Source organism: Xenopus tropicalis, chromosome 3 (genome assembly GCF_000004195.4).
Source record: "Xenopus tropicalis strain Nigerian chromosome 3, UCB_Xtro_10.0, whole genome shotgun sequence".
NCBI lineage: Eukaryota > Metazoa > Chordata > Amphibia > Anura > Pipidae > Xenopus > Xenopus tropicalis.
The window spans coordinates 68,303,047-68,447,225 of NC_030679.2; the positions used below are offsets into that span (position 1 = coordinate 68,303,047).

Genomic DNA, 144,179 nt, shown 5'->3' on the forward strand with positions numbered 1-144,179 from the left:
TAAAAAATACGAAAGCACTCACCAGAGCTGGTAATGTAGTCGTAGCCTAGTTTAAACATGGTTACTGATCTAAAAGTGGCCATACACATTCAGATTTCAGTCTTCTTCTGATGAACTTTCAGTAATTTCAATAATACTTTTAAATGCAACAATCTAAAACTAACATTCAGATTAAAATTGTAGGATAAAGTCCTAAAAATAACAAATCAGAGGATGTTGTGAACTTAAAATTTTACGAAAGTGACTTCCCAGTAATGCATTGTAGGTCACCCAAGGATATCGTAAGATACACAGTACTTGCATACATTTTATAGTTATCCAAACCGATCGCTATCACACATGATCTGAAAATCACAAGAAACAATTAGTGCGTGTATGGCCAGCTTTACACCACTGGTAGTTCTTATTCTAAAAGCATCTTGTGTACAGCTCTCTTTGTATATTGCTGTGTCTGGTTCTATGGGTGTATGGCAGCATTTTCTAATAAATGTCCGTATAAGAGAAGCCCTTAAACTTTTGCTGGTTTAGACAATATTTTTTTTAGGTGTCCTGCATTAATAGGAGTCTAAAGGCACAAGCAGTGTGCTTATTTTGCAAATATAGAGCAAAATAAGCTATGCCGCAATATACTTTTATTTTTTCTGTACTGAAAATCCAACCACTGCTTTTCTTCTGCAGCTCTTGACTGCTGAGCTTGAAAGCCTGGTATTTGCAGTAATAAAAGGCACTAAGTTTGCCCAGGAACAATAACCTATTGCAACCAATGAGATGTTTGCTTTTAAACAGGTGACCAGTAAATACTTCCTGCTGATTGGTTGCTATGGGTTACTGCTCCTGGGCAACCTTAGTGCTTTTACTACATAACTCCCAAAAAATCAAACCAGTGAAAATAGAATATTTGTGTGAATTGCAAAACTTTAAAAAAAAAAAAAAAAAAACTACTCCTTTGAGGTCTTCAGGGACTAATGACAACTGAATGTTGTATATCGGAAATTGATAAGCAGGAAAAGACAGTTATAAGCACCTCGTGCTGTAGTAGCTATTAATAGAACAAAGCAATATGGACACTTGCAGCAATAGGGTATAAGGCATGGTTAAAAGTCTCTTGTCTAGTCTTGCCTGGTTCTATATTTCTTTTGTTTTTGTTTGTGTTGTGCTTTAAATATCGTTGCAGCAACAAAATCTCCCAGCATGTGTAATTATTCATTGATTATGGGTTTTATTTATGCATGACTGATAGGAAATTATTTATATGTTGTTAAATTATAGAGTACATTTTCTGTATTTGAAATGCAGAATATTTTTATGTGACTGTGAGTTAGAATACACTTGTATGGGGATGCATTTCCTTTTTTGGTTATTTTCGTTTAGTTTCATGAGGCTTGGACTGTTTAGGGCAGAAAGAGGAAGTCATAACTCTTCCTGACCTTCGTTAGATGGGTTAGGCGTGGTGCACACTAGGCATGGCCTGGCTGCAGAGCTCTCACTTTAATGCATCTTTGTAGCTGTTGCTTTTTCTATTCCATGTTTTAAACATTTAGGGTGTATTTTAGCTGAACTCTTCTATTCATTTTACTATGTATGCTTGATCCTGCATGTTGTGTTTTATAATTCTATATAGTGCTTATACATTAACACAGCTCTTTACGGAGAGATTATTTATTCTTTTTTCCCTATCCTAATGGAAGTGTGGTTAAATCTGGCCTGCTGCAGGCAACAAATCTTCCCAAAATGCTTTTTGCCACCAGAGATTCATTTTATTGCCTGTGGGAAAGAATTCAGGGGATATTTGTCACCCAGATTTAACCTTAGGCAACAAATCTCCCTGTGTGCCATCACACTAATTAGTGTCTTTACCCTGATGTGCTGAATTTTACCAATGCAGCCAATCAGATCTTCATTTTCTTTGTATTTTCAGTATGTTTTTATACAACATAAAGTATAATGAATGGTTGTTTTTGGAATCTGCATCTATGTTTGTATATTCCACTCAAATATATGTAATGTAATAACTTTAAACATTTGCTTTCACTCTGTGGCTGTGATCTCTGATCAGGAGCATTCTCACTGGCATGACATTATGTAGGGCATGTATTTGTAAGTAAAAGCTAGATTATAAATAGGAAAAAAATGTCCATGGATGTGTCTGTTTATTTAGAGGTATATATTTATGTTTTTTGTTTTATTCATTTCTGCCCCTGACTTAGGTTCGTGTAGCAGCAAAGTTTATCATCCATGCTCCACCAGGAGAGTTTAATGAAGTGTTTAATGGTAAGTAAACTGGGAAATACGTCCTCCCATTTTAAAAAAGCTTACAGATATTTGCATGTGGAACTAGTAATGTAAACATTTATATAGTGCTGAAATATTTTGTAGTACAGAGATTATGCATCATTCGCTGCTCTAATGCATCTTACAGTCGCTGCCACTTAACCTGCCTCTGTGTCAATATTCAATTTATTTTTACATGTATAAACACATAAACAGTTATCACAATTTAAAAAAAAAAAAGTGGATATTATGTCCACTGCTATTATCTGCAGTTTAGGCTCATGGCATAGGGGGCATAAATGTTCTCAGAATTCAGATAAAACATCACAAACCACTCCTTGATAAGCACAAATGGGTTTTCTAACAATTACAAGACATGACCTGACAGCATTTTAGTCAGTAGCTTTCAACAATTTTTGCTCTGCTAATTTCCCAGCAGAGGGTAGCAACTTTCACAATGCCCCACCTACCATTGCATTTAAATGTGCTATGTTACATCTCTGAATTTTGTTTGCAAAATATTCTTATAATACTTGTGTTTTTCAAACAGATGTACGGTTGCTTCTTAACAATGATAACTTACTCAGGGAAGGTGCTGCTCAGTAAGTCTGAAATATTTCCCTTGTTTCTCTCCTAATTGCTAGGGGCAATTAGTGACCTGTGTGAAATATTATATTACACTGACCTTCCTTCATTAATAAGAAAACCAATCATACATATATATTATAGTCTATAAATATAATGTAAAGGTGATTTGCATTCCAATTTCTGTATTTCTTAAACATTGTTGAAATCTATATTTCAAGAAGGATGGTCAGTTTCTGAAACCATTTTATGTAATATTCACAAAATTATTATGTTGTCTTTAGTGCATTTGCTCAGTACAACTTGGATCAGTTCACTCCAGTAAAAATTGATGGCTATGATGAACAGGTATGTTTGTCATATTTATAGTGTGACTATTCATTTTTCGCATAATGAAATGTACCACATATAACTACTATATGAAGCATTTTATTTTACTGTTTTCTTTGTTCATTTTCCCCTGTTTCGTGTAGGTATTAATAACAGAACATGGTGACCTTGGCAATGGGAGGTTTTTGGACCCAAAAAGTAAGATTTCTTTTAAGTTTGATCACCTAAGAAAAGAGGCAAGTGATCCTAGGCCTTCCGATGGAGAAAATGCAATTGAATCATGGAGGAACACAGTGGACACTGCTGTAAGATCCTATGTGAAAGAACATTATCCAAATGGAGTTTGCACTGTAAGTCTGCCTATTCTTCAACTCTTAAACTAATTTCATAGCCCAAAGCACATAGTAGAGATGCAAGCATAGAGAACATTATACTACTTCTTTTGCTTTTTTTTTTTTTTAGGCACTGCACTTTTGTTTGTGGTTTCGGTTTCCAGTCATTGGTTTTAATGATGTGACCCTAGGGCCAAAGGCTGGAAGTTTCTTTGTTGAAGGACCTCAAACAATTTTTTCTTTTTATTATTTTTTATGTAGCTAATGGAAACATTGAGACAGTAGCATATAATTATAATTAACTGTCTCTTTTAAGAGATAGTAAAAATGTTACTTTTTTTGCACTTGTGTTGCATACCTATAAATATTTCAATTCTTCCCTTTTCAGGCTTAAAGGAACAGTAACACCAAAAAAATAGTGTACAAATGTTATTACAATATAATTTACAGCAATTCAAGCTACGGTGCTCATCTGCTATGTGATATATTAGTAGCATTTCTGTACTAGCAACAATAGATTATAATACTTTACTTTAAAACATTTTCATTTTTTGGTTTGATTCTTTAACCACCACCAGTGAATGAGAGGTATCAAAATTCAGCTTTTAAAGAAGTACATTAAACAGTAGGGGAAAATCAAATTATTTTTTAAATTGTATGTTGCTAGTGGCCCTGTTCTAAGCAACTTTCTCAGCTGTTTACTAGTTTTGTCTATTTTTCAGTTATTTTTAGTGTTCCTATTCAATCTATATCCAGCTCTCAGCTGAAATGCTTAAAAAAGGTTGTCAGGGTCACCAAAACAATTAATTCAGTTTTTTTTTTCTCTTTTGTTTTGTTGCTTTTATTTCAGCCCCTCTCCTAATGATACTCCAACTGCTGCGTATTATTGCAAGGGCAATTCAGCCCTACCAAACAGATAGCACTTGAAATTTCAAGAATGGCAGCACTAAAATGATTAGAATTTTATTATTTCAAAGACAATTAAAATGAACACTAATTGCAACATTGCAATTCTGTTGACTATCTATACAAACAGTTAATCTTAACGTGACCACCACATTAAGCTTGCTATACACAGATCTGCTGCATTTAATTCATTTGAGCCGTTACATATTTTTCTCAAGTTAGCATTTAAAATTAATTTTATTTCTCTGTTCAGGTGTATGGTAAAACCATTGATGGACAACAAACCATTATTGCATGTATAGAGAGCCATCAGTTTCAAGCTAAAAACTTCTGGTAAGTTGCTTTATTGTAAAATGTTCAAGTTTAAACCTTTTGAATTTTAAAATCTTGACGGACGTTAATTTCTTCTGTAGATTTGTCTTATTGAAATACTAAATGGTGAATGTATCTTACTTTTGGACTTCTTTAAACTCTTCTAGTGAGCTTGCCAAAGAATAAATGTTTGCCTGAATTAGCCACCCAGGTTTATTGTTTATAAGTTCTTTGTTGCATTTGTCCCATTTCAGATATCCAGGAGGGACATAATAAATGGGGAGCTTCTTTGTAAATGGAAGTGTGGCCCGCTAGAGAGCTACCCAAAATCTGTCAATATTGGTATTTCACACACACAATTTAGCAGAGCGATTTTGTCCCCTTTAACTGTTTTAGGGGCTGTGCCAAGGTGAAGAAGTGCAGAGTTTGTGCCATGATAGTTTTGTGTCCTTGGCTTGTTACAGACATCTCTGGTGCTGCAAACCGATAACACCAGGTTGCTGGAAATGCCCTTTTCTGGGATTGAAAATAGACAAGCTCATTCAATGCTTTAAATTTTGGGAACTTAGAATGCAAGATTTAGCACCTTTGAAACAATATTTACAATTAGATCAGCAGTTATAGTATTTTCTTTTTCTCCGGAATCTTTGTTTTATGTATGCCTATATATAATATATAGCACCATTTGTACCTTTTATTGCCATTGTATTTCCTTAAGCCTTAAATCAACAGTATTGTATCTTCACTATGAAGCTGACCACATGCTTAAATGTCTGCTTGTTTGGCAAGGTCAACAAATCATCAGCTATTTGCCTGGTTTGGCTACCCATGTATTGGGGCAGATTGAGCTGATCTGAACCTGCATAATCAGCAACCCATTGGAAGTTCCCAGAACTGTTTAATTTCTACCCTAGTTCTTTTCTTTTGGGAAGCATTACTCTTCTCAGATTTCTGTCAAGTAACAAAGATTTCCGTCTGTTATTTGACTGCTTTCACAGAATCTTGCAGTTTGGGAAATTAAGGGGGAAATTGTATTTAATTCAAATATTTAAAATTTAAACTCGTATGTGTTGTGTGTATATAAAATGTTATGTTTCTCTTTTCTTGAAAAGGAATGGACGTTGGAGGTCAGAATGGAAATTTACAATAACGCCATCGACTACAAAAGTGTTCGGCATTTTAAAAATTCAGGTAAAGTTGTGCTATGTAATGAAAGGGGGTATAGATATGGTATCTACAAACAAAAATGCTTAGGACCTGGTGCTTTTTGGACAAGGATAACCATAATAATTCCATATTACTACTGGAATATATTTAAAATAAAGATAATAGGATTGCTTTGTCAGCAATATGAATTTTTGCAATTTAGTTACTGTTTTATTACAGAAAAATTAGGAAGCTCACCTTCCCATAATTCAGATGTTTCTGGAAAACAAGTTAAGGGATGCCATACCTGTATCATCAAATAGTTTAAAAAAACCTGCTTTGCAGTACTGTGAAAGCATTTAAAAAAAAGTTTTTATGTCCTCTTATTCAGTTAGACCTAGCGAATTGAAGGAAAGCCAAAAGCTTTATCTGGTCAACGAGAGACTATGCTTAGAATTGTCCCTTATTTATTTAAATGGCAATCGGCCTGGTCATGGGGACAAGGTGAATACTGGATGAAAAGTTTGACTGCCGCTGACCTACTATTGCACAGTACGGGTTGATTAACGTCACAGTCAACAGTATTGTGGAGACCAATATTTCAGCCTGAATTCAGGCTGAAAAAGAAACAACCGATACCACCCGTGCAGGCTTCCATTGATTTTAACGGCAACTGCCTGCCACTGCCCAAAAAACATTGGAATCTTCTTTATTAGGCTCAAATCCACCTGTATGGAGGGAGACAAGTGTTTGCTATTAAATGCAATGTAGTTTCTATGCTTATGTAGAAAAGCATGTGTAACATTAGCCACAGACAACTAAAGTAACCTGTAAACCATGACTCTGACTCAGCTAAGTCCTGTACACACTGCAAAGTCCAGTATTCATATACTACAAAGAAGCTGACCTAGCTCTGAAAAAAGATTTAATGATTTTAAATATCCATGTATCTGCATACTTTTTATTATCTCTTGAAATATTAATGTGTGTATTGTGGCTTTATAGGTTCATTATTATGAAGATGGTAATGTCCAGCTTGTGAGCCATAAAGACATAGAAGAGTCATTAACTGTTTCTGTAAGTGGATGCACTTTTTTCTGTCTTATAACAGTTTAATAACCATGTTTGAACTGGGAAATGACAGAATGTCTAATTTCTTGCTATAGCTGTTTATTCATTGTAATGCTTTCTTAACATATATTTACATATGCTACAACTAAGTAGGCTAGTAACCTTATTGGTCTGGACCTTATTGACTTTAATGATATAATGCAAAAGAGCCTCTGGACTCCTTGGGGAGGAGGCCATAAAATTTGCACGAGGGGCTGGATCTGACCCCTGGTTTTCACTTGACCTGATTAAAAAAAAGCAGTGTAAATACTCTAACGCTGAAACCAAAAATCAGCAGTTGGCAAACTACACAGTTTTCTGACGCTTTTGTGGGTTTTCACTCAACTTTTTACACATGATGAAATTTGCAGAGCAGGAGAAGTGAAATTTAAAGTACATTTAATATGATAAAGGTAAATGAGTAATATTTTAAAGGTAAATGATGCAAGTGAAACCCAAAAAACAATTTTTGCCTATTAAAAGAAAACATAATTCTAAGCAACTTTCCAATATGAATTTATTACAAATGTTAAGTGCTTTAAAATTATTTGCAAATGTAATTTCTATTGAAAGCAGCATTTGATGCTGTTATGATTTTAAACAAAGTTGCAAAAGCCAGTCTCCAGCAAGACAGGTCTGTCATTCTACTGATTTATGTTACATTGTTTCAAAAGTCAGATCAGTGCAGAAAATGGAAAATCATTTGCAGATACTGCTTTTAATAGCAATAATATATACAAGTAACTTAAAAACCATTCCAAATTTGTAATGAATATATTGCAAGGTTTGTTTTTTGATTAAAACAATATACAAAAATAATGTTTAGCACTAGCCCTATGCATTGAATGTTAAATACCTGTTTAAATCCATTCTTCTAAACAGCTAAATTCCAAGCCTGACAGTTGTAAAACAAATATACTTTAAAACCACAAGAATTAAGAAATAATCTGATTCCATATTGTCATAGAATGATGCAGTCTACATCATAGCAAAAGTTGAAGTATGCCTTTAATTTCTATATACCCTTAACTTTAACACCATTTTTCCTTTTAGAATGAGGTCCAGACTGCTAAGGAGTTCATTAAAATTGTAGAGGATGCTGAAAATGAGTACCAGGTATGTATATTCAGCAACAACAAAGGAGGCATTATTTTAGGTGTATGTCATATAAAATAGCTGGGAAGGGCATTGATTGAAATTTATGAGATGAAAAGGGCTGCTACTAATATTTTAAACGTAAATGATGCAAGTCAAAGACATGGAAATGTTACTCCAGTAGGACTGTGGAGCCCTTCAGCAGCCTGAGGGCATAAAAATCCCTTACAGGACCACATACAGACTTGGTTAACATTTAAGTAGCACCTGCTTGAATATTGCAGTTCTGGGTGCTCTAGCATTTAATTGGCCATCATAGCACTCACTACAACTTGTAAATCTTAGGGATGTACATGGTCTCCCTAGAGTGCTTAATGTACAACTAGTATAATCTCTGTTCAGGTCACTACTTGCCTTGTAACGTAGTCTGCTACTTATTACATATAAAACATATTTTGATAAAACATTGATTTGCAATATTAAAATCAAACTGTAGGCAGTATGTTCTAAACATTGCTTCTTTATTCCCGCAGACTGCAATCAGTGAAAATTACCAGACTATGTCTGACACTACTTTTAAAGCCTTACGTCGGCAGCTGCCAGTGACACGCACCAAGATCGACTGGAACAAGATTCTTAGTTACAAAATTGGAAAAGAAATGCAAAATGCCTAGGATAAACATTGCATGGCTGAAACATTTTTAGTGTTTTTGCATCAAAATTATTGCAAAAAAGTATTTGGATCTGCCAAATTGCAGCATGGCCTTTTGCTTAAAAAAAGGAAATTACTGCAATTAAAATAATTTGGCTACAGCACAAAATTAACCCAATCAAATTTTTGATTTCTTTTTTTTGGGGCTTGGTATATCTGCTTTTTCTCCCTTTTACAAACTTAGGTTTTAGAACACTCTAATCTGCTTTGATTTTACATAAGAGACTGTAAAGGTATGGAGCAAACCAAATGTATGATTTTGTAAGTGAGAGGAGAGATCATATCTGCCACAAAAGTCTGGTTTCAGCTTTTTGGGTGTCAGGCGGGTATGAAGCTCTCATTTTGATAGGTTTCTTTAAGTGACAACCAGAGATTTTCCCTAATGTATTTTTTGGGGGACTTCCTCTGCCCTGGCATATGTAAAACCAGCACTTTTAGTCTGATGGCACATGGAGCACTGTCCAACCATTTGAAAATGACCCAGATATGTCCCCTGCCTCCTCATATTGAGTTGAATGAGATAGCGCCAGTACTGAGAGGACTGTTAATGGTGGTACTGGCTCTGTTAGGCATATCCCATTCAGGTCAATCTGAAAAAGCACCTTGTGTGCCATCAGTTTTATTATTTAGTCACCTAAACAGTCTAATCAAAACATGAAAAGCAGATGGCTCAGGTTAGAAGCTGCTTTGGCACAATGGTTAAAAGTTAAATCTGTTAATTTTGGTAACTGTATGAACCTGCTGTCAAGAGAGAGACCTAGCTCTAATACTATTTGGGGATTTTTGTCAGCCATTGCTTGATAATATGTACCGCTTTGTTCCTGTGATAACAATGTAAATTGGCTTGAAATCCATTTGCCCTTAATTTCTTAATCTTATTATACAGCCTCCAATGTATTATAACAAGGCAAACTGTAATATATATGTAATCCTGTACTCATCATGTCTGTCAGTTTATTTTTTTTCTGCAGTTAAAATGTACTAAAATTCAGTGTTACATTAAAATGCAGATTTTCTATCATAAGTGGCACTTGCTTGGCAGAACTCCATTTATCACTTCAATAAAAACAAGTTGTAAATAGAAAAAATCCTACATACTCTCATCCCAGATAAACCTGTAGTAAAGTATAGGGAGCAATGTGCAGATAAAAATCATTGCATGTATTGTGGTATCTATTTATAAAGCTACAAAATATTGCAGTGCTGTACAATAAATGGATGTATACAATTAACATTCAGATTTACATACAAGAGCATCCAATAACTGAGTACTTTGATTTATCACCAATTCTTACAAGCGATCGGCTAATAGATTTACATGCAGCTCTTAGCAAACCATATATTTTGCCTGTTAATATATCAGAACTAATATATACAGAACTTTCTGTTTGGATTATAGGAGCTGACAGACCTCCCTGTTTAACAAACATCTGTTTCATAAAGAATTCTTTGATTTAATTGAATGACATATGTATTGCTAGATATTGCATCAAAGGCTGAATATTTATTTGCTAAAGGTCAGTGTAAGAATAACCGATCAGTCTACATAAGTTTTAAGCTGCTTAGCTTAGGGTGATGGGACATGGGGTGCATTGTTGCCTGTGGGAAGTCTCTTTTTCCCATAGCCTATAAAACATTCAAAAATAACTTCATACTGGAAATTATGTTAAGTTACTTCTGGTGAAACACATCAGCGGTACAATCCTACAAAGTGTTTTAAATGATTATGCGATTTATATACTTTTCCTGCAGAAATTTACATTAAGGCCAGTAAAAAGATATTTTCAGGTACTTTGTTGCCAGCGGCAAATCACCTCTCCTGCAGACAGCAAAGTGTCTGTGTGCTAATATCTACCTATTTGTGGTAAGCTGTTGTTCCCAAAAGAACCAACCACATCAGGGTTTGTTACTGGATGCTGAAAAGACTTGCCTAGAGAAGTATTTGTAGAATCTTCATATAGAGTTCTATAGTGTATTTAAATGGAAGTGGTATAATCGGGGGTTTATTATCCAACATATGAAGTTCCAATATACAATATGGCTCATCTCACTCATTTAGGGAATTATGATAATGCATTAATTTATCAAATGAACCATGTCTCTTGTGTGAGAGCTTCAAATTTGAATAAATAATGTTCCGCTTCAGTGCTAAACAGTTATATTTTTATGTTTAGTGATGTCGTTGTATTCTATGAGATGTAGATGTGTGGGACCCTGGCTGTCATAACCTTTCAGGCTTATCTGTGATAATCTGCCTCTGTAACCAAGCAATAACTAAACTTTTTTTAAAAAATCTACACGAGATGTGCCACAGCTTTTTCTGAAGAGTTACAAAGTTATACAGTATTAAATATATAGAAGTACAAGACATACATAAATGCACAAGGCATTTAATTTAGAATAAGTATACCTAATACACTTCTGGTATATCTGGGGTACTATGTATTAACCCTTTAAGTGCCACAGGACATAGAATCTACGTCCTGAGTATAAAAGTACCTTAGTGCCACAGGACGTAGATTCTACCTCCTGCTGCACTTCTGGGTTTGGGAGCGGAGGAGCGGCTTTTCAAGCGACCCCAGGTAAGTTCCACATACACACACAATCACACACTTATTACATTAGTACACACATACATTTTTGGGGGGGTTCCACACATTCACAACACTTATAGCACTTACGCGCACATAAAACACATTTTACCTAGTGTACACACACACACATGTAATTTTGTAACTTTTATCGCGTCGTTTTTATTCTTTTACATTACATTAACATTTATTTATAAAGCGCCAACATATTCCGCAGCGCTGTACAATAAGTGGGTTCATACATTGGACATACAGAGTAACATATAAAGCAATCAATAACCGATACAAGAGGTGAAGAGGGCCCTGCCCAAAAGAGCTTACAATCAACAAATTCTTGCCTGAAAAAGTGGTTTATTGCCATTGCGGATAGCGTATTCACTAACCGCACTGCGCAATACATTTTGTGTACTATTTTGTTGTTTTTACTAAATTTTCTGTGATTTTGGTGCATTTTTAGGTATTTTATTGCATTTTTGGCCATTTTATTACATTTTCAGTTATGCATAGTTGTTGTTCGCTTGACTTTGTCTGTAAAACTTATTTGCCCAAGCCAAAATACTCAAAACTGTTATTCTGACCACAGATATTTCTAGGCAAAAAAAAAAACTTTGATTTTAGTGATTTTTTTATTTTATTTTTAGTAATTTTATTGCATTTCACATTGTTCTTTGCTACTTGTCTTTGTACATGGACATTTTGTCTGCTGTATTTCAATTTGGCTTCCTCTGCACATAGTTTGGTAAATCTATGCATAGTGGGCATGAAACTGTTCAGTAGACCCCTGGAGTTCATATTTAGAATGTTTTATGTTGATACGGTACAAAATGTGGGGTACATAATGGGGCAACATGCAAGCTTTGTGAGGATTTTCAGAAATGTCACAAAAACCATTCTGTTTAGCATAGCTTGGTAGTTTGCAGTAGAAAGTTGTATTTACCCATTTTTGTTTTGTCAGAATGTGTACTTTCGGATAATATATGGTTTTCTAGCGACTCTGTTAGGGGGTCTTATGACACATAATACACATACCAGGTGCAAAAATTGCATGAGCGTCTTATGTGAAAATTCATATGCATTATTTTTATTTGGGTGCCCCTGTATGGCACGTAGTTTGGCCAATATATGCATATAGGGCATCAAACGGTTCAGTAGACCCCTGGCGTTCATATTTAGAAAGTTTTAAGTTGATACGTTACAAATTGTGGGGGTACTTAATGTGGTAAAATGCAAGCTTTGTGACGATTTTCAGAAATGTCATAAAAACCATTCTGTTTAGCATAGCTTTGTAGTTTTGTAGTTTGCAGTAGAAAGATGTATTTTTTTGTCGGAATGTGTACTTTTGGAAAATGTAGTTTTCTAGGGTCTCCTTACTGTTAGGGGGTCTTATGGAACATAATGCACATGCAAGTAGCTTATATTGCAGTGTATTCACTTTGTATGCACTAACTTCCTTCTGGGGTCTCTAAATGCCACATACATCGGTGATCCTATGCACAATGGGCATCAAACTGTTCAGTGGACCCTTGGCTTTCATATTTAGGATGTGTTTTCTTGGTACCTAATGTTATGTGGGAGATACAGTATGATGCTTGAAAGTGGAAGCTTTGAGGCGATTTTTCAGAATTTTCATAATTATTTACAGAAACTGCTAAATTCAGTATTGCTGTTGGTACTTAGGAGTTGGAAGACATAGTTACCCATTTCAGATTTGTCAGAATGGTTTCCTGGGGTAAACCTAATGTTCAGGATTTTTGTCTTTGGAATCTAAAGTATGCCGTATTCTGCTGTAATGCTTTGAAAATTTGGTAATTTACTGCTGGGAGTTTTTGATCTATAAAATTCAGAAATCTCCATAAAACTATACATATCAGGTATTGGCACATTCGAGAGACATGAGGCTATATCATGAAAATAGCATTTTTTTTATTTTTTTTTGTTTCAAAATACACAGGTTCTCCTGAAATAAACGATATATAGTTTGCCTACCTAAACTTCACCTCCCCCTCAGGTAAATGCCCCTAAAATGAGAGAGCACAAAATGTTAAGAAAACGTCTGGCACTGAGGGGAACCGAAATGTGAAATTCTGCTGGCACTTAAAGGGTTAAGCCTATATCATACAGTACGTAGTTTCTGGGGGGGTATTAAATTGAACAGTCTTAACTATCTCATGTTTTGCATGTTGGCAATGGACTATGATCATTCTTTATGTGACAACAACAGTTGATGTTGGATGCTGTGCAAACCGTTTCCTGCAGCTAAATCAAATATTGATGGGTAACCAGATTATATTGTTGTGGATTAATTTTAGTGAGCTACTTATATCTCTTTGTTTTTAACAGATGCACCAGAGCCATTTGTTAACAAAAAGTGTTCTAATAAATTCCTATATTAGGAATTCTTATAAATTGGAATTTTGTGGCCCTTATACAAGGACTGTTTAAGACCGCCAATTTGCAAGAACTACTGCTCCACCTTAAAGAAGAACTAAACTTAACAAAGGAATAATAATGCTGCACATTGTGTTTTGGGGTTCAATACCAGTCCAAGGCAACCACAGCCCTTTAGCAGGAAGGATCTGTGCCTCTTAAAGTGCCCCCAGTAGCTCCCCATCTTTTCTGCTGATTCACTGTACATGCTCTGTCACTTACTAAGCTTAGGGACTGAAGCACAATACAGTATACTGTGTATATAGAATATAAATGTCACAATATAAGGTAAATAATATTTCCATTACATGGCAGCTCAGAAACAAGTGAAATTACTATCAGAATTTAATAATCAGCCCTGTAGCATCAGTGTTTATGACATGTGAACTTAATTTTCTGCTTGATTATTTGCATTGGCCCCTAAGCTTTGTTTCTCAAGCGCTGCCCAGAGCTCACTTATTATCTCACTTATTATCAGCTTCTTATCTCTCTAACCGTTCATTCACTGTCTCCTATGCTAATAAAACCTCATCTCCAGTTCCTCTTAATGTGGGGGTACCTCAAGGCTCTGTACTTGGGCCGTTGTTGTTCTCCCTCTACACACTGTCTTTGGGAGATCTTATCCGTTCATTTGTCTTCAAATATCATCTGTATGCTGATGATATCCAAATTTATCTGTCGACCCCTTCGTTAACAGCTGAAACTGAGACTCAAATCTCTAACTGCCTCCTGGCCATCTCTAACTGGATGAACCAACGCCACCTCAAACTCAACCTAACAAAAACTGAACTAATGATCTTTCCGCCTAAGCCTGGTCCTACCCCCCCTTTTCTATCTCTATTGATGGCACCCTCATCAACCCCGTCGATTCGGTGCGTTGTTTGGGGGTGATCTTTGACTCCAGTCTCTCCTTTTCTAACCACATTAAAACCACTGTCAAAACCTGTCACTTTTTCTTACGCAATATTGCCAAAATTCGTCCCTTTCTTTCTACTGCAACAGCTAAGCTGCTCATGCATGCTCTCATCCTATCCCGACTTGACTACTGTAACCTGCTACTAACCGGCCTCCCTAACTCCCTTCTTTCCCCCCTACAGTCTATATTAAACACTGCTGCCAGAATTCTCCTCCTCTCATCCAGGAGAGTTCAGGCCCTTCCCCTGCTAAAGGCTTTATCGTGGCTTCCTATCAAACAAAGAATATCCTACAAACTTCTCCTAACCTTCAAGGCCCTCCATTCCTCTGCTCCTCACTACATCTCTTCCTTTGTGTCTCCGTATGTTCCCGGCCGACTCCTTCGTTCCTCACAGAGCAATCGTTTGGTTGCGCCCCCCACTACTACTGCGGTTTCCCGCCTTAAACCTTTCTGCCTGGCTGCCCCCTACATTTGGAATGCCCTCCCTGATTTCCTCCGGAGAGAATCCTCCCCCAGTCTTTTTAAAACTAAGGTTAAAGACTACCTTTTGGAGCACTCGCCCATCACCTGATCTGGGAACTGGCACTTATATTGTAATGTCAACTACTGTGACCTACAGCACTTATATTTGCCTATTTGTGTCTGTTAGTTACCCCTCCCATATAGATTGTAAGCTCTACGGGGCAGGGACCTCCTTCCTCTTGTGTCCTCGACTCTTAACTTATTGCTGCTGTATTTATCTGTATTTATTATTATACTTTGTATTTATCTATTAACTTATTAACACCCTGTTTGTATTAATGTATTCTACTGTACAGCGCTGCGTACATAAATAGCGCTTTATAAATAAAGATATACATACATACATACACTGAGCATGTGAGTGTCAATGACACAACTAAATTCAAAATAGTGACCCCCCTGTTAACAACTTTAAAGGTTTGGATCATTCTTGTTATAGTGATGCTGAAACTTAAGGCTGGTGCAGTAAGCTCATTATGTAAAAAATAGCATTTCTACCCATATTTGTTTGTAGAGTTTCTCCTTTAAAGGAGACATATAGGATAAATGAACAAAACTTTAATCTTGTAGGCAATTATTAATTTATGGTGCTGGGTTCACTTTTGGTCTAAACATTAATTCTATCTGTAAAAATAGCCCCTTTATTGGAGCTCCCTAAAGATCCACAGTAAATTGATATTTTTTGCTTTAGTTTCACCTTAAACTATAGGAGAGTGTGTATCTGTTACAACCTTGTTATCATTGGTCTATCATCTCAATTTGAACTAAGAGGGGCCTTGGTCCTCTGTATTGAGTGGAGGCACAATGATATTAAATCCCAGGCTTCCCAGACTTCTCTCACCAATGCTGCAGCAGATTTCTGGTTTGCCTGATCACCAGCAAGTAGGTCACTGTGACAGCTGGAGTGTGTCCCTGCCCTGTACCACAGCGCCAGGAAAGGAGTCACATATATGTAACACAAAAACAGCAAGGACATGATCACAGTATTATTAATTACTAGATTTTTTGTACTATTGGAAAACAAAACGAACGACATCTTTAAAGGCTAAATGGACTTGTATGTAAAACACTATACAAATGAATGAGAATAAGTCGTTTCATCAAAATGACTTTTGATTCTTACTATACGCTGTTTTTATTGCTGAAAATGTTTTCTGTAAGGGTTAATAGGCCGCCGGACTTACACAACTCCCTGCAGCCCGCACACAGGCCAACCTTAGGGGTTGATGTTGGAAGCGGTGGTTGAGCTCAGGTTGAAGTTGGTCGAGTCAGAGGGAGGGTGGGCTACCTTTGGCTGGGATTGGCTAGTGTGCAGCACAGACACGGAGTGCTTGGGGCAGCAGAGAGCAGCTTTCAGATACAACATGGCTGAAGCTGGGGCAGGCTTCCTGGAACAGCTGAAGTCGTGCATGGTCTGGTCGTGGACATATCTGTGGACAGTGTGGTTCTTTCTAGTGCTGTTTCTGGTCTACATCCTGCGGGTCCCGCTAAGAATCAATGCCAACCTGAGCACAGGTACAAGCCGGGGGCGCGCATTGCCACGTTTGGAACCTAGGAGAGGGGGGGGGGGTTGAAGTTTGGCCAAACTACTGTTACGCAGCTGCTGGGGCCCCGCTGCAAGGTAGTGTTTGGGGGGTTCTGGGGGTAACTAACCACCCGTTGCAGATTCCGGGGCTCCCGCCTACCCAAAGAGTTTTTTACTTTCGCAGTTGTTTTTCTATGGAGTTATGTACTGCTGCGCTGGTAGGAACGGGGTCCTAGCGCCGCAGCGTTACATCGTTGCACCTCTTGGTGACATATTATCATGGCAGCTACACACTTGGCACCTCTTCTCCTTCCAGGGTTTGGTTAATGCAGTTGTGCTACTGCAGCCTCCGAATTTTTGTATACTGACATGGTGACATCTATTGTGCCCCGCTGTTTTCTCTAAAGATCCCTGGGCATGGAAAGAAAGTGGGGGGGGAGGGGGTATATCTCTCTCTAATAGTGCTTAGAATGCCTTAGGTCTGTGTTTATAAAGCACCATATTTTGACTGAATATGCATTTAAATAATTCATTTGGTAACTACACTTTCCTGCACAGATAAACACATATATTAGGCTATTTATTTGGCATTTGAAATGTATATTATATATAGGCTTCAATGCAAACATAGTCATGTGTTCAAATCCTAACCTCCTTCTGCTACAAGGAATGCAAATTGATCATATGACAGGACTTGTGGATGCTATCATTCAGATTAATTTATTGTTAGTCCGTTTATTTACCCTTCTGTTAAAGCTTTAATAGACATCAACCATACTAACAAATAATCATGATGAGTATGAGCCCCTTATGGTTTGCTGTGAATGTTTATTAAAAAAATTCAGAACATGAATAGCACTTACAGTCTCTGCAAAAACTTGCTTAGAAAAAATGCTGCAACTTTTCCAAGATTTAGGGCAGTCACACATGGGGAGATTAGTCGCTGTGCGACAAATCTTTGTTGTCGCGGGCGACTAATCTCCCTGCAATGCCATTTCTCCAGCTAGAATGTAAATTGTCGGTGGGATGGCATACACGGCGCCGCAATTTGCTGTAGTTGCCGAAGTTGCCTTGAGAGGCGCCACGTCACTGCCCTTACTATGCATATAAACAGCCTAAAATCTGAATTCGACAACTCACCAGGTTAAACTTAACAAGTTCATGTAGAAGTCAATGGTAAAGGTCCTTTCCTTAAAGTTCCTTCTTTTGTCTCAAAACTTTCGAGATTTTGCTGGGTGTTGCCCGAAAATCCCAACGTTTTCGAATTGTTTCAGCAATGACCTGGAGGTGGGCATAGAGAGTACTGTTTCTATTTTTGCTGATGACACTAAATTGTGCAAAACTATAAGTTCCATGCAGGATGCTGCCGCTTTGCAGAGCGATTTGACAAAATTGGAAAACTGGCCAGCAAACTGGAAAATGAGGTTCAATGTTGACAAGTGCAAAGTTATGCACTTTGGTAGGAATAATATAAACGCAAACTATCTACTGAATGGTAGTGTGTTGGGGGCATCCTTAATGGAGAAGGATCTAGGGGTTTTTGTAGATCACAAGTTGTCTAATTCCAGGCAGTGTCATTCTGTGGCTACTACAGCAAATAAAGTGCTGTCTTGTATAAAAAAGGGCATTGACTCAAGGGATGAGGACATATTTTTGCCGCTTTATAGGTCCCTGGTAAGGCCTCACCTTGAGTATGCGGTGCAGTTTTGGGCTCCAGTCCTTAAGAAGGATATTAATGAGCTGGAGAGAGTGCAGAGACGTGCAACTAAACTGGTAAAGGGGATGGAAGATTTAAGCTATGAGGTTAGACTGTCGAGGTTGGGGTTGTTTTCTCTGGAAAAGAGGCGCTTGCGAGGGGACATGATTACTCTGTACAAGTACATTAGAGGGGATTATAGGCAGATGGGGGATGTTCTTTTTTCCCATAAAAACAATCAGCGCACCAGAGGTCACCCCTATAGATTAGAGGAACAGAGCTTCCATTTGAAGCAGCGTAGGTGGTTTTTCACGGTGAGGGCAGTGAGGTTATGGAATGCCCTTCCTAGTGATGTGGTAATGGCAGATTCTGTTAATGCCTTTAAGAGGGGCCTGGATGAGTTTTTGAACAAGCAGAATATCCAAGGCTATTGTGATACTAATATCTACAGTTAGTATTACTGGTTGTATATATATAGTTTATGTATGTGAGTGTATAGATTGGTTAGTATAGGTTGTGTGCTGGGTTTACTCGGATGGGTTGAACTTGATGGACAATGGTCTTTTTTCAACCCTATGTAACTATGTAACTATGTAACAGGATTTTTGTGGCAACAATTAAAAAAACTTGTTTTTTTTTACAACTTTTCTCACAGCAACTTTTCTTTGCAACTTTTTTTTAGTAAAGATATTAGATATTCAAGAAAACAAGTTTAGTCGAGTTTGAAAAAAAAAATGAAAATTAGGGCATTTTAGTAAATCTGCCCCTTAAAGGAAACATAAAGGATAAATGGGAAAGACCCTAATTTTGTAGGCAATTATGAATAATATACGGTGCTGGTTTCCCTTTGGGCTAAAAATTAATCCTATCTGCAAAAATGTCCCCTTTATTGGAGCCAGGGCTGTGGAGTCGGTAGATAAATTTTCTGATACTTCCAACTCCGACTCCACTGTTTTTAATATGCTAATGTATTTTATACATTCATACAGTCAATGAAAAGCATGCTTCATGGTCACTCAACGTGTTCGTTTATGCACTGTGTGCATTGGGCTTTATTCTTATAGCAGAGAAGTAATTAATTATGACTGTTTGTGAATTGGGACTTTTAAACTTGCTTTATTTTTTTTTTTTTATCCCCATTTAAATTTAGTAGGAGTCGGAGTCGGTTCATTTTTTGCCGACTCCGACTCCAGGTACCCAAAATTGACTCCAACTCCTCGACTCCGACTCCGACTCCACAGCCCTGATTGGAGCTCCCTATAGATCCTATCACTTCTCTGTCAGAGTTTGAAATGAGGAGTGGGCGTGTCCTAACGGTCCCTGCCAGAAGCACAGTAGGAGGGGGAGAGCCAATAACAGCCCTGCAGTCACACAAGCACAGACAGGCTTCAGTTCCCTATCAGGTCAGCCTAGCTGCTGATTGGTTCCTATCCTACAGTGCAGTGTACTGAGGGCCGCCGGCTCCCCTGCACATCCAGAGAATTCAGCCAGCAGGAAGTGGAACAGATGGGCGGGACTAGTGGGGTTTGGGGTGAATTTCTCAATAAATCAGTCCAAAACACAACTTTTTTTAGCACAATCCTTCTATATCTAGAGGAGTACAATTCCCTGGTACATTGTTAATTTTTATAGGATATGTCTCCTTTTAACTAAACCCACACAAGCACTACCTGTAAAGCTGTACATACATATAAAGATTAATTTGTTTGGTAAGGTCGATTTTTGGCCAGATATCTGTTGTGGATGCCATTAGGATGGCCTGCACAGACAAAGAAGCAGTCAACTGTCTGAAAGCGGAAATGGAAATGATGGAGCTGTACCCTCCATACAAATACACAGGGCAAGTGTGTTTTTTGTTTATAGAAGAGGCGAACAGTCTCTTAGCAGGTTAGTATTTTGACTCAGCAGTTGCCTAGCAAATTATTTGTTTTGTAATTGGTTCAATGAATAGGGCTTGAGATGAGCTTGTGATGTTTTGCCTATTGTTTTAGTAAGGAAATATCTACAGTTTTTTGTTATTTCTTGCTGTTAACAGTCAAATGCGAAAATTAAGGTTACATTCTACTTCTCAATCCCAAAGTTCAAAGCCTCTGGATAATGAGCTGCTCTAAAAAGCTGTTGCTGGGGGAAGGGAGGAGTTTATTTTTGGGGCTTCTTAGTGGCCGTTAGTTTGTTTGACTTTGCTCCTTAGGATCAGGAAGTAGAATGTGAGTTTCATTATCAAATTTGCCCTGTTTAGTGAAGGAAATAAAAACCTAAAACATTAAACATTACATAAAAGTTATGTTCAGCACAAGACCTATTTATTCAACCAATGTTGAAATAAAGGGGGGTATAATACCCCTTTAAACTCCAATACAATATAACTTTGAATATCTTTAAGATGCAGTTCACACTCATTGCACCAGTTGCTCCTTTTCAGCTTGACTTTACAGTGAAGCTACGTAAAATATTAGTCAAGGATAAGATTTGATTTTTTTTAGCCTCAAGTTTTTCTGTAGTCTTTCAGAGAAAGATGGCTAGAACTAGGGGAAGGCAACAGAGTTATGTGCCTAGGGTGCAACTGGGGGGGGGGGGGGGGGGCGCGTGCAATTACAGGGATAAATATTTTGTCACTGAGCATGCCGTTGACTTGGCCATTCCTGAAATAATGCAGGTGCTATGTACTCTGGCTCAGTGGATGTACATTGATGCAAGAAGTGAGCAGGAACAGACAAATGATTTCCTTGCTGTGGGTGCCAGTTATATTGGATCTGTCTCTGCAGAATAAATGTTATTATAAATGATGTTGCCAAACATAGCAATGATAATAACAAATAATAAAAAAAAGAATTTTAAACATTGTAAAAAGGGATTCGTTGCCACATAGTGGCGTGTTATTTATTATTTCTTTGCAGCATACATACATATAGGGTTATATAGGTTATTTTCAAACCTAGGTGCCACATTGCACTGGTGCAATTTTCATTTAGCCTTTTTAGTGACCTTTAGTGATGTGTTTTCTTGTGACATTTGCTTACAGAAACCAAGCTAACCAGTTTCCTAAGTTTAATGCTTTCTGATACAGCCTCTCTGACAAAGCAGTGCTTGATCAGCTAAGAAAAGACTTGCATTACAACTGTGAATTTGGTACTAAGAGCAATACTTCATGTATAAAAAAGTGATAGATTGTATACAACGCTATGTGCTGTTTGCTACATTTATACAGCTGCACGAGGCTGCACACTTGTAAAGAAAGGGAAGTTCTGGCACTGAGAAGATACAATGTGCTTTTAAGATATTATAGAAAATCCTCATTTAACTGATCTGGGTCTCATTTTAATAACCAGTATCAATAAATCATAGCTAGTGTATGTGTTTGTGTATATACACATATAGACTGTGTAATATATATACATTTTTTTTATTTATTTTTTTTTTTTTTAAATAGCTGCTGGTAATTTTCCCTGCAAATGCCATCAGGGCTGCACAAATGATGTGATCAAATAACTAACTATGTGAGTACCTATGTCTGGTCTTTTCTAGAGTGGTTGAGGGAGATGGGACCTATTAGTTTGAATGTGGGGGTGGGTGAAGTGGGGTTTCAATACAGGAAATTTCACTGCTGTAATAATGGCATCACTAAAAAAAAAAAAAAACACTCTCTGATATAAAATTGTCCCTAAGTTTTGTTTTTAGGAAAAATATGAATTACTTTTTTTTTTTCATCCACATATAGAACTTATATACTTGTATAGTGATTTACACCAGTGCTATCTAAAAATGGTTGGGCTGGCAGGCCAGAGTACCAGGGAATCTCCCACTGAGCCCCTGCAAATATCAATTCCCAATCAACCTTTCTTCCATTATATGTCTTTATGACTCCAATTACATCTAGCATTGTATACATCTACAGTGGCTTGCAAAAGTATTCGGCCCCCTTGAACTTTTCCACATTTTGTCACATTACAGCCACAAACATGAATCAATTTTATTGGAATTCCACGTGAAAGACCAATACAAAGTGGTGTACATGTGAGAAGTGGAACGAAAATCATACATGATTCGAAACATTTTTTACAAATAAATAACTGCAAAGTGGGGTGTGCGTAATTATTCAGCCCCCTTTGGTCTGAGTGCAGTCAGTTGCCCATAGACATTGCCTTATGGGTGCTAATGACTAAATAGAGTGCACCTGTGTATAATTTAATGTCAGTACAAATACAGCTGCTCTGTGACGGCTTCAGAGGTTGTCTAAGAGAATATTGGGAGCAACAACACCATGAAGTCCAAAGAACACACCAGACAGGTCAGGGATAAAGTTGTTGAGAAATTTAAAGCAGGCTTAGGCTACAAAAAGATTTCCAAAGCCTTGAACATCCCACAGAGCACTGTTCAAGCGATCATTCAGAAATGGAAGGAGTATGGCACAACTGTAAACCTACCAAGACAAGGCCGTCCACCTAAACTCACAGGCCGAACAAGGAGAGCGCTGATCAGAAATGCAGCCAAGAGGCCCATGGTGACTCTGGACGAGCTGCAGAGATCTACAGCTCAGGTGGGGGAATCTGTCCATAGGACAACTATTAGTCATGCACTGCACAAAGTTGGCCTTTATGGAAGAGTGGCAAGAAGAAAACCATTGTTAACAGAAAACCACAGTTTGCATTTTGCCACAAGCCATGTGGGGGACACAGCAAACATGTGGAAGAAGGTGCTCTGGTCAGATGAGACCAAAATTTAACTTTTTGGCCAAAATGCAAAATGCTATGTGTGGCGGAAAACTAACACTGCACATCACTCTGAACACACCATCCCCACTGTCAAATATGGTGGTGGCAGCATCATGCTCTGGGGGTGCTTCTCTTCAGCAGGGACAGGGAAGCTGGTCAGAGTTGATGGGAAGATGGATGGAGCCAAATACAGGGCAATCTTGGAAGAAAACCTCTTGGAGTCTGCAAAAGACTTGAGACTGGGGCGGAGGTTCACCTTCCAGCAGGACAACGACCCTAAACATAAAGCCAGGGCAACAATGGAATGGTTTAAAACAAAACATATCCATGTGTTAGAATGGCCCAGTCAAAGTCCAGATCTAAATCCAATGGAGAATCTGTGGCAAGATCTGAAAACTGCTGTTCACAAACGCTGTCCATCTAATCTGACTAAGCTGGAGCTGTTTTGCAAAGAAGAATGGGCAAGGATTTCAGTCTCTAGATGTGCAAAGCTGGTAGAGACATACCCTAAAAGACTGGCAGCTGTAATTGCAGCAAAAGGTGGTTCTACAAAGTATTGACTCAGGGGGCTGAATAATTATGCACACCCCACTTTGCAGTTAATTATTTGTAAAAAATGTTTGGAATCATGTATGATTTTTGTGTGTTCACGTGTACACCACTTTGTATTGGTCTTTCACGTGGAATTCCAATAAAATTGATTCATGTTTGTGGCTGTAATGTGACAAAATGTGGAAAAGTTCAAGGGGGCCGAATACTTTTGCAAACCACTGTAATTGTGTGCGGGGGCTCTCAATGTCTAGTTCTGTAGTGGACCCTGGAGGCCAAGTGTAACAGTGAACCTAAAAGGAGCTGTGAGCTATATACAACTTTCTTATAGCCCGCACACATCACCAAAGACTCCACAGACTACCTGTATTCCATACATTTTCAGAGAATTGCTGATTGCTGTGGTCCTCTTAATAACAACCTCTGCCATCAAAATAGGTTACTGGCCAAGTGCAAGTTTGTCCAGTGTTGTTAAATGAGTTCCTGTGTGCTGCAGGACACATTTCCTTTTCAAAATGTTGAAAGCCTGCCAGTGGAAGGGACATTTTGTTTACAGGTGTTTAAACCACCCTGGCATGGGCATCTATATCCCATTCTGTTGACTGAAGAAATACAGTTCCCTATGAACCACAGAAAAACTGTGTGGAAAGTCAGTAGCCCCCATACCTCACAAATCTGGTTTAAATTTAAAACAACACCAACTGTTAATCAGGTGTCACTCATTGACTTTCAGTGGAACACTATTGAAACCTATTTTTTACTATGTGTCTGTGGTCCAAAGTTAGAAACTGGGCACCAACAACAGCCAATCCAATTTCATTCAGTGACTTCACATGTTTTTCAGACCAACATAAAATTTGTTCTCAAACTTCCCTTTCTAGTCAGATGTTGACGGTGTTAAATAAGATTGCAGTGACTAAAACGTTTGGGTGCCATAGCTCTGTTATTTGTGAAGAGTGTGGTATTATCTACATCAGTGCTGTCCAAAACTAATACATATATTGAGCCAGCTATTTCTTATACAGATACAATTAAAATGATAATTTCATACAGTGGAGCCTTTGAGCAGACTGTGGGCCATGAAAAGCTTGGAGGGCCACATTCAGCCTTTAGACCTCCATTTGGTCAGCCCTAAACTGTATTATGCAGAAACTCTCTGGTTTCAAGAGACATATACAGTGTAGGTATAAAGATAGTCTCTCTGTCTGTTGTACAGCACTGAGCTACAGCTACAATATACAGTATTAGTATAATTATTATGTTTATCTATCACCAACATATTAACCAACACTTGTTAGAGCTTATACTTCACTCACATATTTCCCTATTTCAGTGGAGCTTACAATCTGAGGTCCCTATAATATGCACACACTATGGTCATCTTTATCAGGGGCTAGTTAACATTCCTGTTTGTTTTGGAGTGTAAGGGCTGTGACAGACGGGGAGATTGCCGCGCGACAGATCTCCCCAAAATGCCATCCCACCGGTTAGAATGGAAATCACCGGTGGAACTGCATACACAGTGCCAAAGTTTCCTCTCAAGGCAACTTCGGCAAATCACGGCACCGCGTATGCCATCCCACTGGCGATTTACATTCTGTTCCAGGCACAAAAACTGGAATCCCAGACAGCAATGTTCATAAAACCAAGTAAGGTTAGTTATGGTGACTTGCTTAAAGCACTATTGCAGCATTTTTTTGGGTTCCTTAGTTTAGCAACCCGTGCCTTAAACCAGCATTATTCAGATCCATTATGGATTAAATACAGGCCATGGTTTTCAAGTAATTAAAGCCTAATATCTTGTCTGCACCATTCTTTTTCAGAATATATTTTGTGCAAAAAATGTCACAAACTTTTTCTTTTATGCAAGGGACACACAGAGACTGATTTTCATTTCACTCATCTTTGGATATTTATATAAGACCATAGCGATAGAAAGTGCCGTTATGCATGAACAAATTTCCAGTCATACATCCAAATCTTTGTGAGATGAAAGCCCTAGAGCTCAGGTTGTTTGTTCTGCCTTAACTGACTGTCTAGAATATAATTTGTTTAACCAGGTGTTTAACAGAACAGAAAGTTAGAATTATTAGGGCATATTGGTTAGTAATTTCTTGGCAGTAACATGAAGGTAAGACTAGTTCTCCTGGTGAAATTCACATCACTTAGAGTCACTGAATCCTGCACCAGATGGTGTGACGAGGTACTGAGAGCCCTCTGTACATTAGTAAATAGTGGAAACTCAGCTACATTTAATAATGTCTTCTTGTCCCTTGGTGAAAATTCAGGTTTCCCATGGGCAGTCTTAATAGGTAATTATCATTGCTTGCTGCACAGAGACTTATGTGCTTGGATTTACCATTCTAGTTACAAATTGTCAAGTGAAACACACTTGGGCTGCAAATTATGGTATCTATATTTTTATATGCATGTTTGCTGTAGAGTGGAGGAAGAGCTTTGAACTATTTTAGACTCATTTAAAAAAAACTTGTCAAAAATTAAGTTGTCATTACAAACTTCTTGGAATGCTCTCCAAGCAGTTTGGGAAATATTTATTTTTGTTAGTTTGCCCAAAAGATGAACAGACCTTGTCCCAGACTTTGCTTGGAATTTTGTCATTGTCAAGATGGCAGAAAAAAAATGTACACACTAGCCTGATTCTGTGTTTTTTATATATATGTAAACCTGGACAGAAGGTCATAGAATAGGTCAAAGATACTCTTTACAGCCTAATGACCATTGGTGTCTGTGTGGACAAGTCCTTTGAATGGCTGAGACAGGGTTGGTTGATCACTTACAATGTAAAATCTAGTTGGCCCATGACCCAGAGTCCTGCAACGAACCACTTTTCGAGACCCAGACTTGTGGGCCTGAACCCACATTTTTACTTGCTACCCATCCCACATCTGCCTTATCCGCGACCTGCTGACCACCATTAAACAGGAAGTGCTACTGCTGCAAACTGGAAGTGACATCATCAGAAGAGGACAGGGATAGAATATACATAAAATATAGATAATATAGATCATATAATATAAGATAAGAAATATGGATAAGACCCACAACCCAACCTGCATCTTAAAATCCTGCCCACAACCCGCAGGGTACATGCTTTTCTTGCGGGTAATCTGTGGGTAGCCGACCAGCTGCAGGACTCTACCATGACCAATATCTGTTCTGATGTAGTCAGCTTGGCTTGGGTACGCTCACCTAGATATTTGATAAGTCAGATTATGCAGTTTGGCCCTGTAAGATGCCAGATTGTGCAAGCTCTTTCCAGTTGTTAAAAATGCTAAAAAAAAATAAATATTTTCATGTCCTGCATTATGACAATATTGCACAATGGGTATCCTTTACCACAGCCCTATTTACTGGTGCCACGGCACATAATTGCACTCCCTAGGCTTCATGCACAGAGCCCATGCACCAGGAACAATAGTTTGTGCAGGCTGTGTTCTGCAGCATGCATTGCATTAAAACCTAGCATAAGTTAAAGAGTACAGGGATGTTGGGTGCAAGAGAAACCTGTACTTGACAGCTTCCTTAGAAACAACAAGTTAATGTAACTATACAAGTATGCAGGGCTGGAACTAGGGGTAGGCAGAAGAGGCAGCTGCCTACGGGCAATGATTAGGGGGCGCCAAGCAGGAGCCTCTCCTGCTTACCCCTAGTCCTCCTGGGGGAGGGGAGTGGTTGCAAGGTGGCTGACCGGGTTGCCTAGGGTGCCCGGTCGGCTTGGCCCGCCCCTGCAAGTATGGGCAGGGGAACCATGTTGCTAAGGGTAATATCACTACTGGCCACTGTTGGCTCAGTGACATTGGCACAGTGGTACATGCTAAAAGTCTTGTCACTGGTTCACCATATGCTTTGAGTCGTGATAATTGAGCCTTATAACTCGGTTAGTTAGGACACTGAACCATGTCATGACCATGGACCAGAGTCTATGCCATAAGGATGGTGCTGATTAAGAACAAGCCACTTGGCCAGCCAGTAAAGCAGTACCAGTGTCAAAGGGCCACTGTGTGGGTTAGTTATTGTGTTTTCTCTCATTTATGTACAAACATAAAAACAAACTGTCCTGCAAGCTAAGCTATAAGGCTGCTCAATATGCATGTTGGCAAGGATACATTTTTAACAAGGGTTATCTATAAATTGTCAGAATGTCGCTTGTAGACAAGTTCCTCTAAATTAAGAGATTTTTGCTGTGGTCAGACTGCTTGGTTTCTCTAGTTGTGAGATACAATACTATGGGTACCTATAGCACGCAAGTTGACAGATCCAAAAAAAAAAAAAAAAAAAAACAACTTGTTCTGTAGGAATTGTGAATGTTGCCCTTAAATTTGCACCTCTGTATCTATGTATAATAAAAACCATAAACAGGAAATTTAAAGAAATAACAATTTTATTGGTAATTTATTGCAGTCGCAAAGTGTACACTTGCAGTATTTCTGTATTTTATATGTCAGATGCACACACTTCACCTTTATCTTGTGGTATGATGTACTTATTAAATAGCTTTTTCCATGGCAATTATCTTTTGAGCCATTCCTTTACAGGATAACAAATCAATATTTATGTGTGTATATATATATATATATATATACAAGGTACAAGGAAGCTGCACACCATAAGGTTATGCTGATACCTGGGTGCCTGTGCAAAACATAAGTATAGGGGCTGGAGTGACGGCACACGCAGGATTTTCATAAAAAGGGTCATCAAGGCAAAAGTGTTGAAGAAATCAGAGGTTTATTGAGACCACCGAGACCAACGTTTCAGCTCCACACAGGAAAGCTCCTGTGTGGAGCTGAAACGTTGGTCTCGATGGTCTCAATAAACTTCTGATTTCTTCAACACTTTTGCCTTGATGACCCTTTTTATGAAAATCCTGCGTGTGCCGTCACTCCAGCCCCTATATGTATGTATGTATGTATATATATATATATATATATATATATATATATATATATATATATATATATATACACATATACACATATACACATATACACATATACACATATACACATATACACATATATACATATATACATATATACATATATATATACATACATATACACACACATTTAACATATGCATGTGTGTGATTATAATATAAATATCATTTTTTGTTGCAAGTTAATTTTATATATTACCAAGCTTATCAAAGAAAAAGTCTCAACGTCTCCTTTGCATTGTGAGCTTGATGACAAAGGAATTCCTATTTGAATATGTGTGCTTTACCCAAGCCCCCTCCAAGCCTTTGGTTAACAGCAGTCGGTCATTGCAGGGTCCTGACGTCATCCAGTGTGTGCATAAGCTGTGCTATTGTCTTACTCAGAACAGGGCTGTGGACTGCAGTATCTAGTTTCTGCTACCTATTTCTGCCTTGCTGCATCATAGGAGAAGCATACTGGCCTCTCCTGGTCCAATGGATTGAAAATAGAAAGCTCGTGGTTTTTTTCCCCTTGAAAAGACCCTTTTTTATGTCTGAGTGAAAGTGGTCTGCAGCCTGTAGCCTTAGAGAAGGCTCTCTGGCAGCTGGATAGCTGGGACTGCATTGTCTGCCTTCATGACCCCCGCTGTGTAAAGGCTTCATATCTTCCCTTTCTCTTCTTCTTCAAATCTATTAAACCCATATCTGAGGACAGCCATGTTTGGTACGGAATCCTCATGTAAGTATATCTATATAAATATTCTGATTTTGCTGTTTTTTAAATGTATTTTCTGTATGAGTTGCTGCCGTGGTTTATTTATTAGCAGTTTATTTTGTTTGCATTTTCTATTTAATCTTTATCAGTTATTTTCTGAAAAACAATTGCTGATATTCTGATATATATTTGTGCTTTCATCCTCTGTACTGAAGCTATGATCTAGATTTACCCTTGTAGCATCACGGCCACCCGGCAATGAAAAAAGAAAGAAGCTATGCATGAATGTGTTAATTGTGTGTGTATAGATTTGCTTCGGATGCTGCAGGCACCAGCATTACTTTGGTGTGGGAGATATTACTGGCCTGTTATTAGTAGGAGGATTACTGGATGAGGATGCTACACAATTTAGTGCTGATCTTTATGGCCTCCCTCTCTGGTTACCTGTCCCTACATTCCCTTAGCTTACAGTTAACCATTCCTACATCTTTATTAAAATGATGCACTCTGTTTAATACTTTATCGTGTCTGTTCTGTATGTGCAGAGTACTGAGGTTTGTTTTGGTTTTTTTTGTTTTTTTTTTTTTAGAAAATCGCCAGATAATGATGCAAATAGCAGATATAGGGAGGATGCTGCTAATTTCTTTCTGCTGTAAAGCTTTGCTATTTTCAAAACATGGCAGGGATCCTACAACTAACAGTAAACATAGGATACTGACCAATTTCTGGTCCTACATATGCTTGCAGTATACCAATCACCTACCTACCCATGATAATTACTTGGAATTGATAGATTCTATTCATAAACTGCTTGTTTTCCAATGAAAGGGGTGATAATGGACACAGTTGCACATGATAGGCATGTATACAGGTTGTACTGTATTGTTTGTATAGCACTACAAATGTATGCTGTGCTTTACAAAAGATAAATACAAAGGTATAGTTATTATTTGAGTGAGAATAAATACCTTTGTTCTGGGAGTTGGAATGAGGTCTCTGTCCTGAGGAGCTTACACTCTAGATCTTCCTTTTTGGTTAAATTTTATGAATACATTTTAATAATTATCCCGGTATATGATATTTCCAGTCTGTGATCTGTTTAGTTTCTACAGCAGTAATGATTGGTCCCCATACAATATTCCATAGCTTTCCAATTATTCAGCTGCTACACAGTTCATTGCCTCTCTTACATAACACTACTTAACACTGCTCACTCAGGCATATCTTTTTATTTTTCTTTGAAGTATTCTCAGCACTGCAACCCAAACTGAACATCTACATTTGCTTAGGGGTCTGATTTTGTTTTTGTGTGCAAAAGTAGATCATATTTTGTCCCAATGCTTTGTTCGCAATTGAAAAGCCACCCTGCTTTGTATTCCATGCTTCTTATTATAGAAAGGGGAAGAGTCCTGCACTCAGTTCTGCACTCACTGGGAATAAATTTATATCTAGCATGATGAACGTTTTTAAATACCTGCGTAGTTGTTTTATGCTGTATTTTGCTGGCAGTATTTGTAATTTATTCTGCATTATCTTGCAAAGGGCTGTTCCTTTTATCTGTTGCACATGGTTTGGTGATAAATCAGCAGACATTCTATCTGTTTTGCCCTCAGCTGCTGACTGCTTTTGTTTCCATAGCAACCAGATTACCAGTAAAGGGAAGTGTATGCTCTTCTGGCATAGTGCTAGCAGATTATATGATAGAGATAATAAACTACCTGCCATTTTGATTAGAGGCATTAGATGCCCACATAAAAAATGTAATATTATGTGCATTGCCTTAGCCTTTAATTGTATCTGATGAAAATGAAAAGGGTACAGTAAGGATTAGCTAAGTAACATTCATTAAAATATAATCATCTGGTTTATTTATTTTCTTTTTTTTAGACCGTTGAAAGGTTTATTTTATATTTATTGAAAAGTAAATACAAATAACTGAACAATAGTTCATTAAAATATAGTTCAAGAATTGCAAATTATCACAGTATTCGAAAAGGTTAAAAACTGCTGTTATGGTAAATAAGATCAGGCTGGACAGATGAAATAGGGTCATTATTAGGCTTATTATAGTATGTACATGTTATGAGTCTAATCGTTCTCCCAAGGCACAGTATAGTTCCTGCGTGAAAATTCTGCTTGAATAGAAATGATGAAGTGAAAGCCAGGCCATGTGCAATCAGATATTGTTAAACATTCCAGGCAATAAGCGGAACATGGGAAGCTTGTGATGTACAAATACTATTTGGTGGCTGGACTGACTAGAATATACTCGGTAGTCTGGTCATTAAATTTGTGTCTGCTCATTAATTGTATTATCTGTATTATTCTGAATAATGTTTTCTGAATAATGGCTTCGATGTTTTCAGTTGCTTTTATACTTCTTACTTTTCAAAATGTAACGTTGCTTAACCTCATACCTTGCTAAGTACAGGACTGAATTCATTTTTAAAACTTACATTTTAGACGAAACACCACAGCAAACATTGTAATAGATATGTTTGATAACTCGAAAATAAAAACAAAGTTTAAAAAAAAACAAAAAAAAAACAACTTACATTTTGTTTCATTTCTCCCCCTCAAGTGTTTCCCAGTAGCAGTTTAATAAGCCAGATTGCATTTTTTTTTCTTGATACATTTCTCATAAGCTTTATAGCCTACTGAGTGCACTTTCTGAGCTTTTCTAAGGTTTTGTAAAAATTGTTACATTCGTTACATGCATTTCTCTGGTGCTGCTGAGAACTATATAAAATAATGCATGAGATTAGATCTGTAGAAGATGGCCTAGTTAACTATTTATATGGGAGGAAGGAAAATTAAACTCATTCATGTGTAAAAACTTACGTTAAAAAAATAGAAATAATGTGATTTGGCATAACGTCAGAATGTTTTTTTTTTTTAAAGGTGACCTGCCCCTTTAATGTTTATTTCTAAAAGCCTGTTGCTAGTTAATTAATTCACTGTAAACCTGTGCTATGTAATTTGCTGTTATAACTTTGTTTTGACATTGAACAGTGTTTGGCAGTTTGTCTGTTTGTAGCAAGATGCATTCTATTCATAGTTACCTCTGTGTTTAATTCTTGGAACTTGACTATAAAATTTGAAGTGGTTATGTCACTCTAATTGTATTGTCGAGAAATGAACTCTGTTATTTTCAAAATAGTGACTACATCTGAAGTAACCACTTTCAATTGCAGTATAGCTTCCTGCAGATTTCTTGGAGAAAGAGTAGTCACAGCTGGGTTTTTTTTTTTTATCACGGTGCAGCCAAATAGTAATTTGGTCTGATGAGTCATGGATTTAAAAAAAAAAAAAAGCCACACATGCAAAATAGTCTGTGCAATATAAAATAATAGTCAGATATAGGTGTGAGACCATTGTTGAACTAGCTATCCAGGATACTAGGACATAACTCTGAAAGGAATATCTTAAAAGCTAAAAGTTTGCCTGGGTGCATTAACACATAGCAAGTAAAAAAATAATTGCTTTTAAACAGGTGACCAGTAAATGCTTCCTTCTGACTGGCTTCTATAGATGACTAGTCCTGTAGCAAACCTTACACTTATTACATAGTCCCCCATGAATTTCCTTCCCCTTAGCCAGTGCCACTTTAGCAGTTTCAAAACAGAATCTCCTGGCAAGCCATGCCTCGGAAATTTTGCCGGTGCCACGTGCAAGTTTAGGGAGACAGCGGGAGCTTAGGGAGCTAAATGCGTGGCTAAAGTCTTGGTGTAGGAAGGAAGGGTTTGGGTTCCTAGAGCACTGGGCTGACTTTTCCTTGGGGTACAATCTATACAGCCCTGACGGATTGCACCTCAATGGAAGGGGGTCTGCTGTGCTAGGGGAGAGAATGGTTAAGAGGTTGGAGGAGTGTTTAAACTAGACAAGGGGGGGGTGGGTGAGCTAGAATTCCATGGGAAAATTAGTGTAGACGGGGTAGGGGGACTAGCAAAGGGTTGTGGGGGAGGAGTGAGGGGGGCATATAGTTTATCAGATAAGGAGCTTCCGTTACAAGGAAAGCAGTCTCATAATTGCCTTAGCTCTAATTCTCCCTTAGCTAATGTAAACATCAGAGGGAGAAGTAAAAATCTCCGCTGCATGCTGGCTAATGCGCGTAGCTTGTCGGGTAAATTAGGGGAGCTGCAAGCTATTGCATGTATTGAAAATTATGATTTAATAGGTATCACTGAGACCTGGTGGGATGATAAATGCGACTGGGCTGCGAATTTAAATGGTTATACACTTTTTAGGAGGGACAGAGAGATTAAAAAGGGTGGAGGGGTTTGTCTTTACGTAAAGTCAGACTTAAAGCCATGTAATAAAGACATTACCAATGAAAACGTCGAATCTCTTTGGGTAGAAATTTCTGTAGGGCTGAAGGTCACAAAGAAAATGATCATTGGTGTATGCTATAAACCACCCCGTATAGATGAGGGGAATGAGGCCCAGCTATTGTTGCAAATGGAGGAGGCTTCAAAACTAGGTCAAGTTGTTATGGGGGACTTTAATTATCCGGACATTGACTGGAGTAATGGGGTGGCTAAGTCAGAAAAAGCTAGTAGGTTTGTAAATGTGCTAAATGACAACTTTTTATTTCAGGCAGTTCAAGAACCCACTAGGAATGACGCTATTTTGGACCTGGTAATATCTAATAATAATGAACTCATCTCTAACATTTGTGTGGGTGAGCATTTGGGGAACAGTGATCACAACATGGTCTCCTTTGAGATAATGCTGCAGAGACAGCTCTATAAGGGAGAAACTAAAACACTCAATTTTAGACGTGCAGACTTTGCCAGTATAAGGGCATCTCTGCAATGTGTCAACTGGGAAAGGCTTTTCATGGGGTTAGACACAGAAGGAAAATGGAACATCTTTAAAACATTGCTTTGTAGGTATACACAACAGTATATCCCCCTTGTAAGCAAGGAGAGGCATCGCAAAGCAAAACCTTTATGGCTGAATAAAAGTGTTAGGGTCGAGGTTGGTAAGAAAAAACGTGCTTTTAGGGCATTCAAGTTAGCTGGGACAGCAGAAACTTTCATCAGGTACAAGGAAGCAAATAAAGCATGCAAAAAAGCTATCAAGCAAGCTAAAATAGAAATGGAAAGGGATATTGCAGCTAGGAGTAAAAAGAATCCTAAATTATTTTTTAATTATGTGAATAGTAAAAAAATGAAGCAAGAAGGGGTGGGAACTTTATTATCACGGGGGGGTAAGTTGGTTGATGAGAACGGGGAAAAAGCTGAAATTTTGAACTCTTATTTTTCATCTGTCTATACATCTGAGGAGCCAGATAATGAAGGCTTCCCTTGTAATATGCCCAGTTCTAGTAATTTAGCTACTGGCGCATGGGTCACTCGGGAGGAAATTCAAAAGAGACTTGAACATGTAAAGGTAAACAAAGGTCCAGGGCCGGATGGGATTCATCCCAGGGTATTAAATGAGCTGAGCGCTGTGATTGCCAAACCTCTTCACTTAATTTTTCAGGATTCATTGAGGTCTGGCATGGTGCCAAGAGACTGGCGGATTGCTAATGTGGTGCCATTATTTAAAAAGGGATCCCGTTCTCAGCCTGAAAACTATAGGCCTGTTAGTCTGACATCAGTAGTAGGAAAACTTTTGGAAGGGGTAATAAGGGATAGGGTACTTGAATACATTGCAGTTCACAATACTATTAGTTTGTGCCAGCATGGTTTTATGCGTAACAGATCTTGTCAGACTAATTTAGTCGCCTTTTATGAGGAGGTGAGCAGGAACCTTGATGCTGGAATGGCAGTTGATGTCATCTACTTGGACTTTGCTAAAGCGTTTGATACAGTACCTCACAGAAGGTTAATGATCAAATTAAGGAATATTGGCCTAGAACATAATATTTGTAATTGGATAGAGAACTGGCTGAAGGATAGAGTACAAAGAGTGGTTGTAAATGGAACATTTTCTAATTGGACCAGTGTGGTTAGTGGAGTACCGCAGGGGTCAGTCCTTGGGCCTTTGCTTTTTAACTTGTTTATTAATGACCTGGAGGTGGGCATAGACAGTACTGTTTCTATTTTTGCTGATGACACTAAATTGTGCAAAACTATAAGTTCCATGCAGGATGCTGCCGCTTTGCAGAGCGATTTGACAAAATTAGATAACTGGGCAGCAAACTGGAAAATGAGGTTCAATGTTGATAAGTGCAAAGTTATGCACTTTGGTAGAAATAATATAAACGCAAACTATCTACTGAATGGGAGTGTGTTGGGGGTTTCCTTAATGGAGAAGGATCTAGGGGTTTTTGTTGATAACAAGTTGTCTAATGCCAGGCAGTGTCATTCTGTGGCTACTAAAGCAAATAAAGTGCTGTCTTGTATAAAAAAGGGCATTGACTCAAGGGATGAGAACATAATTTTGCCCCTTTATAGGTCCCTGGTAAGGCCTCACCTTGAGTATGCAGTGCAGTTTTGGGCTCCAGTCCTTAAGAAGGATATTAATGAGCTGGAGAAAGTGCAGAGACGTGCAACTAAACTGGTTAAGGGGATGGAAGATTTAAACTATGAGGTGAGACTGTCGAGGTTGGGGTTGTTTTCTCTGGAAAAGAGGCACTTGCGAGGGGACATGATTACTCTGTACAAGTACATTAGAGGGGATTATAGGCAGTTGGGGGATGTTCTTTTTTCCCATAAAAACAATCAGCGCACCAGAGGTCACCCCTTTAGATTAGAGGAAAGGAGCTTCCATTTGAAGCAGCGTAGGTGGTTTTTCACGGTGAGGGCAGTGAGGTTATGGAATGCCCTTCCTAGTGATGTGGTAATGGCAGATTCTGTTAATGCCTTTAAGAGGGGCCTGGATGAGTTCTTGATCAATCAGAATATCCAAGGCTATTGTGATACTAATATCTACAGTTAGTACTAGTGGTTGTATATATAGTGTATGTATGTGAGTTTATAGATTGGTAGGTGTGGGTTAAGTGTGCTGGGTTTACTTGAATGGGTTGAACTTGATGGACACTGGTCTTTTTTCAACCCTATGTAACTATGTAACTAACTATAACTATGTAACTATGTAACCATCAAAGATCAATTTTACTACTTTTTAGGTTGTACTGCTCTTAATGAACATACCTTTACTTACTACACCAGTGCTGTCCAACTGGCGGCCCACGACCACCTGTCTGGCTGCTTTGATGGCTTACCTTTGTGTAAGCTTTAAGGGCTCTGGCACATGGGGAGATTAGTCGCCCGCGACAAAACTCCCTGTTCGCGGGTGTCTAATCTCCCCGGATTGCCATCCCACCGGCGAAAATGTAAATTGCTGGTGGAATGACATACGCGGCACTGAAATTGCGATGCCGTGTATGCCATCCCACCGGCAATTTACATTTTCGCCAGTGGGATGGCAATCCGGGGAGATTAGTCGCCCGCGAACAGGGAGTTTTGTCACGGGCAACTAATCTCCTCGTGTGCCAGAGCCCTAAATGGTATCAGTACTGGCCCCCTGCATGGTTAACACCTCCGATTCAGGCTGTAAACCCCCTGTATTGTTTAAAAGGTAATCCACTGTGTTGGTCACACCTTTTACAGCTCAGGCTGTAATCACCCACATTGTTCACCTGTTCACACCTCAGACAGACTGTAGGAGCAGTAGAAACCCACAAATAAACCCTGCACACTATAAAAACATATACTGTAGTGGTACTGCAATTAAAATGTTTTTTAATATATAGTTATTGTGCAGACAGTAGGAGCAGTGCCAGCATTGCGTCACTGTAGGCTGCCTGTGTGTGCCATACTCTGCCTGCCTTATGCTGCCTGTATGTGCCATACACACAGGCAGCATAGGACAGGCAGAGTATGGCACACACAGGCAGGGTAGGGCACACACAGGCAGGGTAGGGCACACACAGGCAGGGTAGGGCACACACAGGCAGGGTAGGGCACACACAGGCAGGGTAGGGCACACACAGGCAGGGTAGGGCACACACAGGCAGGGTAGGGCAGGCAGAGTATGGCACACACAGGCAGGGTAGGGCAGGCAGAGTATGGCACACACAGGCAGGGTCGGGCAGGCAGAGTATGGCACACACAGGCAGGGTCGGGCAGGCAGAGTATGGCACACACAGGCAGGGTAGGGAAGGCAGAGTATGGCACACACAGGCAGGGTAGGGAAGGCAGAGTATGGCAGGCTTTTGCTGTACTACCACCATTAATATGGCTATGGTCATGCGATAACATGGGTGTGGTTTCAAGTGGGTGTGGTTTTAAAAAGGGGAGTGGTCAAAACTAGCTTCCATTATCGGCCCTCCACCACGGAGGCCAGAAAAATTCCGGCCCTCAGTACCACAGAAGTTGGACAGCACTGTACTACACCATTCTGGAAAAAAGGGAGTAGAGAAGGGATAAACACAGCAACTTTGTCTAAAAATAGCGTAATTAGCAGCTTGTTTGCCCAACACCTCTCCAAATAAGCAGATATTTTAGAGTATATTGCCAGTTTAACAGGTGCTTGCTAACTCTCTCTTACAATTTGCTGCTTAATAATTTTAAAGAATTTGAAAGGGGGGCATGCCGCATGTGTATTTATATGTACCATGTACTGGAGTTAATTTCCTAATGCAGACACAAAAATGGACTTAGCCATTGCCAGCAGCAAGAAATCACTAGGTTTAAGTTTGTGACTTCCATAGAATGAGCAAAACAGGCTTAAGATTGGCTACTTCTTTTAAATCACCTGTGCAATTTTGTTTTGCATCTGTGTTGGTAAATAATAGCAAGTATGCTTGTGAAAAAAATACCATACTTTCTAGATAGTTTTATTGTAAAGTATTTCTATTAATCTTTTTTTTAATAAAGAGACATATGCTCTTTGACCCATTCTGTAAAGGTTGTTCTATGTCTTGCCATTGTTAATTTTTATTAGAACAGCTGTGACACCAACACGTGTTTTTCCTGTGAATTGCTTTTTGATTTTAGGCAATTATATTGGTTCTTGCTCTTGTCATATGTAGTTTTTGATGTTTAAATACTTAATGTACTGCAATAGTGTTGGGACTCTTAAAGGAGAAGGAAAGTCAAAGTCACATGGGGGTGCCAAAATGCTAGGCACCCCCAAGTGACTTCAATAGCCAACTTTTTACCCCGGGCTGGTGCCCCTGTTCAGAGAAAACAGCAGCGATCGCTTCCTCCTTCCTGGGTCGCTGCATGTGCAGTAGAGTGAAAAGCCGAACTTTAACAGACAAGTCGGCTTTTCACTCTACTGCGCATGCGCCTGTCATGGACAATCGGCAGCAGCGCGAATAGGAAGGAGGAAGCACTGCGCTCCAGGTACCCCGGGCTGGTGCTGTTTTCTCCTAACAGTGGCACCAGCCCAGGGTACGAGGTAAGCGATTAAAGTCACTTGGGGGTGCCTAACATTTTGGCACCCCCAAGTGACTTTGCCTTTCCTTGTCCTTTAAAATGTAATGAAAGGAGTAAAATTTGTCATGCCCCAAATATTTTGCCATTTAAAAATTTCAAACATGTACCTGTAGGGGTGAAGACACATGGAGCTACTAGTAGCAGCTACTTGTCATGGCTACTAAAATAGATAATGCTGATCATTTACTGATAATTGTCTCTACGTGTGTTTTAGCAGAGGCAATTCTCAGTATTGTCTATGTCAGGGTGTCTTCTAGGGTTTAGTAGCTGTGGAAAAAGTAGCTGCTACTAGTAGCTCCATGTGTCTTCACTCTACAGGCAGTGGCACATTGGGTGCGATTAATTTCCCTGACATGCCATCCCACCGGCAAGAATTTAAATCTCCAGTGGGATGGCATACTCGTTGCTTCAGTTTTCCGAAGTCGCCCAAAATTTCTTTGAGAGGCAACTTCGGGGCAACCGTAGCAATGCGTATACCATCCCACTGGCGATTTACATTCTTGCATTGGTCTTCATTTTTTTTTTTTTTGGTTTTTCAGTTATTTAGATTTTTGTTCAGCAGCTCTTTAGTTAGGTATTTCAGCAGCTATCTGGTTGCTAAGGTCTTAACTACCCTAGAAACCAGGCAGTAGTTTAAATAAAAAATTGGAAGGTAAATAGGAGAGGGCCTGAATAAAAATATATGTAATAAAAAGTAACAATAGCAATACAAATTGAAGCCTTTCACAGCAATAGGTTTTGGCTGCTGAGGACATTCGAGTTTTGAACTTGCTGCCGGGGTTGCTATGGTAAGTAAGCCTTAGCAACCAGGGCTAAAACTCCAAGCCTAGCATTTGCAGAACAATAAAATATAAATGTTTCAAAACCACAAAAAGATTATCTTGGAAAACTGCTGCTAACATCATATTGAAATATAACTTTACAGTGAACTATCCCTTTAATGGTAATGCGTTTTATGCTTGCATTTTGTCTTTTGTTTGCAACTTTAATGGTTGAAAATGCATGTAAATATCCATGTATCTATTTTCTCTGAGCTATTTATCAACTGTTATCAACAGGGACAGGGCCTTGTTTTAACTTTTGGCTCTTGACCCAAACAGTCCCTACTGATTTAATGCTGTTTATAGCATCTTACAGTAACCCCTCTACACGGTATTGTACAAATTGTCAGTCTAGGTCTGTTTTTGGCTCTTGTTTTAAAAACAGAATTATTTTATTATTATGAGTTATGACTGGATCTCAGTTGTGTCATTATTAACTGTACAAAGTTAATAAAAGGGGTACCTAAAACCACAGTTGCATCACTGTAAGTGTGCCAGAAGCATTAAACTAAAGTTAACCAAAAATATGAATGTTTGCCAAATTTAAAAAAAACACAATTCTAAGAAACTTTGCAATATACATTCCTTACAAATGTATAATGGTTTTTGAGTTATTTGTATAAATAACTGCTATTAAAAGCAGAGTTTGTCCTTTTCTATTGTCCGCCCTGGTGGCTCTGGCATTTGAAATAATGTAACACAAGGCAGCAGACTGACAGACCTGTCTTGCTGCAATTACTGTACATTTACAAATAACTTTTAAAGCACTGAAATTTTTTAATAAATTCACATTGGAAAGTTGCTTAGAATTATATTTTCTTTTATTAAGCAAAAACCTATTTAAATATATACTATGTAAATGTTGACATTAGTCCCACTTTATGCATGATTCTCATACGATTCAAGCCCCAGCAACAAATTGTCTCTTGATGGTATTTCTCAATGCAAGCAGTCATGACGAGCACAGTGCTTGCAAAAAGTAGAAAGTAGAGGTTTAATGTAATTCAATATTGTCGGCAAGTAATGATCTATAAATAAATATAAAACACATGCTGTATTAACAGGCTAACCAGGCCACTGGGGCAGCCGCAGCTTTTATCCATAACGCATTGTAAGGGCTGCTGACATTTATATTTCCCACAAAGAAGTTGATGGATGAGCAGGACATTAACTTAGGATCTAATGTACAATACAAGAAGGGAGTAATTAAGGAGCACTTTCTATGTGTTTTCTTGTCTAACATAAGGCTGATTCAGCTAGATACTGTGCTTTTCAAGGTGGCCAGTTTGTACCTAATAATAACCCACAGCGGGTTTTGTATTTGCTTGCTAGCTTGTCTAATCTATTTCTGTCCCCATCTGGTACAGTGCTGCCCATCATCTCTCTGTACTGTAAATGAAACTCTTCATGCGGTTCAGCTTTCCTGTCCTAAGAATTACCTCATCATCCTCTACCTTACACCCACTGTAACAGGAGAACTTACACTCTTCTCATGTTATTTGGTACAAAAGCAGCCACAATTCATTTTTAGGCCAAATAAATTGACGATATATAATTTGGATTCACTTCTCTGGTGACTACTCTGCACCCATCTATTGTGTACAGGACAAATCAGCAGAACTTATACACTGATGAAAGAGGACTGGTTCTGTATTCAGATGGGCACCTTGCTTCAGACATCACTCCTGTAGGCTTCAAATGATAATGTCCTTATTGTGGCTTGGTAAATGTAATAAGGGCCTTAGGTTGTAAGATGGGCTGCAGATAGGCTGCAGATTTTTTTATCTGTAATGATAAAAACATTTTTGGCGATTCACCATGTATAAACAAACCAAATGTGTATACAGTAACTTTCACAAGTTTCAAATGTCTGTAGGGAGCTTTTTCCGAGTTGCTATACTTACTATACTATACTGTAAAGTCACTCCTACTTTTTATCTATGCTTATGTGTGACTGCAGAGAGAATTCTCTGGGTAATTGATTGAGTGCTTTGGTAGCTGATACATTAGCACTGCTGCTTCTGATATCTGAAGACATACTTAGTGTGAATAATAAATAAAAAGGGGTGTGGGGAGTCCTCACGATGTGCTAGCAACATTTCTGCTGCAGTTCTTTTGGAAGAAAGATCCCTAATTAATAATATTGTCTTTAATGTATATTGGGCCAACAAAATTGTGCAGTGCTTTACAGTTTCATCTTTTACGTCTTTCACTTCTTCAGTAGGTTTTACAGTAGTTTCACCAGTAGCCAGTTAATCTGGCTGTATGATTTGAGCACTGGGGAAAGGTTTTCCTGCTGTTTACAATCGTTCGGTACGAAAATTTTGTGAATTTCGGATCTCCAATACGATATTATCGTGACTAATATGATTTTTTCATAAGCATTTTCGTAATATTTGCGATCTTCAGAAATTTTCGTATCCAATCCGAATTTTTCCCATTTGGGATTCGAATTCGTGATTTTATAAATCTGCCCCTATGCGTTAGCTTAACTGTTCCTGCAGGTGTTGCAAGAAAGATTAACCTTTGTTTAATTGCCAAAAGGAATCTTAAGGCTAATGCCACACAAGTATTCTCTGCAAGCCGAAAAAAGCTTGCCAATAATATGCCCCTACGCTTGAAAACCCTGCATTTTTTGGTGCAAATCGGCACCCGAGCGTATTTAATGGTTTCGAGTGCAGGCACAGGTACGAGTATTTTAAAACTTAGCGGCATATTCCTGGCAAGTGTTTTTCGGCTTGCCAATAATAAGCTATGTGTGAAATTAGCCTAAAGGGAATGTGGTGGTTTCTTGCTGATAAGGGCTCTTACACACAGCTTTTTGCCCTCTGTTCCCCTGCGTTGGATCTCTTCTGAGTTCCACCACAGGGGAATAAAGAACAAAATGTTGCCTATTTTTTCCGTATAAGATTGTACTCATTAAGGTGCATGCAAGCTCCAAATGCAGGTAAAACGCCCTAACTCAGTAAAGTAATATTTTAGTTTATCAATTAAAGAGAAACTGCTTTATCAGTGGATATATATTGTTATTTCCAGCTTAAAACCTATTTCTAATAGACATCGTATAAGTGGGTATTATAGGGAGCAAGAATAATGCTGTAGATTTGTTCCTGTTGATTAGGGCATGTTCTGATAAATATATGTGTGTTCTTTAGTTGAATGCTGTTTGTAAACTTACTGTAATGACTCCAATAAAAAGAAGGAAAACAATGAAGGATATCTAAGACCTTGAGTAATACCCAATAAAAGAGAGGTATAAATTTATTAGTGCAAAAATATGCTGCCGATCAACTCAACCTATAAAGTTCTTTACTTGAAACATGTCAAGTATACAACATATAAAGTGCATGTTAGTGGGTGTCCCCCCTTCATTAAAAAAATATCAGTACAAAAGTTAATAGGCATTTAATAATTGCTAATATACTTGTAGTTAATGTATCATGTGAGCTGATTCTTTCATTATAGTTATGCATGCTTGGTATCAACAGGCCCCAACTCAGTGCACAGTCACCATTGAGAAATTCCACTAGGCTCAATATGACTTGCTATCCTCATTTTTCTGACGACCCCTAAGCGTAGCTTCTCAACAGCTGCTTAGAGCTCACTGAGTATGTGAGTGCCACTGACACTTCTAACAAAATCCAAAATAGGGAGCTCCTGTAAAAACTTTAAAGGCCTGGATTATTACTATGATGGAAATGCTGAAACTTTAGGCTGGTGTGGTAAGTTCAGTTTATAAAATATTGCATTTCTAGCCTTAGTCATTTTTAGGGTTTAGTTCTCCATTAAAAAAGAAATAAATTGATTATGATGCATCTGGCCCTGGTATATATGTCACAGCACTGTACAATATATGGGTCTATACACTGAACACCCATTGAACACTGAACATTACATACGAAAGACAATAACTGATACATCACTGCATTCATCAGTCCACATGTAGGCCATTGTTGTGACTGTTCTTTGCTTCCCAAGAGATGAATTTATAAAATTTGATTTGACTTTTTCCTGAATTTAACTTTATCCAATAATTATGTAATTCTCCATACACACAAACAATTATGTTTTAGTCCAAAATGCCATCTGTGATAAAATATTCTCATTAATTTGTATTTTATATCGCGTTACAGTCAAATTATGGTTTGAGTTTACTATGTATCAATGATATCAGATGGATAATTTAATCCTGCTTACTGTCATTTCTTCAGTCTAGAGAAAAATCCATGTCAGTATGCACTATATTAAAGCACATTGCGGTTCTTTCTTAATTAATTTTTGAGGCCTCTCCATTTCTCCTACCCAACTGACCAAGGATACATTTGACTGCCAGGCGCCATTCATTTGTGGTAATTCTCCCCTTGACAATGGCCTGAGAGCAGTGCAGATCTGTATTCCTAAGTAAAGACTGTGGAGGTCAAAAAATCCTTCTCTGAGAGCACTGCATCATTCCAATCAGCTGCTGTGTTAGTTTTTTGTTTATTCTTAAGATGGCCATGCATGCACTGATATAATCGTGCAAAGCTATATTTTGTAAATTTTCACACTGTGTGGGGTCTGAATTATCGTACTGATAATTTTCATACCATGGCGATCGGTCATTTATTTGATGAGAGTTTAGAAAATTTTGGCCGGATAACGATAAAATAAATGCATACTTTTTGTGTAACTGACAATATCCTTGGGTGACCTACAATGCATGCATTTCTGGAATGTCACTTTTGTACAATTGTGGTCTTCCAATTATTTTATGTTCAGAACATCCTCCAGTTTGTTCATTTTTGTATTTTATAATACAATTTCAATTGAATTAAGTTTTAGATCATTGCATTTAAACATATGATCAATATCCAAATGTTCCTTGGAAGCAGACTAAAATCTGAAGCTTTATTCTTTATCAGGAATATCCAAAGATTCCAAATTGTGGATTTGTGGAATTGTGGTTGTGAACAACTATCTTTGTATACAAAAAAACTGGGCCAAACAGAAAAAAACATGTGAGGATTGTTTCGCTTTCTGCTCCCTCTACACTGCATGGGCCCACAATACAATCCAATGGTTAGCCTCGGCTGAACACCTCTGCCAGATCTTCAGTGTTTTCTGAAAAGAGGGCCAGAATCGAAAGCTCCCCTGAATAGGATGAACCCCTTTCCTCATATCACCATGTCAGTATCTCCCATAAACATGACAGCATTCTTTTCATTTATGGTAGAAGTATGTTTTCTACTTCATTTACCTATATTTTACAATAGGAAAGTTTTCCTCTATGGAATTTCTCATTTTATGAAAATTACTACAGTAGAACCCCAGTTTTACGTTTTCACAACAATATAAATTTTGGGAAAACGTAAAAACTGAGAAAAGAATCGGTTACAGAAAACATAAAATCAGGGTTCTACTGTATCTTTAACAAATGCAGATTTATTATTCTCCAGGAGTTTGGTGCCTGTTTACTTCTTATATCTTTGTAAATTTGAAATACGGAATGTGTGGGTGTTATTTGAGGGTTTCCAAGATATTGAAATGAGAGGAACTGTGTATTATTTACATTATGTGAAATAACTAGAATATGTGCAGATGGTATTCTATGTTCTAGGTGCCTGCCATTATTTTAACTTTGATTTGTCTAATTGGTATTATGGCGACCTGCTGTAAGTATAGTCTACAGCAAAAGCCTTTGAATTCTTTGTATTGGACACTGGAGCAGTGATGTTTCTTTTATTTTGTGTTAGGGGTTGTGTTTCAGCTTACACACAAACACAGTAAGGTTTAATATGTGTTGTTAGTGACATATGGACGCTTTTGTTTTTTTTTTCTATGCAGCAGGATCTGTTAACAACATGTGAATTCTGTAGTTGATCAATATTTTATAAAGAGAAACCAAAGGATAGGTAAGCTGAGTAACTGGTGATAGGCAAACAAATTTGTCACACATGTAAAACCAGTTGTTTTTTTTATAAAAAGTCCAGTTAATGTAGGAGCTTATAGTGGCATTTTAAACACTTTATACACAAAATACATTTTCAGCACAAGTTCTGCTTAATTTGCTCAGGTGTATTGCCCCTTAAGTGGATAAGTAGGGATACAAGGTAGTTTATTTTTTTTTCTCAAATACCACATTTAAATTAAAGAGCCAGAAACACCATAAATAGAAGATTTCTCGCCATCCAGGCAAAAGTACATTGTGGTTTTGAACTTGGCTCTTTGCCTTGATTGGTACATTCTATTGTCTTTTTAGTAGTTTTAGACAGTTCAGAGATGGATATACTCTATAAGACTGTGACAGATGTTCTAAAATATCTTCTTGCCTGGGGTTCAGAGGGTCAAAAGTCTTTTTGAGAGATGGCATGGTTTACTGATGGCTTAATTCAAGCCAGAAATACATGTGCCCAGCTTCTACACGCGCTCACTAATCTGTTAAAGCTGAATGGTCAGATCACTGCGATATGGATATGTGTCTAACTTTCACTACACGATCATAAACAATCAGGCTGTAGGATGACCGTCGGAATATTGCCTATTAGATTGTATGTGTTCAGCTTAAAAATAGAAGGTCGTTTAAAGTGGTATTTAAGACAAAAGCCCTTAACTATGTTTAAATACAGGAGCATAATGAAGTTAAGTAATTGGCTTAGATTTTAAGGCAGCTTTATAAGATTAGAATCTGGTTCAAGTATCTGTGTTTCATCAACAAAATAATCTGCATTAAAAGGCACAGTCATCAATTAGAAACTGAATTGCCTAGTTTTACCTTCAGTTGTCAAATGTTACATTACGGGTTTAGATTTAGTTCAGCCAAGACTGCAAAACAAAAAGTTTGGATTTGTATTACAGGAAATGTAATCATTTAAAATCATTCTGAACTTACATGCACTTCACTTGAGCCCATTATGAGTTGAGTGTAATTTGCTTTTGACTGATAACGACTATGAGTACTTCCAAGAACAGGGTTAGTCACTTGGCCTAACTTACATCATGGGGCAGTTTGTCAGGAATATGTACAATAATGTTTCTTGTGCTGGTACCCTTTTGTACTGTGGAGGCAAGTGTAAAATACTTTTAAAAATGAAAAAACTCCAACTAGAATCAGCTCTAAAGTAGCATGGAGACTGCTGTGTTGATAAAATATTGAGGCACATTGCCTGTCAGTATGGCAAAATAATCTCACTGGAGCAAAGCACATAAAATAGCATACGCCTTAACGGTTATTTGTGAATGCTGTAGGTTGGATCTGTTTGTTGGAACTTGCCTCTTGGCTGTAATTGTCACCAGTCTATGGACTTCAATGGCACACAGTGAGATTGTATTGCTGAAAGGTGCAGGACAACATGCCTAAAATCTCAGAAACATAAATTAGAAAAGGGATAAGCAAGTACTGCTTTAAACAGTTATTAGGTTCCCCTTTAACATTTTTTTAACATAGGCTGTGTATATTACTAACTAAAAATGTATTACATGATGTATGCTCATTAAAACAAAAGGTAGGGGAAGAAACATGTAAACTGGAGCAAGCTATATTTATCAATTAAAAAAAATATAAATTTAAATATTTAAGAAAATCAATGTTCAAAATAAAGTAGATAGCAACCTGTAGCTTTCCATCTGCTGTCTAGCTATGTTTTATCTTCTAACTCCCAATAAGAGGCAGGTCAAGGTTCCATAATAGACATTTACTAATTCACATTCCCTTTTCTCTCTTGCAGTGAGTATGTTTTTGAACACATTAACGCCTAAATTCTATGTTGCCTTGACGGGCACATCCTCCCTGATCTCAGGGCTAATATTGGTAAGTACTTTATATATGTTGTAGAATACTCATTGCATGTACAAATTATTTTTGTGATTTAGATTTAAATATAGCTAATTCCATCAAGAACATAAATATAACTGGCAAGTGCAGATTTAGATATTTTGATGTTAATTTCTAATGCCATTCTTAATTGTTGGTGTTTCCTTTCTCAAAGTGTTTACAAAGTTTGTAAAATCCTCAATAGTACTTCCTATGGCTGCATGGCACATGATACATGTTACTTGAGAATTCCCTTGCAAATTCTGCAGGAAATTATTTCTTGGCGCCACTTGTTTCTAGATAAGTAATGTGCCAGGGTCCATTTATATTCATGGCAATTACAGTAGCGAAAGAATGCGCAATGAGCGTTTGAGTTGAAGCCAGTCATACTGACATGTTATCACTAATGTTTCACAGATTTGGTTCTAAATACATCTTTGCCCAATCCTGGCCCACTCTGTCTCTTACCTGTGCAAGCGAAACCAGATAGGTCCATGTTATCCAACTCGGTTACCTATGTGGATATAAACTGTGGTTAAAACAGTTGGCGTCTTGTGTCTGATACACCCAGATGTCTAAATACCTCTTTGGTCTCCACCCGTGGAAGAGGATAGATGTTAGCTGGGGAGACTGAAACACAAGGCTCCAGTGCTCAAAGATATTAATCCCTTAGTGATGTCGGGAAAAAAGGACCCCATGAATGTAGATGGTGTTAGGTAAGCTCATGTTATAGTACACATTAGGCGTGTACTTAAATGTAGGAGTGATAGTTTGGAGGTATCTCCCCAGGTGACACTGTCTCTTAGGGGCTGATTTACTTACCCACGAACGGGTCGAATGGAGTCCGATTGCGTTTTTTTCGTAATGATCGGTACTTTGCGATTTTTTTGGATTCTTTACGAATTTTTCGGATCCAATACGATTTTTGCGTAAAAACGCGAGTTTTCCTATCCATTACGAAAGTTGCGTAAAAAGTTGCGCATTTTGCGTAGCGTTAAAACTTACGCGAAAAATGCGCAACTTTTCGCGTAAGTTTTAACGCTACGCAAAATGCGCAACTTTTTACGCAACTTTCGTAATGGATACGAAAAACTCGCGTTTTTACGCAAAAATCGTATTGGTAACGAAAAATTCGTACAGAATCCGAAAAAATCACAAAACATACGAAAAAGTCGCAAAATGTTCGTTTTCAAGTCGGAACTTTTCCAATTCGGGTCGGATTCGTGGGTTAGTAAATCAGCCCCTTAGTGTAGGAATCATAGTAAATAGGAATCCAATTAGAAGATTACCCTGGTGGTTCCACTAGAGATGATCTAGGTCCACTAAAGGGGTCACAGAGGTGAAGTGGGATCCTGGCAAGTCAGTCCTCAAAGGACTGTCAGTGTGTGATATTCTTCAATTGAATATTTCTGTAACCGTTTTACCTCAACTCCATCAGTGGTACTATGTGAGTACTGTGTTATTGCTGTGACCAAACTCCATCAGTGGTACTACATGAGTACTTTGTACCTTGTGGGCTAAATACACTTTTGTTATTGGTTCAAGAACTCCTGGTGTTGAGAAATCCTGTTTATGTGGCTGAATGGTTTAGTTCTGCAACAACTCTCACTGCCTCTTCACATAGGTGCAACTATAACATACAGATAGGCCCCTTGCCTAGATACAAGTAACATAAAAGAGTATATACATAGTTAAATACCTAGTATGTATGACAGAATCCCATATTGGGCAAATATTTTTCATCATGTTTGTTTACCTTTCATTTATATGTACAAAATGAGTACTTAAAATGTAATCTGGCACCCTCCCCTGTTGATTTGTGGTGGAATACCACTGTTTGCAAGCATTACGACGGCAGCTTCATTAATTGGCTCTCTGAGGATACTCATACAAAACAGGCAACTCCCCAAACGTAATCACACTTGGAAAATGAGCAATTCCTGTGGGAAAAGACATTCATAAGTGATTTCTTTGAACTGTGCAACTTTAGTTATGTATTTCTTGGTATTTATATAGCACTGTTACATTTTTAACAGCAGAGATTATATATCACTCATTAAATAATTCTAGCTGGAACTAATACTTCAGCTACTATATGGCTGTTATTTTATCACAAGATAAAATATTCTCTTGTTTATTTTTGTACTTTGTATTCACGAATATTGTCACATAGACAAGACATTTCATACCTGTAAATCTGCAAATAATTTTGGATTAAACATAAATTTTGACATAAAATTGTTTTCCCGCTTTTTCCATGCTTGGAAGAGTGAAAAAAGTATCCACTTATTCACACATGGTATCAGAGTTAGACAGTTATATATTTGAAAAGTTTAATATATATCTTGATATAGTGGTGTTTGCTTGCTCTTAATATGTTGTCTTTTCCTTGTTTATATGTTTATAGCGTTAACAGTATAAAGCCTATTGTAACTGGGATGGCTGCCATGTACAATGCAATTTGCATTGCATTTAGAATACCATTTGTTTGCAGCTAAAGTGGTAAAGCAGATAAGGTTTCATTCCTACCTGCTGGCTTATCTAGCCTTTATAAGTTAATATTTTTTCATTATTCAAGATTTATTTAAAAGTAAATATACCACAGTATCTGATTTTTAATTGGTAGAGGATAGTATTGCCCTGTTCACAACACAAGCCCTATACATTTTTGTCCACAAAATTTCCACAGTTCTCTTATTATTAGGGCTCTGGCACACGAGGGAGATTAGTCGCCCACGACAAATCTCCCTTGTTGTGGGCAACTAATCTCCCCGATATTACATCCCACCCATGAAAATGTAAATTGTCAGTGGGATAGCATACGTGGTGGCGCCGCCGCGTATGCCATCCCACCGGTGTTTTACATTTTCGCCTGTGGGAAGTCATATTGGGGAGATTAGTCACCCACAACAAGGGAGATTTGTCGCGGGCGACTGATCTCCCTTGTGTGCCAGAGCCCTTATGGACAATAAGTGCGTTGGAGAAATGCCAAGCTATAACATTTTTTTCCAGTCACATTTAACTTTTTTATTGCATGAGTGCTTTGTGTAGCGAATGACTGCAGAGACTAACATCTGTACCATGTGCTAGAAAGCTGCAATACATAAAGAGCAAGCTAGTATTCATATGCACTGATGACATGTGGTTTGTTTCAGTAGTGCGTGCCATCTGTCAACTGGCTGGTGAATGCTGGCTGCCAAGCCCTGGCGGACACATCATGGTTTGTTTTTGTGCATCTGTTTGTAAGGTAACCTGACAAACAGGTTGCAAGACATTATAAGGTTTATGTGGTAACATTACTGCAGTAACAGTTAATGTTTGATCTGACTAAAATCCCTAACATATACACATGGTCAGTTTCATCAGGAGCCAGGTCACCTGTCTGTTCATTTTTAAAGTGTGGGGGGAAACACACAGATGCATAGAGAACCTTCCAAATCCTTAAAGATATTGTCCAGAATGAAAAAAATGTATAATCCCATTTCTGCAACTACAGTGCGTCAGTACTATCAACTGAGCCACTAAACAGATCACTCAGGGGGAAGTATAGGTCTGTGCAATTCAGTTAAGACTTATCATATAAATCGTGAAATAGTATGCACTGGTTTATCATTTGTGTTCTGTTTGCCATTAAATTGTTAAATGCACAAAAGATTATACAGTTTGTACAGAAATTAAACTATATGATGTTTAAGAAAATTACCAGTGACCTTAATGTGAGTATGACTAAATACATTCATTATGGAATAGCTAGTGATCACCAGCCCTGGGAGTCCTTCCAGTAGTATACAGCAGTGAGCAAATAAACTCTTGTAATACAACCATCATGGTATAAAGAAAAAAAAAATACTGTTTTAGTTGACACAAATAACACTATCAGTTTTGTCATTTTTGAAAAATTTTCTCAAGATTTTAATCCCAATTTTCTTGGTTGCCTTTTAACCCTTAAACCCAGTTTACCTTGGGCACTTCAAGTTTTGTGGTCTGTGAAAGAGGCCTACCCAGAGTGATGACAAGCTTCAAGAAGTATTGATAGTGTGGTCATTAGCCTATTGGAAATCTTAATTCAGAATTGAGTAAAGGAGAGGTAGTATCGATTTTGAGTGTCAAAGAAAGAGCGGGAGATAAAAGTACCCAGAGACAGGGCTCATTCGGCTATTCCACTGTCAATACTGGCTTAATTCGCCCTTGTCTGGCTTCCTTGCACTACTCACCATTTGGAAACCATTTACCTGTGCTGCTGTTCTGGATAGTGGGCCAGGCCGGAGATTGAAGCTTCTTCATGTTTGGTCCTTGCAAGGTAGGTATTTAGATTACCAGTGCACAGTTAATACCCCACAACTGTGACTCAGGAGAGGGGGATGTATACTGGTAATCTGAGTAATCACAAAACATCTATGGGTTTTGTTGTAGTCATAGGCTTAAATAGTTGAACTTGTGTTAAACAAGTATATTGCCTTTTTAAGTGTGGGGAATGTGGAGTGTAACCCATGTTCTGCAAAGAAACTGAGCTAATAAGCTTTGTGAATGAAGGTGTTAGAGAAATTTACATAGTTTGGATCATGTAATTGATTCACCGGGCTAAGTGAATATATTTCAGAATTTCAGCAGGGTTCATTTGTAATATGACTGCAAAATAGTTTTGTTGTGTTTTTGTTTGTTAAGCAAAGTAACATTTTATTGTGATAGTAGTTACATTTACTAAATTGTGCATGTGTATTTTTGAAAAGTTAGTGGTGCGAAAGAACTATGGAACTGTGCTGTGTTGATTCATGTAAAAGTCTAATTTGTCCGTTGTCAAGCGGAAGATTTGGAACTCCCTGAGGCACATTTAGACTCCTTCTTTTTAAGCATTCATCTGGATTAGCCCAAATTTATTATGAAATAATGTGTGTTACTGACTTGTTCCTGTAAATGTTTTCTTGTTATTCGCTTTGGGTAAAAAAAAGCACAGCTCAGCATTTTGTTGGATTTTTTTTTTTTACCTAGATATTTGAGTGGTGGTATTTTCGAAAGTATGGAACATCATTCATTGAGCAGGTATCTGTCAGCCATTTGCGACCCTTGTTGGGAGGAGTTGACAACAACACAACAAGCAACTCCAACACCAGTAATGGTGATGCAGATTCCAGTCGACAAAGTGTATCAGGTATGTTTGAAAACAAGACTCTGAGGAATTGTGGGTATATGACCACATCAGCAGGGTCATGGCTCCACTATACTCTCCATTATACTCTCCATTTATCTGCAGGCAGAGACTCCACCCTGTGTGGCAGTGCTCTTTTGGCATGGAACTGCATATGTGAGCAGTTTCATGCCAAAATCTACTCTGTGCAGGCACGTCAGTAAGCTTTTTGGTGCCCAGAGCAGCATCCTTATTATAACAAAACAAACACTGCAGCTTTTGTTTTATGGGACAAAAGCTGCAATTTTTATGCCTCATATTCCACTTTTTTGTCCTATATGCTGCTTCTAATTACAGGTATGGGACCTGTTACCCAGAATGCTCGGGTACTAGGATTTACCAGATATGGGTCTTTCCATAATTTGGATCCCCATAGTTTATTTGTGCAGGCCACAAGCAGGCTTAATTTGCTGCTTTACTTTTGACATAGTTGGATAATTTTGACTAACTATAGTGATGTTGTGCTACACCCTTTGGTAATTATTCCGCAATTCCTTTTAATTTGATTTTCTATACTATAGAAAAAGAAAGCCCTCCAGGAATAATTAGTAGATTAATACATTTGTGGCTTTTTAAAAAGCAGAGGTAGATAGAGTCAATCAGCATACAAGCAAGCATAGCTGTGCTTTTACTGAAAAAATCTGCCACATCTGGGAGTTGTACAAGGTGTTCTGATTCAAGTATGTTTGTTGCTGGCCCTAAGTCAAATTGAATAGCATTTTTTCAAGCTTTTTCAGTTCAATTTTGCCCTCCCTCCACCCCCAAACTGTTGGGCAGGACAAGCCTTAGCCCCTAACAAGGTTACAGGCATATGGAAACATTGCCTAAGCCACTGTTGTTATAAACTGGGATAACTGTATGAAAAGCAAGATTTTTTTGCAATATTTTCCTAAACTAGCTTCATCATCATTTATATTTGTCATTAATTAAAAACCTGGTTCAAATGTAGGTTACTTGTTTTTAATCCTTGTCATGCAGAAGAGAGGGCTAGCATTACGTTATTTAATTATCACATCTAAGAATGAGTTGCTACAGTTTGTTTTATAAGTAATTTTCTTTATTTTTCAGAATGTAAAGTGTGGCGGAATCCACTAAATTTATTTAGAGGAGCAGAATATAACAGGTAAAATTGCTAAGGACCATACCAGAAAGCATCTATTATTCTTTATTTTAGTCAGGTATTGTGCCTAACTTTATTTTCTGCTTTTGTTTTTTGAGCATAGTTCAAAAGAGGCAGTAAGACTGCTATAGTATACTCTTCACAAACTTTATTCTAGCGCAGTGACATTTCCATACCCTTTAAGACGGCATCACTAAATTTATCCAGAACGCAACATTTATAAAGGCAAAATGCCACATGATCAATCACTCCAATCACCTGCTAAACTGTCTGTATGTGTGTGGGATCCCTTATCCGGAAACCTGTTATCCAGAAAGTTCAAAATTACGGAAAGGCCATCTGCTATAGACTCCATTATAAGCAAATAATTCTACTTTTTAAAAATGATTTCCTTTTTCTCTCTAATAATACAACAGTACCTTGTGCTTGATCCCAGCTAAGATATAATTAATCCTTATTGCAGTTTACATTATATTTCCTTTTGAATTAGTTTTAGACAGTTTTAAACTGCTAGGCAGGCTTCAGCTTAATAACTTTCTTAAATGGCTAAGAGTGTCCGTGGCCTTCCTGGATTCAGTTTACTGTACTGTTGCTGACTCACTATAGCCTGGTGTTAAAAGTCTAAAACTCCTAATAATTCAAAAACCACGGAAAATACAAAATAAATGTGAATGGTGAAAGTGTTCATTTTTTGGGTTTATATCCCCTTTTAATTTTCCAGAGCAAGTAATATGGCCTTAAATAAAGTATACTTTCATAATTTTCATAAGTCACATGAAGGGGCCTTAGAGCTCTGAAAGCTTGCAATGTATTTTTATTGTTAGCCAATATAGGTATCATTTCTACAATACTCTTGTATTTGTGTTTTGTTGTTTTTTTTTTTTATTATTATTATTTTTAGCTGCTGTATAGTGTGCTAGATTATACAGATTTACAATGTCTATATAGTTCCCACAATGTAAAAAAAATCCACATTCACAGGAACAGGATTTATAGTAAAGCAAAAGTGGCTTTTATTGTGGCGCACACTAGAGAGCACAATAGAGTTCTTCACAATTAAACCATGTTTGCTGTACTATAAGTCCTGAGAATGCACCCTGGCTGCAATATTCTTCTTATATATTTTATATATACAATTCCGGCTTGGCTGCAAGTTTTGGAAGCACAGAGACAGGTTTGCAAGCTAGCAGTGCACATGGAGCTACCAAGTAGCCAATCACAGGCCATATTTGGCATTCCAAAAAGAACATTTTCATACATGTGTGGCTCATGAGTAAAAAATGACAAGTCATCATCTTAGCTCTTGTTCCATATTCCTGCTGTTCCTTCTTTCATTTAGCCTTGTGATTTATATACTTTTTTGCCAGGTGTCTGCTACGGGCAGGTATGTTTTTTAACTTACTGCTTTTGAGTGGATATGCTATTAACAGGTGCATTGGTAGTTATAACAATTTCTTCTTCATTCTTTAGAGTCAAAATAATTCTCTTTTCATGTCAAAACTGCATTGCAAAGAAATGTAATATTTTTTTTTAAATGTAGGTGTTCCCTATATAATAAAGGAATGGAATATACTAAAGCATATCTGAAATTTGCTGCCATATGCATTGCACCTGTTGCACGTGCTGCTAGCTGTATGGAGATTTCAAACCTTATGGAACCTTGCTTGTGCCTCTCTTGTGTTGCAGGTACACATGGGTGACAGGAAGAGAACCTTTAACATATTATGATATGAATCTTTCAGCACAAGACCATCAAACTTTCTTCACATGCGATACTGATCATGTGCGGCCAGCAGATGCAAGTATGCACTCATCATACCCTCTTACAAATTATAATAGCCTTATTACTTGTGACGTAGCTTTAAAGAATTGACCAATTGGAGCAATCTCATGTTCCTGGTTTGGATTGAAGTTTGAAATAGAAACATAACTAAAGCAAATAGATCACCTTAAACATAAAACTAAAACAGAGACCCAACAACTAAAAGTATTAGGCTAAAAATTCTGCACAGTATGTTTTGGGCTTCTGTTTCAGAACTGTTTCTCTAAAGATGCCCCGGGGAATGCCCAATCTTTTAGAACAGTGTCAGAAAACAAACCAAGAAATGCATAACCTCCATTATTTTAATGTGTTTAGCATTACTGTATTATCTCTTGTGTCTCAGTGAAGAACACAGCATGACTGTATTTTCTCTTGTGTATCTGTGAAGGACATATCTGCTGTATTTTCTTTTGTCATTTAGAGACATAGTAATAATGTATGTCCTCTTGTGTGTTAGAGAAGAATATATCAATACTGTATTTTTTCGAGTTTATCCATGAAGGACATATTACTGTAATTTTTCATGTCTCCTAGGGACATAGCCATAGTTTATGCCTTACTGTATTCTTTTGTGTGTCTTAGTGTGGGACATAATACTGCATGATCTTTTATGTCTCATTGAGGGACATAATTTTACTATATTTTCTCTTGTGGATACATAAAGGACATTAATGTATTTTCTCGTCTCTTAAGCACAATATTGTATATCCTCTCGTGTCTTGGAGAGGGACATAATACTTTATTTTTTTCTAGTATATTAGTGAGGGACATAGTATACAGTATTATTGTATTTTTTCTTGTGCATTTTTATATATAAATAAGTATAAACAGGTCAGCACACATGAACACTGGATGCCTGGGTGCAGTCCTCAAAGACACTTTGTAGATAGTAGACTAACTGCGCCGCTTCACACAGGCCTTTCCTGCAGCCTTTCTCAAAGTTATAGTGTGCACAAAAAAACAGACTTAAAGAATAAGTAAACCTTTTTTTTTTTTCCTATCTGTAAAATTACTCTAAACAGCCTCCAGAATTACCTACCTTTGTCCCAGCATTCTGTCTGACCTGGTTCCTCAGTTAGACGTTAATCCTTTCCTTTGCTTCCTTGTGCAGAGTGAAGCCCTGCCCCCACTTCCTGTTCAGTTCTCTCTTCAATTTGACAACCTGTTGTCGGAGTGGAGAGCTTTCTGCGCATGCCTGGAGGCAGCAGGAGCCAGTCTGTGCATTAGCAGGGTTTTTTTTTTTTTGATGAGAGACCTGAACAGGAAGTGGGGTCTGGGCTTCACTCTGCAAAAGTAAGCAAAGGAAAGGGTTAACGTCTAACTGAGGCATCAGGTTAGACAGAATGCTGGGACAAAGGTAGGTAATTTTGGAGGCTGGTTAGAGTAATTTTAGTGACGTAAGAGCCTGACGTATAACAATCGTGACACACAAGGGCAAACATTTTTCAAACCCCAAAATTAATACATCAAAACATGATTAAGTTAAGCTAAAATAGAAAAGCATTAGTGAAGAACTCTAAACTCTTGGATACTTTGTGTATTGGTTTTGTTACAATAAGCGCTAAGCCCGTAAAAAGGTAACAGAACAGGTGTAATGGGAACAGGAATTGCTGTGAGATTAGCGACAGCACAAAATGTAAAAATTTACCCAAATAATTACATAGGACAATTACCCCAGGTGACTATTCCACACACCACCAAAACTGAGCGTATAGGAGAATGAAATAGTAATCGGGACCCAAAGCAGCGACTATGGGTCATTTAAAACAATGTCCTTGGACGCCTTATCACGCCTTGACCATGGCAAAACACTTTCTGGTGCCAGTATCATCTAATAATAAAAAAAATAACATAATAACTGCGGCTGTTGCTGTCCCGGAAACCCGCTCTTAATTATGTTATTTTTCACAAGTCCTGTGTGAAGCGGCCCATTTTGTCTACTATATATATATATATATCTATCTATAAAAAGGCTGAGGCACACACTTATTACAACCTGGGTGCAAATCAGATAATATGAATATGTAAAAAAAAATGCTGCACCCACCAATCCGACCCTGCCTGTCCAAAAACACAAGTTATTTATTGCTTGTGCATATTTATGCATATTGTCACAGCTGCTAACTAGCTTTTTGTAACATACTAAAAGTGCCAAAATATTTTTTCATTTGGATTCACATGGAAGAGATTTCTACCCTGCTTTTGTAAAAATGTATTTCATCTACAGTTGGTTAGATTTTCCTATTAACGTTGTTCCCGGACTGCTACATGACTGTACAAATACTGTACATACTGAGCTTTGTAGATCTTCAATTTTAAGGTTTGGGTACTTAAACAATTAGGCTTCTCAGACAATCCGCATATGTATCCAGAGAATAACAGCATCCAACCAAATGCTGTGTACAGGGTCGGATCAGGGGCCCCTGCACCCCCCAGTTGACCCTGCCGCCTTCACACTCCCCACCCCCTGCAGGAGCACCCAACACCCTCCGACCGGCAGATCGCAGGAGCACCCTGGGGGGTTCGGGTCTGGGTCGCTGGGGCCCACAGGGTTTTTTACCGGTGCCCCGGTGGCACAGTCCGACGCTGGCTGTGTAACAGTAAGGCTTATGTCTGACAGGGAGATTAGTCACCCATGATAAATCTCTGCTACCTCGGATGACTATAATAGCTAAGTCACCCAAAGTTTCCATGCGATGTCCTTTGCTTTTTCCAATATCCAGATGGCAATTTGATCTCCAGCAGGTAAATTGGGTTTATTTACAAATAGAAGCCCAAGTGCAAAGCGCTAAAATATATGCAAATTTAATATGCCCCTTACAAAAATAATTTGCTCCCATACCCACTCTTTGCAACTTAAGTGTAGATCTAAAATGCCCATTCAGCTGTTCTGCAGAAACACATGCCTTGAGAAGGTGATATCTCTGTGAGGCTTGCTCCTACACACAAACACCAGACTTGCAGTTAGTGACACAAAGTAATGCTGTATGGTAGAATTGATACAAATGATACACAAAGTAACAAAACCTGCCCCGCAACTTGATGACAATTTTCTAAAGCAGATGCTAATTTCCCCTGTAAATAAGACAATAATATTGCTGTTCCAATTAGACAGTCATTGATTCTTACTTGATTACTCTCATCAGTGACATAATGTCTACCAACAGCATGAATACCAAAATCCACTGGGAAACCCCAACCATTTATAGCAGCCTTTTGTCTATACAGCTGGGCGAGATGGTAGCAGATGGTGAAATGTAGAATTTCCTGAGTCTTTCAAGGTTACTGGTATAATTGAAAAGTATAAATACTACAATACAAGGACAGCCTTTTTCTCATTTATAATATAGTAATAACAATGTTTTCTCAGTATTGACTTGTACAATGTTTGTGATATCTGTATATACCAGAGATAAATTGCTACATTTTTATATTTAATGTTGGAATCTAAAACTGTATACATTTTCTTTTAAGTTATGCAAAAAGCCTGGCGAGAAAGGAACCCACAAGCAAGGATTTCTGCTGCACATGAAGCATTAGAATTAACTGAGTGAGTAACAATGTTATAAACATTATATCAATTTCGTCTTGACCTAAAAGTATAAAATTTATTAGTTGACATTCGCAGAAAGACTAGGTGTAAATAATAGTGTAATTGGGAATTTTAACTTTTATCTCTCAAGTCGGTCTATTAGACCTCATGAGATAGTCTTAGAGAGGCTTTGCTAAACCATAAACACATTAAAGGGGAATCCATTAAAAAACAGTTTTTGCTTAAAGGGCATGTCAACCCCAAAAATAATGTTTAGCATAATGAAAGAAAACATAATTCTAAGCAACTTTCCAATATGAAATAATTAAAAATTTGTAGTGCTTTAAACGTTATTTGTAAATGTAATTGCTATTGAAAGCTGCATTTGCTGAACTCCTGGTTGTTACATGTTAAACAATGTTGGAAAGGTCTTGCTTCTCCAGCAATACAGGTCTGTCAGTCTGCTGCCTTGTGTTACATTGTTTCAACAGTCTGAGCCACCAGGGCAGAGAATAGAAAAGGACAGGCAGACACTGCTTCTAATAGCAATTAAAAATACAAATAACTCAAAAACCATTACAAACTTGTAATAAAGGTATATTGCAAAGCTGCGTAGAATTTTGGTTTTTTTTATTAGGCAAAAAATTATATTTTGAGTTGCCTTGTCCTTTAATGAAAGAATATGTTCATTTAAGCAGCTTTCATCTTGGAGTCAGGAAGAATTTTTCCCCTCTGAAGCAAATTTGAGAGGCTTCATACAGGGTTTTTGTCTCCCTCCGGATCAACAAGCAGTTTAATTTAGACATATGGACCTTGAGTTACTATGTTTATTTTAAACAAGAAAGTCAGCTCGCCGTTTCTTAATTAACTATGGTTACCTACAGGGGTGCTGCTGCCATGAGTAACTCGCCTCAGGCAGGAGCGCCCGGCAAGTTATCAGGGGCAGCAAAAAGCTGCTCCTGGTAACATTAAGAGCAGAATTTCCGTTTTTTAAATTTGGCTCTGCTAGGGCAGAGAGCATAATGGCACTCTCTACACTCGATCTGTAGCCTCACCTCAACCCCCTGTGGTGCTGTAAAGGTAAGCGCGGGGGGCCGAGGGGGGGTGTCATCAGAGGAGCCGCCTCACCTAACCATATCCCTAACCATATCATTGAAAACAACAGGAAATGTATTGTGTCCATGTATTGAGCAGTGAAATACTACATTGTTGATGTCCACCACCATCTTGGCCTGTGTTGGCTCTCAGTGTTGATATACCTGTTGGCTGTTTTGAGATTTAAGCAGGGAAAACAAACAGTTGCTGTCTATTTATCTTGAGGCAATGTAATGTCAGTAAATTTTAAGCAAACTAAAATGTATTTTAGTTACTATACGTTAGTGCTTCATTAGCGCTTTTAGTTAAACTTTCTTTATAAAAGTAATCATTCATTCAATACATACAAATAATATATACAGTGAAACCTCAATTTTACCTACCCTGATTTCATCTTTTTGCTCATTTTACTGAAGAGTGTATGGTGGCATTTAGGAAATCATCAAATGTTTAATAATATGGTTATATACCAGTTTACAAAAGAATTAGGTGGATCAGCTTCTATCTTCTCGATTTTGCATTGATTTCTGTAAAAAAAATCTTTCCCTCTATAGATAATCCAGAAACATACTGGTAGTTTGATTGGCTCCTGTTGAAACACACACTAGTTTGTATGTTAATGTGCAATTTTTTGAACATTCCCTATTTATTATGTGCAAATGTATATTTTTTATCTTGCACTGTGTCCCACAGAGCTTACAATATGAATGGATGTTTTATTTACAAGCACAATGCTTTAGGACCCCTTCATTAGATCTGCATAGCACAATACCAACAATACCATTCTAATTGCTTCAGTATCATAGTCCTGAAATATGTCATGTGAAATGGCAGGGGTCAAATGCAAAGTATGTACCCTCCAACAGCAATAGCACTTCCTGCATCTGTATATCATTAGTTATAGTTTACATTGAAAATAGTTTAGAGTTGTTTCTATGGCCTGTTATTCTGGTTAATCGGTATTGATTTGCTCTTTATTTTGCTGCTAACAGATGTGCTACTGCATTTATTCTCCTCGCTGAAGAAGAAGCAACTACTATAGTGGAAGCAGAAAAGCTTTTTAAGCAGGCACTTAAGGCTGGAGAAGGATGTTACAGGCGCAGTCAGCAGTTACAGCATCATGGAGCACAGTATGAAGCACAGCACAGTAAGAGCCCTCTCTATTCACTACCAGATTATGCAAGGTTATCCAAAAAATCAGGAAAAAACAGGTGCACTCCAGGCACGTTTAAAAATAAAAATCAAGATTCTTTATTTAAGTCATTTTAAAAATGTATCAGGCCATTTAGTATCTTGAATGCCTTTTTAAAAAACACCTGTTAAAACTTGGCTTCCGGTCATTTGAAAAAAGGCGATACGGCGATGCAGGGGAAGCATCCACTATGCGGCAATCAATATCGAGCCTAACCTTCCTTCTGTAAAGAAAGGAGTCAGGCTAGGATTGATCAATCGATCGTCGCATAGTGGATGCTTCCCCTGCATCGCCGTTTCATGACTGAGAAGTACAACGTTACACGCATATTTATAAGTTCTGTATATAACAATGCACATCATAATGTTTTATGATTGTTTATATTTATTAGGACATAACATAATTATTTATTTATTAGGGCGTGACACAAATGTACTTGTGTACATTAAAAGACGTTTAGCAATGTGTGCACGAAAACTGGGAAGAACCAGAGAAGCTGTGAAAATGATGAGGGATGTAAGTATCTTGTGTTTTGGGTTTAAGCAAGTGGTTCATAAGCTGTACACTGGCCCTCCTAATGAGATCAAAGCTTTGGCGTTGGTCAGGCGGAAGGGTGGTTCGCTTGAGACTGAGGTGCTTATTTGCTGATAAGGGTACATCTGGTTCTTGGCATCATAGTACGTTAGGGTGGGATTTGAAGGTAAATAGCGGTGTCTTCAGTAAAGTGTCAACAAAATTATGTATACGTAACAATGTTACATAGTTACATTGGGTTGAAAAAAGTCCATCAAGTTCAACCCTTCCAAGCAAACCCAGCACACACAAACCTATACTGACCTATCTATACACTCACATACATAAACCATATATACCAACATCAATACTAACTGTAGATTTTAGTATCACAAAAGCCTTGGATACAGTGCTTGTTCAAGAACTCCTCCAAGCCCCTCTTAAAGGCATTAACAGAATCTGCCATTACTAGGAAGGGTATTCCCCAACCTCACTGCCCTCACTGTGAAAAACCACCTACACTGCTTCAAATGGAAGCTCTGTTCCTCTCCTCTAATGGTCTCTGGTGCGCTGATCATTTTTATGGGAAAAAAGAACATCCCCCATCTGCCTATAATCCCCTCTAATGTACTTGTACAGAGTAATCATGTCCCCTCGCAAGCGCCTCTTTTCCAGAGAAAACAACCCCAACCTCGACAGTCTAACCTCATAGTTTAAATCTTCCATCCCCTTAACCAGTTTAGTTGCAGTCCCTGCACTCTCTCCAGCTCATTAATATCCTTCTTAAGGACTGGAGCCCAAAACTGCACCGCATACTCAAGGTGAAGCCTTACCAGGGACCTATAAAAGAGGCAAAATTATGTTTTCATCCCTTGAGTTAATGCCCCTTTTTATACAAGACAGCACTTTATTTGCTTTAGTAGCCACATAATGACATTCTATGCCCTCCTCCAGGTTAATAAACAAGTTAATGAATGTCATTCTTAAGAGGTAAGAGGGGCCAAGACTAAAGGTCTTAAAATCAGTGGTTTAGGCCATTCTGCTTTTTGAGATCCTATTTTTCTTTTTTTTTCCCTGAAACTTTGCTTCTTTGTTCCAGTCCGGGGATCTTTCTTGCTTAGTGCCATGTAGTAATTTTTTCACTCCTTTGTGATTTGTGCTTTTGCATTTCCAGTATAATAACATTTAAAAAATGTTTATATTGTGTGTGCCAGCCTGGCAGTCTGAAGAACTGGTGGCATGGTGCTATGTAAGAAACACCAGTGCAATGTTTTCCAAAACAAAGCAAGTTAGTGGAAGAATTTAGTGATAAAAGTGGATGGTGCCTAATAATTTGGCACCTACTTCCTTCCTAGTGCATTACCCTTTTTTGTCCTTTAATTTCTTAGTTCTCTATTTCAGTTATATAATAATAACTTTTTCCCCTTCCTCGGCAAAGCTGCTGCTGCTGTGTGCACTGCAGAAAAGCAATTGGGAGTTCCAGCATGCTGTTTACTTTAGACATGCTACATTATATACTGTATAACAGGGATGCCCAACCTTTTATACCCGTGAGCCACATTCAAATGGAAAAAGTGTTGGGGAGCAACACAAGCATGAAAAAGGTGCCTGGTGGTGCCAATAAGAGCAATAATTGACAATTTCATAGGCCCCATGTGGACTGGCAGCCTACAGGAGGTTCTGTTTGGCATTATATTGGGTTTTTATGCAACCAAAACTTGCCTCCAAGCCAAGAATTCAACAATGAGCACCTGCTTTGAGGTCACTGGGGGCAACATCCAAGGGCTTGGGGAGCAACATGTTGCTCACCAGTCACTGGTTGGGGATAACTGCTATATAAGCAGTATCTTTCAAATGTATTGAGACACCTGACCTATTCCCCATGCTTACAACAGAACAAATTGTGTTCTAAAGCTTGTTCAGATATGTTTATTGTAGGATATGTTATCCATTCAAATTAGAGAGGTGTACATGGTGTAGTGGATGTTTACACTGCAATTCTCTGCTTGCCATTTGAAAAACATGAAAATGAAATTAGTTTTTATCAATTTTCAAGGCTGTTTAGTAACCATATTTTAGACCAGCAAACAATTTTTTGACCAAAATATTTGAACTAAATTTAGTTTGTTCTCTGCCATCTCTCGTAGTTAATGAAGGAGTTCCCATTGCTTAGTATGTTCAACATTCATGAGAACCTGTTAGAAGCACTGCTGGAACTGCAGGCTTATGCCGATGTACAAGCAGTTTTAGCAAAGTATGATGGTAAGTACTTTTAATGTGTTTTCATCTAATTATAACGTTGGCCGTTTCTCCCAAGTAAACCTTTGCTTAGTGTTGCTGAGTTCTTTTACAAAGGGCAGACCATTTAGGGGCCTATATAGTAAAACTGATACATTTTACCTGGTCTAGTAATCAGTTAGATGCTTTCATTACTATTAAAATTGAATCTAATTTATTTCCTTAGATTTGAGCCAAATTTTAATTTGGTTTTATTGTGAATTCAACAGGGCAGGACACATTTTAGAAACTTGCAGTGTTATAACCAACCCCTTAGCCTGCTGAAAACTGGACCCATGGGTTAAATGTACAACCCCCATACAACAAGATAATGGTATTTGCAAATCTTTTATACCCTATATTCTATGGCAGATAGTACAAAGACAACATATCAAATGATGAAACTGAGAAATGTTATGGTTTTCTGGAAAATATATGCTTGTTAATGCCAGCAACACATTTTGAAAAGTTGGGACATCCATCTTTCCCACTGTGTTGCATTGCTTCTTAAATAAGCTTGGGCCCAGAGAAGGAGGTGTGGTTTCGGGATCATATTATAAATCATTTTGTCTTTGCATGGTAGAGTAGTAACTTACATTTGTGGATGAAGTAACAAACTGTGCCTCTAGACAGTGGTTTTGGGAAGTATTCCTGAGCCCATGCAGTGATTCCCACTACAAAATTGTCTCTCTCTTGAATGCAGTGTTGTCTGAGGGCCCAAATATCAAGGCCATCCAAAATTGTCTTTGGTTCTTGTCCCTTGCATACAGGGAATTCTCCAGATTCTCTCAATCTTGTAATAATATTATGTACTGCAATTTTCCCCCACGTGGTGTGTTGCAGAGAGGTGTACCCCTCCCATCTATACTTCTGAGAGACTCTTTTTATACCCAGTCATGTTATTGACCTGTTGCTAGATGGTGAGATGTTCTACCAGGTGTTTCATGTCCCAACATTTTTGAAATGTTGCTGACAGCAAGTTAAAATTGAGCATTTCTTTATCAGAAAATAATACAATTTCTTAGTTTCAACATTTAATATGTTTTCTTTGTATATTTCCAATTGCATATAGGGTTTAAATGATTTGCACACTGTCCCAACTTTTTTGGAAACTGGCTTGTCCAGAGAGTGAGTAGTACAGTGCCATGTACCTTTTGGCACAACTTGGTTGTACCGGGCCATCCTGCAAAAAAAATCTTTTGAATGGGCCCAGCATGAACAGTCCGAACTCCCCAACCCCCCCCCACCCCCAGCCTGCATTGTGCCGTGCTGCTATTTTAATACACACAGATAATACAACTTGCTAGTAAAGAGAAATTAGCAACTATCACCAAATATAAAACTCAGTTTAAAACATAGCCCATTATCCCTGCCATATCTATGCATGCAACTGTTTCGATCTGTAGTGTATATGCAACTTGGAAATTCACATGCCTCTATCTATCAATGCTTATATATATGTATGAGTGTTGTGATGGGTTAAGAACAATAAAGTATGGCAACACTCCAAATGGCACGCAATATATGCTCCTTTTGTAAAGTTGACTTATATTATGTAAATTTATTGCTACTGCAAACCAAAAAAATCAGTGTCTCTGAAAATCTCTAAAAGACTAAAACTATGCTGCCACTGCTATCTATTGAAGCATAGGTTCTTTAGATCAAGTCAAAAGTTCCGTGTACCTTTTAGGAGATAAATCTAGCACGTTTTTTCACTGAAACATGTGCCTTTGGCATGAATATCATGTTATATGAATGATATAGAGCTTTAGTTAGGAAAATGTAAGTCTGTAACCTTTCACAAGATCATGCATTTTCATCTACTCTTCATTTTTGCCTAACAACTGCAGTACCTTTTAAAAGCACTTGATGGCAGCCTTTTTTGTCAGAATATTTTGTGCTTTACTAAATAAAATATAGGTCATATAGGTCTTTCTATCGTGGATGTTTTTGGAGATTTTAGATTTGTACAAATCCAACTTATTATATTTCTCTTGCTTGCAATGTATTATTTTGGTGGCCTATGCATGTAGAACTTTCCTCAGAATGTTTTTGCTTATATTTCTCTCTACAGATATAAGCTTACCAAAATCAGCAACAATATGCTACACAGCTGCCTTGCTCAAAGCAAGAGCAGTATCAGACAAGTAAGTACATTACAGTAGCCATTTGTTGTTTAGTTGGTCTCAGCTTCCCCTGAATCTCTGCCCTGCTTGTGCTGCTGCCTTGCATCTCCCAGCCTGAATATATATAGATGAGATCTATGCTGTTTCACCTCTTTTTAGTAAATATGGATATGTATACTACCTTTTACTTTAACCTTGAGCACTTGCCGTGTCCGCCTCCTCCTCAGTTTGTTATTGAAGGTATAATTTATTTACCACTTTTGTCATTTTTCACTACAAGATCATTATTTATGTTTTTAATATTGCAGCTGCTTTCTGTTTGGCAGTTAGGCACACTATAGTAAGTGCAAGTTTAAAGCACTTGTCACATGGACAACTTTTTAAATGGCTGAAAAGCACCTGAAATTTCTTCTTTCTGCCTCCCATTGTCTTGAATGGGAATCTCCTAAAAGCACCAGTACTAACACTTTCAGTCCAAAAAATGCTCATTATTATGGTTTAAGACTGAGAAATGGCATTACAGTCATTAAGCAATCATATCAGTAGGCATGCAATAAAACAGGGATAACACACAAAGAACCCATTAGAAAAATGTTTTTATTTTCCAGCATATGACAGACAGTTACAAACATTATTGTTAGTGTTGAGTAAATTAGGCTACAATACATTGACATTAGAATGTCCAAATGAGCAATGGCAGTTAGATATCCCTTATAAAAACAAGCGTTTCCCCTGGTGAGACAGCATGCTGTTTAATGTATGCTCTCTTGAAAGTACAAGTAATTTTCTTTTCATTCTTTTTGTCCTGTAGATCGCCAGTACCTACTGCAACATCTTTCCTCCCTACACAGCGACTCCAGCTTGGGAGGGCAGGGCAATGGTTGTCACAGCTTTCCCTGTGGTGTCTGCCTGCCAAGTACAGCTCTGGAGTTAGCCGTGAGGTGTGAGGTGAGAAAGACATTGCATGGTCTGGTTTTTTTCCCCTCACCCCATATAGTGGGGCTCATATTTGCCTACACAATAGGCACATAAAGCAGGTTAGCACAGCACTGAGTAGAATCCTCCTACTCCTGCTGCACAGAGCTTTGTCCTTAAAATTAGTAAGAATATCAGATTAAATGTCTCCTTCATAGAAATGCACATTTTCCTGTTTTTGTGGCTTGAGGCGCCTGTAGGCTAGCTAGTTTAGTTTGGAATCAATATACACTGACCTGAATGCTAACACGCTATACGTTGTAGGGCTTATCCTTTGTGTGTTCATGCTGATGAAGGGCTTCTTAGCACTGATCTTTTTTTATTCACTTATCTTTTTGCATTTTATAGATTTTCCCCAGAAGCCGCATCTCGGCGAGGGCTCAGCACAGCAGAAATGAATGCTGTAGAAGCCATTCACAGAGCAGTAGAATTTAATCCACATGTGCCAAAAGTATGTGTACAATAATATATCTTTATTGTGTATGTCTAATGCAATAATTCCCAGTTTTACAACAGCAAAGTCTGTTAGTATAGACAAAATTAAGCTGAACATACAGAAAGAGCAGTATACAAGCTGGGATTGTATAATGTGTATGCCTTTACTACTCCTAAATACATAATAGAATGTATTTGAATTATTATTGCTCGTTTTGCACCCCTACTATACTAGCTGCTGATGTTCAGTTACAACAAAGGGAACATTTCAATACATTTCAAAAAGTTTAGTCAAAGGGTTGCATCACCTTCCACTCTTTCACAAAGAAGTCATTTTTGGCTAACTTAATGCCAGTGTATTACTACTGTATGTATAACTTCAATATATTCAGCCCTTAAAAGCATTAATTAGCTTGGTAATTGACATAAGGTTTAAAAAGAACAGCAATTGCCCAGGACAAAATAGAAAAAACATGAAATGCAAGCACAGGTATGAGTTTTGTGCAATGATTGGGACCAGAGATTTTCCTTATAAGAAATGTACAGCACCATACATTGTAACAAGATTGTTTTGCCACCAACATAGATGCTTGCTAGTTTAGTTAACACAAAGTTAGCATGAAGGTGCTGTCTCTTTTTTTTATAAAAAAAAATAAAAAAAAGCAAAATAATCGTAATAAAGAAATGATTGCTTAGATAGAACTCCATGAAAAATTGTAGTGGGAAAATGTGTGAGGAACACAGCCTAGAAAGAGTAATATTGGATGTTACATATACAAACACATATGCAAGAAGTTACTTTAATGTTTCTTCCCTTCCACCAGAATGATACATCTCTCACTGATTAGTTTTTTATAAAGATGCTATAATTAGCCAAAACATCATGTGACCCTAAAGGAGAACTAAAGTTAAAATCACTGAGGGTTCACAAAATGTTAGTCACCCCCATTGATAATAACCACCCTGGACCGACTAAGGCAGGGGTCCCCAACTTTTCTTACTCATGAGCCACCGTCAAATATGAAAAGACTTGGAGAGCAACACAAGCATCATAAAAGTTCATGGAGGTGCCAAATAAGGGCTAAGATTGGCTATTAGGTAGCCTCTATGCACACTATCAGTTTACAAGAGACTTTCATCATTTTATTCAACCAAAACTTGCCACCAAGTCAGGAATTCAAAAATAACTACCTGGTTTGGGGGCACTGCAACATCCAAGGGGTTGGGGAGCAACATATGGCTCACGAGCTACTGTTTGGGGACAGGGCCGCTGCTGGCCAAATGGTTGCCCTAAGCAGAAATTTACTTTTGTGCCCCCTCCCCCAAATATTAAGTAAAAATAAAATAATAAAAAAAACCACCTACTATAGGGGCCAAAATAGAACTTTATTCAAATAAACAGTGCCCCCAATTGCCCCATAGACAGTACCCCCCATAGACAGTAGCCCCCACACACAGTGCCCCCAATTGCCCCCATAGAAAGTACCCCCAACAGACCAAGTCATCGTCGGCGGCTCCTTCTCTCTTATGTAGCGGCAACAGGCACTTCTATAAGGTTGCGCCTCGTCGCTGATGTGTGACGTCATACGCACGGGCACAACCTTATAAAAGGGCCTGTCGCTGCCGCATAAGAGAGAAGGAGCCGCAGCCGCCGACGATGACTTAGTCTGTTGGTGCCCTACGCAGACTGCATACTCTGCGTTTAGGGAGCGGCGATACTATTTGGGGGTCACCGCACTAAGGCAACACATTGCCATAAACAACCAATCTTTTTTCGAAATGGCTTGGTATTTAAAACTATGGGCATCACAAAAATAAAGGGGGGCATGATACATTTCTAACTACTTCTTATAAAGTAAACACTTAATAAAATCATTCTGAAATGCTTACCAGCAGTTTGCCTTCTAATTTCCATGTCTTTCCTTTAGTATCTTTTAGAAATGAAAAGTTTAATCCTGCCCCCTGAGCACATCCTGAAGAGAGGGGACAGTGAAGCAATAGCTTATGCTTTCTTTCACCTCCAGCACTGGAAAAGGGTAGAAGGAGCTTTAAATCTCTTACACTGTACGTGGGAAGGGAGTAAGTAATTCTTCTTTTCTTAGACAATCTAATATATAAAAAAAAATTTTTTTTTGTTCTGAAAACCTTGCATAATACTGAGAGAAGAAGAATGATGGTATTTGATTTTAATTACATTTTTCGCTTCTGAACAGAAACCTATATCCTGATACATTTGACTACATCTCTACAAACTTCCTATCTGAGTTTTTTTCACTCAGACTGATATGCTTATCATAGCATTAGTGACTGCAATATTGCTGAGCCTTTCTCTTAATTTTAGTGTTCAACCCTCATAGGGGTGTATAACGGAAAGGTATTCTGCAATTCCTTATTTTAATACATTTCATTTCTGCTTCAGATAGTAGCAGATTATTATTAAGGGTATTGCCCTTATGAGGAACCACAGATATCCACATTGGAACTAAGTCTAAGGGGCTGATTTACTAATCCACGAATCCGAAAGGGAAAAATCGGATCGGAAGCAAACATTTTGCGACTTTTTTGTATTTTTTGCGAATTTTTCGTCACCGTCGCAACTTTTTTCGTAGCCGTTACGACTTGCGCTAATTGTCGCGGCTTTTTCATAGCCATTATGACTTTCGTGAATTGTCGCGACTATTGCATAGCCTCTATGACTTTCGTGAATTGTCGCGACTTTTTCATAGCCATTATGACTTTCGTGAATTGTCGCAACTTTTTCATAGCCATTATGACTTTCGTGAATTGTCGCGACTTTTGCATAGCCATTATGACTTTCGTGAATTGTCGCGACTTTTGCATAGCCATTATAACTTTCGTGAATTGTCATGACTTTTGCATAGCCATTATGACTTTCGCGAATTGTCGCGACTTTTTCGTATTGAGCGCTCGAAAAATTTGCGCCAATTCGTGAAAAAGTCACAAAATACCGATCATTACGAAAAAACGCATTCAACCGCTTTTCGGACGTTCGTGGATTAGTAAATGTGCCCCTAAGTGTTACTTCTGAGAAAGCTGTTTAATATTAAGGTTGCAGGAGTACTATAACCCTTTAATAAAACAGGCTCTTAGGTGACTGCTTGTATTGAGCTTATATAGCCCTTTGGAACGCAGCAACATTCCAAACGCAGAAAGCTTTCTATGCATCTATCAGTGGGGCTGTGCCCCTGGGGAGTTTTAGTGAGGTAAAGGTACACCCCTATCAGATTTGTGGTTTGTTTTTTTTTTTGTTTTTTTTTTGTAACTCATTATTTTTCCTTTTTTTCCTTGTTATTTAAAGTTACTTTCATCTATTTCAATATTAATGTATACATATTAAAGGGAAACGAAAGTCAAAGTCACTTGGGGGTGCCAAAATGTTAGGCACCCCCAAGTGACTTTAACCGCTTACCTCGTACCCCGGGCTGGTGCCCCTGTTAGGAGAAAACAGCACCAGCCCGGGGCACCTGGAGCGCAGCGCTTCCGTCTTCCTCGCTTCCTTTTCCTGAGTGCCAGCGGTGGGCGCATGCGCAGTAGAGTGAAAAGCCGACTTTAACATTTAAGTTCGGCTTTTCACTCTACTGCGCATGCGCGCGCAGCGAATCAGCAGCAAGGAAGCGCCGGCAGCTACCCCGGGCTGGTGCTGTTCCTTCCTCACAGGGGCACCAGCCCGGGGTAAAAGGTAGGCGGTCAAAGTCACTTGGGGGTGCCTAACATTTTGGCACCCCCAAGTGACTTTGACTTTATTTTTCCTTTAATAATAATTAATAAAGTCTGCAGTGCATGCAAAAGAGAAAATATCTTTGGAAGCAAGCATTGCTGTAAAGGCTTTGTGCGTTATTCAACCGTACCTTCTCATCGATCTTATCAGACAGTGCCATAGTGGTAGACAGTAAAATATTAGGGATGCACCAAATCCAGGATTCGGTTTGGGATTCGGCCAAGATTTTGGCTTTTTCAGCAGGATTTGGATCTGGACAAATCCATGGTGCTGGGCAAACCAAATCTGAATCCTTAACTATGTGACTTTTTGTCAGTATTTGTCTCGATCTGCACAAAGGATTCAGGGTTTGCTGAATCCCAAAATGGATTTGGTGCATCACTATAAAATATACAGGTATGGGATCTGAATTACAGATAGCCATCTCCCATGGACTCTATTTTAATCACTTAATATTTTATGTCTGATTTCCTGATTAAAACTGATTTTCTCTGTAATAATAAAATAGTATCTTGTACTTAGTGAAGACATAATTAATCCTTATTGGAGGCAATGCAATCCTACAGTTGCCATACATGTACTGGTGTTAATAGCCAACCACTCGGTAGACATAAACATACTTACAGTGCCAGCCAAGGTCTGGGGCGTATGCACCTGGACCCAATGCTTATGTCAGTGAGCATACACTCTCAGTACTGGGTCATGTCATAGGAATAACCACTTGGTGGAGGCTGGTGATCTTGATTTCTGTAGCATTATCAGTAACAAAAAATGTACATAACTGATTCTGAATGCTAGTTTAATGCTAGTTTAATGAACAACTATAAGTGAAAGCTGTTATAACTATTACTGATACTGTCCCCGTTAAGTAATTAAATACTTTTTGAGTTAGATATGGGAATTGTTTTCGTTCTAGTTGGCAATTATTTTTCATTCTGTACCCAGCTATATCATTGCTTCTATAATCAAGGAGGAAGAATTGAAAGCATATTGTAGCATGCTTAAGTGGCAGGTCTCAAAATGTTCTGTTCATGCTGCACCAAAAAAATTGATGTTATGCCTTTGAAGAATTTTCTAAGGAAAGGAACACTGTTGCCATCTCTTATTTCTAACCTTGTATATGGCGCTAAGTCCAAACATAGGGCAGAATCATTCCAGTTTGTTGAGATCTTTGATGGCTTTGTGCTCTCTTGAGAGGTGCAAATAAATCAGTACAGAGGTATCCCCATTATATATCCCCATGTGAGAGCTCAAGTAGACTGCCCATACTTAATCATAATGAAGAGGAAACCAGCATGACATGCTTTAGGAAAAGATTCTGGAATTCCCATACTAATATTAACATTTTAGTCCTAACTCCACAGGTTGTTTGCCAGGTACATTCTACTTAAATGATGTCAATTCAAAGTAAATGAAAGGTAATTTCACCAAACACCAAAGACAAATGCTTAATTCCTACATTCACATCTAGATCAGTCAAAGTTTGCTTCCAACAAAAAGTGCCCCTTCTTGTCCAAACTGAACTTTGAAAATAGATACATGAACTTGTTTAATTATGAGTTCAGCAGAGGATGAGAGGTGTTTTAATTCAGCGACAGATGAAAGCCTGCAGGCTTGACATTGTTGGCCTAGTTTTTGTACTAAAAGGTATTTTAAGTAAATTGAGTTTTGTGCCTTTTGATCAGAGAAGGCTCAGTGGGTTAGCATGTGTCTAAGCCTGAGTTTGTGAATTTGTTCCAGTAATTTGATTTCCATCATGACAAGACATTGTATATTGTCAAATGATAATACCATTCTTAAATCAATGTGTGGCTATAAATGTTGAAATCTATATCCTGTTTGTATTTTTGTAAATATTCTTCACACACCCTCACACAATAAATGCTGTGTGTTAGGACACTGCAGAGCACTTTGTGCTTTTCTCTTACCTTTAGAGCCTTAACTGAATATATCTGCTGACAGCTTAGTGTGCATATAGCCACACAGGCCAATATATTTAGCTGGTATTGTTTTAAGACACAACACAGATGGTTCCCGTTTCTAAATGTTTAAGTAACTTTCCAGCACTACCCTACATTCCTTTCTGTTCCATGTTACATTATGTTGATTGTTAGTAAACCTAGAGTACATTTCAGTATGTTCACCAGCATGTTGCATGCCTGGCAGACTTATAAAAAATAAAATAGTCCATCACATTAACCCCTCCAAATGACCCCCAGTGCACATACAAACCCATCTATGCACTTATTTATCTTAATATATATATTTATATACAGTATATATACATGCCTATACTAACCTAACTGTAGATCACAATAGCCTTGGATATTATGCTTGTTTAAGAAGTTATTTAAGCAGCTATTAAAGGCATTAACAGAATCTGCCATCACAACAGAACCTAGAAGGGCATTCTCCAACCTCACTGCACTGACATAAAGGACCACCTTCGCTGCTTTAAATGAAGGTTCTCTTCCAGTAGTCTAAAGCAGTGGCCTCTGGTGCGCTGATCTTTTCTATGAGAAAAATGACCCCCACTACCTGTCTATAACATCCTCTGTTATCAGTCCAGAGAAAACAACCACAATCTTGACAGTCGACCCTCATAGTTTAATTCTTCTATTACCTTTAACAGTTTAGTCTATGAACTCCAGCTCATTAATATCCTTCTTAAAGGAGAAGGAAAGGTAAAAACTAAGAAAGATTTATGCATGTATGTATGTATATTTTTATTATTTTATTTTATCAGAAACGTCTATGTAAATACAGCCATAAACACTTACAGTAATGCATGAGTCCTCTATAAACGAAAGAAACATGGGATTTCCAAAGGATTTCTTGTCTCATTTTTTGTAAACATGATGTTCCAGTGTCTGACTTCCCCTCTTGGAAACATCCTCAATTCCAGTGGCCAGACTCTGCCCAGTTCTCTTCTCTCTCCCCTTTCCCCCCAAGAAGCAGGTAGCATTAACTCATCAACTGTTTAACATCAGACATTTTATTGATTACTATGGGTTACTGCTTCTGGGCAAACTTTCTGCCTTTTTTCCATTGCATATTTTATTTCATGTTTTGTGGTGCCAAAACTTAGACTGGAAAATAAAGGCATGTCCGTTTGACATATTCGGTAGAAAAGATTTTAGAGGGGATATTAAAATGTAATATTTTGGAGTATATATTAAAATCATAACCTGATACCTGTATATCAGCATGGTTTTTCATGCCGCAAATCTTCCCCAAGAAATTTTCTTTTGTGAGGAGGTGAGCAGAAACCTAATCCCTGGGGTAGCAGTGAGTGTGGTTTACTTAGACTTTGCTAAAGCATTTGATACAGTACCGGACAAAAGGTTAAATTAAGGAATACTGGCCTGGAACAGAATCATTTTATTAGGACAGACAACTGGCTGAAGGACTGATTACAAAGATTTTGGGAACTAAGCAGCAATTTTCCATTTTAGTACAGTGCATACAAGGCTTTGCGTTTGTGCAGGCACAACATGAATGTTGGTAATACACAAAATAGAGCTGTGTTGAGATCTTCCTGAGAAGGCATTGGGTTTATTGTGAATAACAGACTTTGCTGCTGTCAGCAAATGGCTGCTAAAAGTAGTTTTATGTGTCCAACAGGGCATTGATTTAGGTATAAAGGCATCATTTTGCTTCGTTATAGGAGGTAGCCGGATTTGAACCACATTAATTACCCTTGTGGCTTATACACCTGTGGCACCCAATATATTATGGGCTTCACTGCTTGTAGTACCATGAAAAATGTAAGGATCCTGTGCAATGTTAACTAGTGAATGTGCTGAGATGTAGGTACAGTGAATTACCAGGATACTTAACCAGCTAAGATCACTAAAAGCAGCATGAAGCCAACTGTACACTGTCTCTACTCTCCCATCATTTAATAATAACATTAACGGGGAAGGAGCAAAGGGTTTGGTTGTTAGAATGTTTAGTTGGTGTTTTTGGGGTTGGAGGAATGACAGCAGATAAAATGGTGGTTACATAGGAGAACTTGTTTTGATAATGAGCTGAGTGGTTAGATATAATAGATATAGGCAGGCTGGAATTTTTCCAGAAAAGGTGACACTCAGAATTATTGTTTGGTGCCTTTATTTCCCTATTTTCAACTTTTCAACCATTTCTAGCACCTTGTGGGATGAGAATTAAGTCTTGTGTCTGCATCTTTCGGATTATAATATACTATTAAGTGCTTTGTGGTTATTACTGTAACAAATATGAATATATTTAAATAAAACTGTTATTCTTTGCTATATATGCACATTTAGTAACACTTCTGCTTTCGGACCCAAGTATTGGAATAGCTACTTTTTCGCAGTTTTATATAATGTTTGTTTCTATTTTAGTGCTTTTATTATCTTTCAGTCTTTTTGAGACACTAACAAATGAATTTACTGAATTGTTCTTATTCTATATTTGAGGCTATGTGAATATGTTATGTAATCAGTGCTGTACTTTCCTTTCACAGGTACTTACTGAATTTGTTTTTGTTTTTCAGCATTCAGAATGATCCCATACCCACTTGAAAAAGGTCACCTCTTCTACCCATATCCCATTTGCACAGAAACCGCAGACAGAGAATTACTGCCTTGTAAGTATTGCAATTATTGCAGTGAGCTTAGAATTTGTTCTCATTGTATGCTAAGTGCTTCTTAATACATTTCAGTTTTGTTTATTATTTTAATATAATTGACTTTTTAATTACAATTTCTGCTCCTTATAGCACAAGGCCTGGCATGACATGTTGCCTACAAATAGCCTTCCATTGATTAGTGCCATTGAGTGCTGTAAGGCTTGGTGTTGCTGAATGACTGAATCAAGTATTGTAGTGATTAAAGGGATTTTTAAACATTGCTTTTAGTAAAATATAGGTAGCAGTATTCTAAGGCAAATTATGGCTGATGTTTATTTTTTTATTATTTGACCTATTGACGTATTTAAATGTATGTTCTGAAGCTCTTGGGCTTGGAATTAACTGTTATCTTATTGCAAGGGGGTTTACCCCCTGCCGTATTAATTAACCAAAGAGTAGTTCAGCAGAACAAAAGAAGAATATAAACCATACAAATTAAGAATAGCAATAAAATGGAAGCCTCTCAATCTGTTTTTTTTGGTTGTTGGGGTCAGTGACCCCTGGCAACCAAACAGCATTTTCAACTGCATGCTGGAAAACATCAGATTTAGGAAGGTTAATTCAAAATCCATGCAAAAGAAATAATGAAGACCAATCACAAGGTTGCTTAGAATAGGTCTATCTATAACATACTAAGAATTAGTTTTATGTATGGTGCGACTCTTGCTCTTATTGTGGGCTCAATGCTAGATGATTGCTTCTCCTGTAAAAATCAATATAAACTATTACAATATTAACTACTTACCCTAAATGGGAGGTGAGTAGAGTGTTGTGAAAAGATGTTACTGCTAATATTACTATCTTATAATTATGAAAGACATGAATGCCTTCTAAGTGATGATTTGACCCCACTCCTTTTGAGTACTCTGGACAAATATTATTTCACATAATTCTTCGATCTTAACTGGCTACTCGGACATGAATCATGACTAAATTCTGCTTTTTTATAACATGAAGAAAGAAGCAACTTTGATGTGATAATAGCCCATTAAATATGCCAGTTTATTTACTGTCAAGCACCAAGTTCTGTCTTATTATTACAGGGAAAAAGAAAATGGTTACAAAGAGGTTTGTTTGGGTATCCAGGTAATAGATCCCATACTTGAATAGAACAGATAGAAGGATATATGAGCATTGGTAAAGCTCAACATCTACAATGGATAGTACAACCGCATGTTACAGTCTTTTATGGGCTCACTGGCTGTCAGTTACAAATCTTTCACATTTTGTCATGTAGTTTAAAACAGTGGATTCAGACTGCTAGGCACACAACTGAGGAGAATTGCTTTCCTTTTGTATTCTGTTGTTTGCTGACTGAAACACACCTTCCTCACATCCTAATCCTTGTAGTGTCCCTTATATAATGTGTATGCTGTTTGTCATATACACTCTCCTTGGTTGATCAATGTGTTTATTTAAATGTAGTTGTATAATATAGTAATTAGCCAGGGGATTATGAAGCCTCTTCCCTGTATAACATACATTTTAAATCAATATGGTGAAACTCCTTCTGAATGATAAGACTGGGGAAGGTAAGGTGGCTGCCATTTGAAAAAAGATGGGCTGTAGGAAATCTAAAGCTGGTTCACCACATGTTCAGACAAGGGAGGTCAAGTTTGCAAGATTGTAAGTTTGGATTATACAGGCCCTGACCTGATTTGATCAGTCCCCAGAGCAGTGGTTTATGGGATGATCATGTACACATGCGGGTCACAGGCTAAATCATTTAATGCAGTGTGATGGATGTTTTGATCTGAGCACACGAACAGATGTTGGGTTAAAAAAAAAAATCTACTAGACCAGCTGAAACTAATACACCCAGATTAATTCTACTGTTGCTTCGACCCAGCTATAATGCTCACCAGTGATTAAAGTAATTCCTAATGTATTTAGTGTCATTACACCATATAGTGTTATACAGTATGACTCGCTGAATAAGGGAAACCACATTTATTAATTACTACTAATAATAATAATTATTGTTTCTTTTTATCTTGCAGCTTTTCATGAAGTTTCAGTGTACCCAAAGAAGGAGCTTCCCTTTTTCATTCTGTTCACTGCAGGTCTCTGCTCCTTCACAGCCATGCTGGCCCTTCTTACACACCAGTTTCCAGAGCTCATGGGAGTCTTTGCAAAAGCCGTGAGTCTGTGTTAATTATCTTGGTCCTGCCTACATAAACTGCATATCATTGCGCAAACCACCTGATATTATTTCATGGGTTTTGTGCAAGTGATACACGTGTTATTGTTTAATTTGTTCATTCATACCAGTAATCTCAGTGCTGGGGTGCAGTACTTGCTTCATTTTGGTGCCCCTATGATTTCAATAATTGACGGTGAGTTGTGTGTTATGTAGGAGGAGGTTTATCAAAGTTTGAGGTTTTTTTCCACAATTTTTCACAATTTGAGTTTTTTTGTGCTAAAAAAAACTCACATTCAAGTTATGGTTAAAAAACTTGAATGTCTGACGAGTTTCTGTAGAAGTCAATGGGAGTTGTCTTTGGTAAACCATATTTTGAAACTCGGATTTTTTGAGTTTTTGGAGTTTGTAAACTCTAAAAATGAGAAGTATTCAAGTTTTTTATTCAAAGGAATTTTCCTTGTTAAATAAGCAAACATTCAATATGCGAGTTTATTCGATTTAGAAAAAAAACACTCAAATTCACAAGCTGGAAAAAATTGATAATTAAGCACAATAGTGTAACATACAGATATTTTAAAAAGTCTGAATCTGAGAAGTATATGGGATCATTTTATATACATGCAGAATTTCAAAATTATGGGGGTAGTAGTATTCCTCACTAGATTAAAGGCGCCATTTTAATGCTCACAACACCCAGCGCTAATGTAGACATGCACTCAATGGCTGCACAGTGTGACACGTGGGAAGGAGAGCCCTTGTGTACATATGTGTGCTGCCACAAGCCAGGGGCAGAGATATAACCCACAGAAGGTATCCTATTAAGTGGCCTATTAAATAAAAAGACTCTTATTAAACTGGAATATGTATCAGTCTCTTAAACAGTGCACATGTAGCAGCAGTCAGCTTATTATAGCCTGCCATTGCTTCAGTCTCTCTTTATATCATCTCATTTCCTCTTTTTAGCAAAAATGCCAATACACAGTATAGAGTTTAGCTAATTAGAGTTCTCTTTCAGTTTAGGTAGGTGGGTTTACTGATGGGAGTATTTTATGAACACTTGCTTTGAGGCTTTTCAAAGTTGGACATTTTAAAGCTGAACTGATGGAAAGGCATGACTAGGAAATGAATGATTTCATGCCTATTTATCATTTAAATGTGTAGTAGGTTTTTATGCTTTGGGGTTTTCCAGATGTTTTGTACAAAGGAAAGTGAAGAAGAATCTGTACACAGATATTAAATATATGTGGGGATATTCCTATGTGGTTATTTTACATATGTGGGAATTTACATCCATTTTTTTGCCCTGGTTTCATGTAAGCACCATAACTAATTTCATGGAGTAGACATATTGGTGATTTGTTTCAAAACTGTGATTTATATCATTCTACAGTGCTTAACAGTTTGTGGAACAAGAACATTAGTCATTTACAGACTAAGAAATGGACTTCTTTGTCCAGTTATTGTATGTTATGTATACTGGTGTTCTGGATAATGCCTGTGGTGGCTTGTGGCTGTAATGGCTCAGATACCTAGCTTGGCTGATGAATAGTTTAGGGCTGTGGCACTGATTGTGGATTCAATCAAAGAGTTGGTACCCACGCCTGATCGCTTTGCGTATTCTTGAATTGGCAGCAGCACAGGTCCAGCTGCTCATGTGTGCTCTGCTTTTAGATAGGATACAAATCATATACATTGGATTTTTCTAACAGATCTTTTGTTAAAATGACCCAGCACTCAGATTCTACATATAATGTATACACCAAGCTCACAATTTTGTGTACAGTTGTTGTTCCCTCCCATAATATTGACTTGGCTGCTCTGGTGTAAATGCACAGGCCCTTGCTGAACCACATGCTGATCCATCAGATTACTGTTATATGGTTAATCATATATAGAATTTTGCCAGTTGGATATTGCATAACATGGCAAATGTAAGGTTGCATTAGTCTGATGTCTAATTCGTGCTGACTTTTACAGAAAAACTTCTACCTTATGTAGGTCATGTTAAAGGACCAGTAACAAAAAAATTTAAAGGGATTTATATGTGTTTAAATATAATGTAGTGGTTAAAACAGGTGAAAAATCTGTTTACTATATTAGAAAGTCTAATATAGTTTCTTACCCTTTAAATGCCAGGCAGCATACAATCTAGGCCTAGGGCACTGGTATTATTGTACCACTGATAGACTCTACCTTTCCGAGTTTTCTTTTTATCTACACCAAGTGGGTGACTACACAGTGAATATAGTACTTATGCAGAGATAAACAGCGCTAAATGTATCAAAGCAAAGATTCTATCTGATTTTACACATACACCCATTTTTATTGAATTAATCTTTCATTATGTTGGACGCTGCATAAATCCCATAAAATATTGTGTAACTCGATACCTGGGCACTTTGCACATCTGAACTGACAACACATTTTTGTCTCATATCTTTGCAGTTCCTGAGTACCCTCTTTGCCCCTTTAAACTTTGTCATGGAGAAAGTGGAAAGCATCCTTCCTTCCAGTCTGTGGCACCAGCTCACCCGGATCTGAGACCCCCGCAGCACGGACATATTGCCATGACATGTTACCTGCCAACTTTTTGTTGACTAGAGTAAAGCATGATAAAAAGGGAAACCATTACCTGGAAATGAATGGACTGTATGTTCTCATATACAAACTGTTTTTGTTGTAAAAAGAAAAGAAGTTTGGTTTATTCTATTTTTCCTTCAGTAAAAAAACAAAAAAAAAAAAGAAGAAAAAGAAAAACAGATCTTCAGAATAAAATTTTGTGTATGGCAGCAGAAAACGTGGTGCTAGTTTGCTTTCTTAGTAGCAGTAAGTAGCATGCTCTCACATGCCAGGCAAGATGGTTATTTGCTACTCGTGTATTCCAGTCCAAGACTGCCAGCAAGAAAAACAAAACTGGACCTATGCTGTGGTGTATGTTCTCCATAAACTTGGAACAATGGAAATGTTGCTAGTGACTTGCCATATATACATTCTAGCTAGCTAGTCAGTTATTTTTTATAATTCATATAATGCACAAATGTATATCTAACCAGCAGCTGATTTAAAAAAGTGCCATGCACATAAATAAGAGGTACAGTTAATCGCTTGCTGGTGAAGTAACAATGGCTTTTGGTTTGAGCATCGGGCACACTAAAATAGCTTTGTAATGCCCACACTACAGCAGCCGTTAAACTTTAGTGCCCAGCCTTCTTCACAGCAGGTATCTGAAGGGTCACTGCACTTTATATGTATATGTGCTGTAAATTCATTTAAACGGTATCTGCACCCAACAACAGTTTTTGGATACTGAAAGAGGAATGTTGGATCACCAAGGTTGCTAACATTCTAACTCTTGCCTGTAATGTAGCCTTGCTATAAGGAGTGTGCCAATGCAATAGGAATTGTGCTCTCATTGAAACAAGACTGCACTAGTGTAGACAGGAATGAGAGGGATGCTCCACTCACTACTTACAAGGTAAGTGATAACTGTTGGTCGGACAGTTCCATTCCTCAACCATTAAGGGCTCTTCTGTATTTATTTGTGTGACTAAACTATGTATAAATAATGTTCTAGATCGGAAGGTAAGGTAAGTTGGTGATCCTTTTCTTAAAAAGCAGCATGATTGAGTGCATTTAGCTGTGTACCTTAATACTGCCAAATTCATCACTTGCAGAAAAAAATAATGAGCCCTATTTGGAATGTTTGAGTTTTCCCCAACTACAGAAAGAAACCTGGCAGGATAGCCCTGTCCCAAGTTCTGTTCTTGAATATTAAGAGGTGTGCAGCCGTGTTGGTACCTGCTCAGTTTCCGCTCCTCTCTGGGGATGATCAGAGCAAACTGCATGCTGCTGGTTGGTGATCACCATCAGAGAGCACTGGAAGTTGAGCGGGCAGTCATGGCAGGTGCTTACTCATTAGCACAAATCTGCTTTAAGAACAGTACAGAGCAGGGCTTCATTGCTGCAGTTAAGGAGTGTGCCAGTAGAGGGAAGTCCTACTTCAACTTTGAGTTTCATTCTCCTTTAATAGTTTCAGGCTGTTAAACAATATATTGAAGTGTGTGTATTGAGTTCATCAGCTTCTATCAGTTCAAGTACAGGTAATAAACTCTGAACACGACAAGATCACATACTGTACCCAAACAAACCTCATGCTGACATTCAGATATGAAGAACAGCAATTTCAACCCCCGCCATCTGTCACCAGGGAAAACTAAACTTGTGACAGATAAACATAGAAAAAGCCAATGGGAGTTTGAAAAAACCACCTAAACAAGCCAAAATCCCTTGGAGAGAATGTCCTATGAACAGATGTGCCTTAAGTCTATGCATGGCATCATGACATTGGGGTTACCAAGGTATGTCTTCTTAAGAATGCAATAAGGAATTTTGTTTTGTTTTTTCAAAATCAGACCTCTTTTGCACTAGTTGTGAGTTATTTGCAAAAAGTGTAAAGGAGCCAATATTTCTGTCCATGACTGCAAATGGAATTATGTAAGAGTAAAGGGAATCAGGTGTAGACTGTGTAAATATTTATTTTAATTGAATCAAAAAATCTGATTAAATGTATTTAAATAGAATAAAATCTCAGTTTGGAGTGTGGTCTTATTATAAATTGCTATGTCTGTTTATAACATATGGGTGTCTCCATGAGTTATTTTATAGGTGGACACATGATTGTGCCTGGACGCAACTCTATAGTTACAAAGGCAGTCTTACCGAGTTGCCTTCAGCAGAACTATTGACTAAGGAACGCTGCTGTAAATCTGTTAACTATCCTTCTGAAGGCAAGCTGCTAATTGTTAGAGCTTGCTCATACATCTTGCACTGCTTTGGGACTGTTCAGATAAGGCCTGTGGCACACACAATGCCGCCCTGCCCAGTGCTCTCTGGTTGAATTCAATGGTGCAGATGGTGGGGGATTGCTCACTGTAACTTGCCACATCACATACATTTGTTTTTCCAACTGCAGGTGTCATGGAGGAACCCATATGTAATGAACATACATAAAAAATAAACACACTTAACCGAGATTTTATTTTCATTTTCAAGTGCAAATTATTATTTATGCACAATTAGTATAAAGGCCACATGTTGCCTATCCCTACAGCTATAGGATGTAAATGCCACAACCTTACTAGGAAACATATTTGAGACACATACAGTAATAATTTACAACAGTAAATACAACACAATTCTGCAAAAGTAGTACTCACATCAATTATATCTTAATTTATTATAATTTAACAGCACATTTAATACAGTAAGTTGAGGACTTTCTATGTTCTTTGTGTCCCTGAAGTTGATTGGTTTCTTCACGTCTACTGTGGTTTGTTCAGCAGGAGGGGGAAAATCTTCAGTTAACTCATGTAATTTTCCTTCCAGATGACACCTTTGGGTGCTTTGCATGTGTGAATATCCACAGTTTCTATGCAGTCCTTGCACCGTACTGAGCAGCACCAGTGGAACTTGCACTCACATTTTGACATCTTGGTGATGCGAGCAGTGTCATACCCTCTACCACAGCACATGACCTCACAGCTGTCCATGCCACGGGAGGTCTGGTTGCAGATTCTTCCAGCTGTTCCAAGGGAACCTGCAATATTTTTTTTTTTTTTTTAGAAAAAAAACATCTTTTAACATGGGTATGGCAATAAACCATATGATATTTATTTACTGCTATAAACATTATCTTAATACAGGTATGGGACCCATTATCCAGAATGCTCGGGACCAAGGGTATTCCGGATAAGGGGTTTTTCCGTAATTTGGATCTCCATACATTAAATCTATTAAAAAATCAATGAAACATTAATTAAACCCAATAGGATTGTTTTGCATCCAATAAGGATTATTTATATCTTAGTTGGGATCAGTTACAAGGTTCTGTTTTATTAATACAGAGAAAAAGGAAATCCGTTTTAAAATTCTGAATTATTTGATTAAAATGGAGTCTATGGGAGACAGGCTTTCCGTAATTCGGAGCTTTCTGGATAATGGGTTTCCGGATAAGGGATCCCATACCTGTATGTGCTCTAAAAACACAAAGCAAATGTGGGGGATGTTTTTGAGCAAACGCAATGTACAAGTACTGGGCTTGTTCATTTTAACATAATGCTCACTGAAGGCTTTCTGTGGTTTGCCACAGGCAATGAGGTTCCCATAGGATATCATGAGAAGTCTTTGCTACCAGAGCCAGCCATCAGGTGCCCTTTGCCTGGGAAGATTTTGTGAAATAAAATATTTATTTACTCTCTGCATCCTTCCTAAATGCAGAACAACCTTAGGACAGTAAATATCCTTGCCTGCAAAGTTACAGCCAGTAAGTCTCCATATTTTTAATTACCATTCAGTGCACTGTGTGTAAGTGGTTACTGGCCATTTTCACGATGTTATCGCTGTACATGTCTATTAAAGCTAGGAGCAGCAGGACAGACAAGGATCCCATAGAATTGGAAGGATGTGCCTTGCCTGGGACAAGCAATCCAGCTCAGGCTTTCCCTACTGACATAGCTTGTAGTTGGGAAATACTATGTGCAGCATTGATGAGGCAGTGTCATTGCATCTATACTGTATAAGTTTACACAGAGCAGAACCGTATAGGGGTTTCTTTATTGAAATGTGATTGCTGTTTGATTCACATATGCATGGTCCCTAAACTCTATTATTTATAATTATTAAATTCTTCTTCCAAATATTTTTTTTTTCCTCCGCATCTGCGAAGCAAGAAGACAGACTTTTCTATTTTGTGTTAATTCTCCAGCTTGTGTTTAGCTGCCATATACATACCTAAATGAACACCCAGGCATCAAACATACACAGTACACATCTTCCCCACTCAACAGCGCCTTCAGCCTAACAACTCCGTAACTATGGGACCTGCTCTGAACATCTGGAATGTCTTATGAATACAACATTGGGCTTACTTGCCTTCCTCACTCATTTATTAGCACCAAATAAAGAATCCATTTAAGAAGAACACACACATTAACATTCTCAGGCAGAAAATTATTTAGTCCTCTCCAGCATTGTGTATAAAAACATTTTTTTTTTATAGCATTCATCTGTGGTATCAGTTTCTGTAATAATGCTGATCCATACCCTGAGGGTTCCATGCAATATCAGAACCTCACAAGTCTTAAAGGAAAACTATACCCCAAACAATGTAGGTCTCTATAAAAATATATTGCATAAACAAGCCCATATGTAAAACCCTGCTTCATCTAAATAAATCATTTCATAAAAATATACTTTTTAGTAGTATGTGCTATTGGGTACTCCTAAACAGAAAATTGCCATTTAAGAATTAAGGGCTGCTTCCTGGGATCATAGTGCACAGTGCACACAAACAAACCAAGGCACAAATACATGCTAGGTCACATCAGCCAATTAATGGACAGAGTTCTGCCTTGTACTCCCACACTACTTCCTGTTACAGTAAAAGCTGCGTTATTTCCTGTCATGTAAACTAAAAATGCTGATACTATACTTTCCTACATAAATACAAAACAGGGCTTATTACAGCTAAGATAGCCACAAAGTATATTTTTAAGTACAGGACCTATCACTGGATGAAAGCAGCACTTCCCTGCATAGAGCAGGCCTCCCTCCTCCTGTGCCCCTACTCATTCTCTAACTTGCACATCATTCAGACTTGCCAGTAAGGGAGCCAGCCCTGTACTTACTGTCTGCCCTATGGCAAGTTCTAAGGGGGGGGGGGGGGTATGCTTGTGAGGTGGTGTAGAGCAGGCATGCCCCAGACACAAGTACTCAGTGAATGATCACTAAGGGGCACATTTGTGTACTTGCAGCTGTGTCAGGGGCATTGGGAAATCTCCCCTATGATCTTTTAATGTAACAGAAATCTATACAGCACTTTGAAATGAGGCACTGGAAGAATATAGGTCTAAATGTTGAGGGTGGTTTTCCTGTTAAGTTGGACAAGTTAGTGAGCGAAAAATGAAGAAAACTAAGTTAACAGGAGTCCCCTACCAACTTGGTTTTTAGAAGCTAAAAATAAAAAGTTAGATGTACCATAATTAATTATGTAAAGTAAAACCACCTTCATATTTAATCACACGTGAATAACAGGCTGCCTTCTTAGACTTATGTAAAGTGTAAAATGATGTACAGCCAGACTCAGTTTAAGGGGCACCATGGACTTGTCTGTGACAGTTAGAAACATCCCATTTTTCCATCTAACGTTGTTTAATAAATTTATAACACGGGTAAGAGTTTGATCCTACATTTGTCTGGATATATAGTATAGGATAAATAAACACTTGGGTTTTAACATTCCCCTCTAAATACAGTCTGACAGCTAACTTTGCTGGAGTCTCATCCAGTGATATACACTCAGCGATCACATCATTGCTCTCCTTGCCTGCTACTCGGAAGGGCATGTTGTGCGTGACGCAGGCTGCTAGACATCAATAACAGGCCCGGCTCAAAGTCAGAAAGTGACTCATTGCACAAAAAAGATAAATTGAGGGAGGCCTTCATCTAAAATCCAGTGAGCAACCAGAGGGGAGGAAAATGGAGAATATATTAAATGGGGGGGATTAAGTTTTTGTCCATTAAATGCTCTTCCTTCACATCATTACATTTGCTTTTAGAGATTCAACACCTTCTGGATTCTGCCAAATTATTTATACTGGAAAATTACACAAGTGTTAAGTGCTTTCAGATTGAAGATTATGGAAGTAGTTTGTGAAAGGTACTTGAGGAGGTGAAATTTTATATCTGTCTTGGGATAGCATACAGTTAATAAACTAAGTGTCCTTTAAATATGTGTAAAATCTATTTAGTGAACACAAAGCATTTCTCCAAGTTGGTCTTATCAACAATTTCCCATAGTGACACTCATAAATGTTTGGTGGGTGCAGGTAGGACTCACAATGTAGCCTCCATTTATCATTACTACAGATATCTGTAAACAGAGAGTCCTACAAAGCTGCAAGGGGTACAATGCCTTCAGCCAACAGATGGTACGTTTGTGACAAACTGAATCCTATGGGGCAATTGCACAAGCAGGTATAACAGGAGTGACTGTGATTTGGGAATTAAGAGTTTTCGATGCTCACACAGGCCAGCAAAGTGTGGCTGTCGCTTGTCTACTTTAGTCTTGGCCAACTGCACTGATGCTGTGAGTAAATCCGTGACTGCTGCGCCTTTAACCTGTACCACTAATTATTGTAACTGCGAGAGGCAACTAAAGGGGAACAGTTAGAGTCTGCTTTAAATGTACCGAAAGGAAAATGCAGATGGTATGCAAAGTTTATATGGAACAACCATAAGTCAAAGGGACTTTAATAGAGACAGGACTAGGAAGTGTCGGGGGATGGCAGCAGCAGTAGAAAGGGATGTGGATCATTTAAGCATCTGCCAGATCATATGTAGCCTGTTACATCATTTTAATGCCATAATGTGCTGCCCCTAAGGTAAAGCACTGCTTGGGGTATTGCTACACAGCAGCTTATTTATAGAAAATATAGTAGTGTTACTGTAGCAAACACACAACTTTAACCAGTGCAGGGCAACAGTGCATTATATTTTAAAGGAATACTGCCATGGCAAAACATGTTTTTTTCAAAATGCATCAGTTCATATTTTTAATTTCCCAGGGTGCCACAGCCATGTGAACTGTGCTCTTCTAATAAACTTTAGACGCACTTTACTGCTGAGCTGCAAGTTGGAGTGATATCATCGCCCTCCCAGCAGCCAATCAGCAGAACAGTGGGAAGGTAGCAAGATAGCAGCTCCCAGTAGATATCAGAATAGCACTTAATAGTAAGAAATCCAGCTTCAGGACTCCTCCAGTTACATGGGAATAGGAGAAACAATAGGTTACCTGAAAGCAGTTCTAATGTGTAGCACTGGCTCCTTCTGAAAGCTCAGACTCAGGCACAATGCACTGAGATGGCGCCTACACACCAATATTACAGATAAATAAATATACATTTTTTGGTTAAAGAATAACATTGTATATAGTAAAGTGAATTATTTGCTATGTAAACAGTGTAATTTGAAATAAAAACTACAACAGAATGCTTTTAAGTACAGAGTACTTTAAAACAGAAGTCACTGATGCTGAAAATGGATATATTTTCACCACTGCTGCAACCAATAAACAAATGGCTTTAACTAATCTTCTGCAAGTTGAATAATGAAAGTAAATGTAGCATTTTATGCTAGTTGCCTCACAAGTAAATTTCTGGCGACTTTGGAAAAGTGAAGCGACGTGTATACCATCCCACTTGCGATTTAAATTCTTGCTGGTGGGATGGCATGTCGGGGAGATTAGTCACCCGCAATAGTCAAGATTTATCGTGGGCAACTAATCTCCCCGTGTGCCACTGCCCTTATGGTACTTTTGTATCACATCCTTAAATGACCTATTATAAAAATATAAAAGCACCCTGCAGGCAGGACATGGCTACTGATTAGAGTGCTGCATAATAATAACAAAGGAAGGCATTGCAGGGGTAAGTCAGTATGGTTTAACATTGGGTGCCCCATTTTCAGGTTACATAAGAACAGAAAGCACTAAGGGTGAAGACACACAGAGCTACTAGTAGCAGCTACTTGTCACGGCTACAAGAATAAACAATGCTGATCATTTACTGATAATTCTCTATGTGTGTTTTAGCAGAGGCAATTCTCATTATTGTCTATGGCAGGGTATTTTCTGGCATTTAGTAGCCTGACATTTAGTTTCTACTTAATAGCTCCATGCATCTTCACCCTAAAAAGCCCCCCCATATTATTGCCCTTAAATAGTACTTCTGTTACTATTAGGCAAAGCAAATCTTATTAGATACTATAATTCAAAGAAAAGAGATAATGTGATTATCTAACTTTGTTCTTTTTCCAACAGGGCTACAGAATTTGGGCAAGAGGATGCACAATAAAGTATATATGTGCGTGCGTGTGTGTGTATATATATACATATATATATGTATAGCAAGACAATGAGCCGCACACACAGGGACTTAGTTAGAAAACAAAAAATTTTTTAATGAAAACGATCCAACGTTTCGAGCACCAACTGTGCTCTTCCTCAGGGAAAAACCACAGTTGGTGCTCGAAATGTTAGATCGTTTTCATTAAAAAAAAATTTTGTTTTCTAACTAAGTCCCTGTGTGTGCGGCTCATTGTCTTGCTATATACATGGTTTTTGCAAGCACCCGGGGCATTTGATTACTATTAGGGTGTGCTCTGTTCTTTTCTGTATATATATATTTATATATATATATATATATACACAGTGGTGTGAAAAACTATTTGCCCCCTTCCTGATTTCTTATTCTTTTGCATGTTTGTCACACTTAAATGTTTCTGCTCATCCAAAACCGTTAACTATTAGTCAAAGATAACATAATTGAACACAAAATGCAGTTTTTAAATGAAGGTTTACGTTATTAAGGGAGAAAAAAAACTCCAAATCTACATGGCCCTGTGTGAAAAAGTGATTGCCCCCCTTGTTAAAAAATAACTTAACTGTGGTTTATCACACCTGAGTTCAATTTCTGTAGTCACCCCCAGGCCTGATTACTGCCACACCTGTTTCAATCAAGAAATCACTTAAATAGGAGCTACCTGACACAGAGAAGTAGCCCAAAAGCACCTCAAAAGCTAGACATCATGCCAACATCCAAAGAAATTCAGGAACAAATGAGAACAAAAGTAATTGAGATCTATCAGTCTGGTAAAGGTTATAAAGCCATTTCTAAAGCTTTGGGACTCCAGCGAACCACAGTGAGAGCCATTATCCACAAATGGCAAAAACATGGAACAGTGGTGAACCTTCCCAGGAGTGGCCGGCCGACCAAAATTACCCCAAGAGCACAGAGACAACTCATCCGAGAGGCCACAAAAGACCCCAGGACAACATCTAAAGAATTGCAGGCCTCACTTGCCTCAATTAAGGTCAGTGTTCACGACTCCACCATAAGAAAGAGACTGGGCAAAAACGGCCTGCATGGCAGATTTCCAAGGCGCAAACTACTTTTAAGCAAAAAGAACATTAAGGCTCGTCTCAATTTTGCTAAAAAACATCTCAATGATTGCCAAGACTTTTGGGAAAATACCTTGTGGACCGACGAGACAAAAGTTGAACTTTTTGGAAGGTGCGTGTCCCGTTACATCTGGCGTAAAAGTAACACAGCATTTCAGAAAAAGAACATCATACCAACATTAAAATATGGTGGTGGTAGTGTGATGGTCTGGGGTTGTTTTGCTGCTTCAGGACCTGGAAGGCTTGCTGTGATAGATGGAACCATGAATTCTACTGTCTACCAAAAAATCCTGAAGGAGAATGTCCGGCCATCTGTTCGTCAACTCAAGCTGAAGCGATCTTGGGTGCTGCAGCAGGACAATGACCCAAAACACACCAGCAAATCCACCTCTGAATGGCTGAAGAAAAACAAAATGAAGACTTTGGAGTGGCCTAGTCAAAGTCCTGACCTGAATCCTATTGAGATGTTGTGGCATGACCTTAAAAAAGCGGTTCATGCTAGAAAACCCTCAAATAAAGCTGAATTACAACAATTCTGCAAAGATGAGTGGGCCAAAATTACTCCAGAGCGCTGTAAAAGACTCGTTGCAAGTTATCGCAAACGCTTGATTGCAGTTATTGCTGCTAAGGGTGGCCCAACCAGTTATTAGGTTCAAGGGGCAATTACTTTTTCACACAGGGCCATGTAGGTTTGGATTTTTTTTCTCCCTAAATAATAAAAACCCTCATTTAAAAACTGCATTTTGTGTTTACTTGTGTTATCTTTGACTAATAGTTAAATGTGTTTGATGATCAGAAACATTTTGTGTGACAAACATGCAAAAGAATAAGAAATCAGGAAGGGGGCAAATAGTTTTTCACACCACTGTATATATATATATATATATATATATAGGCTGTTCATGTATTTTTCAATATATAATTGATTGTTTGCAATAGATCCGGTGTTGCTGGTCTTTTCTTCAATATATATATATATATATATATATATATATATATATATACACACACACACAGTACATACACATGCTCTTTTAGGCTAGTTTCCATATTTTCTTAACTGACCTTTTGAGTTACAGTGCAAATGGCAGTGTCTGCTTTACGATTTAGCGAAGTCACATTTGGATTATCTCAGATTAATTTTACAGCTAAAAAAAGTGGTGAGAACTGTATTTCTGCTGCCTCTGAGTTTGCTAATAAATATTTCACAGGGTATATTATTAAAATCGCCCAGCAGAATACACAGGAAATGAGAAGTAGGCTAGCCTGGAAAGAAATAGTGAATAGAATACAATAAGGGTGAAGCAATGCTTTGGAATACTGCAGAGACTGACAAATGCTCAGGATTCAGTAACTGTGAGAAGATTTAGGACCAGGGCATTAAATAACTCCTTGATTTATCATGACACTCTAAATAATAAAGTTACTCAGTCATGACAGACAGTACACATGCCCAACCAACTGTACACAAGTTTATTAAAGTAAAAATAAAAACTGACACCTATCCTCCTATGTATTAAACACCTAGGGACTGAGCCCCACTAGAGATTGTTTATTGAGAAGGTGAAATTTTAGACCTTACGTATTGGCACAATCTGCCAGGGTTCTGCGATTTTTATGTAGCATGCCATGACTTTAGTATTTAAGCACCTAGTACTAAAATTCTTTACATATTTTACTGCCAGCTGACTTTGGCACTGGTCTTGAGTTAACTGCCAGAGATTTTGTACTGTTTTGTGCCCTTTCAATTCAGGGTCATTGCCTGGGTGCTATTTTAAATTGCCTAGGAAAACAATGCTTTTTTTGTCCCAGGACAACCTAAGCTTTATAAATCTCCCTGAAGTGTGGGGGATTCCACAAGGTATATGGTTTTAATTTCAAATAAAATTACACAATTTTCATAATACAGAGAAATACATAAACATTTTATATTATGCACAAAAGCCCCTTGACTAACAAGCAATCAATACCACATCAATATAGTTTTATGGAGATTCGAGTTGCAGGGATCCCTTAACAGTAAGTTAGCCCCAGAAAGCCCTATAAGGTAGGAAAGTACATAGTACATGGGAATCAGTATCCAATTCCAAATTCTATAATATGCATGAAAAGCCCATGACTCTTGATAGTTCCAATGCCAAATACTGTATGTACAGGAGTGGAGAGATAACAGACTTGTATTGACCAGAATCCCACAGCAATAATAGTTTGTACAATGTATTTGTTTTTTCACTTAATTTTAAATGCTTTTTGTAGTTTGAGTTATTTCACAATTAGAGATTTTTGAGTAATCAAATCCAATTTTAATTATTATATATACTGTATATATATATATATATATATATATATATATATATAGGGTAAATATTAGTGATGAGCAAATCTGTTCTGTTCACTTTGACGAAAAATGTACAAATCTTTGAAAAGATTTGCGAAATGGCGAAAATAATGCAAAAAAAATTTGGCGAATGTGTCACAATTTCGCCCATCAATAGTAAATTTGTAATTCTAATGCAAACTACAAACAATTGGTAAAGTTAGCAGGTTTTTTAAATCTCCTTACAGCTCCTGCACAAAGATTGTAAATATGAAAAAAACAAATTGCTAGAATAAAACAGAAGGGAATACAATCAATAATTAGGCCAATCATATCAATAACAAAATAAAACAAAGTGAAACTGGATGTCAGAATCCCAATTCTATTAAACTAATTGTGAACAGATTGGGGAAAAAAAACAAGCACAGAACTGAAAATGCAAAAAAATCAGTAAAAATGAATTAAAATCGCAAAGTAAAACAATTACACATACAGGTATAGGACCTGTATTCAGAATGTTTGGGACCAAGGGTATTATGGATAAGGGGTCTTTGCGTAATTTGGATCTCCATACCTTAAAGTCTACTAAAAAAAAATCAATAAAACATTAATTAAACCCAATAGGATTGTTCTGCCCCCAATAAGGATTAATTATATCTTAGTTGGGATCAAATACAAAGCACTGTTTTATTTTTACAGAGAAAAAGGAAATCAGTTTTAAAAATCTGAATTATTTGATTGAAATGGAATCTACGGGGGACAGGCTTTCCGTAATTCAGAGCTTTCTGGATATCGGGTTTCCGGATAATGGATCCCATACCTGTATTTGTATTAGTTTACATTATAATTATTATTTTATGTACAGGAATGCTTTGCCTTTTGTTTGCTTTATAAAGTTATACAGATTGAAGATCAGGTATAAGCCCTTAAAACATTCTCTTTTTGTCTGCATCTCACAAACTCTAATTGAAAACAGATCACCATCACACCATCATATTGCATTTTTCCTCTGAAACAGATTGTTGTGACCTTATGTGCCTTGAGAAAAGTATAATTCACTGCAAAACATAACAGACTTCCTAAACGACCCATAAAAAGACCAACTGTGCTACTGCGGTTCATATTTGACTAGTAGAAATCTGTTAGCTCATCTCTAATCCCAACCATCGGATACCGGTCATTAAACCATCTATAATGATTACAGGGGACGGTATAACATAGCATTTATAACTAATAAGTAAAGTTTGCATTCTCTCTTTTTAAATATTTAGTATAACATATTGGTATATGTTATTCTACTCAAGTAGCAGAATTCTTTTCCACTTGCCCCACAGTGTGCACTCTGGAGGTAGGTCCAGGGCTGGACCTATTGCTACCACTCGGGCCCGTGCCAATGGGGGCCCCGCCGTGATACACCTCTCTTTTTTTTAGCCCGGGTCCCCTTTAAAAACGACGGGCCCTTTCATTGGTAGTCAGCGGGTAATTAGTACGCACTGGGCACAACCTGTAAAAGTGAGGACATAGTGAGCCGGAGGATGCAAGCAGCAGCGGACAGCTGGAGGAGGAGTAGGGGGACGCTGAGAGAGAGCAGGATGAAGCAGGTGGGCGCTGGGGTTAGAGTTGGGGGAGCTGGAGGATGCCTGGGGGAAAGCTGGAGGAAGCCTGGGGGAGAGTTGAGGGAGCTGGAGGATGCTGGGGGGAGAGTTGGGGGATGCTGGGGGGGAGAGTTATGGGAGCTGCAGGACATCTGGGGGAGAGTTGAGGGAGCTGGAGGATGCTGGGGGGAGAGTTGCGGGAGCTGGAGGACGCTGAAGGGAGAGTTGGGGGAGCTGGAGGATGCCTGGGGGAGAGCTGGAGGATGCTGGGGGGAGAGTTGGAGGATGCTGGAGGATGCTTGAGGGGGAGCTGGAGGATGCGGGCCATAGTATGAGGACACTGGTGGAGGACCAGCAATGTTTTGGGGGGCCTTGGGCTGGCTACCAATGTTTAGGAGTGTGGCCCTGGCTACCAACGTTTTATGGGGGGCCCTGGCTACCAATGTCTGTGTCCTTTGTACTGATGGGAGAGGTCACTGGGGGAGGGGCCATTGGGGGCAGGGTGTGGGAGGAGGGGGGCCCAGAAAATGTTGTTTGCTAAGTTTGCTCATAGCCTGTACAGAGAGATACCATAAAACTATGGCAGCATAGGGATTCCTCTGTACTAAGCACAATTCAGCAGGGACAGCCCGGCAGAGCTTTTTGTCCCTTTTTACATTTTTTAAATGCTGGAAGGTGTGCCAGTATTAAGCACAATTTAGCAGGAATAGCCTGAAAAACTATAAAACTATGGCAGCATAGGGATTCCCCCTGTACTAAGCATAATTCACAATGTACTAAGGGGGCCCCGCAAAAATGGTTCCAATTGGGCCCCGCAGTTGGTAAGACCGGCCCTGGGTAGGTCTCTGTGTTTCTTACAAACCTAGCATGTAGGTGCCCCTTTTCCCATCCGCTAACTTGCATGTCATTCAGACAGATAGTAAGGACCGGGCTGCATTTCGCGCCGCAGAGCTGTGCTCTACACTTCCTACCAAATTTTTAATCAAATGTGAGGTGCAGAGTGCAGCTGTGGCCCAGATGCAAGTTCAAGATAAATAGTGTCGCACTGGGAGGCCAGGGGCCCACTCTTCAAACTACTTCTCCTTCGCTCCTTAATCAACCTCGAATTTTCCTAGTTTCTTTTTATCTTCACATATTATAATCTATTCTTCTATCTATTAAGTCTCTTTGTTGATATAGAAAAATAAGAAATGACCATGAACTAGGCCTAATGATAAAAAGCCTGAGGGCCCCCAGACTTCTGGGCCCACCGGGGGTTTTCCTGGTATACCTGTGGGCCAGTCTAACACTGAGCTCTAATGTTTTATACAAGTAAAGGCAGCATCACTGTGCTAACCAACCCTGACAAAACATGCCCTTTGTCCCATTACAACTGGTTACTGAGACCTGTGGGCCATGGGGCCTACATAATATACTGGAATATAAGGAAGTCATAGTCAAAGTACTAAAGAAAGTTAAAATAATCAACATGTTTTCACTTAGGTGTTGAACATTGTAACCCTTTGAAAGATTAACTCCATGGTGGAATTACAATAGCTGTGGTAGGTGCAGTAAGGTCAGACAAAGGACCACAAGTTGATAAAAAGAAAAATATATTTCTTCAACAGTTGGTTGCCCTGTAAAAATGTTAGTTGGCGAGTGTAGGGACTCTAGCATTACATGGTGAAATCTTTAGAGTGTTTTACTTTTTAAATATAAAATCATACAGTTGCTGAAGTAGGACCCTTTAGCATGTCGTACACAAGCAATAGACAAGTTACCTCCTGCCCTCCCTGAGGGAGGGATGCAATCATGATTTATTTAGATAACTTTGCAGAAGAACTTGGCACTTCTTTCTTTACAGCTCATAAAAATTCCCTTTTAATTCACAGAAAGCCCCTGCCTGTCAAAAGGTAAAAAGATTGAATAAATATCTGTAAAGCTGTTTCCTACCTAAAGCAATTCAGGCTCAATCATTTTGAAAAACTGAACCCGGGGAATTAATGGTGCAGTGTATCTTTGAAGGTTTTCATTCATATCTAGTGGAGAAGTTTAAAGAATACTCAGAAAGTCCAGTTGCTTTCAACCAGTGATCCCCAACCAGTGGTTCCCCAGCAACAGGCTCACTAACCCCCTTCCATGTTGCTCCCAGTGGCCTACAAAAAAATGAGCAGGTGCTCATTTTTGAATTCCTGGCTTCTGCCAATCATAGCCCTTTCTGGTCAACCAATTAACTTTTTTGAAACTTGCTTTGCTCCTCAACCTTTTTAACATTTAAATGTTGCTCACAGGTAAAAAAAAAAAAGCTGGGGGATCCCTGCTTTAGACTTTTCTCCACCTGATACTGTAGTGGTGCAGTGTTTAAACTAGCTATCTGTTTAAATGCAACAACTCCAATGTGAATTTCTGAGTTTTCTGTCAAAACAAGGCTTTTTGGTCATAAAATGTAACATTTTAGTGTTAAGCACTGTGTATCTTTACAATTTACATTTCTTATGTCTACTTCAGCACAAAATAAAATATAATATGAAAACAGATGGTATATTAGCTAAAATGGGGGGTGAGAAATATAAAGGAAAAAAGCTGACATGTTTTTGGACAAAGATCTTAGCTCTGATAAGTTTCACGTATCAAACAATACAACTTTCAATATCTTAATTTTAAAAAATCCACAAAGAAGAAATGAAGACCAGCTGTAAATATCATTGTCCATATAATTATAGAAGGTAGTTTGCAGTTGAATAACCCCTTTAAAATAATGCTAAGTTCTAGAAAGTGTTTCAAGGAAACACAAAGTAAAGGGACACAAACTATTTCATCCTCACCTTTAAATTTCCTTTTCATCCTCCATTATTTTGGCAGTTTTCACATGGCAGTTAAATGCTATAGGAAAACTTTAACTTTATATAATCATTCCCACAGAGGCACTGCTGAGTCTATAACAACTAATATTATCATTTAGGGTAACGCATTAAGGGAATACAACAAAGTGTAAGTCAAATCCTAATTAATTCAAACCACAAGCTGAAATAAGCTGCTTAAGCTTTAAGCTAGGAAGACGTCATTTTTCAATGTGACCTTAAACCAACAGTCAATATCAGACTTACAATTGAAATTCAGAGAAAATAGCGTAGTTTGAGAGGAACATTATAAAATCAGGTTAAGTGCGTCTTTGCTTATTTCATTCCTTAAGTGCTCTTCTTGTATCAGCTCATTCCATGTAAATCTGACATCATAATCAATATATTTCAGGTTTTGATATACAAGAATATTTGGAATCTTGGAATGAAGTCACCGCTGATCTAACATTAGAAGGAGTTGTTTCATCAGTGCCAATGAATACGTCACTCCATTTATCCAAAAGATCCTGGAAAGAAAAGCTGTTCATCAAACTTCTACCTGTTGAGTACTGTGTATTATATTAATTGCTTTGCATGGTGAATAGTAATATGAATACAAGTTCTAAGGAGTCTTAGGTTTTAAACCACATCATTTCTAAAGTCACCCTTAAAGGAGAACTAAAGCTTAACAAAAAAGTAGGCTAGAAATGCTGCACATTATGTTTTTGGGTTCTGTACCAGCCCAAGGCAACCCACAGTCCTTTGGAAGTGAAGATTTGTGCCTCAGTAACTCCCCAGCTTAGGCACTATAGCCCCAGGTGCTGGCCAGTGTATCCTTGACTGGTGTTTCTTACCCAGTAGAAAAGTAGATTCCTCTTGCTTAGGCTATAAAGGTTTCTATATAAAGGGATATTGTTCAAGTTTAGGTGCTTCTCCACCATTGAAAAATAATGGAAGAGACCCAGTGTACCATAGCCCATACAACTTGGCGTTGTATGGTGAAACTGTTTTCACATTCATAAAAAGCCAGAATAAAATTCTCACCGAATAACTTTCTCATTTTGATATAGCCTATTTCTTAATGCATTCTTTCTATTTCACTTTGGGAAATTCATTTTGGCCACAAAAAATATTATTGTTTTTGCACAAGAGAACAATGTAATGAATGAAAGTAAATGCCCACTAACACCAAGCTTTCTATTTAATTAGTTTAGTTAGTGGCCAATATTAATACCCCAAAAAATGTATGAATTGTGTAGATTATTTTTTCTACTGGTACCAGAGTCATATACAGATAGAATATATTGATACTGTGCCATAAAAATTGTTCCAACATAAGATGGTAATCAAATTAATCAAAATAAAAAGTAGCTGAAAGTCTGTGCATGTAAAACTATATAATTTTGCTTTGGCAGGTTCGACTGCGGTATAGGATCTACAGCCAATGCACTAGGATTCAGTGTGCTGTTAGAAATGCACGCACTGACACAAGGGAGTCCTGCTATTACCACCCACTTTGAGAAGGTGTTATTCCTAAGGTGTTGTCACAATGTCTACAGACGCAACTTAATTGTCTCTAGAAATGACCATACTGTTCCAGTTAATGAGGCTATATGCATCATCACAACAAAAGAATAATTTTTGGAAAAAAACTGCAAGCGTGGTCACGCTAAAATAAAAGCAAATGTTGCTCTTGTTGTTAGGAGCATTTCAACCCCTAATGCCGCCCAAGGCAGCCCCTCCCCTTTTATTTGCAATAGCACACTCTGCACTAAAAGAGCCAAAATTCAGATTTTAAAATTATAATTTTGTCTTTGGAAGATACCAACAGAGGCTTTTTGCTGCCCCAGGTAACTTCAGGGGTGCTGCCATCTAAGGCAAGTTTCTCAAGGCGCCCTATAGCAGCAGCACCCCTGCTTGTTAATGCCATCGATTAAATGTATGCTCCTTGCACTTCTGTGTAGTTTTGCCAAGTACCAATGCCACCATCTTGACTCTTCTGCTAAATCATGTGCTAGTGCACCTATTTACACTAGGGAATCCAGGAGCACAACAGATTCCATCAATTGGTGCAGCAGACTTGTGCCAAAAGAACTGCACACTAATGTACTTGTAACCACTGAATGGAGGGAAAAACATGGCATACTGAGTGTGTTTTTGGGCCTATCACTTTTTAATAAAAATAAAATAGCCAATCAGCCAATTGGAACAGGTTAGCATTGTAAGCGGCTCACAGCTTGAGAATGTTGTTTGCAGCCAGAGTAAAAAGTTGGGTTGAGCACCTCACAAATAATTTCTCAAATGTATAATCAACTGTACAATAAAAATAAGACCATTTGCAATGTAAAACTCAATTATGGCTGTAACCTTTATTCCCCCTTCCCTCCCTCTTTTTTCTGTATCCCCATCCCTTTTTATATGCAAAATCAATAAAAAATAATTTCTTTTTTTAAAAAAAATAAGACCACTTATTTAACAGAAATATAAAAGACAACCCACTACACTTTAATATGTTTTTTTTTTTTTTTTATCATAAAAGCATTCATGTTCTTGCTGAATTGTCTTGCAATTAAAGATGTGGTAAAATAAAAGTGTAAAACTTTGAAGATTTATTTTCTTTGTTTGTTGGCATTCGATATATCCAGATACTAAATTGAATGATCTTAATTAGAGGTTATAAATCCCATAAATCTAATAATCCAATACATCCTATAAACCCTCTCACAGAGATGGAGACTTTTCCAGTTGTGTACTCTGCATAACACAATAATTTATGAGGAGAGCGTACTGTTCTTAACTCTTAGCAACTGAATACAACTTTATTAGTTGTAGTTGTAGTTATAGTTTTTACTGTATGTATACTTCCTTATTGGGACATATCAATTTAATATAGTAAAAATATTGTTCTATATTTTTGGTGAAGCAAAATTTCTTAATGATACAGCTTGACTATGTTCAATCAATCCTTAGATGGATGCGACCCCTACGATCTCAGTAGGGCGGTTTTAGTCCCCCATTTCCTAGGAGGCTCAGCTCCACATTGACAACAGTGCATTTGGATTACGTAGTCCAAAATACGCTTTAGTGATGTTTTGTTTTTTTTATTTTTTTTTTGTAGTTAGAGATGTGTCAGTTTATACGCGTTTTGCACGTTTGAACTTAGCCGTTTTCAACGCGTGATTAGTATACGTGTATAAATATACGTGTACATAACAAATTTCTTAAGCAACAATATTAAATTATATCATATCATATTTTATCATATGTTGACCAATACTGAATGTATAAGTTTTCAACGGCTGTTATTATTTGTACTGCAGATTATTTTTCTGCATAATGTAAATATTAATGTTTGAAAATATTTTAATGCCTTTTATTTGGCTATAATGTTTAAAAAATTCCAATAAAAATTATTGAAACTATTTTCTTTGTTTGTTAAAAAATATGATAAGTGAGCTGTGAGCTCAAAAAGTACCTTGTACTACAGTCAGGGCACAGTAAACACATAAAAACTATTTTTTCCCTAAAATAACCAATTCTTATATAAAAAGACCTTGGCTCTAGATTGATTCACATTCAAAATCTAGGGGGATTGAGTTCACACCCAAGAACTTAATGTTGGCTTGTAAATTGCATCAAATACAAAGAGCTTGGTAAAGCGAAAGTAAAATACTTTATAATTCAACATAACCAGAATGAGCTGTATCACTTTCTCTTCTTTCACTAAACCTATGAAGGGTAAGAACTTACCAACATCTCTGTCTCTGACACAATAATCAGGAGAGTTCTCAAAGTACACCAGGTCATTGTTTGTAGGTTTCTTAAATCTTGTGTTTGCTACTGTAAATCCAGTCCCATCTTGGTTCATCACTACTTGTATGGCTCCATTATATTTTCTGCGAAGGTAGTCCCCTGATTTTCGGAAATCTCCCATAGCCATCCAGCATGTCCTGACTGTACATGATCCACTGACCCCATGGCACTTGCATTCTTGCTTCATGAACCTTTTCACAGCCTGCAGCATAAAATATATATAAATGGAATGTCAGGAGCTCAGTATTGAGTACAAAATGCCACATAGAAAAATATATAAATATACAAAGTATTATTTGCAAAGCTGCTACAAAGTATAATTTTATTGTACCACCTTGTTCATGACCTCTTTACATGCACATATAAAATACTTCTCTACATCTGCACAACTCCTCTTGAATTCCCATCACCCTTCCCATTTTGTTCAGTCTCTTAAAAACACTCCTTTATGAATGCTTAACTGCATTAGTCAAGCACTGTGTCCACATTTTTTATAGAACCCAATAAATCAATGCTACCTGCTTTTAAATTATAAAATGTCATTATCTTACTTTTCTGACTCCCCATTGTGTCAAAATCAACTCTTATTTTATCACTCATTCCTTCCTTCAGATAGTAAGTTACTTTACTATTAAGGCCTTGCATTCTGCTCTTTTCTGCTGAACTCTCACAAAACATTTTTTTGTTTTCTTTTAAATGGTTTGAAGCTATAAAGATTGATATCTTAATTCTCAGAGGCATTGAACGTTATCACATATAATTTCTGCCTAGATACATTGGGTTGCCAGTTCAAAATAATCAGAAAAGTTTAAAGATCTGATTAGCAGATGATCAACGTTATGGAAAACCCCAAAAATAGATTTGTTTTGCAGACTAACTGCCATATTATGTATCACTAAACTACCCACACATCTGCTCATTTGGACTATGTGTTAAAGGATGGAGTACTTGTGTCAGTTTTAAACTGTGCTTGAAAGCTATTGTCTTAGAAGTTGCACTGGAGATATCTAGTTTAAGATATCATAAGCCTATACCAGTGCTGTCCAACTTCTGTGGTACCGAGGGCCGCAATTTTTCCGACCTACGTGGTGGAGGGCCGATAATGGAAGACAGTTTTGACCACTCCCCTTTTTGAAACCGCACCCACTTGAAACCACACCCGTGTTATCACATGACCATACCCATATTATTGGTTGTAGTACAGCAAAAACCTGCCATACTCTGCCTTCCCTACCCTGCCTGTGTGTGCCATACTCTGCCTGTGTGTGCCATACTCTGCCTTCCCTACCCTGCCTGTGTGTGCCATACTCTGCCTTCCCTACCCTGCCTGTGTGTGCCATACTCTGCCTTCCCTACCCTGCCTGTGTGTGCCATACTCTGCCTTCCCTACCCTGCCTGCGTGTGCCATACTTTGACTGTGTGTGCCATTCTTGGCTGTTTTGTGCCATACTCTGCCTGCCCTATGCTGCCTGTGTGTGCCATACTCTGCCTTACCCTGCCTCTGTGTGCCATATTCTGCCTGCCCTATGCTGCCTGTGTGTGCCATACTCTGCCTGCCCTACCCTGCCTGCCCTACCCTGCCTCTGTGTGCCATACTCTGCCTGCCCTACCCTGCCTGTGTGTGCCATACTCTGCCTTCCCTACCCTGCCTGTGTGTGCCATACTCTGCCTTCCCTACCCTGCCTATGTGTGCCATACTCTGCCTTCCCTACCCTGCCTGTGTGTGCCATACTCTGCCTTCCCTACCCTGCCTGTGTGTGCCATACTCTGCCTTCCCTACCCTGCCTGTGTGTGCCATACTCTGCCTTCCCTACCCTGCCTGTGTGTGCCATACTCTGCCTTCCCTACCCTGCCTGTGTGTGCCATACTATGCCTTCCCGACCCTGCCTGTGTGTGCCATACTATGCCTTCCCGACCCTGCCTGTGTGTCCCATACTCTGCCTTCCCTACCCTGCCTGTGTGTGCCATACTCTGCCTTCCCTACCCTGCCTGTGTGTGCCATACTCTGCCTTCCCTACCCTGCCTGTGTGTGCCATACTCTGCCTTCCCTACCCTGCCTGTGTGTGCCATACTCTGTCTTCCCTACCCTGCCTATGTGTGCCATACTCTGCCTTCCCTACCCTGCCTCTGTGTGCCAGCATACAGTGACACAATGCTGGCACTGATCCTACAGTCTGCACAATAACTATATATTAAAAAACTTTTTAATTGCAGTACCACCTCAGTATATATTCTTTTTGTAGTGTGCAGGGATTATTTGTGGGTTTCTAGTCTGTCTGAGGTGTGAACAGGGGAACAATGTGGGTGATTACAGCCTGAGCCTGAGGTGTGAACACTGCAGGGGGTGAACAATGCAGAGATTAAAAGGTGTGAACAACACAGGGGATTACATATTTAAACAATACAGAGGGATTACAGCCTGAATCTGAGGTGAGAACCATGCAGGGGGGGGGGCAGTTAATCACAGTACTGATACCATTTAAAGCATACTCAAGAGTAAGCCATCAAAGCAGCCAGACAGGTGGGGGGCCACACAGAGGGGGGTCGCGGGCCGCCAGTTGGACAGCACTGGCCTATACAATAGACCTATCTGTAACCTTATTAGACTATGGCTCGGAAGCTTTGATGGCCAGTTACTCCACAAGCTCTGTATCTCACCTTCAAACATAAGGTCCATATACATATGAGAATTGTTTTCATGGAAGGGCTAGTGCTTATGTACGCGGTAATAGCAGGAATTACGGGGGAAGATATAACCTAGACCAATGCTGTCTAACTGGCGGCCCTCCTCTGTGTGGCCCCCCACCTGTCTGACTGCTTTAATGGATTACCTTTGTGTAAGATTCAAATGGTATCAGTACTGGGATTAGTTGCCCCCCTGCATTGTTCTCACCTCAGATTCATGCTGTAAAATGTAATCCCCTGCGTTGTTCACACCTTTTAATCCTTGCATTGTTCACCCCCTGCAGTGTTCACACCTCAGGCTCAGGCTGTAATCACTCACATTGTTCCCCTGTTCACACCTCAGACATTGTATGTACTGCCTGGCCTATGCTGCCTGTGTGCATGGCACACACAGGTAGAGCAGGCAGAGTATGGCACACACAGGCAGCATAGGGCAGGGAGGGTATGGCACACACAGGTAGAGCAGGCAGAGTATGGCACACACAGGCAGCATAGGGCAGGGAGGGTATAGCACACACAGGCAGGGTAAGGCAGGCAGAGCCTGACACACAGGCAGCTAAGGGCAGGCAGAGTTTGGCACACACAGGCAGGGTAGGGCAGGCAGAGTATGGCACACACACAGGCAGGGTAGGGCAGGCAGAGTATGGCACACACAGGCAGCATAAGGCAGGCAGAGTATGGCACACACAGGCAGCATAGGGCAGGCAGAGTATGGCACACACAGGCAGGGAAAGGCAGGCAGAATATGGTGCATAGGACAGGCAGAGTATGGCACACACTGGCAGCATAGGGCAGGCAGAGTATGGCACACACAGGCAGCATAGGGCAGGCAGAGTACTGCCTGTGTGTACCATACTCTGCCTGCCTTATGCTGCCTGTGGGAGGTGAACCTGGCAGGGGTTTGTTCTGCAAGTTTATTAGCAGTCGGAAATAGCCAATAAATGGTCCGTAAGGTGTGTAATTATTTGCTGGCGGTTACTGTGTTATACACAGGGGAGGAGGAGGCATATGGATTTAAGGGTATGTCTTAATATGACATAATATAATTCTTTCACAAATGAATGACGGTTGATATCCCTGCACTGAGGACCATGCATTTGGGTTTTTGCTGCACTACCACCATTGTGATAAAATTGGTGTGGTTTGAAGTGGGCGTGGTTTAAAAGGGGAGTGGTCAAAACTGGCTTCCATTAGCGGCCCTCCACCATGTATGCTAGAGAAATTCCGGCCCTCGGCACTGCAGAAGTTGGACAGCACTGCCCTAGACAATGAGAGTGACGCATAAAATGTATAAAAGCTGGCATTTTTCTCTTAAAATATATTGGGATGGGCCTTTGAAGATTAAATTTTCTTGTAAAAAAACATCCTGACAGTCCTTTAAAAACTAACATTGATGGTACCTTTCTTCCAGCTTTGTTATTGTGAAGATTCATTAGTGCTCGGGCATCTTTACCCTTTCTTTCCTTGGCATCCACAAATGTTCTGGCAAATCTGATGCCATAATCAATGTTATCGCTGCAGCCATCCCAGTCAAAACCGCCTTTGCTGTCTTTGGAAGACCCTTTCTTTGTAGGATCACAGGAGCAGGATTTCAGCTCTCCCTGGCTGCATGCTCGAGTAATAGCAAATACTATTCCAGCAGAAGATATTGCATGGACAAAGGCTGACTCTCTACTGCCTTAAAAAACAAACAAAAAAAAAGTTTATTTTAATGAAGCGCAAAAGAAATACATGTTCCATAGAGACTGCTAAAACTGTCAGCAACAAGTGAGAGTGTGGAATGGGTAAAAGTATAACTGGTTCAGACCTCGTGTTATATAGGAAAATGTGTTTTATTAAAAGAACCCACAATACACATATAGCTATAGGTTTCTATATTTCCGTTCTTATCTATGAGTACCCACAATGCAGTGCAGGTACATGTTATGTAAGTACCAGTGCTATCTAAACATTTAAGGCATCTAACCATTAGTTAAATTATCTAAAATTGTTTGAAACTAATGTATCTGCCAGCACAGATGCTTGAAGGGGTGGCGGTCCCCATTCCATTGTGCAAGGCTCCTGAACTTACTCAATGCCACTGTGTATTTATTCTGCACTTAGTACCAGTAAAATCCCTCCTGCAGTAAGATTATGCCACTAATCAAACCTCTACAGTCACTTAGTGTCATTTTTTAAATCTCCTACAGTGAGAAAATGGCACTGTGCAACCCTCCTACTCACACTTACTGTCACCATTGCCAATGGGAAATCCTTGTGATGTCATTTTTGCCACTGTGCATTTTTCCTGCATCCACTTAGCGCCAACGTGCAGCAGTCTACAGTCCCTTAGTCCCACTGTGTAACCCTTCTGCAGTCATAGGTTCAGTAATATGAAAACTCAATGAAGAAAGATAGCTTCTGTGCAACTCAGTGCATTTACCTTTATTGAGATGCGAGCACAATGTACTTTGTATCTACTCTGATACTACCTCAGATTCAATCTGTCTAAATAGTGCAAGCTGTGTGCACACACAGACTTGATGATGTGTATGTTTATTGCGAATAAGGTCCTAATATGCAAGTAGGAAAGTTATATACCTCATTACAATAAAAGGCAATATTAAACAAACTATGCAGCAGGCATGCACACACACATACATGACAGACTTACTTCGTAATATCAGCTTTCCAAACAGGCTTTGATCCCTCTCCATGATGTTGCAGTTCCAACGATGATGCCGAAATTGATGTTGACATTCTGTAGTCCACTCAACTGCCCCCAGTCCTATAACCTGCATGATTTCTGGATAGCGCTGGCAGAGCTGCCGCTGGCGAGTTACCAAACCTGGTATATTATTGCACATTACTCGTGAAGATGATGAGGAGGTAACAACAGCTCCCATATACCTGCATATACATAAACACAGTGTCATCAAATGCAGTGTAAATATTTAACAATATTATGTAAGATGACTTTAGTTCAAATCCCGCTTTATACAATATTACAATATTTACGCTTTATACATTTCTTCCCTTATAACAAGACAAGTGAAAACATTGATGTAAAAGTAATTAAACTCCAAGAATATCAAAAGCAGAAAATAGCTTCTGGGGTGGGGGTACTTCTGAGACCTATAGAGAAAGCAGACCCTGCGGTTCAGGTCCTTCTGTCCCCCAGGCCCTCCCGCGACTATGGGGTCTGCTTCTTCTATAGCAGCGATCCCCCAACCTTTTATACCCCTAAGCCACATTCAAATGGAAAAAGTTTTGGAGAGCAACACAAGCATGAAAAAACTTCCTGGAGGTGCCAATGACAGCTATAATTGCCTATTTGGTAGCCTCTATATGTTGACTGGAAGCCTACAGAAGTCTATGTTTGGCAATTATACAACCAAAACTTGCCTCCTAACCAGAAATTCAAAAATAAGCACTTGCTTTGAGGCCACTAAAAGCAACATCCAAAGGGTTGGCAAGCAACATGTTGCTTGTGAGCCACTGGTTGGGGATCACTGATCCATAGTTATGCCATTGCTAACTGACCTTCTGGGTTGGATTTTCAAGAGTGTCTTATAAACATTCTCTACAAATCTCAAGCAAACCTTCAAGTTACCCCCTTCTCAGGTGGAAGCAGACAGATATATACATTTATTGTACAATGCCTAATGACACTATATATAATTTTAAACTTATCCAGTCATTAAGGGTTTCCAAAGGAAACAGTGGCAATCCATGCAACAGAATAGAAATATATTATCATTCTTATTTTAGGGCATTTTTCTTTTAAAAGGTAGCAACTATATTAGGAAGCAGCGGGCACATGTATTAGTATTGTTTTGATGGCTTCTGTTCTGATCTTTTTTCTGCATGCTATATATCTAAGGGTTTTATCAGTACAACAACATTATATCTATAATATATTTTATCACTATTAAAATAGATTATCACACCTTTTTTTCAATGAAATGAATGCTCTGAGATGTTGTTCCATAGAGCACTGTGTGATGATGCAAAGGTTGCTACATCTGCACACATTACTGCACCAAATAAGCAACTTTAAAGAGACACTAACACCAGAAATTTGACCTCTTTTTACATCTATCATAACATTGTCTTTGTACGCTATTTTTAACTTGCATTTACATTAGCATGCCTCTCTATGTTCCTCTATGAGGGGGCTGCCGTATTTGTGTGGCAAGAGTCCGCTGTAATTAGAAGCTATAACTGGAAGGGACAGTCAGGTCTAGAAACTTCAAGTAGCAATTACTTACAAAAGCAGCCCTATCAGAAGAAAACAATCAACATGACCTATAGGGAACCTTTAATCTACATTAATATATTGAAGAGTAGTATTTTAGTGTTAGTATCCCTTTAAAGCATGATAACATGATGACTAAGGGCAATGACACATAGACCTTTTTAGTTGTTTTGTCATCTGCACTTTAATAATAAAGAACAATTAAATAATGCAGTGTAGTACACCAAGACCCTACAGTTGTAACACCCAGGTGATATTAACAACTGAAATCACGTGGATCAGATCCCAGACTCGGTTAAGCCAGTTTGAGTTCCAGCACCTGAATAATAAACAGATATCCCTAAATTCAAACTGAAGGGAAAAGGTGTGTAGTAGAAGCAGCAGCAAGAATCAGCAAATATTAAAGACATATGGTATGTGAAGTCAAACATGCAATCAATAAGCCTGCAAGTTGATAAATTTTCTGCTAAAGCTTGGCAGAAAGACTGCTGGAAGGCACGTCTGATCCAAAGCAATAAAGAATAGAAAGTGCCAGCAAACAAGCCAGAAGAAAGGGAGGCTGAAGTATGAAACAGTTCAGCAGTTACACCCCAGGTGGGCCCAGGTTTTGAAGCAGCTTCCAGACTAAGGATTTAGTAACAGCCGCCACCAAAAGTACATGGTCCAGCTTGTGGGTTCACAATGGATGATCCATGTACAATATGCAATTATAAAACCAATGGTAGCTATATGTAAGAAGGTTCTCTAGTGTCATGCGTTGTGTAGTAAAACTGAGTAGAAAAGAACTGTCCTTTTCCTTGCCATATGTGTAGGTCCAGGGCCGGGCCTCTGCCTACATTATAAAGTTACAGTAGGAATATGGATATAATTGCAGACTGTAAACTCTATGAGGCAGGGACCTCCTTCCTACTGTCTCTCATACCACATGGCACTTAATCTCTGTGTATTTATACTTATGCTAATTGTTGTGCTTCTTATAATTAACAAATCAATAAGAAAAATGGGAAAAAGCAGCACTTATTCCTCTAACCCATGTAACAGTAATCCTACAGATGTTTTCTGAATTAAAGCCTGCTTAAATACCATTCTATCACATAACCTTCCCTTTTACTCATCAACATTTTATTTGTCCATTTCTTGTTTTGGAAATATTCCCAAATTCCCACAATCTCTGTTTCACGCTAGTCATTAACCAGACTATTCATAGATTTTTATACTCTTCCTTGCCACACCAAGAGATTTCCGAATCAGTCACAAATATCTTTTTATCACCTAAAGCACATTAATCTAAGACAGTTCTTGACCTCTCTGACAAAGAAAACTCCTACTCATCTTTCACAGACTCTGCTGAGCCATTTATTCTATCCACAATTGTTGTACATTGGTGTCAGCATTATCTTCTTGGTATCTTCAAGAACAAAACAAAAAAACAAACTTTTCTTTGCGGGGGGGGGAAAAAACAAATATTTCATTATAGCTAAAAACACTAACAAATGAGTTTGAGAGAGAAATTGATAGCCTTTAAAAATATATAACTTATTGATAGTATATGAAGGTTTCAGTTGTATGTTTAATTTCAATTGAATAAGTCACTGAATAGCTCATATTTGAAAGTGCTATGGGGGCATACAATCACAGGCAGAAATCATTTTTGTCTAGTAAAATGAGAACAAGCTGATTCATCTGCGATACATATTTAAATGTCATCCTATTTTGTATTACATAACAGCAACTTATATATTCCTTTTACTTTTTCTTCAAGGTTAACAATACCATATGAGCCTTTTATACTTTGTATCTGACCAACTACAAGGTAAATCCTACAGTTTTGTACACTGATGAGTGACATAGTATCCAGCTGGTTGTTGCTATATTTGAATACACAAAACCACATTTCATTAGCAATAATACATTATACTCCAGCATTCTCATTACCTTAGTCAAACTCTATGTATTAAATCATTGTCAAATCATCTATAAAGCTATCACAATACTTCACCTTTAATTTAGGTTTTATTATTATTAATGGCGTCAAACTTTAACTGGGGGAAATACAAAGAGGAAGGAGGCTGTGTACATCAATGATATTCCCGAGAAAACAATTCTCAGAGGCAAAATGTTTCTACAAAGCACAGTGTATTAGTGTAAATACTCATACACATTCCAATGTAAAGGATGTGGACAAAATGCTGAAATAAGATATTGTATTTCAAACCCAGTAGTTCTGAAAACTGTTGCTGCATGTATTCTTACCAATACTTAGCTGGCAGCAAATCCCATGTAATGCACTTTAAATTTATATTTCCTTTCTACTTGATATGGTTTTTGACTCCATTAATTGAATGTGATGTTGATAGAAATAATTACTGCAAAACATGCCAGCAGAATCTAGAACAGGAAAAGCAATATTCATATAAATTAATGTTGCTTAAATAATATATGATTTTTCCTGTGACAATTCCCTATGACAGAAAAGCCATAAACCAAAATAAATTATATGAGTAATACTAAAACTTGAAGAAACCCTTACAATAAAAATAGGGCCACTATAGAAACCTGTTATTATAGAAGAGACTTAAGAAGTGGGATGACATCATTCATGCCCAGATGTTCCCTATTAGCAATGCGAATTGGGAAAGGCACCTTTAAAAGACAACTTCAGCTTTTCACCATATCTCTAAAAAAAGAGGAAAAACAGAATGGATCTTTTCCCCATCATTTTATGTGATCATGAAAATTTAATGTGAACAATTATAAGCAAGTGACGTACAGCAATAAATTTTTCTTAAGCTACTGAAGCAAAATAATAGTGAACTTGGAAATAGACAGCCAGATAAATCACCATCTAATCATATAAACATATAGGATGACGTAAGATTATATTAAGTTCCATTGGCTGGTTTAGGAGGAGGGAAAAAAAAAAAAAGAGTCAATGATCAAGCTGCTGAATCCCAAAGACAAGCAATGACACACACAGTTAAACCTGTAACTATAAATGCAGGTGTAGGATTTATTATACAGAGATCCATTATCCAGAAAAAAACACATATAGAAACCAATAATTCCTATTTTTTAATTATTTCTTTTTTCTCTGTAATCATAAAACAGTATAGTGTACTGGCTGGAAATGAATCTAGCAGAAATCTATGTAAATGACAAAACAATCCTACCAGCTTTGTAAGGTTAAGTAGCCTTAATGTGCAGTGCTCCAAATTATGGAGAGACCTGTTATACAAAAACCCCAGATTACATGCATTTCAGGAAATGGATTCCATAACTGTAAAAGCAATGTATGTACTAAAATGACTAAGCTAAGTTTAGTAGAAACATTACTAGTGTTCTCTCGACTAGCTAAATCAAAGACATATATATTGCAAATACAGTGACCTTAAAAGGTGAGGGCTGAACATTGTCATGACCCCAGACTGTGGTGCACTCTGTGGGGCAGAGCTCAGCTCTTCATAGCTATGTGATCCATGTAATTGCCTCCAGGCAAATGAAAATGGGCAAAGTACCAGATTAGACTTTTTGGGGGGGAGGGGGGACAGAGTTTCCTAAATTGCATCAAATACCTCTTATCTCTAAAATCCTATTTATTAAGGGCAGATAACCCTGCTATGGTATACAGTTGAACCCCCTTTTTACTTTAATGGGACCAAAAAACTGGAGTAAAATCTGGGAAAATGTAAAATCATGGAAAAGCATTATATATTGCAGGAAGACTTAAAATCAAAGTATGTAAAACTGAGGTTTCACTGTATATCTAAGTTACATCCTCTATCTAATAGCTGCACCTATATATCTGTTTTATAGATACATTTAAATTGTTATTAATAAATATACTGTAAAAAACGTAATTTGGAAAACTAATCCCTGAAAAACCAGAGAACACACAAAAAGGTACAGTACATCAATGAACAACATCACAAATTCATAAAAATAGCTAGTGGGTGTAATAATGCTATCTTTTACTCTGACACTGTTCCTGATTAATGAAACAAATGTAAGTGGGTTAGAAAAGAAATGCCTACTTACAGAATTCTGCTAATGAGTAAGCTGAAAAAGTACAAAGTATTCCAAAGACTCACCAGTAGAAACTAACTTACCACCATGAATTAGCAGCTTCGGGTGTTAAGAACAGCAAAGTTGTAGGAACAAGAAACCAGATGTCCAGCAGCAAGGTGTTCATATTAAACCTTCAGAGCATATCAGTATTTGCACAGAAATTCCCATGGGGCAGGAAGTAAGGTTATTGGATCATCATTAACCACGAAACCTCAGAATCACTGGCTGCTCTCCCTTCTCTCCATCTTCAGCGCAGAGTTCTGTGTCACACTTTGTGCTGGTACTGTAGCATATTATTAAGTGCTGATGTGACTTGGAATCTTCTCAGACAAAGGCTTTGCCCTTCCTATACAATAGGAAAGAAAATGACAGAGGAGAGGTATATTCAGCTCCCTTGTGAAGAAAGAGCAGAGCTCTGGGCTGATGTCCGGTGCTTGCAGAATGGGTGGGTTTAGATTTTCTTACACTGATGGATGGAATGATGCTAAAATAGAAGCAGAGTAAGAATAGGGAGGGCTATAGAAATAACTCTGATTGACAATTAAACCCTAAAGTCACCTTTCAGCAACATGAAATCCAAATAGCATTCAGTCAAACACAGAACAGTGTGTATGCTATACTGGCATGATCTGTGCGCTGCTTTCTGAACTGCAATGCACAGCTCACAATGGACTTATTCCTCCCAATACATGATAAATTCTTATTCCACACTAATGGTAAATTGTATCCAAACAAGTCAGAAGCCTGGAGCAAAAGTCCATTTTTCATTTCATCTAATATTAATAGCATAGTTTTCAACTTTTGTGTGCAGTAACCACGTGTAAATAAATGTCATACAAGACAGCTATAATGTGTATTCTTTCCTAAACAAATACATCAATGGCTGGACATGTAATTCATCATTTGTGTGGAAAAACACATATTATATAGCACATTATGAGTTTGTTTGAAAATAGCTAGTAAAGAAAAACCTTTTTTGCATCAGCATCTGAACACAAATGGTACTACACGTTAAATCAGAAATGATCACTATTAAATTAAACTTATATGTGCAGAAAAAATATATAGCCAACACATAAAAATTTTACCAAAATGGCATATATATTATGTATATATACTGACACTTATAATAAATCATAACTACAATTCTTAAAAACAAGGCAAGGCAGAAAAGAGGAACCCCAAAAGTCGAAATGTGCCACAAAAAAGAGAGCTCAGGACAATTAGGACTTTAACCATCTTTTTTTTTCATGTAATTCTAAAGGGAAAAATAACTGTCAATCATTAATATAGCACTTTATTAAAGTCCAGAGCCACCCAAGCCACAATAATCACTTGAGCATAGTTCAATCACCCAATATCATGGGCTCACAATAGATCACTCTGGGCCTGTGTACAAACAATCCCTGCCTTACTCACAGTCCTAACCATCTCTCACCACTTCAGTAAGCTACTTCAACATGTTCCCTATCTTTAGCTAAGCCTACAGTATCCCCACCTGGTGTGTGTAGTGTGTCTGGCACCTTAGGCTAATGGCTGTGTTTCCTTCTCAGATGGGTCATCATCAGGCCAAAGAGGTTGCTACCTACTACTTTTTTTCTTCTTCTTTCTTTTGCTTTTATTGTTTTATTGAAAATATGTCTTTAAACCCACCTTTGCCTGAAGACTAGCATGGGCCTTTTTGTTCCCAGCCCTTTCCATGCAATGCTATCGGGTCCCTTTTTTCAACTCCATCCAGCCAGGCTTTAAAGGGAGAAGCCAGAGGACATCTGAAGAGTACCTTGGTGGGGCCTGGTTTAGATCCATGCTTCAGACTAGAGGTATATTGCTTCAAACCAGATGTCAGATGAGGTGTGAGAGATGCATAAATATCGCCACAAACGGCCGGCTTGCAGTCTTTGACAAAGCCCAAGGTGGGTGAAATGCACATCAGACACATTAGCTATTAGAAATCTAATTAACTCAGAGTCAAGGTGGGTGGTGTGAATTGAGGGGTGTGGGATGTGGGTGGACTGAGGAAGTATGAAATGGCAGGTAAAGCACAGGTTCATGTGGGCAGACTGGTGAAGTATGGAGAGTCCCAGGGTAAGATGCAGGAAAAGCACAGATTGGTGAATGAATGTAGTTGCGTTACATCAAATAAGCACCTGATACTAGCACACATGCCGAATAAGATGTGTTGAATTAAACCTCACCATTGAATAACACAATTAATGTACTTAATCATGGGCAGTGGCAATTTACTGTTAAGGGAGTGCTTGGTGCATGGGAGAGATCAGGGAACATACAGTCTGATTTGACCATCTAGGAAATGGCTGGATAGAGTAATGCTATAACTACAATAAATTGATGTGAAAGCAGTGCATGCTTTTGTTCTCTACTTTAATGGTCCCTTATGGAATCATTTGTTTTCAGTTACTTTTAGAGTGAGCAGCACACTTTATATATTTCTATTGGCACTTGAAGTGATATAATTATAGGGCGGTAGGTGCAGGGTTCGCCCTCTCTCTTTTGGTATATCTTACAAAGTCTAGCGTGCTAGTGCCTCATTATCTTGGTGCCTCTAATCCATATGATCCTTAAGGTATGTCAGGGGTGCAAATAATGGGGCAGATACTATGCTTAGGGGCATATTTATTATGCGGTGTAAAAAACGTCGAGAAAATTCATCACACATCACCAGGCATTGCTGTGTAAAAAACAGCGTAAAATCAGCGTAATATTTTTACGCTTTTTTCTTCCACCGGAACTTACGTAAAATCTGGTGTTTGGATGGCGATCTTCTCCATTTATTTTACACAGCTTTTTACGCCGTTTTTTTCAGTGAATTCGTTTTACACAGCTTAATAAATTTGCCCCCTGATTTTAGCCAAAGGGGCGAGAACTCTTTTCCCCTTACCTAACAGTTATTTAAGTGAATTTCTCATCTCTGGTCACCACTATTAGTAATTGCACTCCCTAATTCATAGTAACTGAGGTTGAAAAAAACTCATTGAGTTCAACCTTCTAAATCTACATAAAGCCTGCATGACTGCTAGCTGACCAGCGAAAGGCAAAAAAGCCCTCTGCAGCCCCTCCAATTTGACTCCAAGATGGCAATTGGATCACTCCTTGGATCACTTCACTTGCTAAGAAGCCATCCAACCCCTTCTTGAAACTATCTAATGTATTTGCCAGTACAACTGAATCATGGAGAAAATTCCACAATAAAGACAATTCTCTACTCCCATCTAGGTATTTACTAAAGTGATTTTCTCCTTTCTAGTGGTCAGTATGAGCAACTACACTTCCTAATTCAACAAAAACAGTTCTCTACTCACATCTACTGAAACAATTCATAACTGTACTGCAGGCACGCATGCCTACATGGACCATTGCAAGGATGTGTGTTAAAGAATTTTATGTGTGCACCCTAACAATAGATAAAATGGCATAAAATAGGAAAAACTAAAGTTGAGAAACTATATTTTTACCAGTTATGCTTAGATTCTTCTTCCATGGTAATTTATGGGGTTGGATAATAAAACGGGACCACTCATAAGAAAGGTCCTCAGAGTAGAGAAATCTCTACTGAAAAATATCTTACTCATAGGGGCATATTTATTTTGCTGTGTATAAAACGGTGAGAAAATTCGCCACACATCGCCAAGCTTCGTTGTGTAAAAAACGGCGTAAAATCGTCTTGATTTTTTTACACGTTTATTTACGCGTAAAATTTGGAGTTCGGGCGACGATCTTCTCTGTTTATTTTACACAGCTTTTAACGCCGTTTTTTCAGCTAATTTGTTTTACACAGCTTAATAAATATGCCCCTTAGCTTGCTTTAAATTTCTGAATGAATTACCAATCACATCACTATAAAAGGTATATTTAAAAAATATGCATATTCATAAGTGAGTTTCTAAAGAAATGTGAAATCATTAGAATTTGAAAGAGTCTGACTAGTTTGTGCTAAAATGGCAGGTGCACCAGGAATGAATAATGCAAAATTACACATAGGTTCTTTCCCCAAATTCTGATTAAAATGAGAGGTCTCTTTTATTTTAAAACTTGCATTTGATAAAAAAAAATGCAACCTGTAGTTGATTAATGCTCAAGTCATCTCGTGACCAGGTTTCTGATTTGATTGGTAAGGAATCTGTTATTCAGAATAATTTGGACCTGGTGTATGGGATCTGTTACCCAGAAACCTATAAGATATATTATTGGAGGCAAAACAATTATATTGTGTTTAGTTAATGTTTGAATGATTTTTTAGTAGACTTATGGTATGGAGATCTAGATTACGGAAAGACCCCTTATCTGGAAAACCCCAGATCACAAGCATTCTAGATAACAGGGCTTATACCTGTACCTACAATAAGAATTTGTTATATGTTAGTTGGGATCAAGGACAAGGTACTGTTTTATTTTTACAAAAAAAATAATTAAATTATTTGATTAAAATTGAGTCTATGGGAGATGGCCTTCTTGTAATTCAGAGGTTTCTGGATGAATTTCTGGATAATGGATCCCATACCTATACTGCAAAACTGCTGTCACTGCTATAACTGTTCCCCACTAAAAAGAATTGCATCCAGTTCACATCCATAAAATTTGTTCCATCTACATTGGCAGTGGGGTCCTTACCAGTATTTTCATACTTTTATTCATATTCTATTCTCATCCATACAACTCAAAAATGGAAAGTGTTCTCTGACATGAAATTGTCATGCAATACTGTGGAATTCTTGGTTTTACTAAGCAACTGCTTTTGACCAAATCCAGTCAAGGGAGTTATGCTTAAAATTATTTCATATACCTTTACTGTGTTGTGTTGTCATTCTGAAACCACTTCAAAAGTGCAAATTGTAGTGTAATAGTCTCCTGTGAAGAAAAAGTGAAATAATCTTATTAGTAGTATTTTTTCTACACTTGGGGAAAGACAAAAGATATATTCAAACCAAAATATAGTAGTTGAACTATTGTGTATTAAAAGTCATCTGGGCTCATTTTGGTCATTTACTGGTACGCATTTTTCATTTACTATTTTTCATGTATATAAATACCATTATGCACCCCTATGATTTCACATTCAAGGAAATTATGATGTACTTCAGGAGAACCTAAGCATGATTCCTAAACAGATGTTAGAACAGAACAGCTATATTTATTGAAAAATAAGCATCAACAAATTGTTTAAAACTTTGAATTACAAAAACCTCCAAGAAGTACTATTGCTATCTCATCCCACTGGGGCAGCAATCCCTTTCTTGTAGTAATAAATACAGAATGCATGTTTTCTCCATTCATTTTTTGGGAGTTACAGTATATACTCGAGTATAAGCCTAGTTTTTCAGCACCAAAAATGTGCTGAAAAAGTCACCCTCGGCTTATACTCGAGTCGGGTGCTATGGATCCCTTTGACTAGCACCCTCTGTCCTTTGTGTGCAAATTAGGCCACCCGCAACCAGACCCTCCAGTGCCCTAGCCCGCTCCCAAATTCATCTTCATCATTGCACTTTATATTCTATATAAATCATAGTTTTGAAGGTTTTTAACACTTTGTGTTTAGCTTGGTTGCTGATTGAGCTAAGGGGGTAGTACTCTTAAAGTATCATTGTTGATACCATATTGTTTTTGTTGACCCTCTTCTCCACTTAAAGAGCTAGTTTACTATTTTTCTTTGAAATAAATATTTAAAAACATACCCCACTGATGCCTCATGTAATTTCATTGGTATTTATTTTGATTATTGAAACTTAGCAGTAGCTGCTGCATTTCCCACCCTAGGCTTATACTCGAGTCAATACCTTTTTCCAGTTTTCTTAGGTAAAATTAGGTACCTCGGCTTATATTCGGAACGGCTTATACTCGAGTATATACGGGTATATAATAAATGTTGTTTTAAAGAGATTGCCCCAAGGAATTGTGACTATAGAGCATCTTATTGATTGCTTTAAATTCAGGCCAAATAGATTGTTTCTGACCATCAAAGGGCACACAGTCTGCACCAAATCCAAAACAAACCTTGCACAGGAATGTAATGCCAAAGTAATAACATCCAAAAAATATATAAAATATAAAAAACAATAATTAGTGGTCATGCAGATAACCTATTCATTTACATTAAATGGATATGTCTAAAGTACATATAAGCATTTTGAGCTTACGTTTATGATATTATCAACATATTATTATCTTATTTCATTATGTTATTTTCCATATGTCTTAACATTCACGATGAAGAAACTTATTTTTTTTGATTGTGGCATAAGTTATATAAGAAATAATGCGCTCACTACTTTTTCCAGTAAAAATATTCTCTAGTTTCTTTTGTTTTGAGGAAAAAGTTTAGTTTGCTATGGTAGTTTTGTGGTGCTTTGCACATGGGTATCATCGTGTAAGTAAAATACTTTTTGCTTAAAAATTTATATTGAGCTGGACTGATATTTAAATAGGTCTAAGACACACTATCAACCATTTAATGCATTTGGGTGCTTTTTTTTTTTTTTACATTTAGCTTCACATTAAAAAAAACCAAAATAAAGGTCCATCCCCGAGGAGAGGCCTTGGTGTTTTGTATGTAAATCTTTCATGCATCAAGAAGACAATGTTACTCTGCAGTCACACTACAGCAACACATCAGCACTGGAGTTATTGTGAAAACTGATCTGTGTATAGAGATGCAATTATTCTCATAGGAACTGGTAACCTTGGAGCTAAGGGTCATGCTTAATTTAGCAGTTGGTTGATGGCAAAACTTTCAGTTTTTTAACATAACTTTCCATACTAATCCTGAAAAAGGTAAACAAAAAATAAAACACTGCACACAAATCCAGTAGCACTTGCCAAAGATTATTAAGGCACCAACAACATCTGCATCACAACCTAGTCTAGTGATTCATTTCATTACTTAATTTGCAAAAGTGCAGTTTAGGGGAACATCATAATGTTAACTGCATTTTCATTTCCTGGCTTTATTGCCCCTTTATCTGAACATGAAACAACAATACAGGTACATTATTTATAAAATATACAGTTACTGTACATAGGGATGAAAAGCCAGGTGCCAAAGGAGACAAGAGGAATGTGATCACTACTCCTTTGAGTTTATAGTCTGCAAATAGGTAGCTTTTTTGTGGCAGTTACATTGAATATAAATGTGGGTTGTGATTCAGTTTGGTAAATGCTGAAGTCTTTTTTTTATAATTTTTATAGAATTCTAAACAGAATTGTCCTATGTTCCTTACCTTGTTTTTCCTCTTTTTTCATTATAAGACCATCCCATTATCACTTCTATACAGCATGGCTTAAATTTAAGTTTTCCATAAAGCACATTTGTCCATTAAGTCACATATACCATACCAACATATTTCAGTAATATCATTATAATTGTCCCCACATGTAGGTAATAGAAGCATTTTGTCTGACAAACCCCTCAAAAACTATTTTTAGACTTCTAATGAAAAAGTTATGATTATTTATAGATACCTTTAATAGTTTCTTGTAGCAGCTTTAATTCCTAAACCATTTGCATCACCCCCAGATCTCTCTCAAGTTTTCACTAAATGCCCCCATCTATTTGTACCAACTCTCTAGCAACATCATTACCCTCTCCCCATCTAAGTAATCCATTATGACTGTAGAATATGTATTTCAGGAAAAGGAAGCACAGACATTCAGGAGATGGAGTAACTTAGCAAAGGTCTTGCACAGAACGGGTAATATTTCAGAGATTACCACACTGAGTGACATTTTTTTTTAGCCTAAAGCCTATATTCCTGAACTGTTCGATATCTTCCATCTCTTACTGAATAAGGCATCAATCCTTATATTTACAATAAATCTTAAAGATTATAAAAAGAAAGAACGCAGATTATTAGTTGATGTTGTTACACAATTATTGAATCCCACTAATGATTATGTTAAACAACTGAAGTAATTTACACATTCCAGAGAAAATATAATTATTTGTAGTTCCCAAATCTCCAAATACCTGATTTGTATCCTAGCCCCATCTTGCATAAATCCACAGAGAATACGCCAGGCCACCCAGCTGTATCTGGGATAAATTCAGTTAACAGTCATCTGTCTCAATATGCGAATGAAAAGTTTTGTCTATGGGCTACGATCATATGTCAAAGACATTAATCATGCAATTAAGTTATTAGATAGGAAAAATAAGTATATAAAATTACCAAGTGATGTATCTGTCCTCTACACATGGATACCACATAGCGAAGGGCTCCTCTGAAGTTTGATACCCAATGTATATGGGTTTACCTAAATATGTGGCATTTAGGGGCCCCAAGGTGTGCATACCCCATACGATCTATCATTTCTGTCATTACAGCTCCTGCAAACACATTTACATTATTTTCTGTGGAATAAAGCTACAAAGATGTACGCTCATCCCAGAAAACCATATATTTTTAGAAAGTACACATTCCTCCGAATTTAAAATGAGTACACAATTTTCTATTCTAAAATACCAAGCCCCAAAGCTTCCCTAAATTTGCAGATTTTCATGACATTTCCAAAAATCACGGCAATATTTTCACTTTGCATCATCTTATTTTCTACATGTCATTAGGTAACCATATAAAACACCCTAAATATGAACTTTCTATTCTAAGAGGTCTACTGAATGGTTCTCATTGTCAAGGGCTGAAACATTTTAAGTTGCCCCACCACTAACTCTAACTGAAGTGCAGTTCCATGCAGGCATTTACCAGTCAAGAAGATAATTGTCTGCCAAAAACTACACTGGACAAGTAATTGATTTTGATTTGTAGTGTTTCCACAATACACCTGTTTGCTTTAAACTGTTTTGGGTCCTTTCTTTGGATTTTTTGTCACCAAATACCATGTGGTAAAGATTTTGTAAGACATTTTTTGCTGGAATTTTCTTGAGTATAAAAAAACACCTCAAAAGAACAAAGACATGGCAAGGTTTGTCATAGACAAACACTAAAGCACCTCAAGAATTCTGAGCAACTCAAGTCAGTGGAGTGATAGAGTTTCATTCAGACAATCTCTGATGTGCTTGTTGGGTAAAATTGATCTCAGCAAGCCTGATCTTCCACATTTCTAAGTAAAAAAAAAAAAATCTGAGACACAAGGAAAGTGGATAACTTAATAAAAATAATAATAAAAGATAAAAATCTTAAGCTATAGAAAAAGGGAGAAAATGGATTTTGAGATTTAAGTAAAACTTCATTTTGAATTTTGTCTATAACAGTATAGCATAAAGCGGTAGCACATAACATGAGACTAAATTTATTTCTGTTGGGATGTTTTATTCCCTAATGACTATAGACTCTAGATTTTGGACAATAAAGGGCCTTGGGTTACTGCTGACAACTATATAGGTTTTTACAAATATTGGCAACTGTCTATAGTTTTTTCTCCTGGTACTTGGGCCAATATGTCTCTGCTGGTGGATTTCACCTAAAGGAAAAATGACAGATGACAGCAATTATCTTTTTTAAGCAGCATGTTATAGACCAGGGATCCCCAACCTTTTTTTTACTTATGAGCCACATTCAGATGTGAAAAGTGTTGGTGAGCCCCACAAGCATAAAAAGTTCTTGGGGATGCCATATAAAGACTCTGATTGGCTATTTGGTAGCCCCATGTGGACTGCTGGCCTGTAGGCAGCTTTGCTTGGAATAAAGCTGTGTCTATGTGCCTCCAAAACTTGCCTCCAAGCCAGAAATGTAAAATAGACACCTACTTTGAGGCCACTGGGAGCAACATCAAAGGGGGTGGTGAGGAACATGTTGCTCCCGAGCCACTGGTTGGGGATCTGTTATAGACAGAGCAGGCTTAATTCATACACATACAGCAACACCATATTCTCTGATAAAATGAATAGTGTGCTAGGTTTATCATGTGCAGCAGATACAGTGAAAATGTCCATTTCACATTCAACAATTTTATACTTATATATATTCATGGAATATTTCAATTCTACTTTTCAGCATCTACACAACTTTGCCCACTATAATATCCTGCTGGTACACTTGTTATAACCCCCTAGCCCAATGTAAATGCCACTTTTATAATAACTCCCTGCTCTCTTTGCATTTATAGTTTCTGAATCACATTAGTAAAATAAAGTTACACAGTTTATAAAACAAACCTAAAACTAAGCTTGCCTTAGATATATAGTAAAATGAAGCAATATGGATACATTTAGAGGGTGAAAAGTGTTACAAATTGTTTTGAAATTTGTTATGTCCCAGGAGCATGGAAAAGTAAATTAAAACAATAAGAAGTGTGTAGTGTCCTTTATCATAATAGCATTCAGTGACAGTAAGTGAAAACACAATGGGAGTTGAAAAAGACAAGAACTAAGTATGATAAATGCTATGAATGCGTGTTACAGCAATATGTTCAACATATAGCTAGAGTTGAGTCCTTGACAAATGAATGCATGTAAAACAGAATAACTGACAGATACAAGTGAAAACAGATATTAAGCAATCGGATAACATGGGCATACCTGTTTCTGCTTCAGTGAAAATGCCTTTTATACAGTAAGGCAGTGTTTATTTTAAGGAACTATGCACTGTATTTAAAACAAAACACAAGGCATTTAAAGGGGAACTCCACACAAACACAACTTAAACTTTTTAAAAAGGAAACATAATTTTAAGTTATTTTGCAATATACATAAATTGAGAAATATGCAGCTTTTTCATGATTTTAATGTAATAATATGATTTGGAACAGTTACCTGATCTGTCTGACTACTTTGCGACTCAAATAAAATACAGACTCAGCCTGTATCCTCCAAATCCCACAACTCCCTGCACACATATCAATAAGGAAGAAACATCACAGTGCATTGGGTTAGGTAGTTCTTGCACACTGTCTGTAAGCTGTGGAAAAGTTGTTACAATTTGTAACATCAATGTTTTAGTCCCATCTCCCCTACCAGGATTTCAAATGATGCAGAAAGAGAAGAACTGTTTTGCAGCTGCATTTCAGCATATCAAAATGGTATTTATTCATACATTTTGAAGGAACAGATTACAGTGACAGGTATTCTATGGGTTTCTGTGTTGCGTGGCTATAACAAATTTTGGTTTGGAAGCCAGAGTTCCCCTTAAAGAGGATATTAGATCTCCTTCTTCTACATTCATGCAATGATTAGGGATTGTGCCAAAGACACTTTTTCATTAAATTGGGATATAGCTACAGTTTTTGTAATATCTTTCCCTAAACAGTGCAAAATTTGAAAATGAAACTAAAGCCACATTCTTCATCCAAATCCCAAAAAGCAAAGTCAAACAAACCAGCAGCTCACTGATAAGCCCTCTGCCTTAAACTGTATAAAAGATCATCCAAAGCAGCAAGCATTAAAATATTAATTTTAAACATAGTAACATATCTGCTACGTTCCTCATAGGTAAAATAATACCACTGGACACATATTCTCCCCCTCCCCCCAGCATAATCGTCTTCTGCTTATCTGTATGATTAGGGAGTGGAGGGGTTCTACAGTAATAAATCTAATTATTTAGATCCAAAGGACCAAATATGGAGTAGTTTTGGGCTACTCTTTTTAACTCATAAAAAAAATAAAGCACACAGTTTTTTCATGATTAAAACAATAGGAAAAAAGAAGTTTAGCACAAACCCTATCCAATGAACTCATGTTGAGCAAGGGAGTACACTGCTTCTTTAAATTGTGTTTAAAAAATATTTTCTTTTCCTTAAAACAAAATGTTCAGTTTTTTTTAATAATTTCATGCTGCATTTTATAAATTCCCACTATAAGATACATTATATTATGGGTCAAAGTAGCAAGCTATCAGCATATTTTACATATGTTGCCTGCAATCTATTACAGGCTTCAGTGTAAGAACACACATGCAATGATGTAAAATAAAAGGCCATGAGAATACCCATACACACTGTTCTTAAAATTATTTCAAGAACCTTCCTTCCAACATTACAAAATTGTTTCTACACAACCACCCATGTGTATAATGATGTATAGCGTGCACTATTTTCTATTAGGTTCCTTGGTGGTCCTGGTACGGTTCTAAATCCTCCATACAATACCCAAACCACTGAAAAGGCCATATGGGCCTGCAAAGGAAAAATGTACCACACTAGTTAACACAGAGTTGCAAACTATACACATAAAAATATATAGCATAACACTGACCATATTATTACACATTTGCATACAGATTTTATTTTTATAAAAAAAAAAAATGTCTGTACTTTTCTGTCGTCCACTGGATTATCTAAAAATGAAACTGCCATTTAATATGAGCCACTGTGCTCACATACAAACCAAGCTCACAAATTATAGGTTACTTCAGCCAATAAACAGACAAGGGCGTGTCTTTTCCCTTTTGCTGTCAGATGATCTGCGAGGGAGCAGGTGTAACAGAAAAAAATGGTGATTATAAAATAAAAGATGCAAGAAGAACTTTGATAGGTCACATATGGTAGGATATAAAGCATTTAGTGGTTCAATTTTCTTTCAAACACACAGATCCAATTTAAAGGTTAAACGACATCAATAATGAGCATACAGATATAGAAATTTTGCTGAACAGTTCCAAATGAATGCTAACACTGCATAAATGAGGCATGTTCTCTGTGTTCCACTGATTATAAGTTTATTTTGTGCCACACCACAATGACTTCTGAACAACTTACTAATAAAGCACATGAAGAAGAAAGTAGCACGCTGGTTAGCTCCAGTGCCTTAGTGTGACAAGTCTGATCAAATTGTGTGTTTGTCATTTGTTTGTTTGAGAAAAAAAGTTCCTTAAAGAAGAAGGAAAGGCTAAGTCACTTGGGGGTGCCAAAATGTTAGTCACCCCCTAGTGACTTAGATCGCTTACCTTCTACCCCGGGCTGGTGCCCCTGTATGGAGAAAACAGCACCAGCCCGGGGTAGCAGCGAGCGCTTCCTCCTTCCTCTCTCGCTGCGCGCGCATGCGCAGTAGAGTGAAAAGCCGAACTTTAACAGAGAAGTCGGCTTTTTCACTCTACTGCGCATGCGCCGGACTCGGAGTCTAGGGGAAAGGAAGGCGGAAGGAGGAAGCGAATCGCCCCAGGTGCCCCGGGCTGGTGCAGTTTTCTCCTAATAGGGGCACCAGCCCGGGGTACGCGATTCAAGTCACTTGGGGGTGCCTAACATTTTAGCACCCCCAAGTGACTTAGCATTCCTTCCCCTTTAAAGGAGAACTACAGCATAACAAAAGAAGCAGGCTAGAAATATTGTAAATATACTGTATTGTAAGGCAACCACAACCCTTTGAAAGGAAAAATCTGTGCCTCCAAAAATGCCCCCAGTAGCTCCCCATCTTCTTTTCCGCTGATTCACTGCACATGCTTAGTGCTCCTGTCACTTACTGAGCTTAGGGGCCAACGCACATTTTACTCTGGAAATATTTATGTGGAATATAAATATTACAATATATGGCAGATTAGTAATTTATTCAGCTCCACATTACATTAGCACCAGAATTTTGTAATCAGCCCTGTAACATCAGCTTATCTTCCAGGCCAACCTCATTTTCTGCTTGATAATTTGTAACGACCCCTAAGCTTAGCCTCTCAACAGCTGTTTAGAGCACACCTAGCATGTGAGTTTCGAAGACACTTTCCAAGATGGTGACTCCCTGTGACTAGTTTGAAGTCCTGGATCATTGCTGCTATTGAGATGCTGAAAATTTAGTCTGGTGCAGTAAGTTTAGTATATAAAATATGCCATTTTTATAAAAATGAAATGGACCCAGTGATGTCGGTGGTAGGGAAATTACATTATAACTCCAGCAGGGTCTAATGTGTATAATTAAAAATACTATTCTGCCTGCAACAACTGTAACAAGGCAAACTGTGTTTAATGTCAAGTTAAAATAAAATACCTTCAGAAAATTTTCAATTAAAACATTTTGATTTTTTGATGTTACTGTTCGTTACGGTTCCTTTAAGCTGGTCCAGTAAGTCTAGTACATTACGTTTTGTTCTTCTTTAATCATGTTAATTCATACACTGCCTTATTTTAGACTCCTAAACAGTAACACTGTATAATATGCATATAAACATGTCTGTGGCTCATGATTTCTGCAAACATGCTTAAAAGCTTTAGGCTGGCCATACACATGCCAATATAATTATAAAAACCAAGTTTTGTACGATTTTCGGTCCGTGTGTGGACTATAAATAATTGGGCCAACAATTTTTGTACCATGGCGATTTTATCATTTAGTTGATTGGACAGGCTAGAAAATTTTTCGGATAACCATATCTTTGCATGTTTTGCCTATTTGACTTATGCCATATAAACAAAATGCGCACACCCACAAAGAAACGTTATGTATGTTTGTCACTTTAAAAGCCCTTGCTTACTCCAATAAGAACGCTTTCTCTTCCTCTTCTGTTCTTGATGTGCTGTTCCCAATGCTATTGCAAGTGCTGCTCTGTATTTGGCATTCATATATACCGGACTTATTTTAATACAGATTATCAAAATAGAAACTGATGAAGCTTTGTGCCTACAATCAATCGTAGCATGTTCGGTTTTATCAACATGCACGTTTAGGCAAGAACGTAATTCCCGGGATGAAAGTTTCCATAAGTCACTGCTATTTCTGGGCCATAACTTTCGTATGATTGTTATCTGTCAATTAATGGCCAGAACATTGTTTAATTTGTTTTAGATCATTGCATTAAAACTCATACGACTAAAATCTGAACAAAATGACCAGCTTTAGTGGTAATCTCTTAAGACCTCTAGCTCTTCTCTTTAATGTTTTTTAGATTCTTCCAGTAGTGATAAGTTTATTTAGTGTACGTAGAACAAGTTCCACTTGCAGTGGTAATACAAAAAAAGGAAAATTACCCACACCAGAAACATTTAAATATTTAATGAGCTATTAAAAGATACAGAATAAAGAAATCAGTTATTTAAAGTAAAAATTACATCTAGACCACATTGGTCTAATTGTAGGCACAATTCGAAATGTTTAAAGGATAGGAAAAGATAATACAAACATAATGAATCCCAAATTCAAAGTAACCCTTTGCTACTCTATGGGATATTTTAAATATATAACTAAAACCTGGAAGATACCAATATGTATACACAGTAAATGAATCCTTATAAATGAAAAAAAATGCATTATTCTCCATGGAATATGTCGAATAAATGTACTATATACCATATTTCTGTATGAACAAAAAACTCTTTTTAACAGACTCTTTACATCAAAACCACGCTAGAACTCGGAACAATTAATGTATGCCTCTGAATGCTTTCTCTTTTTCAAGTCTTCTGTTTCACACTTACTGATTCATCATGTTTTTTTTACCATTAACCTTGACAAGTAAGCTTATTAAACCAAAGCTTAACAACATTATAGCAGACATTTTCAGCACTCGGTCTTTCCTCCATCCAGTTTGTTCTTCCAGGGGTGGCACACGACACGGTGTACTCTTTTGCCCGTTCTTGAACTGCAGAGCATAAAACAGAATCAAGGAAAAGCAGCACACTGCATGTTCTACATATTGTTTACTAATATTACAAAATTCATCAAGCCACTTAGAGCCAAAAAGCTTGTTTACCTATGGGGTTACAGTATGAAAAAGCTTCTGCAAGACTGACACCTTATACCCTTACTTTGTTGGTAACTAAAAAAATGCACTTGGTCACTTGCAGCTCAATAACTAGAGGCTTAAAAAAAATTAGAAAAATGTTTAAGGGATCAGAGTTCGATTCAGTGCATCCCCAGCAAATATAAACCGTCATGTTGGTTTTGAGTCCCACAGTAAAGCTTAAACATTAATATGCATGATATGAAAGCTTCTACCTCGGGGGAGAATCTGTTATGTGCTGCAATATGATACAGCTTACTTTATGAACATTTACCTTTTTATTGTGCAACTTGAATGACTACACTTTACCGTTTTCAATTTTTGCTTTACGAAAAAAGAAAATCTAGATACTGTGGTGATAATCTCAGGTTGTTTGTCCCTGGGCCACATGGCTTCATTCAGAAACAGATTCCTTTGTGACACGGATGCTTCATTTACTGAATCCACTCTGGTTGCTTTCTTTCCTCTACAGGCAATTACTCAAAGTGACCTTTTGACAAGTGCTTGTCACTGTGTTGTTGGTCTGGAAGTGAATAATTTGGTGCTAACACCTAGTTCACCCTTTCTCTCAGTCATATCTTTACACAGTTCTAATCAATCTTATTTAATGACTACTATAGTGAACATCATCTTTCCGTTCGGTCAGCAGAAGAGATATATAACAGATAAGAAAGGTATACAGTAGAGCATACTTACCTTATTCAAAAGCAACTTTAAACTGCATGTTTCTTTGCTGAGATCAGCAACACTTGTGACAATATCCTCACACACAGAAGAGAAGTTCTGTGTATAGTCCCACTCCATAACAATCTACAATAAAAATGTTTAATTTAAAAACAAAACATAATTCAGCTGCCTACTGGAATCATACAGCAAAGAAGTAGTATAATTTGTTCAGCTGGCTTTGTAGCCTGTGTGCCACAGCAAAAAAAACATTTTTATCAGCCAGCCATATTAGTTATAAAGGACATGGAAGACTTTTAGATTTTACTATGGAACAGAAATGTCAGTCATGAACTGAAGTTGTCATAGACTTACTATGGCTTTTCTTCAGCACTTTAAAGGAGCAGTTTAGTGTAAACATGAAAGTGGGTAAACTAGATAGACATCCGCCCACTCCAGGCTTTATAGAGTACATTTTTGTACTCTATATTGAAAACATTTTTTATTTTGCACAGTCTAACATAATGGCCAGAACAATACTCTCACTAAGCTGTTAGCAGTCAGTGACTTGAGGGGGAAGGCATATGGGACATAACTTTTCAGGTTGTTTGCATTTAAAGCTGACCTGTGTGCTCACAAACTAACTGAATAGTTATGTCCCATGTGGCCTCCCCTAAAGTCACTGACTAAGAGGTTAGAAAACTGAAAGCAGAAAGTAGAGTTCTGTTAGAGATCAGCTCACTCCAGCCTTTATAGATTACATTTTTGCCTAACTACTTATTTTAGAAATATTGTGCTGGTGGCACTCAGCACACTGCACTGAAGGATAGGAACCAGTAACTAGGTGGACCTGATAGGGAACTGAAGCCTGTCTTTGCTTTCGTTACTGCAGAAATGTGATTGACTATCCTCCTCATAGGACTATCAAGACAGGGACCTTAGCGAATCTATGGGGAGTGCCAATAAAGGGGCTAAATTATAAGATAATGTTAATTTTTAGCCCAGAGTGAAACCAGTACCAAATATTATTAATTGTTACCTACAAGATTAGGGGGATTTTCAATGATGCTATTTGTTTCTTTTAAGGGCTCCAAAACATTTCTTTGCCATTTGTTTTATAAAGCTTTAATGGCAGCTTTAGGCCTAAATGTAATTATAGATGAGATAATATGTTTTGATTAAGTAGTTTATTGCATAGATATCTCCAATGCTTGTTATACCATGTTAGAAAACTCCCTATTAATTGTACCAGTTAGCACATACAAGAGCCCTTGCATGCTTAAAGCAGACCTGTCACCCAGGCATGAAAAACTGTATAATAAAAGCCCATTTCAAACTAAAAAGGAAACCCAAACTCATTTTTTTATTAACACATCCAAACCCACTATAAAAGCATTTAAAAATCCCAGATGTCATTCATATATTGCCTGCCCTGCCTCTATGCCTTAGGCATAGAGGTGGGGCAGAGTTACTTTCACTTTCAATTCAGAACTTCTTAGATGTTGCTGCTCTCCTTACATTCCCCCTCCCAACTCACCATCTAATTTTGTAACCAGTGCATGGACATGGGCATCAGGTCCCCCCATACTGGCACAGAAACAAGATTTTGACAGGATGCAAAGTTTGCCTTAATAACAGTGTCCACAAAATGGTGCCTGCCTGCTTGTTGCAATTGTGAATTCCAAGGCTGAAGAAAGTAAGATTAAAATAATTTATATAGTGTAAATGAAGTTTATTTTGCTTGAAGAACACAATAGAAAACAATCTGGAATTATTTCTTAAGGTGACAGGTCCCCTTTAAGAGTTCTGTACTGAAATCTGCAAAATAGAGATTTGCACTACAATGCCTAGAGTGATCCAGCTTCTGTTAGTGATACAATAACATTATTTTCAAAAAACTGATCCACATGATAGTACATAAAGGGAGGGAAATATATATATATACTCGCCCACCATTTCATGATACAACATCATACATTGGCCAGTCTACGGAGAATAATAATCAACCATGTCCCCCCCCCCCCCCCATTCGGGGTGGCAATCGAGAGAAACTCCTTCTTCAACTGGAACTTCTCTGGATCCACAGATTAAATTCATTAAGCCCCATGGGCCTTAATGAGCTAGTGTCATACTCATCTTTTTACCTACCCTAACAGGATACTCAAACATATTGTGATTGAGGTGATTGACTTACAACTCTCCTGCTGAACGAAGTGACTAAATGTTGTATACTGCTACATAAGTATAGTGGTAACATGACTTTATAACATAATTTTTTCTCATGGAGAATCAGAATACTGGCCACGAAGTAACAATTGCATTGAAGTAATTGACTTGTAACTCTTTATGTATGAACAGTGATATCTGCTTAACAGAATGACTAATGGTTATGTTTTTGTTACATAATTATATTGTAACACTTTATGTAGGAACGGAGATCTCTGCTGAACAGAATGACTAATGGTTATGTTTGTGTTACATAATGATATCGCTAACTAGGACCTTTCTCATGGAGAATCAGCAAATTTCTAACGTTGTTTTTAATTTCCTTACTGTCTATTTCTATTCAGTTCACGTGTTGTGGGTTGGTTGCTCATTTCACGATGTCTGGTATTTTTCACTTTCATGTGTTTGAACCCCTAGTTTTTCTTTTCTCCTTTTCTTTTCCTTTTCCTCGCTGTGGACATTTCCCCTGTGATTCGATCCACCCAGCTCTGATCGCATGGACCGGGGACTCTAAACGATCCCCTAGGTATCCTTCACCGTAATAATTCGCTACCCGGGTGTTACTACCTCGTGACCCCACATTTGATGGGACTCTACGATTGATTTCGGATATGGTCAAAGGAGAGGTGACTAGCTTTCAACGGAACTCCATACAAAATTCTATATAGGACGTGGGCTGTGACATATAAGAACAGAGCTACGAGATTGGGATGGGGTAAAGCCCTTTCGCCCACAAGATACATGTTCTTATTGGTGAAACACCTGTGTCGGTGGAGCTGGGTGATTCTTCTGTGTGTCTATTTTTCTATTTCTGTTATCTTACCTTCCGTTTCTACTACTTTCTAACTTTGAAATTTACTGGTACGACAGACAGACAGAAGATGCACTTACTTTCATGAGTGTCACATTGTTTGAATTGAATTTACGGAACCGTATAACGGAACCTTATAACGAGTAATTTCCCGTGACCCAAGATTGATAATGGGTTATTACAAATTAGGCGTTGTAAGTAAGAAAGGCAACACAGTGAGAACATTATTTTTACTTTTATTTTCTTTATTATACAGTTTGTCAATAATTTTTTTACAATGTGAAGGGGATTTTACCAATTTTATTGCTTGCACCGTAATGTATACGTCATGTTCACACGTCACTACCTGGTTTCCCGCCACTCTGGGTATTTAAGCTTTGTTTGTTTGCATATGTGTAACTTTGAGAAAGGCTGCTGCTGCTGCAGCCGAAACGTCAGTTCTTGTACTTTGCACCGAATAAACCACAAAAATTTTCTGCATAAGACCTGTGAGTTGCGATCCGTTTTTTTTCTACTATATATATATATATATATATTATATATCAAATTTGCCACTGGCAAACCAGTACTATTTAGTCAACCAAGGAATAGCCAGATAGGACTGATATGCATTTAGCCAAAGGCCTGAGAAATCTAAAGCATTTTCGATTCACTGTATTATATAGAGGTCTTAAGTTATTATTGTATACCTGTGTTGGTCTATTTTATTGCTTTGTGGTGCTAAACATTAGATCCCTATTAGATGAAGTTAATCTAATACACATCTAGTACACAGGCTCTAACCACAGTATACCCTGCCGTGCCTCAAAACTTCTCCATGAAACCCTTGCTGTACCTAAATAATGCAAATGAAGAGAAAGCTCGGAGGACTGACTAATTTGAAAGACATGAAATCAGACATGGATGCCTTAGAAAGGTGGAATCCCTGAAGTTAATATTCGGGGTCTTTCAGCCAGCTGAAACTGTTCAAATGATGTCAAGCTACTTCTAATAAATTATAAAAATCTGCTAAGGTAAAAGCAGAAGGACGTAGTCTAGCAACATTTAGGAAATGCATTTTTGATCAGTGTTTGAAGCTTGACGTCATTAACTAATGCTACATAAAGTAAAGAAAATGAAAGGAAGCATACAATAATTTAAACACACTTGTTTTTTCCCAAATAATGTACAATGAGCAGTGAAACTGGCATTCTAACAACCTTGCTGTACAATTTATCCTTATCCAGTGAATTTTAAGTATTGTTGCTTTTTGCCTGCAAAACTTGCGTGCATACTATGCTCTTTGTATACCATATATCATGTGCATCTGAGGCATCAAACTATTCTGAAATCCTTTGGAAATCATATTAAGAATGATGTTGTTTGAGCTTTATAATATGTAGGAGCCAAGTCATTTTTTTTTAACTTTAACAGAAACCCCACAAATCTTTGATAAATAGAAATATGCACCTATTATGTATCCCTTTCGAAGTATAATTTCTAAAAACATGTTTTTCTGGGGTCTTCTTACAGTTTAGAGGCTTTTACGACCCATTAAAAACAGACTGTATAGCATGAAATTGAAACAATCACAAACCCCATCGTTGCCCCATAGTAACCTTGTAGTCAAAAACATATGGAAGATACCATAAAGCAAAAGTTTTTAGTACATTTTTTGTAAAATTTAAAAAAAATGTTAACTTTAGCAATGATAAGCAGTTTGGTAGAAAGACATATTCAGAAGACGCACTAGGATGCACACTAATAAATCATATAAATGTCATTATTATTTATTACAAATGTGTGCATGTTTACAGCTGTTACTGTTCCCCATTCCTCTGTGGTACAAAGTAATAATGTGGACAAGTTTAAATGAATGTTCTTCAGCTTGTGTCAGTATACTTGAATTGAACAGGGTGTGTTAAACAGCTGAGGTGTCCACGTGCGGCCTGTTGTAGAAGCAATATCATCCACACTATACATTATATTTATGTTTGCGATCTGTTTGCTGATCATGGCTATTTTAACAGTTATAATAAAGGTTACGTTAAGCTTGTGATACATATTCATTCTAATACTGTGATTGTGATTAGTGGGGGAGTATTTTCCAACATTTTCTACCTTTTATTAAAACTTATCCTACACCACTAAGCTTTCCAGCAAGTGTTAGCCAAAAAAATATATTTACTTTCTGTTCAGGCAAGCTGTTGAGGAACACCCCCCCCCCCTCCCTTCACCAAGCACCACAGGCTGCCACATTTCAGATTGTGCTTGTACTGGCCCAACAATGGCCACTGCTCTCGATCATGTCATAAAAAAAATCATTTACCGGTCTGCTAAATTTTTGGATAGTAGTAACAGAGAGTAATAAAGATTACTTTAGAGAGATTAGTTGAAACTATTAGACATATGTACAACTATAGAAGTACTTACATTCTGTGGATTCAAAGGTATCTGGTCATTAACAGCCCTGACTGTATGGGTAAGGCAGTTGCACTGTCTATTAAGTTTGAGAAGAAATGCAAAAAGCTCATCACTGCTGGAACAAAAACAGAACAACATGAGCCAATCTTATGAATGTTTACTGTCAAACATTTTATTCAACGAAACAACATAAATACTGCTAAGGTTATCAACCATTTACTTCCTCTTAAAGGGGTGGTTCACTTTTAAGTTAACTTTTAGTATGTTGTATAAAGGCCAATTCTAAGCAACTCTTCAATTAGTCTTCATTATTTGTTTTTCATAGTTTTTGAATTATTTGCCTTCTTCTAACTCTTTGCAGCTTTCAAATGGGGGTGACTGACCTCGAGCCAAAAAACTATTGCTTTGTGAAGCTACAGTTTAACTACTATTGTTACTTTATATTACTTATTTTTCTATTCAGATCCTCTCCAATTCATATATTAATCTTTCATTCAAACCCCACCCCTGTTGCTATGGTAATTTGGATCCTAGCAACCAAATAGCTGCTGAAATTCCAAGCTGGAGAGCTGCCGAACAAAAACTGAAATAATTAAAAAACTACAAATAAAAAATGAAGACCAACTGCAAATTTTCTCAGAACATTACTCTCTACATCATACTAAAAGTTAACACAAAAGTGGACAACTCCAAGATCCCCCAATGTACTACTGCCTTAAGAATGCAGGTATATACACATCCTCACACACACTTCCAGAGCTACTAGCTTACAGTACACAGCTTGTATTTGGTCACAGTATGAACACAAAACATGTTGATCTATTGTTTATTATACAAGACCATTCCCATATTTGCTTGGGCTCCCATGTGAGACACCAATGTGTCTCAACACACTGTCAGCATTTGATATAGGCTTATATACCTCCTTTTTCAGTACTGAAAGCAACCACTAAATTTACTTCAAATGATGCATGTAACACATGGAAATGCATTTTGAGTGCATTCATTTCTTTTGTCTATATAACCTTAATATAAAGAAGTCAGTCAATGAACCATATTTCAGGATTTTACAGCTTTGTCCGAGAAGTAACAGATCAATTAAAAATGCTATTCAGAAAAGCACTACAAAAGAGGGGGAAAAAACTCACTGAGACTGATAGGTTATTTATCAAGTTTCAGAGGCCAAAAACCACAGCAATCAACAAAAACAAACATCTGCAGTGAGGATGACAGCGTGTGTCACAATTTAGATAATGATAAGGAAAACACTTCTTCCTGCTTTACTCACAATCTCCTGTCCATGAAGCAAAATATTTGCAGCTCCCTCTAATCACTACAGAGAATACACAAAAAAAGTTTGCACATGGTTTACTCCTCTTCTAATGTATATGGTATATGTTTATAGACTGGTTGTCAATAAGAATAGAAATGTTTTTTTGTATGCTATTCCTGATGAAGTTTAATCAGGCACATTATTATGCAATTGCAGCTTGTCTGTCTCTAGTCTAGATAATATTCTGCTTAACATGAACACAGAAAACAAATACACCCCCAAAAAAGTTGCATGAATGGTTAACTGATAATGTACACACACTACTTAAATGTAAACTTGAAAGTACATTAGAATTCACTTCAAATTTCCATGCTTGCACCCTTGTACCTTTTCATTTGTTAAAACTCTAAGGTGACATCAAACATCCTCATAAAATAGAGCAAAGGGTACATTACTTTTTCCTTGGTACTACAGTGCAGATTGACAAATTGAGTTTCAACAATTGAGTCCTACAATTCTTACTCTATATATACTCTATAAACCTAATAGTTGATTGGATTTCAGTTAACAGTTTTAATAAAGGTGAAGACACACTGGGCTACTAGTAGCAGCTACTTTTTCACAGCTACTAAACTCCAGAAAATACCCTGCCATAGACAATATTGAGAATTACCTCTGCTAAAACACACACAGATAGTTATCCAGTAGTCCTAGCTAAGGACTACTGGCAAAACCTACCATGCATGTTAACTGAAGACATACAATACCAAGAATTTTCTTCAAAACACTCAGTGTGCTACAGCCCAAAATGTTAAGAAATTAAAAGCTCCTCATAATAGAAATGTTAACATTTACATCCACATATATCACATTTAGAAGCCAAACCTCTATACAAACAGTTTAACACTTCAAATGTTAGTTTTGTATAAAACAATTACTACTTCTGTATGACATGCAAGTAATAAACTTTAAGGAAAAAAACTGTAATCATCTAACACAGTGGTTCTCAACCTTTCTAATGCCCCAACCCTTCAACCCTTTAATACAGTTCCTCAAGTTGTGGTGACCCCCCAACCATAAAATTATTCCCAAGACCATCAGAAATATGTGTTTTCCGATGGTCTTAGGCGACCCCTGTGAAAGGGTTGTTCGACCCTCAAAGTGGTCCCAACCCACAGGTTGAGAACCGCTGATCTAACAAGTTATGGGTCACACTCCTCATATGAATGAACTGGACCTAAAAGCTCTGTGGGCACTTTCCATATGTGATGTATCCCTATTTTGCTTTCCATGCAATATGTTACATAGTTGTAAATTTAACATAGGTTAAAAGACATCTGCCCACTATGATAAACCACTTAGTGTTTCTCCATGCATTACAATCTACAATAAATAATATACCCCTGTTGAAATTCTTGACTGTAGGTTGTTATAATAAGCCTTGATCTAGAATGTAAACTCACCTGAGATCTCTGCCATGATATGTATGACCTCAGACTTTCTGGGAAATATAATAAAGGTTGCTAATACACTATTAAATAAACTGCAGATTTTTTGGGCTTAAAGGTGGAGTGTTTTTTGACAGAAATTTTAATTACGTACACTTTGCATTGGAGCACACTATTGAGTTTGAAAACTGTCTTCTGCTGGTGGATAGGGTCACTAAAATGATAACTGGCAAAAGCTATATTAAATTCAAAGGTAAAATTATTAGCAAGAAGGAATAATTCTTCATCTTACCTATACTCTTCCTCTTAACTTGAATCACATTTCCCCACTCACCCCCCCAACATGTAGGGTTGCCACCTTTTTGGAACTGAAAAGCAGTTTTCGGGAGGCTGTCAGAACAAAACTGCCTGTCTGGATTTCCAAAGTTGGAAAGTGAACAGGACCCTTCACTGAATTACATGGTGGTTAGGTAATCATTGGCCACCACCTCACTGCCTAACCCTTGACGTAACAAGCCTGTCCCTAAACATAATCAACCTGACCCAGTGACATCCCACCCAACCTCACCTGAAATCACCTGTGCCTGCTGACCACCCTACTCATATGTCCTCCTTAAAGGACTGTAGGAGTCATCTGCAGTTTGGTGATTTAACAAAGCAATAAACTTTAATTTTAAAAAAGTTTGTAGCTGACACGGTTTGTTTTTTGTTTCACTCTTGGCACTCTTGGCAGCAACTGAGTACCTCTAAAGGTTACATTATATGGTTATTATTAGTAAAGCTGAAATAGTACAGACTATAGAGTCAAAAGAGGTGTAGGAGAGGAGTCCCCAAACAAATTTGGAGCAGGCCTCATTTAAAGTGAGGGATCTGTATGTGATTACGGTCAGGGGCTTCTTTCTTAAGAGTGGCAATGGGTAAGCTGATATTTAGAAAAGTAATTCACCCTATACCACCTCATTCATTAAAAAAATGAAGACCAACTACAAATTGTCTTAAAATAGCACTTTCTACATCACACTAAAAGTTAATTTAAAGGTGAAAAACACTTTTAACTTGATAAATTGACTGCAATCCCTGTGCAAACCACAGCATTATCAAACCTTAATCAGCTTTAAACTGTAGTGTTATAACAAATATACAAACAAGCCTTGCACACTGCCTACTACAGCCCAATAGAATAAACTGACTACTGTCCACATGTGACAACTGTAACTACATTTTTAACTTGTTTTTCATTAAGACTGTGATAAAATTTAATAGAAGCATCTCCAACAACTGGCATACAATGTATAAAAAAAGAGAAAAATACTATTTTTTTAAAAAAAATGTAAAAGTTGATCCACCAATATGGATTCATGCAGCTTAGTTGCCATCAAGTAGGTGCTGTTTTATTATTAGAGAAAAATGAAATCATTTAAAAAAATCAGAATTATTTGCTCAAAATAAACTCCATTGGAGATGACCATTCCATAATTTGGTGTTTTCTGGATAATGGATTTTCAGACAAGGGATCTATTACAAAACATATACTTAAACCTGTGCTATGGAGAAAATCATGTGTGATTAACCGAGGTGCAGAAAGTTACTGTATAAACCTTTACCTGGATTCTAAGTTTAGAAATGCAGGAAACTCCTCAGGCTTTGCATCATCGACTTGAATTTCTTTCACAGCTCCAACAATTTTCTTACAATCCACTTCACAGCAAACACCAACCTTTGTTTCAAAATCAATTGATATTTACTTAAAGGAAGACCAGTCATTGCAATAAAAAATACAGAGAAGTATAAAAAGTGTTTAATAAAGTTAAATGGTCATTATTTTAGACTTGCTCTTTGAATTTGAAAATCTGGTACTAAGTCCCCTGTTATAGTTTTATGTTCCTAAGCCAAACGCAAAATATTATAATGGTAAGGCTACTAGTTAAAAGCTCACAAGTAACCAGATGAGGTCTGTGTGCACATGTCCCAGATCTACAGCTTGAGGAGATAATTCATACCAAAAAGCACTCACAGATCCCACGATCAGACATTGTAAAAGAAAAACAGCAGCATAACTATAGAAGGGAAAAAGGGAAAGTTGTGCTCATCATTAAACTTTAAACCATAAGGTGGGAGAGCAATAAAACTGTGACCACAAAATTCATACAAAGACAAGAAATCCTCTGCATGCACCTATTATCAATATATACAAACTATTTTGGGTGCACCAAGACATTTTTAATGGAAGAGTGCAGAGTACTTATTGTCTTTGTCTGTATAACTACAGAGAGGGCAGACCTATGGTGGGGGGGGGGCATATTTGTGCACATTTACTGCCAAGGGCCCCCAAATGTTAAAGGGCATGTCAACCCCAAAAATGTTTGCATAATGAAAGAAAACATAATTCTAAACAACTTTCCAATATGAAATAATTAAAAATTTGTAGCGCTTTAAACGTCATTTGTAAATGTAATTGCTATTGAAATCAGCATTTGCTGAACTCCTGGTTGTTACATTTTAAACAATGTTGGAAAGGTCTTGCTTCTCCAGCAATACAGGTCTGTCAGTTTGCTGCTTGTGTTAAATTGTTTCAACAGTTAGAGCCACCAGGGCAGAGAATAGATAAGGACAGGCAAACATTGCTTCCAATAGCAATTATAAATACAAACTAGAAAGGAAAGTTTGAGAACAAACTTTGTGTTGGGTTGAACAACGTGAAGTCACTGAATGAAATTTGATCTGTTGTTGGCTCCGCCCACTTTTTCTTACCTTGGACCATAATTATATAGTAAAAACCACAGTGCAAAGTTTGGGGACCCTGGTTTTAATAGTGTCTGAATGGTAGCAATTTACATTTCCCCACTGAAAGTCAACGAGTGACATCTGCTTGGTGGCTCCACCCACTTTTTCTAACCTGGAACTGCAGTTACCCAGTGACTAACTCTGCAAAGTTTAGGGACCCTAGGATTAATAGTTAAACAATGGCAGCAGTTTAAATTTAAACCAATAAAAGTCAATAGGTAAATTGTGATTGGTGGGTGTGCCCACTTTTTCTAAGCTTGAGTCGAAGTCACCCGGTGACAAACAGTGGGCAACCTGGCATAAATAGTGTGAGAATGGCAGCATTTTAAATTTAAACAATAAAATTCAATGGATGAAAGCTGATTGGCTGTTAGTGGCCCAACCCACTTTTCCTATTTTTGAACTGCAGTCCCCCAGTGACCAACTGTGCAAAGTTTGGGGACTCAGGCATAAAAATTGTGAGACTGACAGCATTTTACACTTCGCCATTGAAAATAAATAGGTGAAATGTGATTGGCTGTTGGTGGCTCCGCCCACTTGTTCTAACCCTGAATATGTAGTCATCCAGTGACTGACTGTGCAAAGTTTGGGAACCCTGACATAAATAGTGTGAGAAAGGCAGCTTTTTAAATTTAAACAAAAAACAAAATCAATAGGTGAAGTCCGATTGGCTGTTGGTGGCCCCACCCACTTTTAAAAACCTAAAAATGCTGTCCCCTAGTGACCCTGGTATTAATACTGTGAGAATGGCAGCAGGCTGAATTTCCCCATTGAAAATCAATAGTTAAAATCTGATTGGCTGTTGGTGGCTCCACCCACTTTTTCTAACTCTGAACCGCAGTTACCGGGTGACTAGCTCTGCAAAGTTTAGGGACCTTAGTACTAATATTTAAAGAATGGCAGCAGTTTAAATTTAAACATACAGTATGAAGTCTATAGGTGAAATCGGATTGGCTGTTGTTGGCCCCACCCACTTTTCTAAACTTGGAACATAGTCACCCAGTGACAAATTGTGCAAAGTTTGGGGACCCTGACATTAAACATGTGAGAATGGCAGCAGTTAAAATTTTCCCCACTGAAAACAACGAAAGAAATGTGATTTTCTTATTGAGGCCCCGCCTACTTTTTCTAACCTTGAGTGCGTAGTCACCCACTGACTCACTGTGCAAAGTTTGGGAACCCTGGCATCAAGCCAATACAATTTAATAGGTGAAATCTTATTGGCTGTTGGTGGCTCCGCCCAACTAACACTGCAGCCCCCTAGTGACCAACTGTGAAAAGTTTGGGGACCCTGGTGTTAGTACTGTGAGAATGGCAGCAGGTTAAATTTTCCCATTAAAAGTCAATAGGTAAAATCTGATTGGCTGTTGGTTGCTCCACCCACTGTAAAAAAAAAAACCAAAAAAACTTGAATACGTAATCACCCAGTGACTGACTGTGCAAAGTTTGGGAACCCTGGCATCAAATCAATAAAATTCAATAGGTAAAATTTGATTGGCTGTTGGTGGCTCTGCCCACTTTTCAAAACTAAATTTGCAGTCCCCTAGAGACCAACTGTGAAAAGTTTGGGGACCCTGGTGTTAATACTGTGAAAATGGCAGCAGGTTGGATTTCCCCATTGAAAGTCAATAAGTATAGTCTGATTGGCTGTTGGTGACTCTGCCCACTTTTATTTAAAAAAAAAACAAAAAAAAAACCCCTTGAATGCGAAGTCACCCAGTGACAAACTGTGCAAAGTTTGGGGACCCTGACATTAAACATGTGAGAATGGCAGCAGTTAAAATTTCCCCACTGAAAACAATGAAAGAAATGGGATTGGCTTTTGGCAGCCCCGCCCACTTTTTCTAACCATGAGTACGAAGTCATGCAGTGACTGAACCCTGGCACCTAACCAATAAAATTCAATAGGTGAAATCTGATTGGCTGTTGGTGGCCCTGCCCACTTTTTCAAAACTAAAACTGCAGTCCTCTAGTGACCAACTATGAAAAGCTTGGGGACCCTGGTGTTAATACTGTGAGAATGGCAGCAGGTTGGATTTCCCCATTTAAAGTCAATAGGTACAATCTGATTGGCTGTTGGTTGCTCCACCCACAAAAATACAAAAAACCTTAAATGCGTAGTCACCCAGTAACTGACTATGCGAAGTTTGGGAACCCTGGCAACAAACCAATAAAAATCAATAGGTGAAATCTGATTGGCTGTTGGTGGCTCTGCCTACTTTTTCTTACCCCTGGTGTTATTACTGTGAGAATAGCAGCAGGGTGAATTTCCCCATTGAAAGTCAATAGGTAAAATCTGATTATGTTATTACTGTGAGAATGGCAAGTAATAGGTAAAATCTGATTGGCTGTTCACAGCTCCGCCCACTTTTGGCCATCCAACAATCATCATATTTTCATTCAGGCTGAACCCATGACTGTGTGATTCAAGTTTGGGGAGTGTAGCCTCAAAGCTCAAAGATTGGTAGCAGTTTCAATTTCCCCATAAAAGTCAATGGGTAAAATTTAATTGGCTATTGTTGGCCCCTCCCACTTTATGGTTTTTTTTTTAAAAAAACTTGAATGCGTAGTCACCCAGTGACTGACTGTGCAAAGTTTGGGAACCCTGGCATCAAACCAACAAAAATCAATAGGTGAAATTTGATAGGCTGTTGGTGGCTCCACCCACTTTTCAAATCTAAAACTGCAGTCCCCTAGTAACCAAGAGTAAAATGTTTGGGGACCCTGATGTTAATACTGTGAGAATGGCAAATTTCCGCCAAATCAATAGGTAAAATCTGATTGGCTGTTCACAGCTCCGCCCACTTTTGGGCATCCAGCAATCATCATATTTTCATTCAGGCTGAACCCATGACTGTGTGATTCAAGTTTGGGGAGTGTAGCCTCAAAGCTCAAAGATTGGTAGCAGTTTCAATTTCCCCATAAAAGTCAATGGGTAAAATTTAATTGGCTATTGTTGGCCCCTCCCACTTTATGGGTTTTTTTTAAAAAAAACTTGAATGCGTAGTTACCCAGTGACTGACTGTGCAAAGTTTGGGAACCCTGGCATCAAACCAACAAAAATCAATAGGTGAAATTTGATAGGCTGTTGGTGGCTCCACCCACTTTTCAAATCTAAAACTGCAGTCCCCTAGTAACCAAGAGTAAAATGTTTGGGGACCCTGATGTTAATACTGTGAGAATGGCAAATTTCCGCCAAATCAATAGGTAAAATCTGATTGGCTGTTCACAGCTCCGCCCACTTTTGGGCATCCAGCAATCATCATATTTTCATTCAGGCTGACCCCATGACTATGTGATTCAAGTTTGGGGAGTGTTGCCTCAAAGCTGTAAGATTGGCAGCAGTTTCAATTTCCCCATTAAAGTCAATAGGTTCAATTTGATTGGCTGTTGTTGGCCCCTCCTACTTTGGGGTCATCCAACAAATGTCACTGTTTCATTCGGGGTGACCCCATGATTATGTTATTCAAGTGTGGGGGGTGTAGCTTCAAAGCTGTAAGAGTGGCAGCAGTTTGAAAATCTTCCCTGTCAAAGTCAATGGGAAAATTGGGGGGTTTGGAGCAGCGCCACAAAAAGACGGGGGGCCGGATCGCTTAGAAAAGCACAAGCAACCTGCTCCGCTATAGGGCGAAGAAGTGTGGGGAGTTTGGGTGTTGTACCCCTAAAACTGTAGGAGGAGTAAAGAAGAAGAAGAAGAAGAATAAACTAAAGTCGAAGAACAGTATGTTGGGGTTTTCAACCCAACACAATAACTCAAAAACTATTACAAACTTGTAATAAATGTATATTGCAAAGCTGCTTAGAATTTTGTTTTCTTTTATTAGGCACAAAATTCTATAAAGAAGACTTCTTGTCTGTCTGTATAACTATAGAGGTGGCAGACCTTTGAGCAGTGTCCTGGGGAACAGGGGGTCTGCAATGAAGTGTTGTGGATGATCCATGATTTTACCCATGATGCAGAAGTTGTTGGAGGTGATGCAATTTTGTGTATGTTGCCTGCAATTTCCTGCCAAGGGGCCCAAGGTATTAAACCTCTGTAAAGTGAAACACAGGCTTACCGGTTTTGTGGACACAACCCTTACTCACTGGCTGTGTTATATACCACATATTACTATGCAGTGATCCTAGATTAATTTATTCAAAAATGCCATTACAGTGCCCTTTCTCAGTTATTACTAGAGATGGGCAGACAGAAGAATGGGTTTCAAGAATATTAAGCACGTGGGTCAGGGCCAAAACATGAGGATCGCATAAAAGACACATGCCTATGGGCAACAGTGGGGGGACCCAAGACACATACCTTTGCTGCTAGTCTTAACTCTGACCTTGTGCATTCAGAAGTGGCCATGGACCTGTTAACAGTCAACGTTTGAGGGTGGGGTTGGTGGTGAGTGGAAGAAGGTGGAAAGCAGGAGGTAGAGGTTGCGACTGGGTGGAGGCAAATAACTAGGGGCTTGCCTTGGGTGCCCTTAGCTGTTGGCCCAGCTATTATATGGGTAATTCTTTTGTTCTCATCCCATCCAAAAATGGCATAATGCCAGATTATACTGCCGGCACTACAGAAACAGGGTGAGGGAGCTGTTAAGTTATAACATAATAGGTCAAAAGTCAGCATGTTTCTAACCCCCAGTAATGCCCTTTGCTATAATAAAGACTTTCTTACATTTTCTGATTGAAAATGCACACTGACTTGTTTTTTATATATAAAAATACCATTAACATAAGTCTGTTACTGGTTTCACACCCCAGTGAAAATGATTTATGAGGCTGTAACTTAAGTTTATTATTCACAAATTGGCAAAAGTTTGCAATTCTACACACTAAGCCTTACAAAAATACAATTATTTCAGTTCACTTGGTTCTGCATTAATTGCTATATCAGAAACAATGTTCCTTCCTAATTAAATTCAATATGGATTATTACATTACATGATCACATGTGGTCTGAGAGACTGTCATTAGACAAGTGAAATCAGAGTTAGTTATTCTAATAGCTGCCAAGTGAAAAAAAAATGTCAATTTCTATTAGGGCTTCCACAAACATATGCAAGCACACTTTACATTCTGTATACAAGTTATTTCTAATGCTATTTCTAGATCTTTTTGGTTCAATACCAAATGCGTAACAACAATCTGACCAGGGGAAGCAAAATCTATGGGGTTAAGGTACAAAGTTGAGGGAATAATTAGAAACCTGTGCCCAGAAGCA

At 38.0% G+C, this 144,179-nt stretch overlaps 4 protein-coding genes across 8 annotated transcripts in view; 2 read left to right on the forward strand and 2 right to left on the reverse strand.

Annotated features, from left to right (window-relative positions):
• capza2 (capping actin protein of muscle Z-line subunit alpha 2) overlaps positions 1 to 8,873 on the forward strand; it is a 13,575-nt gene extending 4,702 nt beyond the window's left edge. Inside the window, 9 exon segments of the mRNA NM_001017254.2 lie at positions 2,208 to 2,271; positions 2,822 to 2,873; positions 3,141 to 3,204; positions 3,330 to 3,536; positions 4,678 to 4,757; positions 5,849 to 5,927; positions 6,888 to 6,959; positions 8,046 to 8,108; positions 8,621 to 8,873. Coding sequence (NP_001017254.1) covers positions 2,208 to 2,271; positions 2,822 to 2,873; positions 3,141 to 3,204; positions 3,330 to 3,536; positions 4,678 to 4,757; positions 5,849 to 5,927; positions 6,888 to 6,959; positions 8,046 to 8,108; positions 8,621 to 8,761 — 822 coding nt within the window. The 3' untranslated portion in view covers positions 8,762 to 8,873.
• A 7,593-nt stretch (positions 8,874 to 16,466) lies between these two features.
• On the forward strand, positions 16,467 to 80,993 carry st7 (suppression of tumorigenicity 7). Of its 3 annotated transcripts, none has more exons than XM_012959075.3 (15): positions 16,467 to 16,770; positions 47,311 to 47,393; positions 52,386 to 52,545; positions 53,650 to 53,704; positions 55,388 to 55,503; positions 58,998 to 59,073; positions 61,143 to 61,297; positions 61,761 to 61,858; positions 64,003 to 64,117; positions 66,207 to 66,279; positions 67,582 to 67,684; positions 69,597 to 69,732; positions 75,927 to 76,019; positions 78,062 to 78,201; positions 80,650 to 80,993. In XM_012959075.3, exons 1-15 carry the CDS (start codon positions 16,482 to 16,484, stop codon positions 80,743 to 80,745), a joined length of 1,788 nt encoding a protein of 595 aa, XP_012814529.1. In that variant the 5' UTR covers positions 16,467 to 16,481; the 3' UTR covers positions 80,746 to 80,993.
• A 2,420-nt stretch (positions 80,994 to 83,413) lies between these two features.
• On the reverse strand, positions 83,414 to 112,199 carry wnt2 (Wnt family member 2). Its single transcript, XM_012959950.2, has 5 exons — positions 111,793 to 112,199; positions 106,103 to 106,338; positions 104,850 to 105,127; positions 100,702 to 100,966; positions 83,414 to 83,800 (listed from the first exon to the last, which is right to left on the reverse strand). Exons 1-5 carry the CDS (start codon positions 111,873 to 111,875, stop codon positions 83,565 to 83,567), a joined length of 1,098 nt encoding a protein of 365 aa, XP_012815404.1. The 5' UTR covers positions 111,876 to 112,199; the 3' UTR covers positions 83,414 to 83,564.
• Positions 112,200 to 126,620: 14,421 nt separating this feature from the next.
• The window catches only part of asz1 (ankyrin repeat, SAM and basic leucine zipper domain containing 1), a 50,774-nt gene continuing 33,215 nt past the window's right edge, over positions 126,621 to 144,179 (reverse strand). Inside the window, 5 exon segments of one of the 3 annotated variants that reach the window (NM_001127943.1) lie at positions 126,621 to 127,069; positions 127,072 to 127,221; positions 128,059 to 128,172; positions 133,475 to 133,580; positions 137,791 to 137,903. In NM_001127943.1, coding sequence (NP_001121415.1) covers positions 127,034 to 127,069; positions 127,072 to 127,221; positions 128,059 to 128,172; positions 133,475 to 133,580; positions 137,791 to 137,903 — 519 coding nt within the window. In that variant the 3' untranslated portion in view covers positions 126,621 to 127,033. 3 annotated transcript variants of the gene reach the window in all.

What these genes read in the sequence shown, in the direction of transcription:
- st7 (XM_012959075.3), top strand. Translation starts at nt 16,482, where the DNA reads ATGTTGGAAGCGGTGGTTGAGCTCAGGTTGAAGTTGGTCGAGTCAGAG. An exon ending in TTAATCCACATGTGCCAAAA is followed by an intron (nt 67,685 to 69,596) that starts GTATGTGTACAA and finishes TCTTTCCTTTAG; the next exon opens with TATCTTTTAGAAATGAAAAG. An exon ending in TGGGAGTCTTTGCAAAAGCC is followed by an intron (nt 78,202 to 80,649) that starts GTGAGTCTGTGT and finishes ATATCTTTGCAG; the next exon opens with TTCCTGAGTACCCTCTTTGC.
- wnt2 (XM_012959950.2), bottom strand. Translation starts at nt 111,875, where the DNA reads ATGAACACCTTGCTGCTGGACATCTGGTTTCTTGTTCCTACAACTTTG. An exon ending in GAAGCTGCTAATTCATGGTG is followed by an intron (nt 106,339 to 111,792) that starts GTAAGTTAGTTT and finishes ATGTATATGCAG; the next exon opens with GTATATGGGAGCTGTTGTTA. An exon ending in TGTCAGAGACAGAGATGTTG is followed by an intron (nt 83,801 to 100,701) that starts GTAAGTTCTTAC and finishes AAAATATTGCAG; the next exon opens with GTTCCCTTGGAACAGCTGGA.